This window comes from Cinclus cinclus, chromosome 14, assembly GCF_963662255.1.
Source record: "Cinclus cinclus chromosome 14, bCinCin1.1, whole genome shotgun sequence".
Lineage (NCBI taxonomy): Eukaryota > Metazoa > Chordata > Aves > Passeriformes > Cinclidae > Cinclus > Cinclus cinclus.
The window spans coordinates 11,954,079-12,088,610 of record NC_085059.1 but is presented as its reverse complement, the minus strand read 5'-3'; the positions used below and the strand labels follow the sequence as shown (position 1 = coordinate 12,088,610).

Here is a 134,532-nt window from a genome sequence, read left to right as displayed (position 1 = left end):
GGAAAGAGGTTGTCCAGTGAATGCTGTCTCTGCTAAACATGCCCTGAGCAGCTCACAGAACGTGTCACTGGTGCCAGAGCCCACCCATGGGCACCCACAAACTGCAGGGCTGTTTTTCCTGCCATGGCATTGCTGCTACTGGGGGCCCCAGAGATGGTCCCATCCCCTGCAGGCACTGGAGGCTGCTGGTGCTAGTGCCTGCCATCCCAGTTGGCAGAGCCCAGTGCTACCCTTGTGGGCTGCAGGCAGGCTCAGAGGCTGCTGGACTCTCTAGCTCCCTCACTGACATTAGTTCAGACTTTCCCTCAAGGAAATAAGAATCTCTGAAAGCGACTCCCAACTTTGCATCTTTGCTCCGAGCCATTCCACGACTCCAGCACTTCCACTCTGACTCACGGGTAGAGGGCAGGTTTGAACAACTGTGGCTGCTTCTGCCAAGGCAATTATGACTCCTGGCATCATAGCCCAAAAGTCTCTGGGAAACTTTCCCTGCTCAGCTTACCCTGGTTACAGCGTATGAGATTATGTGTGACATTCTCAGGAGAGATGCAGGCACTTGAGGGGGAAAACAGAAGACATGAGACCTTGATGCAGTGGGAAGAGCTCCCTGGTTCCATAAACCATCTTCTGCACACTTTGCATCTCTCCCCATGCCTGATGGGTAAGTAGTGCTGGGAGATCCTTTCAGGTGATGCTGTGAGCATGAAAACATCCAACAAAATTTTCTGTGGCCTGAGCATCTGACTTCTTTTCTCCTGCCACTATGATCTGACAAGTTTGCCCTTCATCACCACTAAAACGTGCCTCTAAGTATCCCTTCCTCAAATATTCCAGTCTGCCTTCAGCTCTTCCCAATATTTAATAAATGCCCTTCTTGGAAAGGGCTGAGGGGAGACAAGGAATGTTTGCAATGTTTACCTTACCCTCACAAGCAAACAGAAAGTCCATCCCTGATTCTATCCCCACCTGTCTCAGCCCACAGCAGGCAGCAAGGTCTCTCCCACTGCCAACAATATCAGTAGGAAAATCCTTTCCACTCTGCTTTTCTGGGATTTTGATTCCAGCAAGCCTTACAGCAGCTTGGCAGTACAGTAAATAAGAAACAGATTTTCAAATGTTTTGATTTACCATCTTTTTCTTTGTAGCATCTAAGCCTGAGGGTTGAGGACCTGACTCCAGAAAGTCTCCATCCAGATCACCAACGTACACTCACAGGCAGCAACCCCATGGTGAGGGAGGATCTGGCATGGGCTCAGCCTGCCAGGAGAGTATCCCAGAGGAGAGTGTCCCATGCAGAGCAGCAGCTCATCAGGCCAACAGAAATCCACACGCATCTGTTCAGAAGTGCCCAGTTGCAGTGCAAAATGGAAAATTGGACAGAAAAAAGCCTCTGGAGCACATCCCATGTTGAGGATGGTAAACACTCACTACAGTTGCTTCTGTGCTGGTCTGAGAAGTTGTGCTGCTTCTCTCACCATTGTCCCCAGCTGCATTTTCCCCACATGATCTTTCACACCTGTGAGTATTTTAATGACAGGTCTCAAAGCACTAGGACCCATCTTCTTCTCAGATTAGCATCAGCCCAGTATAACTTCATCAGTTGGAACAAGCCCTGGTGTGTGGGTGTGCAAGAGGAGCATGAATAGCAGGATTCGGGTACTGATCTCTTTCATAACTGAAAACCCATTTTCAGGACTTTTTCCTTATCTTCTTTTAACTGGACTCTCTACTTGTTGAACTAGGGATTCAACCCTTCCCTACAATATTCCTTGAGACTGCTCCAGGTAACATGATGTATGTATCAGAGTGCGATGCTACCTATGAGGGTTGTATCAAATACAGCATTCATCTGAAGATTACCTCTTGTGCAGAGTAAGGCTGGACTCCACTCAGTAGCACAATTTTGGAACAAACTTTGAGCCCTTTCTTAAGTAAAATCTCTGTGGGATGCAGTTATCTTGCAGAATAAAGGCTGTTTTCCCTGTCTGATTCACCCAGGTGATGACTAAGCTCATGAAGCATTCCTCATCCCATGTGTTATTCATAGATCTTTCATCCAACACCTTCTCCCAGCACAGGAAAAAAACATACTGAGACCTAATGATAGAAGAGGGAAACCTCTTCTCTGTCCATGTCTCATTGTCATGTAACTGCATTGCTCAGGTTCTACAGTCTTGGAGAAATAAGTCATGACACCTCAAGGAAGGCCTCTGGAGAAGACCAGTCACTGGGCCGCATTTAAAACCTCCAAACTTTATCCCCATTAATTAATTTTCCTCTTTTGAATAGAATATTTCACACATTGTAGATTTGTGCTTTGAATACGTAAGTCAGTTAATGGGCTCAAATTAGCCCTCTTCTGGTTTCAGCCAAAGCCAAAATGGCAGCAGTAAGAGATGCAGCCTCCAACACCAAAAGGGCTTTGAGCAGAGTCCTGTTGTCTGCTGTGCAAGGATGACTTTCAAAGTAGGCAGATAAAGCTTGTGAATCTCATCATGCTGGCACTCAGATGCCATGGTGCAGGGTAATCCCAGGGATCATGGAGGGAATATTTTGAGGGCAGAGTTTCAAAGCAGTGTCTAGATGCTGCAGGAAATTATTCTGGCATGGATTTATTTCCCAAACATAATTTTCTCTACTATTTTCTTAGCTACTACAGCCCTTGTTTTAAATCTCAGGTGTAAAAGGAGGGCAAAGTGGATGAGAGGCAGTCAGTGCCATGGCTAGAGGGGACCATCCCTGCTTCCTGTGCATGTGTGAGCTGGACAGACCAGGAGGAAGGACCTGGAATTTGTCACCTTCCAAACCAGGCTCACAGGTGCTTCTCATGTTGTTACCCCTTGTTCAGGCACTTGTGAACCTGCTGGGGCCTCACAGCAGCATCACAGCTCTGTGTGTGGAGGTGCTGCACTGTGCTAGGCATGGGTTGGGAAGCAAAAACGGCGTGGGCAACTTCCCTGATCAGTCCAGTGATGTCCAAAATCCAGCCATGGACACATGCACACACTAGTTAATAAGACAAAAGAGTTATGGTGGGCTATACTAAATAGGCAAAGTCCTACTGGGTTATAGGACAAAATCAATATCACCCTGGTCAGTAACTTGGGAAGTAATTAAGAGCAGTTTTATAGGTGCCAGATGCCACTGAGCAGCAGCCCAGTAAAACTATGGCTGAGTCTTCTGAAGGATGGATGTGAGGATGGAACACACAGGCAAGACTCACACTGCAGGTGGGACAATGCCTGCCCATCCCCACCTCCTCTGACACCTGGAGAGCTCAGGGCACTTTACATGGGACCCAGTTACCCTCTCACTGCCATGTTGCACATTTGGGAATGGCTCCACTTGCTTTGGAGCTGATTCACACAAGGTACAAACCAAAACTAAAGGGCCACGCTCCCAAAAGGCTGGACCAAAAATCTTTAAGCAGTTAAGCTTTGAGACTGCAGTGCTCCCAGGGTGGGCATGCCCTGAGTCCCTCTCATCTGATCACCAAATACATCCAGGCTGGGCATCCAATGGAGGTGACCAGGAAGAGCTGGGTGTTTCCTCAGATCCAGGCTTTGGCTTTTAGCAGTCTCAGCAGCCTCAGCAGAATGGGCAGGAGGCTCTTTCCAAGATGCCAAAGGGAAACAGAGCAGTGGGACCCACCAAGCAATTGGGTCCTCGCTCCCTGAATCCCGCAGCCAGCACTTGGCTGACCCAGCACCAGGGTCTGGGGAGCCAGCTCACACTCCCAGACCAAGGCCACATTTTTATCACACCAATTTAAACCATTAATAATGGTCTGCCCAAACCCTTCCAAGCTTCCAACATTATGTAAACGGAAGTGAATTAAATTTATTTTTTTCCATCACTGTTTGAAATGAGCAATGCTTTTTCTAAACTGCCCCATGAGCAGAAGAGAGAGGGGGATCTGAAACAGATCCCTGGCTTCCAGCCAAGTCCCAGCAAGTACTTTATATCTCACTTCAAGACAATCAGAGCAAGCGTTTAAGAAGCTTTGAACACAAACAGCATTAGGTTAGTTAAGTCCTGCTTTGAGCTGTGGCAAGCAATGGAGACATAAACAGATTTCATTTGAAATGGGCTTAATGTAGCCAGGTTTACAGAGACCCAGCTGATTTCCACATACATCAGAAGTGGTGTATACTTAGGGTGGCAGCACGTTCCCACGGGGAGGGCAGCCATCCATGTAGGTGCCCCGGCACCAGTGCTGATCCCCCGTGCACCTTTCAGTGATACCCACCACTCCTTTATCTGCAAAATGGAGAGTTTACTTACTTCACAGAGCAAGCCTGGAATCAATTAATGTCTAGCCTGCATTTAGGAGAGGCAAAACACTATATAAACATTATGTATCATTTAGCTTCTGAGGAAAAGCCATCGCCTGACAAAAGGGGCCTCTCCTTTCTATTTTATGAAGTCTGGTTCACACTGGTGCAGGCCTCCTTGACTTTTTTGGCCTGGTCCTAATTTTCACCAGCCCAGACTGCAGGAGACTTCAACTCAGAAAGTACATTAATTTGCCTCATTAATAAGTGGGGGTCTCCTTGCTGAGAACCTCCATTTCCAATTTGCCTGCTCCACGAGTCTCCCCAGGACAAAGCTGAGGCCAGCATCATCACACTGTCTGCTTGGCACCAGGACGGCGCTGGCTCCTCCCAAGACCAAAGACATTGCTCAGAGGGCTGCTTCTCACTGCCTGTTTGCCTGTTCAAAGGAGTTGAGCAACATCCCAATGCACCACTTCTCTGAGCAACCTGTGCCAGTGCCCCCCCACATTCACAGGGAAGAATTTCCTTCTAATATCTCATCTTTATGTACCCTCCTTAAGCTTAAAGCCTTTTCTTCTTGTCCTGTCACTTCTTGCTTGTAAGTGGTCTCTCTCCATCTCTCCTGTAGCCCCTTTAAGCACTGGAAGGAGCTCTCAGATCTCCCTGGAGCCTTCTTTTCTCCAGGCTGAACAACTCCAGCTCTCTCAGTTCATTGGCATGTTAGAGGATTTTACCACTCTCTACCTTTTAGGTAGCTACTTTTGATGCCTGGCCCCTGTATTTATCCAGAGTTACTCACCAATGTCATCGTTGCACTCTCCTGCCATTAACATTTTATTTTCAGTTTAAAAATACCTCCAAGACCCTTTATGACAGGCATCTCTTCACATTGGTTGCTGTCCTACAGTATCCTGCCCTTGCACACCATTCCTTCAGCCTGTCTGAGCCCTTCCTATGAACACAGGAAGGCTCAGGGTTGTTTATCACACTACACAGAAGTTTTGTCTCACCACTAAAATAATGAAAACTTGGATTACCAAAAACCCACATCCTGAGCTGGGGGTACCAAGCAGGGTCCTGCTGCTGCAGGTGCAGTGCTGTTGGTGAGTGCCAGCCCTGCATTTTTGGGCACCCAGGGATAGCAGCAGTCCTGACTCATGTACTCAAGGTGACCCTTGTCACTCACTCAAACACAAATGCTGCAGGAATTGTCCCTGTTCAGTGACAACTGTGGTGTGGCCCAAATAGTGCTAGTGATGCTGATGACTCAGTCATACCTTTTGTAGAGGGATTTGCTAATTTAAGTAAGCAAAGGTCCTTTAACCTTCGCATCATTAGCTCTGAAACCTGCAGTAACTATTTCTAGGGATAGTTTTTGCTCCCCCCAGTTTGGCTCTGCCCTTGAAGCCAGCACAGGACCAAACCTGCAATTCAGAGAAAATTCCAAACAATTACTTTTTGTGTCACCTACAGGCCACAGAGCAGAGCCACCCCTAGTAAAACAAAATTTTAAAAGGAGGAGAAAAAATTTAAATAAATAATTGGCAAGAAAAAGCACCTGGAGATCATACATGCAGAGTTATGTGGGCTGTGTTTCTGGAGGAGTGAACAGAGTTGGCATGGCTGGGGGAAGATCAGGTACCCCACACTCCATCTCACTGGACCATATGTTGTGGAGATGTCAGAGAAAAGCAGGTTCTCATCTCTCCACCAAAAGGGTCACATCATGAATAAGAGCACCACATATGTTTCCATCATGTTGGCAAAGTTTTAGGAAGTATCCCTCATAAAACACAAAATGATTACAAATGAGAACATGAAAAACAAATTCAGCAGGAGCTTGTGTCATTGGCTTCTCCCTCACCCTTTTACGAGAAGCTCCTGTTCTCAGCTCTCAGCTGGCTTTGGGAAGGCTTTGGGGCCCTAACACTAAAATGGCAACCCAGGGCTGGAACTGGAAAGGCAGATTTTGGAGAGCAATGCAAACAAGCTTTCTGGGGTTGGTGAGAGGCAGGCACAGCCTCAACAGTGGCAGGCAGAGCTCTGCAAGATCGACTCACTCTGCTCTGTAGTGGTGCATCAATAATTTTGCTTAGATACCTCCCATGTTGGGGTCTTGTTTATATAATATATATATAATTATAGTGAATTATATAATAATATAGTGTAAAAGAGGATATTTTCTAAAAATTCTGTCCTGTGAAAGCAGAGTAGCACTGGCACAGCTTGCCCAGAGAAGGTGTCGATGTCCCAGTTTGGAAGTGTTCAAGGGAAGGCTGGATAGGATTTGGAGCAGCCTGGTCAGGTGTCCTTGCCCATGGCAGCAGAGCTGAAATTAGAGGTTCTTTAAGATTCCTTCCAACCCAAACCATTCTGGGATTCTATGTTCCTCTGGCAATGCTGAACTCCCACTGATTGTCCAGAATCACAAGGAATGGTCATGCAAAACTAAGAAAAACTCACCTGGTGTTATACCAGCAATGCCATCGAAGACACAGCTTGTGGCTGCCTGATGGCCAGGTCATCAAAGGCATGAGCACAGGAGCAGAGGAGTACCCTGAGCCCCCAGAACCCCTGCTGCAGGCACACACCCAGCCAAGAGAGAGCCAAACCCCCAAACGTACATTCCTCCTGGGCACCTTGCTCCTTTGGTCACCCCCACAGTCATTTCTTGGTCCCTGTCACAGCACAAGAACAGGAGACCGAGCTGGGGGCAAAGTGAAGCTGTGCAGCCAGTCCTTCTCTGCTAATCCCCACTGCCCGCACGACTGGAGGGGTCACGGTGCCTCAGCCTTCATCACCTCTGGCACATCAACCTCTGCCATCCAAGTCACCATACCCAGGCCTTGGGGTGCAGCTGTGTCCTGGCACACCTTGTGCTGCACACAGGAACAGCTGCTGCTCACAGGTCTCCTCTTTCCTTCTCCAGTTACCCTGAGTTGTGTGGGTGTGTTTGCACTAGAACTGCCGCACGAGGCCAAGCAGGTTGTTCCAAGGTGCTAATCAGCATCAGAGCACAGGAACAAGCTGCTTTGTTCTGAGGTATCACGGTTGGTTTGCTGACTCGGAGCAGCTCTTTTGCTGTGCCAAAGGCTGCTTGATCTTAGAAAGAGGGAGCTGGCAGGGAGAGCACTGGAGGCCTGGGCTCTAGTCCCAGCCTTGCCACAAGGTTTCCAGGAAAAGGACCTGGGCTGTGATCCATTCCCAGCCTGCAGCTGCTCCAGCTCTCAATGGCAACACTCCTCCCTCCATCAGCAGCTGCCCTCAGCACAGGGCCGGAGCTGGTGGCTGCACTTCCACCCATTTAACTCACATTAAAAAGAGAAGATATTTTCAGAATTGTTTTCAATCATAAAGGCTTGTTTGTCAGTAATTCTGGCTTATTTCAATGAAGTTTTGAAGCACAGGTTGTAGGCAGAGCTCTGACAGCCACCAAGGATCACGTTCTGCCTAAAAGGAGTTTAACTTTCCACCCTCTAGTGATTTGACAAAGATTTTACTTTCATGCCTTCCACAATCTCTCCCAGTATGCCAGTATGTTCACAATGGTGATGTTGCAACCTGCAGAAAGAAAAGAGCATGGTGAAAAGATCCCCAGATGCTGTGCAAAATGGGAAGGGCCACATCTAAGGCACATAGAGAGCTGCGCCCTCGGCAAGCACCCCTCCATCCACCCAGCACAGCAAGGAGCAGTGGAGACAGCCCAGTATTTGAGTGATGAGCCTCCTGACTCTTTGATATCTTTACTTTCTTTAACATCTTTCAAAAATTTTTCTCATAAAAGATCGAAGGAGGCAACCCAGGAGTGGCTTCACAACATGTGCCATGTGCACACAAAACATTTGCAGAAGCCCCAGTCCTGATAAGTGATAGCGAGGAAATTGCACAGAGGCTCCTGACAATAACCAGAGTCACCTGGAGTTTTGGGTAAAAGGGAATTTTTTGATATCCAGGGAATTTTTTCTGGACTCCAGGCCAGACTGTCGGTTTTTTAAACCATGGGTATCAAGCTCTGATCGTAGGCTTGAATCACGTTAAGGTTAACCCAAGTTATGTAAAACTCAGCAGTCTCTATTTGAGGGATTTGTGGGAGGTTTTTCTCATTACATGGTTTAGACTTGCTGCCTGGGTTTAGTTGTTCCCCACACAAGATACAGAGAAGTCTGTTGCTGAGGGAAAGCCCAGAACAGCCTGGACTAGTGCTGTAAGAAGGCAAGTCCTCCTCAACTCCCACTTTAAAGCAAGTATATTCTCCAGCCCCACTGTCCCCATAAACATGGAATGAGCTCTCATCTCTCTCCCAGGGGAGGAGTTACGGGGAGTAAGCCAGACCACAAGGATGGAGACTTGTTCAGGGCTCTGCACTCAGGGGAGATGAGGACTCTGTGAAGCCCAGGACATCCCAGGGCCAGGCACAATGAACAACAGTGAAAAACAGTGGATTTTCTAGCAGGAAGTTGATCACATTTGGGATGAACCTTGATCCCACACCAACACTGCATGGTGCTGGGAAATGACATTAGTCCTCCTGATGGGAATGAAACCAGTCTGTTTCCAGCATGTGACATATGATGATGCCTTCCTAGACTCTCAGCACTGCTCATGCTGACAGCAGACACATTTTCCCTAGGGAAAACAGACTCAAAATATCAGTTTGTTCCAAGAAAATAATTCAGTACCTCTAAAGGGTATCTTGTTCTGTGACTTGGAGTCTCTCTTGTGAAAGCTGCTTCATCACTGTTCTGTGTGTCCTCTTGGAGGTCCAGGAAGGGCAAACACAGGTCAATAAATGGGATGGTGAAACAAAATTCATCCATAATTATGATATCAGAGCAGCACCAAGTCTTTTTGATGTCATCCAGCAGCTCACTGAAATCTTTAGTGATTTCATGCTGTGAGAAAGAACAAGCACAGGAAGAAAGCACTGTCAGCAAGAAGGAGATGACACTTGGGGCTGTCACCCCATAGAACCCTCCATTTGCTTCACAGCAGCTGCTGGCTGGAAAGGGGTTTGTCTGTGATCCCCATCCCCAGTGCAGTTTTGGAGAAGGCAGATGTGCCAGGCAGGGGAGGAGTTCCTGGGTGCTGATGGCATGGGGGTGCTCATCCCAGGGGAGCAGCCTGGGGTCCTGCCATTGCCCACCCAGTCAGGCAGGACCTGCAGCTCTGCAGTGACCCTTGTTCTTGTGTGGGGCCCAGTTTAAACCACTGACCCACTCAGCCTAGTACTGAACAAGTGACTTTCTGGCCCAAAGGCAAGAACACTCTCAGCCGAGTCATCCTGAACTGGTTATTTTAAATTACATTTGCTAAAAGCAAGAATGAGCAGAAGAGTTGGGGGAAGCAGAGAGTATTTTTTTTTTTTTGCTCCACGTCTCTCTAATCATTTACATTTCAGTGGGAGCTTTACTGCATATATTTCAAGTCAGCCTTGCAAAAGCCCTTTATCAAGCAGTGCAGAGCTCTCCTGTAGAACATGTTTCAAGTCCATAGCAGCATTTTGGATACATCACATCCCTGGGCTGCGAGAGCATGGGAAGGAGGATCACCTCCTGTGAGTGCTCACGGAAAGTAAGTCCGAGCCATTCTGGACTGTCAGTTCTTGGCTTGACATGACCTAAAATGGTTTCTGTTTAATCTTCCCTTTGAAGTTAAACAAACTCAGACAAAGCACAACAAAACTGATTAAGAGCTTTCCTCCACCTTTAGGATAGTTTAAGGTCTGTGTTAGAATGGTTAGAATACTTTTAGCTGCACATGTGATGAACCTACCAAGGAGGTGCATAGGATCTACAGCCTGGATAATTATAAAAGTGAACAAGGAATAAAAGGAAATTTTTCCTCCACTGAAAGCAGTTCACCCACATCTTTCCCTGCTAAACAACATCTGACATTTGCAGACTGCCCATAGCCCACCTGCTCCAGTGTGACAGGGCTGTTTGCTCGTGTTCTGAGCACAAACTGGAGATAGAACAATATCTCTGCTACCCTCCATACCTGGCTGTTCCTCCCCTGCCATGCAGGATGGGTCAGGACAAGAGACGGGAGTCTGCAATCATCTCTCACCTCTAAACCTACTGAGTTTAGTAGGAACTCCTGGAGGAGCCAGCAGATACCTTTCCTGCCTCCCTGTGCACCAACATCTCTGGCAGGCACAGCCTGGGACTACCAGGGGAACAAAAGCCATTCAGCCCCCAAAATCAGGTGACATTTTTGCCAGGTTATGTCATGACATTGGGCAAGTTTGGGCTGGCACACACGGTCATAAAGAAAACCAGCCACCCAGAGCTGGGGGTGACAGGGGGGCCATAAAACTCTCCCAGCAACTGCAGGCAGCCAGTGCCTCCCATGCAGGACCATCAGCTCATTTGGGGCTGCCAAGGATTCTTCGCCTGCTTCAGGAGTGCTTCAGAGTCGTGTGAGCTCTTATTAAGAAGGAGCTTTGTGGTTCACAGTCTGCACAAGCAGTAAACTACACAGGAATTAATCCCAAATATATTTTTAAAAAGCAGAAAAGTTGATTTTCTGGGTTTCCTTCTCCCTCCCGCCCCCTTTTTCATTTTAACAGAAAAACCTGGCCTTTTGAAAGTTTTATTTTGAAATTGAAATAAAGCTGAGTGGGGCCTACACTGAAACAGGGATCACAGCTAACAGAACGTCTCTGTATGGAATACAACAAGGAAATTATTTCCTCAAGGTGGAAATTTATTGCTCCAAGGTGGAAGGCATAGTGTTTTAAAGAGATTTTTAATTAATAAAGGGAAATGTGCCAAGAATGTGTTGCATGTTTGAGCTTTCTGCATTAAATACTGCTAACCTGTTGAGGGCTAATTTAGACTTCAATTAATAAATAACAATACACACAGAGGCAAAAGCAACCTCCTGCACCTTCAGCAAAATGCATCAGGATGGCTCTATCACATTTTAAACAAATTTTAGGCAAAGAGGTGCTGTCTCTTGGGGTGCCAAGTAGCTCAGGGCACTTGCCTCCTCAGGTCAGGACACAAAGCCAAGTACCAAATGCCCCTGGAGCCAGAGAACAGCAGTGTGGTAGGTCTTGGCAGGGTATTTATAGCATCCCTGGAACAGGAAGGGACTGTGAGACACTAAAGAATTTTTCTGTTTGGCATTTTTTCCCGCAGTAATGCTATTCTAGGCATTCTCACCCAAAGCCAGGATGCAATTTCCCAGTGGTCCCAGTCCCTTAGATGCTAAGTCTCACTGACTTCCATCAAAATCTAATCCTGCATGGCCCAGATTTTCGAAGGCATTTAGGCTCTTAAACTTGCAGATTTGTGCTGAGTGGGATTTTTTCAAAGCACTTCAACATTTTAAGTGTCTCAGGGGGGAATGGTGCCAAATCTTATCCTACATGTTTTCTTCCTCATGATCTCCAGTTGAGGCATCTCCTGGCACTGGATTCTACAAGTTCAAAGTGTGAGGCTCCACCGATAAAACACACTTACCTGGATTTAAATTTCTCCCCACTTTGCCATGCATCAATTTTCTCTCTCATAAACAGGCAGCCCAAATTGGAGCATCTAACCCCAACGTCTAAATAGTTCATTATTTCATGCACTTCTGCATGTCCTCCCTTCTCCCAGTGACACAGAATAATTAACATATAAAAGTCTGGTGATAAGTGAAGTTTACGATCCAAACTAGAGGAATGAAGGCTCAGAAGTGAGCATTATAAGAGCCCTGTGCCCATAAACATCCCACTTCTGGTGGGCTACCCAGCCAATTAATTACAGGCAGAAATTCTGGCTGAGCATTCATTGCCCACATAAGCTCCTTGCTGAAAAATAAACCTCCAGAGGTGACAGGAGAAAACAAAGTAGGGGATGGTGTGCTGGAGAGAAAAATACACATAGACCAAGAATAGGACATGTCCTATATTTTATAGGGGGTTTTATTCGTTGGGTTTTTTGTTTGTTTGTTTTTTGTTTTGGTTTGGTTTTTTTGTTGTTGTTGTTTTGTTTTTGGTTTTTGTTTTAGTTTTTTTTTTGTAAAAAATAGACAAAAAAAAAGACAAACCTCCCTCCTTTACGAAAAAAGAAACTGTACAAGAATACAATGGCCAAGCCACGGGCTTCTCAAAAATTCAGCAATTATTTATTTTCACCTTTTCTCATAAGCTAATACAAGCATCAGCCCCTCGTGGGCCAGGTGGCCCCTGACACGTGGGTACAGGAGAGCCTCACCCGGCTCCTGGGTTTGGATCCCCCTCTCTGGTGTGGTTTAACCATTGAGCAGAGATCCACACTCATCCTTCTGCTGTACTTGAGGAGCTTGAACATGCAGAGGGTCTGGAAATCTTTAGTTGTCCCATCCAGCTGGGTGTGTGCAGTACTGACCACAGGTGAGACACACGGGGCAAAGACAGTGAGGAGCATGATCTGAGATCATTGAACTGCAGAATGGTTTGGATTGGAAGGCACCTTAAAGACCATCTCATTTAACCCTCTGCCGTGGGCAGAGATGCCACTGATTAGATCAGGTTGCTTAGGGTCCCATCCCACCTGGCACTGAACGCTTCCAAGAATGGGACAGCCACAAATTTTCTGGAAAACTGTGCTAGTGTCTCATCATCCCCAGAGTGAAGAATTCCCTCCTAATATCTAATATAAACCTGCCAGTGTGAAGCCTTTCCTCTTTATCCAGTCACTTCAGGCCCTTGTCCAAAGTCCCCCTTCAGCTCTTCTGTAGTCCCTTTAGGCACTGGATGTGGCTCTCAGACCTTCTCTTCTCCAGGCTAAACAGCCTCAACCCTCCCAGCCTGTCTCCAGGGCAGAGCTGCTCCACCCCTCCGAGCACCTTCTCACCTCCTCTGGACCACATCTTTCCTGTGCTGACCACCCCACAGGGTGAGGTGAGGTGTCATAAGAGTGGAGTAGAGAGGGACAGTCTCCTCCCTCGACCTGCTGGTGACGCTGGTTTTAAAACAGCCCAGGGTGCAGTTGGCCATGAGAAGTTGCAGCCACTCTCTTAGCAGGGGATGGGACTTGTGCACAGCTTCAGCAAAAGCTCATTGGCATAAACAGCAAGAAAGATCTGTGACCTGGAGAGAGGGGAAGATCAGCCCAGAGAGCTGCATGTGGCTGCCAGACCCTCTACACTGAGCCAGCACTTTCATATTAAATGTCCCAAATAACATCTCTCTGCCCACAGGACCACAAGTGTGAGGCAGCTCACTCCACAGTCAGCACCATGGGCCACTGCCCAGTGCAGGGGGGTCCTGCCCACCCATCCACACATCACACACCCCACTGGCCCCTCGGAGCCTGGCACGTGCCACTCACTTTCCTGCAGGGAGCCTGGTCCTGCAGCCAGAGCTCTCAGAAACCTCCGATGTTCATGACTGGATTTCTTGACATTAGCCAGGCCTGGCTATATATTACTGGGATATACAATCAAGGCTCAGAGGTTTGCATACAGTAGCTGGCATTTGTAAGACACGGAAATCAAGGAGTGTGACCAAGAGGGATTTTTCAATGTGAAAATTGAGTGCTTAAGGGTGCTTACGCCAGCTGAACCAAAACCACAAGGGGAAAAGGACTGCCTAGTAAAGGAGCAAACAATTGCATTTTAAGAATGGTAAGGGTGAGGGGAGGAGTGAGGGGATCTGAAGCTGAAATGCATTTCATACAGACTCTGGGCCAGTGCAGGCAATGGCACAGGGGAGGACACTGAACTGGAAGCCACCTCAAGTGCCACAGGGGACAAACCCCCATGCTCTCCATTCATTCTCTCCAGGCACATGGGAACACACCTTGCAACAGCCTCAAGTAAATGTTGTAAGGATCTCGTAAGAAAACTGGAGGCAATGCATTCATCATAGGAAGGATCTGGATGCTCCATGTGCCATTTCCGAAATGTCTCCATGAAAGACCTGGGTGCTTCTTACCTTCCCCAGGTGACTCTTGGCACAACTGTGAGGGTGGAACTTGCTGTTTGATGTCATCACCTTATGAAGTCACTTCCAGAAGAAACCACAGAGGCAAATGCTGGGGCAAATTCCTGGACAGACAAAATTCTTGCATTAGCACGGACTGATTATTCTTAATTTACTGGGCTTGCATTGCTGAGCAGTTTAGGCACACACCTGCTCCAATCAGGAGGAGAAAATCAGCCATGGTGGTGCTGTGTGGACATGGATATCATCCCTCCTGGCATCCCAGGGGAACAGCCTGCCTCCATGCCAAGGTGGGAGCAGCCAGCAGTGAGATGGAGAGCATTACCCCATCCTGTCACCTGGCTAACAGCAAAAACTGACGAGCACTCCCATAAAGGGCTGTGCCTTTGAGCTTTAGGGGATCATCCTCCCTTTTTCGTGCACCTGTCATGTCTGGAAGAGGTGCAGGAGCCCATGCACAGACCTGTGCTCTCACTGGGACCCTTCCCAAGGCTCCAGAATCCCTGCAGTCCATGTGGACTGGCTGACTCTGACCAGAGAACCTCCTGGGCTCCTTCCAGAGTTCCCTTGCAAAGGAGTTGCTAGCTCCTCACCAAAGAATCCAGCTCTGTGACAGATCTTCAGCTTTTATGTAAACATGCCAGTGGGATACCTCACATTCATGATTGCTCCTTGCCTTGGATCTTTAGGAGAAAGAGCATTAACAATTGCCAATTTACTTCAGTTAGTCAGCATCTCTGTACTGCAAGTCTGGACACTCTGTGAGAACTTATTCCAGGACACACGTTTCCCAATATGTAACTTTGAGAAAGCCAAAAATACTTGTTTCTTGGAGCAAACAGTAGTGAAAAATTGAAATTAGCTCATGCAGAAGAACTCATTAACTTAATTGACAGTTCCCCCATTAATCTGAGGCTGAAAGGGCAAGAGAAAATGCACACACTTAGAGGAAGCTGTGAAAAGTGCAAAGCTTTCAAAGTTGTTTTCTTGCAGGGTTGAAAAGCTCCTCAGAGGAGGGAAAGGTGAAGCAGGGCTGAGGACCTGGCAGAATACAAGACAGCACAAAGACAATGCTGAAGCGGGGATGGGGCAACCTGGGAATTGTGCTCATCACCCAAATCCATGGATGCTACACCCCGACCTTGTGCTGAGCCATCATGTGCACATACACCAACCAAAAATTCCAATGGGATCCACCTTGTGGTTTTACTCTGCTGAACACCCAAGGCTCCAGACAAGGCCAATGAAGAGGCAGCGATGACCAGCACAGCAGCCTGGACATGTTCCAAGGGATGCTGTGATCCCTCCAGCCCCATCCTGGATCCAGAGGTGTGTCATATACATGTTAGAAGTAACCACATCAATCTGTCCTTCCAGCCAGGAGAACTGGCTGGGTGAGGACATGTACTTGTCTTTCTCATGTCCAAACCTTACGAGGTGAGAGAGGTTAATTAACAGAAAACCCACCTCCTCTTCAGCTATTCCAGCACCAGTCTGGACAGCCAGGAGGAGGAAGGGCAGGAGGAATGTTGCTGCATCCGGACTGAGCCATAACTCACAAACTTTTGCTTTCTAATGTGGTCCTGCAGAGCTGTGGGACCCCATTCCCAGAGCTCCATAGCACATCTGATGCCACTGCCTCCCATTTCAATATGATTTTTGCAGTTTACTGGACCTGAGCTCCCACCATGGGGAAAGAAAAGGATTATTCTCTGGCCTTGTTTCAGAGCTGCTGCTGGGAAGGTCTGATCTACAGCCCTGCAGGAGCTGAGCAGTGAACCCAGCACACAGCACACTGCAGGCATCTCTCCTACTCTGCTCTCTCAGCCTCGAGTTTCTGCTTTTTAATTTCCTGTGGCCACAGAGCACCACTGGAGGGTCTCCCAGGGACAGTGTTTCCCATACAACATGGTCAAGGTTGGTGGGGGTGACACCGTAAGTTACATCAGTCGCAGCACAGGGGAGTTGCTGGCAAGAAAGCTATTTCTGATGAATTATCCAAATATTTCAAGACACAATCAGCCTTACAGCAAAAAAAAACCCTCTCTAGGGGAATATTTACCCTGGTGGTGGCTGGCAATTTGAACCTGGAAGCAAATGGGGAAAGGTGACTGCAGGAGCAGCAACACTCTGCCTTGGGGTGCAACTCGGTGGGCTCTTGGGGAGCAGGTATCAAGCTGCCTGGGAGGAGAAGCCAGCACAGCAGAGGAAGCTGCACTTTAGGCAGATGCTTGAGCCCCATCTTCACAGAGCAGCACAGCTCCAGCGATGCCACCACCAGGGAATGGCCCAAACCTTGTACACGAGCTACTTTTGCTCAGAGCAGAGCAAATTATGCTTTTCTCAAGAGGAACCTGAGGCTGAGTCTCTGGCCCCAAACCAGCGCCTACCACTAAATCCTTGCTGTCCAAGTCTGCTGTGAAGTTCCAGCTCAGGGAGAGTGTGCATGCCTTCCCTATGTCCTATTTTAATATTATTATTTACATTTCACAGCAATGCTCACCTTGTTTACAGGTCTGTGGGATGCCCCAGAAGTTATGAAGAAATTACTACATTATGGCCAAATGACTAAAATTATGGCTAAACAAGCACTGACCATAAAACTTGAAGCCTTTCCAAGCCGTCCTTCTCATTCCCAAGTATTTTTGCCTCCTTACTGGTCACAATTCTCAACATCCCCAGCACAGCTCTGTGTCATAGCAAGACAATGCAGCTTTCTGAGCTGAATTACTTGATGGGGATTTTTTTTCCACAGAGTATGTAAATAAGTATCAATATTCTAAACCAAAGACCTCCCAGTAACTAAATATTATTTAACTTAAATTTATCTTCAAACCAAACAGCTTTGTCACATATGTACAATAATAAAGAAACAAATTACAAAGGAGGAATTTGATTTTATTGGTTTTATTCAAAGCCCACATGCTATATATAAATTCTGAACAACAGACTTTTCACAGTTCATTAGAGATCTTGTCAAAACTTTGGGTGAAGCTCATTTCACTTCCCCACCAGTAACAGGAGACCTCACAGCCTGGCTGTTTGTTTTAGTTTTATTTACTCTTCACAACAGTGACCATTTTCAAACCATATCAGGGAAATCTACCACTTCACTGGGGAAAGGCACTTGTGAGAAAAGAACAGCTGAGCACAAAGTCAAAATTTGGGTCTTTTTAGGTATTAACTTGATATCCCAAGTAGGGTTACTGACAATAAACCCCAACATCTTGCTTCCTGCGTGTGACCAATTAGCACATGACGGTGTGTTTGCTAAGGATTTACAAAAAATATCTTTCTCATTTTATCAACAGTCACTCGGGCAGCAGCTCATGGCATTTTGCATCCCAAAATATCTGAGAGACCACACACCTCGCACGGACCCCCGATATAGATTTTGGCAGAGAAGTGCATCTCACTTCTCGGTAGCTGGTGGCTGCGCCGCCGCTGTCATCTGAGCAATGCACTCCGGCATCTCGGAGGTGTCAATCTCCCGGGAGCGCCGCACCCGGAGCTGCTCACAGGGCATGACAGAGCATGCTGGGGACACTCAGCAGGGGGATTGCAGGGGGAGGCCCTCCTGCAAGTTTTAAGCAGGATGAAATCTCCCTGCCGGCACTGGAAATCTGTCTCGGGGAGGATCACAGGATAAAAACCAAGACATTTCAAACCACAGAAAAAAAGTATTTTAAACGTTGTCAATGGGATCTGCAGCTCCTGCAACAACGTTTGCAACGAGTAATTCTAGCTATGAAAAAAAAAGTTGGTGAGCATAGCTCCAGTCAAGCCCAGCTTAGCAAGAATCCTGCTAATGCCACTTCCTTCACCACCAGCAGCCCTGGCCAGGGCTCCAGGCACTTGGCCAAGCCACCCCCACTCCGATCCAGCAGGTACTGGAGCATTACACCACCAACAGTGGCTCAATCCTGCACAGTGCTGAGCACTGACCTGGCCAAGCACTTAAGCACAAGCTTCATTTAATGGTGTGATAGCTGGGAGCTCACCAGGACTTTTTTGTATTTGCAGTACAAGGACTAAAGTTTTCAGCAACTGCAAGATCCAATCCTGCCTGAGTGTCCAAGCCAGCCTGGATGGGGCTTGGAGCAAACTGATCTAGTGGAAGGTGACCCTGACCACAGCAGGGAGGTGAAACAAGATGAGCTTCAAGGTTCCTTCCAACCCAAACCAGTCTGTGGTTATGTGACTCTATACTCTCAGATGGGGAAAGGCTCTCAAGCAGCAACTCTGGATACAGCTGCTCCTGCCAGTTGAGCAGCAACTCCAAAGACCCAGCAGCAGCAGCAGCTTGCACTGCTCTCCCCAGTGTCCTTGCACTTGTCACTGGTCACTGGCAGAGATGATGGTACCAAGCCAAAGGGGACTGACCTGGCCAGGCTGCTCTTATGCTGTTTGAAGTGCAGATATGTACAAATCTATAGGAGGGAAGTCGCCAGGCACTGGGGAAGCTCATATGGCAGCTGCCTCCAGTCCCGTGGGCTTAGCCCACATGGGTGGGCTCCTGGTTTCATTCCAGCTCAGTTTAGCTTCTAAAAAAGAATTGTTGAAAACTTACTTATTGCTGGCTTACCCACTACATCCTTCTACACAGCCAGCAATGGGAAAGGACAAGCACAGGGATCCAAAGGGGTCTCAAGACTAAGGTACTGAAGGTCAGACAAGCTCAGCCACTCCTTTTATAAAATATCTTCCCTCTACAGGTTTTGGAAATCAGGATTACAAGGAAAGAGGGATCCCATTTAAACACAAAATATAGGTGGACACTGTATTAAAGCCATTTACATCCTGGTTAAACTGAGGCAGCAGCTTTGTCAATAAACTGAGCCAGCTTCACATCTCTCTTGGTCAGTCCACCACAGTCGTGGGAAATCAGAGTTATCTGAACCTGTCATAAAGGAAAAGAAAAAGGTTACAAAGGCATTTTGATCTCGGACATGTAAGCTGAACAGCAGTTCACTGGGAACAGTGTTTGTCTCCATAGTGAGCTGGTTCTACTTGGTGCTCCTTGCAAGCACCAAACTCAACCCTCCCTGCTCATGTAAACCAGAAAACACTGTAGGTGAGGAGGCTTTACAGAGCCTGGAATCTCACCAGATGAGCCCCTCTGCAGAATAACACAGGCTTTGCATTCTTGGGTTTCATCCAAGAAAAGGTGTCTGATTAAATCATTCACTCTTTACATTTAAATTCCATGGATCAGTTTCATGAAGAGCCCGAGCCAGTGACCAAGCTGCCGAGAGCTGGGTCAGGGGCTCACATTTTGTTTAAAACCAGCATCCCAAAGGTGAAAAAAATTCTTAAGCTTGCTGCAGAACAATAATAAGAAATAAAAAAAAGACAAATTCTAAATATTTCAGAAATACAAAAAAAATCAGGAAGAGTAGGTGATCCGTTTTTTTTCTAGTCATCATTTAATGTCCCTTGAACAGGGTGACGTGAAGGGCTCATGAGGAAGAGTCTCTGCTGGGAGTTTCAGCTGCAGGGAGAAGTGGTGCTCTGGGGGTGGTGCTTCTGGTGCCCCAGAAGTCCTGCTCTGGGAGTGGTGGTCTGAGCTACAGGCTGCTTGTCCATATGTCCTTTCTTCTGGTATATTTTTAGTGGGATTGCCATTTATTCACTAAATGCTACAACAAACAATGTGATACAATGCAATGAGAAGTATTAGAAAATAAAATTGAAGGGAGAGCAATAATTTCTCCCTTCACACAGCACCTTTCATTCGAGGGCTGCAGTAATCCTTGTAACCCTTGTAAATACGAGACCACCATCAGTTAGGCAATATTATAAACAAATTTTATAAGCTGCTATGTTGAGACATAGGAGCCTACAATTTTTTAAAAAATCAAACCTCAATTGAGACTTCCAGGCTCCCATTTAGGTACCAAGAGTCTGCTACCCTACACCACTGAGATCCTGACCCGCTGCAAAGACAAGAATGAGAGCTGGTGAGTAGTTTTAAAACAGTAATTTATTCAGGTTGGCTAAATAAGAGTTTAAAGGCTTCTGTTATATTTTTAGATCTCAGCCAGAGAGGTGAAGTCACAGGCCTCAGCCATACAGCTGGCAGCAGGCGCAAAGAGCTTCATTCTTGATTCCTCACCACTGCAAATCTCAGCATTTCTTTAAAATCTCAAATCTCTTTATAGAGACACTTCCCATTCCCTTACCTTGTAGACAAGCTACAAATAAAGGCAGAGATAATGGGCTGGTGGTTTAGTCTCCTTAACTCCACTGCTGTGTGAGTAACTAGGAATGGTGAACACGTTACCTTGCTGTAGACATTAAACCATTCCGGGTGGTGATTCATCTTCTCTGCTTGTAGAGCAACACGTGTCATAAATCCAAAAGCCTAGGGAAAGAGAGAGCAAAGAGAGAAATACTCCTCCACCTGTCAGGATTGGCAGTGGACTGGCAAGATTCACTCCAAAATCTCAAAATCTCCTCAAGATGCCCCAGATGGCTGCACCATGGGTTTATGTGTGCTAAAGAGGCATTTAACTTCTCATGCCACTGGTGCATTTCCCAATACAGCTGAAATGATCCCCTGCACACCCTGGTAAATCACCCTGCTCAATGTGACTCAGCCCAGGACTCAAAGCTATTGCATGATAGCAACGATTTTACCTCTGGCATCAGCAAGGATTTTAAATATCCATCCCAAGTCCCGCATCCCCTACTGCATCTTAGAAACACACCATTTCTAACTAAGCACCATGTCATAGTATGATCAACACTGCTTCCAGAAATACATCCCTCCATTTAACCACTTTGCTATTTATTTTACTGGGGAGAAAAAGGGCAGCAAGTGGGCCTGCCCCTCTGCCCTATGAGACATACCTTCCCTTTAAACGAGTTAAAATAGGTTTTCCAATCCTCTGTCCCTACATGCTCCCCCAGGATGCAGGTTTTATCATAGGCTCAAAAGGAAAATAATAGCAGGCCCTTGCCAAAATACTTAGAAGAAAATCACTGCATTATAAAGCAAATTAGAATGTCCATGCAAATCAAGACTGTAATTATGCAGTGGGGCCCGAAGGGCCTGGGAGCGTGAGCAGGACGCCTGTCAGCAGCATGCTTTGTTCATACCAAGCTGCATCCATTTGGTTCAGGACCTGAATTAACATGCAAAGCTAGAGGAACATCCACATTACAGTCTGGTTCAGATTATAATACAACAATCTCCACAAAACCATACCTGATTTAGGTAGGTCTTTAGTGCTAATTTATGGACAAGAATGTATATAGCCCACATTCCACCAAGGATGGCCATTTCAAACAAACATGTGGTCAATGAATAACATATAATGGTTGATAATAGTTTCAAGTCTTTTTCCCTCTCACAAATTGCAAAAACCTTTAAGGAAAAAAAAATAGAATTGGTGCCTGGATGAAGAATTACTTTGTTGGTTGCTTTGCCAGTCACATGAATGCAAACGTTATAATCAGAGAAAATCATTCCAATGAGGTTTGTCATTTGGAAATCACCAAACTGTCAGCAATTAAAAAGCTTTTTTTCTTTGACCCAAGAACTTTCCAAAATTCAGAAGAATCTAACTTCCCTTGAAGCTCTTGCTCAGTTTAGTTTTACTTTGAGTGAACAATTACTCTTAAAAATTCGCCCATGTTTCAGCAGCATGTTTTGAAGTAAAAAGCTGCAAGTTGTGCATCAGACGTTAGCAATGATTTGGAAAACTTCTCCATTAATATTGTTGATTTAAATGTTTTTAGAGTGTCTGTGGTCTTAATGAGAATGCTATTTTTAACACAGCAATCTATACACAGATATATCCTCAAGAGTTTAAAACAGTGATGTTTCTGCAACCAAATTGCTTGTACAGAAATAAATAGCAAGGTAAAGAATAAATTTATAAAACCCCCTAGCAGGTTTGTGCATGTTCTATTGGTGTCTGTTCATCCCAGGAGCTCACCCACCCAGGTACAGACCCAGGTCACACTGCAGTCACTGATGGTGAGGGAATAATCATTGCTCTAACGAAAGCACACAGAGAGAATTATACAAGCAAATTACTCTAAAAATTGATTTGCTCTGTAGACCTTCCTCCACACTTCAGATGACAAATCCTGCTCATCAATAGACCACCAAATCCCCCCCAGTCAGTGCACCAACATGACATCTCACTGCCCCTTCCCCACAGAGTCTCCAGCTGGATAAAATGGACATTGGTCACAAAACTGTTCAACTTATCAAAGACTGCTCAACTTGAGGCTGTCCAACTCATGAAAAGGAGTAAATTCCAGCACAGAGGACTCTCCACAGGACACGTCCTGCTGCTTGTTGCTCCAGCTGCCCTCAACTGTCCCAATAAGGGCAATCCAGTGTCACAGTGAAGGATGAAGCCTGCTCGCCGTCGTGCATGCCCTGCGCTGCTTGGAGAAGTTCTCCCTCACTGCACATCACCCACAGCAATCTACTCTTTGCATTTTAGTTTACTTTACCACACACAAAATGTATCTCTCACTAAAAAAAATGAACTGTGGTTCTACTGAGCAATTTCACCAACACAATCTCCATTACAGTCTTAAATACCTCCTTTGCTAATTAAATGAATGAATTGGAATGCTATTGTTTATTAATCACTTTTATATGTGTAGAGCCTTAACCTTTCTTTGGGAAAATACAACCGGCTCTGGAAGGAAAAGAACTTTAGGTTTGATTAGATATGAAAACTCTATTACACAAAATCAGTTTGGACATTTCTTCACGTCTTGAAACTTGATCGGTAATTTGGTCTAATTGGTGATCAAGGAAACTATCTTGTGATCAATTAAAGTAATTACTGCATTCCGGCAACACAACCAACCTTAATTTGAGCAGGAGTCTGCACTTCTTCAACTTTAATTAAAAATAATGAAAATTATTATGCAGTCTCCAGTGCAAGATCATTGTCCAGACTGCACTGGTGGGCAGAGTTTATCAGACCATCACACATTTCTGGATAAATGTGGGACAACCGCTTCACTCATGACAGTGAGACCCAACACAGTCTTGAGATTCACTCTATTAATAACAGCAATCTGCAGTCCCTCAGTCCCAGATGAGAACTTTTCTGATTTTTCCCTCAAAAATAAAAAAGACAAGAGAAAGAAAGGGTTCGTGCATTTTTTAGAAGCCATAAAGAAGTATTTAAAGAGACTTTGATGTAGAAAATATTATGAAGTATTCTGGCTTTCCAGTAATAGGCATAACTAGACACATTTTCAACCTAACCCTTTTAGGACATTTGGGCTAAAAACATATCCAGACATTCAGGGGACTCCATGTAAGTAGATCCCACCACCCAAGGGGTGGCAGAGTGCAGAGTCCCTGCAACAAATCATGAAGAGCAATATAACTAAAGTGTGAAGCAATCCTGCAGGGACAAGATGCCTCGGATGTGCTGGTAGTCTCTTCCCTTGGTGTCTTTTAAGATCATGAAAGAAGGAACTACAAACTAATGGTGTTTCAGTCGTAACATCACATCTAAAATGTTTCTTACATACTAGCAGCCCTATTACCTCTCCATGTGACAAAAATCAGGGCTACTCGTAGAAAAACAAGCTAACTAAAAGTGACAAAAACCCAGGGTAAACTTTAAAACAATTCAGCTATCTCATAATGTTTTGTGACTGGTCAAGCTGCTCTTGAAATTGATCTAATCCACTATCACAAAATAAGACTTAATGTTACTTTTGTTGCCTGAGAATGGGAAAACCAGGGCCAGACACTTTGCTGTCAGAAGTGAGAGGAAACATGAAATTTCATCCACCCCTCTGCTCCACACAGTGCTGCACAGCTCTGGGAGAACTGCAGGATCCCAGAGCTAATCTGCTATTATTCTTCCTTTCACACTTCTTAAGCAAGGAATCCATTCATCTTAATACTTTTTAAACACACTGCTTTTGTACAATGCTTGCCAACATTATCTTGATGAGTTATACATCAAAGGCTCACAGGTCGTTGTGTTGTGCTCATACATCACCCACTGCAAGTCCCCCATGATGGATCATCCCTATACATCTCCAGAAGCAAGCAGTACTTGACTCAAAGTGTAGATATTTAAGCAAAACAACTGAATGTCTCAACAATATAACCACACACACTTTTTATTTGTTTGTTTTAAAATGAAGTGTGCACTCAGGCTTCTTAAATCCTCTGGACACTCACCTAAGGAAAGCATGTGCTAATCACGAGTACATTTAGGTTTTTCTGCCTCCCATCTATCCTTATAACGCTGGAGGTAGTATTAACCCTGACCTGCAGTGCAAGGGCTACCTGTCTTCTCTTCCCCTGCCACCCAGGCTGCATCTGTAGCATTTATCAGTAATAAATTACTCAGGTTACAGCGACACCGTCACACAGAAGATGACTACACCTCACACATTAGCTCTCCACTCACCTGAGTAAAAAGTACCCAGGGTACAGCATGTATTCTCTTTAGCAGTTTGGCACTTGTAACAATAAAATCAATCATTAAGGTTCACTCCCAAACTCCAGAAGCTTTCATATATCCAGCTAACATTAGTACCTAACAGTGAGCTACAAGCCAGCAGATAAAAGGAAAAAGCTCTTTAAAGTCAAGATATTTTAAGTCAGAATTAGCTGCTAATCACGAGGGCTCTCACGACTTTCACGAAAAAAATGGACTTTGTTTCATTTTGATTCTATTTACTCCATCACTAAATACTTTTGCTGTATAAATATGCATAAATCATATCACAAAGCTACACTCTTTATCTGAAAATGACAACATAGTTAAAACACAAAAAAAAGAGGAATCTAAGTAGTATTTAAGAAGGTGATGGCAGCAAGATGGACAGGTATTCATGCCCAAAACCAGACAGGTATTCATTCCCAAAAGCACATGCCCATATTGGGATGCTTCTCTGTTGACATCATCAATCTGACTGAACCATCCTCAGGGACACTGGAGCCACACAGCATTAGATATTTTCCTCCTTTTTTCTGTCTGTGTCTGGATTCATACACAACATAAATCAGGTGAACATCTTCTCATTGCTCCCCCCTTTTTAACATCAATCCATGAACGGGACAGTAATTAAGAATTCAAATAATCATGCACCAAAATAGAGCTAAACTCAGATTACTCATGTCCCCGTCTCTCTGCTGAGGCTTCAAGGCATGGACAAGGCAGGTCAGGCATTGTGCCTACAATTCTCTCTCCATTCCACCCCATCCTGACACAGGCAGCCAACAGGGTCTGAAGGTGAACAACACCTGATGAACCACTGGTAACCCTGATGAACCACTGGTAATGGGAGGCAACCCTCCCATTCCACAGCATCACTTGTGACTGGGGAAAGCAGTGCTCTTAACTCTGAAGGATAATAATGAGGGGAAAGGATGGAAGAATAACACCACAGACACTCTGGCATGGACTGAGATGCCACTTTTGTCTTCACAGCAATATCTGAAACTGTAAAAACCCCCACAACTCCAATTTCCAACTGAATTGTCAAGGCATTCACAATGTTCTTTGAAAATTCAGAGCTGACTACTTGCATCCTCTGCTACATATTTGCATACATCATTTACACAAAAGTACAATGCTCTAAACTCTAGAAAACTCTAAAAAAAGTTACCTATTTACATTCCTATTGAAGCTGTAAACATTTCCGTGTTAAATGTGCAGCAGAGAACATGCAAACCTTTACACCACGTTCTCCAAAGAACGCTGTTTCTGTCTCCCAACACTTGTTTACAATTATGTCAGTTAAGAAACCAGCTTGCCAGCTCTATATCAAACATTTTTGACAGCAAAAGCACAAACACTGATCTATTCTAAGTAGTTTGCCACTCTGTAATCTTGGAAAAGGCATTCTTGCCTTTGATTCTAAAAATGTTTATATGCGGTACATTATGCAAATAGTTTTTATATATTAAGAAATAATGCAAGCAAAGCTCAAGTTAAATTAAATTCTTCAACAATAACCTTGCCAAAGCACTGATTTTCCTATTAGAAAAATTATTCCGATTTGTTGATGTTACATTGGATGAAACATACTGTAACAATCTTCATAATTTATGTCCTGTTGGGACACTATGATTTAAAGTAACATAATACAGACCAGCATCACTGCTAATCTAAACCACCTGACCAGATAAACAACAGTTTCCCCTTCTCTCTTCGCTGAGAGTATTTCTGTTTATTGTCATATGATTTACCAATCTGGAGAAGATGAAGAATAAATGGAGGCAGAGAGCAGCGGAGCTGGGAGGCACAGCCTTGCCTCGATGGGGATGTTTCTCACACAGGTACTGGTACAATGTCAAGAGCCTCAGGAGATGACTGAAGGCAATTTCAGGAATGCTGTCCCAGGAAAAGTCCATGCCACTTGTGGCAGAGGGAAGTTTGCACTCACTCAGCACCCTCTAGACCCAGTGCAGCACTAGACACAACACGGTTCTGACAGCGCCTGCGACGCAGCTCTGCAAAGGGATCGGAGTTCAAGGCTTCATCTTCCCAGCGCAGCAGTGACTGAAGCTATGACATCACAGAATCAGAAGGACAGAATGGTTTGGGCTGGAAGGCACTTTAAACACCATCTAGTTCTAATCCCCTAGGGGAACACAGGCAGGAACATCTTCCACTATCCCAGGTTGCTCCAAGCCCCATCCAACCTGGCCTTGAACACTCCAGGGATGTGGCATTCACAGCTTTTCTGGGCAACCTGTGCCAGGGCCTCACCACCCTCACAGGGAAGAATTTCTTTCTATATCCAATATAAATCTCCCGTCTTTCACCTTAAAGCCATTAACAGTCATAAAGCAGATGCAAGTGTCATTTGCCCCATCTGAGATTCAACCAGCTTGAAAAGCAAATTCCATTATTTTTCTATGGTCAATGGACACGGATTAATGCAAGAAAAGGGACTTTGAGGAAGGTAGAAGGCACTCAGCTGCTGCACTTAAATCCTGCTCCTTGCTTTGGTCTCCTCCCCCTCTCAATCTCATTCAGTATGCAAAAAACCTTGTGTGCAATCTGCAAAACAAACCTCAACTTGATCTTTGCTAAGCCTGTTTATATCAGGATTTTAACAAATGCCAAAATAAGGCCTTCTTTCTCTTACTGACAGTAATAAAACACAAAATGTTACATGTGTTATCTTCTTCTTCAACACATCTTGACTTTTCCAGCAGCCTCCATGATGAGGAAATTTTTTCCTGTTCTCCTTTTTAAGTGATTGCATTTGTCATGATTGGCTTTCATGAACAGAACACAGATAATATTCTTGGTGGTTCAATAAACAGACTTCACACCAAAACAAATCACCTATTCCAGCAGAAAGATTCACAGACTTGATGGAGAAGTGATAAATGTTTCAATGCCAATACAACCGTATTACAAAATACATTCATTTGTTTATAGGTAGATAAACATAGTGATAGCTGCCCATAACAACTTCTGCAAAATAAGTAGATACCCTAAATCCCAACGACACCTGGAACTAGGTCATGAGGTATTCGTGATGCTTTCCATTTCATATCAGAATACAGAAAATAAATGCTTTTATTTTTTCCTTTTTTTCCTCCAGCTCCCACAGCATTATAAATACAGACTAATAAATATTATTTTATTTATTAAAAATTGTAGACCTCATTTTCCAGAAAAAAAAGAGGGAAATTATCCCAGGTTTCAGGACTGAACTAGAACATAGAAGAAATCCTTCAGACATGTCATAATCTCAATGCAGCCCTCCACCTCCCAAGCCATTTTTGTGAGGTTTCTGTTAAAAAATGGAATATAAAAGTTGTGCTTAGGAGGTTTGCAGCAAATAAAATAGCTATTTCAAGAAACATGACTTTAAAATGAGCTCTTTGCACCCTCCCTAAAAACATGAAATAACACAGTGAAGTCCCCATTAACTGAGCACCTGCTAAAGTAATCAGGCACTTAAAATAATAAATTCTCTTGGCTGCACAATTGAAAGAGCAATGATAATTTGACATGTTAAAATTAACGTTTGGTCCAAAATTAATGTTTGGTACAACCCCTGGCTGTACTGTAATAAAGCCATCACACAAACCACAATAAAAATAAAGTAGTAACAAGGTGCAGGGAGTCCCCAGTTCCAACCTTCTGAATTCAGGCACCTGAGCCCTCTGCTAAGGCAGAGGGCAATGAATCATCCTCAACAGCACAGTGCCAGCCCATGACACGAAGGTAGCGTAAACCAGAGCAAATCAGAATTATTTTAAGTGAATGTTCCACTTCTAAAAGTTTCTCAAAACCTCTGACTTTTACTGAATGCAGGTATAGTGTAGAAGAACAGAGAAGTTCATTATCCCATCACAGCACATTTTTGGATGAAACAGATTCAGCAGGAGCAGAACAAAATATTCTGCAATTTCCCCCGATGTTTGTTTTTACTCACATGCAAAGGAATGATTTCATTCTGTAGACATGAAAGTGAAGCTCACATGCCATCCATGCTGTTGATAACACAGGGATGCTCAGACAAAATTCTCCTTGGTCTTCTGGCCAAGATTACATATACTATCAGTTTAATATCCAACATTTTCTCTGCTGAGCATCCAAGGGCAATCATATCCTGTCTCTGATAATCCTCTAAATCTCTGCCATTTATGATCCTAAGAACACATCAAAGAATGGTAAGAAAGGCTTTGCTTTATGATGGATTAAGAGAAGATGTTGGTCTCCTGACCATTTCATCTTCCACTATCCTGTCAGCTTTTTTGGTTTAGTTGGTTTTTTTAAAGACAAATTCAGCAATTCAAACATGCAACAGAGAAAACATGATGGAGATGTGAGGAATTTGGACAGGTTTTCCCATCATTCTCTTGGCCAAGCCACAAGCTAAAAAGATCTAGAGATTTGCCATAAAGCAAACTAAGGACCATTTACTGCAAATCCAGTCAGGGAATCATTTCACTCCACTGAATTGCTGAAGATGTCCTACCATATTGCCAGAACAAGTTTTAATGTTTGGACACCTTTTATAGTGGAAGAGTTTAGATGATACACAGGGGCAATGAACTCAGGAGGACACTTACCTGGGCCAGCACTGGCAGGCTGCTAATTTATATTGCACCATAAAATACAAATGTTATTTTGAAAACAAGACATTAGAAACAACAGCATTTGGCAAAAAAAGAGTCTCAACCTGCACTTAACATCATCCACTGTCTTCACACCTGTTCTTATGCTCCAAGCACATGCCTGGGAGTGACAGAGTATGTTCAATGCGCCATATTTTGAGAAGTTCTGCGGGTTTTTTGTTGTCTTTTTTACCAGAACACAAAGGTTTCTCTGGGCAACCCACACTGCTTGCACATTGATCCATCTGGAAACAGAGACACAGGCTCAGGAGGGGAGGCAAATAGTAATTCTGAGTCCTTCAGTGAACACCAAATTTCTTTTAAAAATTCCTATGATCGCACCACAAAGGGAAACCCTTTGTACAACTCTTGGATTTTTTTTGCTAGATTAGGCATTACAAGACGCATACATAAATATACATTCTGGGCTTCCACAGTTAACAGTATTTTTGCTCACTACAAGCACCCACCCATTGTAAAACTGAGTAAATGTTCCCTCAACCAGGAACACCTCGAGCATACACAGACATTTATTTAACTATCTGTTGTTATTCTCACTCCAGTCTGAGGAAAATCACAATAGATCATGTAATCAGGGCTTTTTCCTCTGATCCTAGGAATAAATAACATTTTTCTTCAAAGCATCCTTGGCAATAAATACACCAAACAGTACAGCACTGACTCAACACAGGGCTTCCCACTCATCACTGCGTTCCCACCAAACCCCTCCAAGACATCACAACCAGCTTCACATTCGTCCAAAATTACTTTTCATCTCAGCCAAACAAAACTAAAGGAATAAAGGGCAAGGGGAAGAGCAAGAAAGGAAGCTCTCCCCCAAAGAAGCCACGTGAAGCGGGTTTGCAGCTTTATAAAAGGGGGCTAAAAAACCTCCACACGCCTCGCCCTGATAAACGACGGCCCTGCCACTGGCTTTTCAGAGCAGATGTAACATTTTAGCCAAACGTGATTGTTTGTGAAAGAAATAATTCTGATCAAAACCCGAAACTGCAGCCAGCAGAAGAGCTGCACTTTGTCACGCTAATCCGCCCTGACAGGGAGCGGCGAGCGGAGATTCCTACTGCGAGAGGAGCAGATGCGAAAGGTCAGCGATGGCCCGCGACTTCAAACCCCTTAACGTGTAAAACAGTGTGCATTAAAGCCTGAGCTGGCTCACGGCGGGATTAACGGATGTCCGCTAAGTGGGTTTGATGTGCTTTTGGTGAGTAATGGTTAATTTTTAAATAGGGGCGTTGTATTATTTTAGTTTATTCTGCCAGCCGGAGTCCATTTTTAATTGCAGCTGCAGAGAATAATATCTCAAAGTGTGTTGCTCCTTTGTGGGAGTATGAGAAAGTGAGAGCTGCTGGTGCTAAAGGCAATTTACAGTTTGAAACCGTAGGCAGGTGTTGCTCCAAAAGCAAGGGGATAAACAACCAGGATTGCATTTAACCAGCAACATTCCAGTGCCCCCTTAAAAATAAATTTTATTGCATAAAGGAGGTTCAAGAAACCAGTTTCCTTAACTAAAAAGATAAATATATTCATCTGAGTGACAATCTTCTTCAAAAGAGGCAGTCATATTTGCATTTTCCCTAATGAAGCTATTCAACTGAATTCAAACCAACTGAATTTTCCATTCATTTTCCAAAGGTGCTTTATTGCTTATATGCCCATACTGCAGCTAAAATTAGATAGACTTGCTCCTATTTATCTCTTTGAGCACTGTTCATATGGCAGATAGAACATTATTTGTTCTGTTTAATTGAAACAATCAATCTGTGCAGCTGAAAAAAAGAGAAACTTTTCCCAAAAATCTACAAACCAGTTTGTGAGATCCAAAAGGCATTTTGACAAATAATTTCTTTTGCATTTTCTGACTGATGCATGCAACAAGTATAAGAAAAATGCTGAAATAATTTTTACTTGAGTGATAATAAATCCATTTGCTAAGAAAAGCATTTGTATTGGAGTCAACTGGAGAGCAGCCCAAAGGTCAGCTGGGCAGATTTGAAGCAGTGGAGTGCATAAAAGGAGATACAACAAGTCTACTGAGGGGGAAACACAGCAATTAGAAATACCACATACCAATAATTATCAACAATAAAATAACAGTATATTCTAGGGAGAAATATGACTTAGCTCATCAAGAAAATGAGTATGCCAAACTACAGTTAAGTCCCAAGAAAAACAAACCAGAACTGATACAAAATCTATCACAACCAGCATGATGAAGGAAAAGAAGGACATATGACCACTCATGAGTCTTCAATTTAAAGATAATTATTTTTATTTAAATATGATTAATATTGTGACATTTTAAATAACCCCTGACACCCCTGGCAGTGCCGCAACGAAATTGTAAGAGTGACCTGGGTACGGCAACAGCACCTGTCACAGGCAGGTGAGACACAAGGGTGGTGGCACCTGCACACACAGATCCTGGCAAAGAGGAGATAGGATACTCAACAGCACAAAGAGGAACCATCACCTAAATCGGCCTCAGGAGAGAGGGGGAGGGACTTCTGAGAAGGGCATGGAGAGACAGAACAAGGAGGAATGGCCTCAAAGTGACAGAGGGCAGGGCTAGATTGGATATTGGAATTAAATTCCTCCCTGTGAGGATGGTGAGGCCCTGGCACAGGTTGCCCAGAAAAGCTGAGGCTGCCCCATCCCTGGAAGTGTTCAAGGCCAGGTTGGAAGGGGCTTGGAGCAACCTGGGATAGTGGAAGGTGTCCCTGCCTATGGCAGGGGTTTGGAATGAGATAAGCTTTGATATTCCTTCCAACCCAAACCATTCTAGGATTCTACGGGTTTGTATACGGCAGGCCATGATGGCTGTGAGAAGAAAATAAATACCTTATTTCCCAACTCCCAGCTCCAAGGATTTAATTTCTTCTTAGACACAATCAGACCACACATTTCCACGACTACATACCTCCAAGTTTTGCATAACTTCTCACCACCGACTGCCAATTAACTGGAAGCATCACTGGACACAGGACAGGCTGACCAGAGCTCCAGTATCATCCCCTCCTTCTCCAAGGCTAAGGAAGGAAAATCATAAGCTTCCAAACAAGCCATCCCTCTGGAACCTCTCATTTCATTTCCCCCAGACCCTGCACTACCTTCACCCACAGGCAGTGGCAGGCAGCGGCACGGGCAGGTGGATCACATCCAAATCCCACAGCTGCACCCTAACCTGTGAGACTCTTATTTACTCAATCAATCCCAAGAATAAACTCAAGGAAGGTGTGACCATCAAGGAATCATATATTTTTACTGTGCTCTGCTCTGAGACACTTGATGCAGTTCACTGACTGTGTTTCAGCCTGCAGGTTAACCTCTGTCAGTCCCAGAAACTCCACTATCAGTTTCTAATAAAAGAAAATGTCAATAGGCAAATACACCCGAAATTCATTATTTTCAGATACAAAGACATTCCCAACTCTGCAAACCCACTCATAAATAATTCTGATTTATTGTAAATTGGTTATTGTATTAATAATCGCTGGGAAGTTAGTGAACAACATAACTACCAACAGAAATATTTTCATAACTTTGCAGGTGCACAAATCACAGCATATGGGAGAGGACTCAAAGGATAAATGGAAAATGAAGCAGTTTCAGAAAGCCTATATGAAAACCAGCACCTACCTAGCTGGATAAAAAAATAATTTATTTTTAGTTGACAGGCAATCAAATGCAAAACTCTAGCAGAAGGAGCTGGCAGAGCAATACTACATTAAAAATAGTAATTCCCCCCAAAATATATGAAAATGGGTCCAACTTTCGCTTAGCAGAAGTGACAGTTGGGCTGAGGCTGCTACAGCTTTGAGGTTAAACACAATTGACACAGGCTGCACCTGAATCCAATCATTCCCCAGGCTCCAAGAAGATTCACACCCGAGGACTAAATCTGTCACAAATGGGTTGGTTTCCGATCCTCCTGTAGCCAACTTGCTTTATTCTGACCCCCATTTAACAAATCAACTTAATGGGCACTGGGAGTGCTATAAAACTTAACAATGGAGTGATTTTAACCTTTAAAATATAGTTATGAAGCAGAATGTTGGAGAGTTCCTTCAATACTGGAAATCAAATTAAAACTAGACATTTTTTAACAGTCTTGACAGATACAATCCTAGTTACCATGTAAATTTATGGTAAGCTGCTGTGATATTAGCCACAGGTGCTACTTTTAATATATGGCCTGCATCTGGCTGGGAATAAAATATCTCAAGAGGACTGGAAATGACCTCACTATCAGACAATGGAGAAGAAAAAAAAAACCACAAGACCGCTGTGGCACATAAAAAGCTGGAGATGTGGTCCACAACTGAATATTTACCACAAAATTCATTTTAACTCTGCAGATTTTAAGTTAAAGGATATAATGTTTTCAATACATAAAAGGCGTGGACGTATTTCAGACAAACAGCCAAAAGATTAAATACATAAAGTGGCAATGAAATACACTACCTATATGTATAAAACCAAATTTTCCAACCTTTGATGAATGAAAAAAAACAAAGGCACGTGCCAGGAGTAGAAAAAGGAAGGACAGACCTAGATTATATTGAAGGCACTGGCACCAAGTTCTGCCACTGAAAGAAACCAAGAGTATGCATTGCATATCATGCCATTTATTTGGATGTGTAACTGGGATCATACAACAAGGCTCATCAATTTAAAGGGAAAAATCTGAGCATGTCTCCCTGCAGCCAAAGGAAAAAAAAATTGGCATCACCAGGAGGGAGAAAAAAAAGGCATGTACCGTAACATGCTCGGTCTGACTCTTTTCTCCTAGATTCCAAACAAGAGAGATAGCAAATCTGGAAAGGAAATGCAAAATGAGAATAATAACTTATTTAATACTCCTAGATTTTTTTGCACATCTTTAAATACGTTCTCAAAATGCAAGACACAAATTGCAGTGAGACACATGTGCCTCTGCTCTTAGTGCACAGCATTTCCATACCATCCCCTCCATTCAGGCTCATCTTCCACATCCACCCTCTTGCCCCAAAAGACAAAAAATGTATCTGAAATAGCTTTAAAACTGTTTAGAGTATTTGATTTCCTGTTATTTTAGAAAATTATGTCAGAGGTCTTATGGAGACTTCCTACATTATTTTTTTTCTTGGTTTTTGGTTTTCCGGTGGTTTTTTTTTTTCTTTTTTCTTTTTTGTTGTTGTTGGTTTTTTTTGTTGTTGTTGTTGTTTTTTAAACAAACTTAATTAAAAACTTACCCTATAAAAGAAAGCAGCTCTAAATTCTGAACCTGAGCATCAGTAAACTTGCCCACCTTTGTAATTTCCTAACTGCATTTGCTGCCTTGGTGGGATTACCTACAGAAACACAATCACACAGGCAGTTGCCCCTTAAACCCTCTGGTCAAATCCAACCAAGTTTGACAAGAGACATGGAAATCTCAGAGCTAAGATGTTCCTGCAGATTCAGGGAGAGTGAACAGCTGGATACAGGATTCCAACTGAGCAGCTGGCATCCTGCACTCCCATCTTTCCACAGCTGTCCACCCAGCCCAGGACTGGGATGGCACGAATCTGGGAGAAATTCACATTTTTAAATAGGCCTGTCCCCTCTTCCAGGTCACTGCTCCCAAGGTAAACTGGCCTGAAATGCTAGAAGTTACCAGCATGATCTAGAGGCATAAATTAACTTTCTATCCCAACTTCCAATTTTGTTCAAGCAGACTAGAAGCAGAGGGCTTGCTCCACTGGAAGAGAACTGTTTTATTTCAGTTGCACAAAGATATGAATGGATGACAGCATCCCTTCATGATGCTACACCATAGCCTGAAAGCCTCACCAGCCACTCTTCTCTGCCCTGCAACCTGGGAAAGAGGCCCCAAAGAAACTCCCTGATGTGGGTGGCTGTGAGGTTTGTAGAGGTTCAAGAGCACCCAGATGCAGAGCTGGGACTGGGACTTGCCATGGAGTGCTCCAAGCCCACCTTCCTCTTCCTCACTCACAGTCAGAGGTTTCTGCCAAGCACACGTTCCTTTGGAAAAGTGACTCAACCCAGGGGCTTTGAGAGAGTGCACCCCATCAAGAGCCCTGCAGGTAAAATACTCCAGTGTAACTCATCACTGCCTACCTGCCACTCCAGAGTGGCAACAGCTCAGGCCAGTTGCAAGGCATAAGGAGGAACAGAGGTATTGATGCCATCAGCACAGCTCTTCTGGACACAGCACTCAACAACTAAACTGCAACTTTCCCTCCACCACTGGTGCATTGTATTTTATACGAGATGCAGAACACCAACCCACCAGGAGCCTGCCTCACATAATGGGAACATACAGCCAATACCACCCTGTTCCCTAGGACTTGTGTTTGGTGAGCATCCACAGCAACAAAACCAACCAGGGGCTTTCAGCAGAAATCCCAGGCTGGTTTCCAGCTTATTTCATAGAATTGTACCACCAAAGTCCATTTTCATGAAAATGTATCTTCAGACTAACAAACACCACCAGTGCTTTCAAATTCTGGGTTACAAACTAATTCCCTGAGCCAGAAGTGTCATTAGCTTGTCAGCCTTACAAAGGCAGCTCACTGCTGATCACTTTTAACTGAGCTAATCTCAGCCTGAAAGCTTCAGGAATCTAAATAGCTCTTGTTGCACAGAAGTTTCATTTCATTCTCATGCTGAAAATAATATACATAAACCAAGCTGATGTCTACACATTTGCACAACTTTATAATAAAAGTTGTGTTTATATTCTTAACATCTGTTGACATACACAGACTTTGTAAACCTGGCATAGATTTTGAAGCCACAGAATTTTCCATGCATCATGAACATTAGCTCCAAGAAGCAATAAAAATAAAAAGCAGTGAATACATTAATCATACCAATATCATCTGCAAAGCATAAATTTGAAATATGTCAGCTCAAGTACTTTTTTTTTTCTTTTGGGGGGGTTATTTTTCCCCCCACACCTTATATTACACCATCTGTAAAAGGCAGCAAGAAGATCACTGAGGAAATGACATTTCTCAGTCCTTTAAGTTTTACTAAACACTTTAAATCCTGTAAATAGAATATTTATTGCATTAAATGAAAGCAGTTGTACCTACAAGTTCCATTTTTTTTCATTGCAGGACTAAATTCTCAAAGCACAAGGCAGGTATAGCTCCACTTTTGTCACTTGTTTCCTAGGTTGTAGTAAACACAATATTTACTAATAGTCATTAAAAATACAAGCATATGTGCATAATTTAATACAATTAAGAATACATGCATAATTTAAATTTATTTTCAGCTTCAACTTATCGAAAAGCAAATACTTGCTCTCTAATACCAGCTAAGGATCTAATGCCCTTGGGATCTGCATGTTGAGCCTGCTTCTGGACTATAATAACAGGAATGACTTCTGCCCTCTGCAACTGCAAAGGGGATGCTGCAGTAAATCCAGTAAATAAAAATCAACAGGTGAAATTCTGCCCTAAGATATTCACATTTACACTTGATCCAACCTGAGCTGCCCAGAGCACCCACCTGCATGTCTTTTTCTCCCAATTGGAGGCAGAAATCCCATTCTGAAGCCAGCTCCCAGCCTCTGCTCTCATTTCTGCCTTACATCCATGAAAGCAGCTAAGAATGAAAGAATGAAAAATATCTCCCAAACAATTCAAGTGGCATATGTATGTGTAAACACACAGTTCATTATTTACCAATAAGCTAATTTACATATACTCCCTACACTAGTATGTGCTCCATCTACCTTCAAATCAGGAAGGCATATGGATATCTACCTATGCTCTATGATAAATCTACACTGTCAAAAAGCCCCAGAACCTTGTAAATTTTTGTCAGAGCAATGTGTTTTCCAGATAGCTGCTGGTGCAGGACACTGATTTTCTCCTCACCTGTCTGTTAGCAGACAGGGACTGTAAATCCATCTGATCAAACTCAAGTTACTTATTTACAGTGGGCAAAATAAATTTTTAATTAATTGTGGAAGCAATTTCATTTCTAGTTGTGTTGAACCAACAAAGACTTTGACCATAACCATGCAGAGATGCCATTTCATGAATATTCAAAGTCAGAAAATCTCAACTCTTCCAAGGGTCACTTCTATCCCGCCTCATTCCTGGTTGCTCCAGCCCGCAGCTGCCTGCACATCTCACCAAGGCTTCCTGTGAGCTCCCTCTCATGGGCTTCTCCCCTTCACTGCCCTCTGAACTGACTTGGCTCTATTTGCTCTGTATTAACATCCAGGTTAAAAATGTACTCAGGGCTCTGGACATGCTCCCAGACCAGCACTGTCCTGCTAATGAGCTGGATTTTTCCACAGTTGCTTTCTCTGTTGCTTTCTCCCAGCTCACCTCACCCAGCTTCTCTCTATTGCCTGGGCTCTCCTTACTATGACAACTACTGAAACAGTGAAAAAAAGGGCCAGAACTACAATTTGGTATTTATCCAGCTCACTGTGGCTTCCTAAAACATCTTGTCCCAGATTTAGGAACAGCCACATAAATAAACAGCTCACAGCACAGGTCCTGGTCTCCACACACACACACAGCATCGCCAACCTGGAGCTTGCCATGCCCCACCACAGTGAGGGACAGAACCAGCTTGGTGAGACTCACCATCCCAACAAAGCCTTGGAAATTCTTTCCCTCCCAAGAAAGAGCACACCTTTCCCTCAGAAATAAAACAGAAAGGAAATGCATGCTATGGGAACATTTTTCTAAGCAATGTCATGATTCCTCAGAAGGGAATTTTCAGTGGAATGCAGCTGAACAGGGATCTCAGGACAAATTCTGTATTTCTAAAGCAAGTTTGTAAGTGATGTCCGAAACAAGTTCTTGAGTGTGAGATGTGGCTCTGGAACCTGTTTCCAAACAAAATCCCAATGAGGTAAATAGAAACCAGCACTCTGTGCACTCTGTGTGCCAAAGACACTGCAAGATCAGCTATTACAACTCAATCAAGGATATGGTACAACTTTGTTTTCCTGTTTAGAAGCCGAAACGTTCCCATTTTCCCTACCTTGCTTGCCAAAAGCTTCTGTTCTTTCTTATATTTACACATTTTTCTCATGTATTTCCCTGCCCAAAATGATCCCTACTGCCCATCAGTTATGTATTTCCAGCATTTATTTATGAGTGCTAGTAATGAAAAAACAAATCAGGATCAAATACTGTTTTGTCTGATTCCACAATACCAACCTTGACCCTGACCTGAATATTATAATCAAGAAACCGTAATGTTAGAACAAATCTACTTATCAGCTACAACATGGAATTAATTTACTCCACCTAGTGAGATCAGAATCTGAGAGCAATTCATCAGGGCAAATCCAAGAGGATTTGGCCCCATCAGGATACTCCCAAACTTCTGAATATAAATGTTTTCCCATCAGGATTGTATGGAAATTAAAGCAATTACATTTCCTTTATATTAAAAGTGCCATATAACAGTCATTACCTGATTAAAATTTTTGAAATTGAACTCCTTGTAGATGGCATCTCTTTCTCCCAGCTCAGACCAGCCTGAAGCTTTGAGATCCAGTAAAACTTGATTCCTTTCCTCTGTTGTCAACCAGTGAGACTGGGAGGACTATTGAGGGGAAAAAATGATGGCATGGTGTAAGTGAGGCTGAGGTTCTCTTTTGTACAACAGTAAGAAAACCACATTAAATTGTGGTTATGTATTGTGCAAAGGTGAGGACGTGGAAAATTCACTGAGCAGTTTCTTACTGCTTATAATTTCACAGACCAGTTTAACCTAAACCAGCCAAGGCCTACCATTTCCGTTTGGGCAGGTAATTTTGGCCAAGTGCTTTTTGTACAAAATTAGTGAAAAACAGACTCCTTCCCAGGAATGAAGATGGACACCAGCATACCCGTACCCTTGGTCATGTGAATTATCCAGATGCCTTGCCATCACACTTAATTTCAAATCTCCCATTCTTTCTGGTAAGTAAAGGATGATTTACATTGTTTGCTAAATGTACAATTACAAGGCTAAAAGATATTAGGAAATACCTACTTAAAAAGAGAGAAGAGAAACAGGAGATTGCACTCTACCTACATTGTATTTTACTATTTTAAGAAAGTGGGAATGGAATTTTTAGACAGCACACACTGTGGAGTTCTACAAGGAACAAAGAGCTTTGTAACTAGATCAGAGGGAAAAAATGACAATACAAACACAATTTCAAAAAGTTTGAAGCTACTGGTAAAAGCACTAGATTCTGCAAAGCCCAGCATTTAAGTATGGCTTACTTAAAGTGACAGGAGCCCTCCTGATGCCACTGGGAACACAGACATGACAGTTTAACACTCTGCTTAAATATCTGAATCAGGGGCTGAACCATACACAGGGACAGAGCCAGACACAGATGAACATTCTGTGGGGCCTTTGGAAGAGGTTTGATGCCTTTTCTAAAAGCAGGAACTAAGAGCATGAGCCCTTCCTCAGACATATTTTGAAATTCTGTCTCAGACTCTCATAATAAATGCAATGCTTTAGTGGGAAGAACCTTTCTCCCCAGTACAGCTACATGCAGATTGGTTTAGTCTTTATTTTAGCAGCTGGCTCAGGTTTTTGAGATTCTTCAGAAAGGCAGTTTTGCTCCAGAGGTTCACTCAGATGTGGGAGGCCCGCGAGGACCCACCGCCAGCTCAGCAGCTCAGGAGTTTTCACCTTTGCCAGCCTGTGCTCCAGCAGGAGCCCCAGTGCCACCAGATGGGGCTGAGAGGCCGAGCAGAGCAGGAATTAATGCAATTAATGTGACCTGAGCAAGGCCTTAAGCTGCACAAGGGCCAAGGAGCAACATTTTCACCAATAACATAGGATAACAAGCCCCAAATGGAGTAAATCAATCTAACAGCAATAGTGCTGCTATTTGTGTTTAGGCAGATACAGAGATGTAACAAGAGATGGGTTTCACAGGTCCAAACTTAACTAATTTAGGCTCTTTACACTTCAAACACAACACTGGGCTTGCAACAACACAAATTTCAGATTTTTCATTGTTATAACTGCATTCATAGGCATAAATTTCTTACAGTCTTAGTTTTATTTCCAGAATATACAAAAATCACCACAGCTAAAGGCTGTCTTGAAATGTACTATTTTTTTTCTGGCACAAGATGGAATTAGTCTACAAATGCATAAAAAATCATGAGGGTGGGTGGTTTTTTTTTTTGAGATAGCAAAGTCCAGGACTGTGACCAGGACACAACACAAAGTCCATTCCTCCAGCTGGCAGAGAGATGTCCTGTGCCAGGTCTGGAGACACTGCAGTGCCCTTCTGACACCTGGTCATCGACAAGACAATGCTGTGAGTTGAAATTCGATCACAGGGTTTTTAATACAATACAGAGACCACGTTTGATGCAGGCCCTGGTGAACACTGAGCACATTTTGCATTGTGGAGGCCACATCCTGAGTCAGCCCCTTGACATATCATGAGGTTCAGAAAAGTAGCAGAACGCAAACAGATAAAGTGGGATATTCCAATTGTGTTTCCTCAATCACAGCCCTCAGCAGCTCATCATGGACATGGCCAGATCCTCAGGGAAGCAGAAGGGGCACTGGGTGCCAATGCTGACTGAGCATCCCAGGTGTTGCCCTTGACCCACACTCAGGGCCCAGCAGCTCTTGGGTGGGGGGGTTGACCAGGTGATCGATAATGTTTGTTTAGAGGAAGCTTCGGCAAAAGTAATTTAAAAAAAAAATAATAAAAAAATTAGAACTAATTCTCATGCCTGAGGGGCGAGGGTCGAACCCTGCACGTGCTGTTCATTATTAGTTTTGTGTAAAATAAAATAATCAGCCGCGAGATGGGATGACAGGGGAACACAGGGAGAATCTTAGAATGATCTGGGTCGGAAGGGATCCTAAAGCCCATCTTGTTCCACCCCCTGCAATAGGCAGGGGCACGTTCCACTCGACCAGGTCGTTCCACACCCCACCCAGCCTGGACGAACACTTCCAGGGATGGGGCAGCCACGGCTTCTCTGGGCAGCCAGTGCCAGGGCCTCACCGCTCCCACGGGGAAGAATTTCTTCCCGATATCCCATCTAACCTTCTATCAGCGTGAAGCCATTCCCCCTTACCCTTCCCCTGCAGGCCCTTGCCCAAAATCCTCTCCAGCTCTCCCCACGCCCCTTCCCGTACTTAACGGCGGCAACCAGGTCTCCCCGGAGGCTTCCGCAGTCTGAGCAATCCCAATTCCCTCAGTTCCTAGGGAACAGGGCCGGGGGCTGACCCGAGCCCGCGGCCCGTCCGCGTGGGGCCCCTCCATCCCGCGGCCCGCCCCGGCCCAGCGCGCTCCCCCGTCCCCCTCACCATGGCCGGGGCACTCCCGGCGCCGCCCGCCGCCCGCCGCACTCCCAGCAGCGCCCGCCGCAGCCCAGCGCCGCCGCCCGGCATGGCCCCTCCGCCCCCGGCCGGGCCGGGCCCGCCCCGCGCGCCCGCGGGAGGAGCCGCAGCCCGCGGCGGAACCGGGAGCTCCGAGCGCGCCGGCAGCGGGGGCGGACGGAGCGGGAGAGTGAGGGTGACCCGCTTCCGCGGACACCGGTCAGGAACGAGGAGGCTCAGCAGGCACAGCAACGCTCTTTGCAACTCCCTGCAGGGAGGTTGGAGCGGGGAGGGACCGATATCTTCTGCCGAGCCTGCAGTGAGAGGACCAGAACTCGGCTGAAGCCGAGACTGGAGGAGTCAGATCAGATATTAAGAAAAACCTTTTCACTGCCGGGGTGGCCAGGCCCTGGACCCGCTGCTCAGGGAGGTGCTGCAGTCACCACCGCTGGAGGGGTCTGAGAGGCGCCCGGACCTGGCGCTGGGTGATGTGCTTTAGGGGTTACAGTGGCGGTGCTGGTGGAGGGTTGGATGGACCGACTAAAAGGTCTCTTCTAACCTTGAAAGTTCCATGATGTGTGACCTACCCGGGAAGAGAACGGCCGAGCGGAGCTGCCGGCTACGGCCGCAGGTGGAATCCGTCACGCAGTGAGCAGGCAGGTGACATTTCCACTCCATAGGACAGCACTGAAACAGCCCTGTTCTGTTTGTAAACACGTTCCTGTTTCTTTAGCAGTGCAGACATGAGCACCACGGATAATCCAGCCCTGGGCCTCTCAAACTGGATGGCAGAGGCAAGAATGCTGGAATTTATCATTCACTGTCTTTATTAATAACGTCCATCCTAGCTTTATCTTCAGTCACACCAAAGTTGTACCAATGTAGTTTCCTTTTTGGACACAGATATACACGACCTCTGGTTTCCAGAAGAAAATAGAGAGCCAGCAGGGAAATATGTGGAGAATTACGTTGCAGGGATATGAGCTATCTGTCAAACAATAAGTCTTAAAACTGTTTTACCTTAGTTTAATTTGCTTTCTGAAGCACCTTATCACTCTGGCAAGCCTCCACCATTATAAATGCTATTCAGTCACATAACTCAAACCCCAGACAACATGCCAGTGCATACCTTATCCAAAACCCTCCATACTAATTATAACTAGAAAAAGCCATTAATTGTTTATGTAGCCTCAAGTGGAGAGTGTGGAGCTAGCAAACATGGTACTAGAAATTTAAATAAATATCAAGACTGGTCTTGCTAATTTAGGCAGGTGAGCTGTAGTTCAGAAATTGCATGGTTTTACTTCTGAAAGAAAGCGACTTGAAAGGTTACACTGAAAACCTTATTTATTTTTTTGTAAAGGACAATTAATACAATTTCATCCAAGAGAAATGTGGTAAATAAGTTACATACACACACAGAAATAGTGAGGTGAGCTTGGGAAGTGCCTCTAAATCTCATAAAAAATTGCTAATAAGTCAAAACTCAGAGCAAAGAGAATGAGAAAACCAGCACTGAACTCCAGTGCCAGAGGTGGGAACCTCCATGGGAGTGAAAAATCATTCAAAACATCTTCGTAATTCATTTTATGGACAGTGAAACTAATGTACCAGCACCTCCCCTCACTAGTGCTTTCCTTGCAGTGCCATGCAAGCACGTACACAGCACGTACAGACCCATGTGCTGTAAAAATCTTCCCTGATCTACATATTAGAACTGTACTACTAATTACATCAAATTCCATTAAGAAGTCAATCAGAGCAGCTTAATAAAAACTTTAGTTCATGTTTTTTCATACTTGTTTACTTACCACTGTAATCACCACAAATGTGCTTGTTACAGATGCAGCAGTTGATAAATAAAGCCAATTTTTAGTCATTATTATAAATACAGCCAACAAATTCAACAGTTCATTCTTATTCCATAGAAATTCCCACTTTACCAATAAGTGGAAATTTTTGTCCCTGTTGGAACACCTGAGGTTATTCCTGATGTTCATGCTCTTGTCCCGGGATGAGCCACCGAATGCTTTCGGTTCGAACGGTGGCATACATGACAAAGCCAGCCAGGAAGAGCACAGAGAACAGGAGCAGCCAGTCTATGCCCTTCGTCAGAACACTTGGCAAGGGCCCTTCCCAGTCTTCCTCTGTCACAGCCACATCACTTTTAGCTTCTATCCCTAAAAAACAAAGCACAGCATCGTAATCACTAAATTGAGAAGCTAGTTCTATCTGGAGCTTTGTTCCTGCTCTCAGACTAAGGCTCAAAGACAGGTAGGCTTAAAATTTTGGTGAGATGGCCTTTGTACATCAACATATACCCATTTACTTATATAACGCATACACCTGACTTACTTATATAAAAACTTAGTGATTTTTATGTGTATTTGCATAACAGGAGAAGGTCTATCCTGTCCTCCCACAGTACAGCCTTGGCTAAGTTGTGGGGGTTTTTCAACGCATGGAAATTTAATTTAGAGTCTTTTCAGGAATCCCATTTTTGTGCACTTCTGGAAATGCAGATCCACACAGCACTTCAGAGTGGATTAGAAGAGAGCTAGCTGGGTGGCAAAGAGAGTTTAATTTATTTCATTCTCAATTAAATCTTTGGGCAGGAAGATATGCTCCATCCTTCTGGCACCCTCTCTAGCTACCCACTGTTCCCCCTCTTCTGTGACAGCAGCCCAAAGAGCTGAGTTTCTGCTCTCAGCACAGGCTGAAATCCAGCTCACGGCAACAATTGATTAAATGAACCTCTGCTGGGTCCTCTCAGGGTCTTTATGACATTGATTTTAAAGAACACACACAGGGACAGGAAAGCCAAATTTGAACCTTGAAGCCAGCCTGTTCCACTGTTTGTCCCACTGACAAACCAGGGCTGATTTACACACCTGTCTGGTTAAAGATGAAGTCTTTCAGGGTTTCCAGCGTTCTGTCTGTATGATTAAATCTAGCCATAGGTTTAGCACCTTGGAAAAGGAGGATATTTGGTACAGCCACAGTTCCAAATCTAGTTGATAAACTACATAAAGAAAAAACAAAGCATGAAGGAAATGACATCATCTGGGGGAAGAAATACAGTCACAATACCAAAAGTGTCAGTTTCACTAAATAAAATTGTAAAAATAAAATAAATAAATAAAGCCACTCCCATTCTTAAAACTCAAAGGTAACAGAAATAAACTGCAGCTAGAGCACAGGGAGCGTGAGTTACCTGCTGTGCTGGGATGCGTCCAGTGCCAGGAAGCGAAGAGTTGGAAATGCTCGGGGCAAAGAGTTAAAATGAGGTGCCAGACTGGCAGAAAAGCGGCACCACGGTGTGTAGAACAGGACCAATGTACAGTCACTGCTATTTGGGTTCAGGAACTCCATCAGGTCCTTGGAGAAAGCATGAGAACAAACACGGACAGTGACATATTTAACAGAGTTAAATTCTGTGTAGGGATGCAGCATTCAGCAATCAATATTAGATACTTGGCAATATAATGATCAAGCAGCAGCACCTTTTAAAACAGGTAGAGAATTGTTTATAATCCTTTCTAAAAGGTTGTTTTAGAAGTTTATTACTTAAAAATATACATACACATAACTGTTACAAGAAATGAGCTGGCACTAACGATCATTAACAATTTCCAAGAGAAAGACCAGTGCAAAGAGCAGGAAAGCTGGCAGTACCCTGCAGGCACACAGATAATAAACAGAGGCACATGAAGCAAGCTGTAACTCCGTTTTCTTCCTGCTCAGAATGGCCCAAAAAGCCTCCTTTGTCCTATATTTTCTTCGGTAGAACCGAGGACGTTACACAAGAAAATTCACTCAGTCAGAAAGCAACAGGCTGACTGGGCACCCTCACGCGTTCACACCAACATCGGGCAGTGAGCGGCCCAGCCGCGTACCTGGGACACGTTCAGGATCTGCAGCGTGAAGCGGTCGACGCTCGTCGTGTTCCTCTCCTCGCAGTTCACTTTGGGAGCCTTGGCGCTGTCGGTGCCGTTCTGCTCCTCAGCGGGCGCGGGCAGCACGGGCTCCAGCACGGGCTGCTCCCGGGCCTGGGAGGCCGCGGGGCCGCTCCCCGCCGGCCCGCGCGCATCGCCCGCGGCCGCCCCATCGCAAGCCCCCGCCGGGCCGCCGCTCGCCTCGGCCGGCACCGCCGACAGCACCACGGGCTGCTCGGCCAGGGCCCCGCTGCCCAGCATCGCGTCCGCCATCTCGGCCGTGCGGTACCGCACCGGCTCGGGGCCGCCTGCGCTCCGCTCCGCCGCCCCTGCGGGGACCGAAGGAGGTGTCAGCTCCGCGCCCCGCCCGCTCCGCGACCGCGCACCCGGAGCCCCCCCGGCCGCACCTGCGGGAAGGGTCGCACCGAGCCAGGCCAGCGCCAACAGCAGCCGCCGCATCCTCACCCGCGGCCCCGGCCGCCGCCGCCGCGTCTCCCGGGACAACGACCGCTTCCGCCGGATCCCCGGGACACTTCCAGTTCCGCTGCCGTTCCTATTTCCGTGGGAAGAGCGCTCAGGGCGTGAGGGTGGCGGTCGTGGGACGGGCCTGCGCGGAGGCGGGCTGAGTTCTGTTTGTGTTGGGTACGAAGCGGCTGGGTTTAACCGAGTATTTCTCGCGGCCCCGCTGAACTCCGAATTGGGAGTGTTCAGCCTGAAGAAGAGAAGGCTTCGGGTGACCTAGTTACGGCTTCCCAGTACCTGAAGGGAATTTACAGGAAGGATGGGACAAGACTTTACACGCGCGTGTTGTGCCAGAACAAGGGAGAATGGCTTAGATTAGATATTAGGAAAAAAAATTCTTTATTAGAATTATTTTAAGAAAAATTTTACTGTGAGGATGATGAGGCCCTGGCACAGGTTGCCCAGAGAAGCTGTGGCTGCCCCATCTCTGCATTGTTCGAGGCCAGTTTGGATGTGGCTTAGAGCAACTTGGGATAGTGCAAGGTGTCCGTGCCCGTGGCAGGGGTGTGGAACAAGATGTTCTTTAAGGTCCCTTCAAACCCAGCCCATCCTACGATTCCGTGACCCCGCCTGGCAGGGCTGAGCCCGCACGGTGTGACCGGAGCCGCTGGCCGGGCCGGGTGTGGGGCTGCTGATGCTGCCGGAGGCGTTTCACTGTTGATTTAAATTAGTTCAGGTCGGAAATTCTTGCAACGAGGCAAATGTCATCCCACGGCTTCGGCAGGCTGCTGTGACTGAGCAGTGACTGAGAACACATAAAGCACCCCGTAACTCAGCCCAAAGCCTGTTCTGTTACAAGCCAGTTTTGCAGCCCCAGCACTTCCTCACAGCCGCAGCTGCCTGGCGAAGCATTTGCCTACTTCCACCCTCCTTAGGGAAGCACGGTCACGGCTGGGAGTTTTTCGCACACTAACCTACAGCAGGCTGGGGTAAGGGTAAAATGCGGCAAACTGAAGGCGGGTATTTAAAACTAAACAGAAGGGTTCTTGTCCATCGAACTTATCAACCGCAGCTCCGAAGCAGAAAAACAAGGTAAATACTCCCATATTCCTTTTTAGGAAATTATATTTTTCCTGTTGCAGAATTAGTTTTTTACTTTATTTCAGTTTAATAGGGAAGCCTCAAGAGTATCTGGGGCATTTTGAAAATGAACACATTACTTCAAGTGCTGATACATTTTTTTTAACATGCTTCCTCAAAACTGCCAGCAGTGCGCAATGAGATTTTGCCAAAACTCTGCATCTGTCAAAAACTGATAGTTATGACCGAGGGGAGCATGAAACATGCACACTGAAAAATGGCAGGAAAAATCAAGTCCATATGTATAAATGAAGATAGGGGTAATTTATTACAAAAATTGTATTTTTTGCTTTTACACAGGTGTACTTCCCCAACTGTGTCATTCCTTACAGCACACATTTTCTCACTTGAAGCTTTTTCTTTCCAAGTTTGATTTGCAAAAGCACTAATGAGGACATTATAGTCTAAAAATAGAAAACATGAAGTTTGCACATAGAGGGAAAACATTTAATTAGATCGGCTGATACAGAGCAAGCCTGAAAGAAAAAACACAAAGGGAATCCAAACTGGTGCAGACAGCAAAGAGCAAGCTGCCCCATTTGCCCTTCTCCTTATGTTTGAGTTTAGTCAAAACAGCATTTTCAACTTGAAAACAGTTTCTTACTGTGAATTTAGTCCTAACATAATGTCCTTCCTGCTGTAACACAAATCAAAATGCCACAGGTTTTTTATGGTGACTGTAAGTAATCCATGTTTGACAGGTACTCTTTGTGCTACTTAAAGAGCTCACACCAAGGAGGTAGAGAAACACAGAAGTGCCAGTCCAGCCCCAAAACAAGCCCTGGTGTCTCACCATACATGTAACTGAGGTTATGAAAGACAGAACCACTTTAAAGACTCCTTGAAGATGTGCAGCTTGTGTAGCTGATACTCCCAACAGTGCTAGTCTGCCAGCATGAATAAATCCTGAACTGGCCCTGTCATCAGAAACCACACCTGGCCTCACAGACCAGCTGTGTACTGAGGCACAGACTCCCTGCAACTTCCATCCTTCCATTCATTTCATGGCAGAGAACACAGCAGCCATGGAAGCAGTCAAGCACCTTCCCAACATATCTGAAAAGGCTGTATTCTTGTTTGATACAATTTATGACTGATATAATATCTAATTAAGGTTTCTTAATCTGAGGAGATCTTAGGGTTTCCTCAGAACAAATATAATAATGCATGTTGCTCATGCAATCATGTCCAGGAACTGAGATTTTTAGACCAGTATGTAGCAGACTGCTGCTGAACTCTGTTCTCAACATATCCAGTCACCTTGAAAGCCAAATATTTAGAATTATCAGAATGGCCAACCAACAAAAACACAACCAAACAATCAAATTTCCTTTTCAGGTAAATTCAAAAAGTCTGCAAAATAACAGCAACTGACATTTGGAATGTTACAACTCCAGATGTATTCAAGTATTCAAGGCCTCTGAAAGTTTACAGAAAAGAAAACAAAGGATGCTGGAGAGCAAGCAGAGGATGCAGGCCTGGGAGTCTGGACTGCCTGTTCTTCCCCAAAATTATTGAAAAACTTCAGTAAAGAGAAAAAAATTTAGAAGTGTTGAATGGTAGAGTACATCTTACCAACACAGAAAAATTGGAATCTTCCTGGAATACAGGGATAAATACGTCTTATTCATCACAGAATAATGAATTACAACCATCGTTCCATGAAAACTTTATTTATAGAGTACTTTCAAATTTATTTCCATGTGCAACAGAGGAACAGGTCAGCAGTTGACTATTTATCCATACAGGGTTATAGCTCCTTTCCTCCCCTCTTCTCCTATTTGAGTGAAAGGACAAGAACAATTAAGTTGCTGTCACACTGTTTTCAATTCATTAAAAAATAAGCAACCTTCCTCTATCTCTTGACACCTTACAACTCATAGTGTCTTTTTGCCTTAATGCAAATATATGTAACGTGCCTGTAAACAAGCAGGTAACGCTGTCAACTGGCATCTTTAGCCAGAATTTATAAGATATTTAAAAAAAAAGGTGAAAAATAGTTAAGTTTTAAAGTATTAACTTTATTAATAAATATACATCCATATGATGATGTAAATACAGATCATGAACACTACTCCATTCCCATACACATAATTGCACACGAGTAGCTCAAGTTCATGGACATAAAAACATACACAGTATCTAATCAGGCTTTTTACAGCAGAGGACAGGGTGCTGATACTAGTTATTTAACAGATTACTGTTAACCCAAAGTAAACCTGTGGAAAAGCAAATGATGAAAGATTGAAAGAACAGAAAGTGGTTCAAATTTCAGAATAAAGGTTCTATTTCGAAAAAAAGCCACAAGGAGAAAGGTCTAGTTTCTACTAAAGTAATAAATATATTTAGCGGTGTTAAAATATATGCATTAAAATAGAGAAGAATAAACTTTTTGTAATCAGAAATGAAGTTTGCAGTTCCAAGTATTCATGATTGTTATCAGCTGTTTTAACTGTCAACTCTAAGGATAGCGTGACACATTATTATACATATAACAAAGAACAGCAGAGTCACAGCTAATGAAACCATTGCACAAATGACTTCACATTGCTCTGCCTTTTAAAGCTCTTCAGAATGGGGGAGGGAGTTAAATTTTCATCTGAATTACTCGGTGCATTGTAGTTCCAGGTAATTCTCTTCACAGATACGTCACTTTTCACTAACAAGGCTTGGTTTTGTCCTGACTGAACATTAAGATCCTTCAGACAAAATGAAAATATATTCATTCAGAAGAGAAATCTTTAATGGCTGTAGTTAATTTGATTACTTTAAACTAAATCCAAGATATAAAGAACATCGCTTTAATGACAAAGCTAAGTGCTGACTTTAAAAATACCATCTTTGATATCAAAGTCAGCTGCTTCTGATGCTATCTGATTTTTTTCTGCCAAAATATGGTGTTAGCATCTTGAATCTGTCCAGTGCAAGACTTTATAGTAGCAAAATTATTTGGTTTTAAAGATTAGGTAAATTTAATAAGAAAATGGATAGTAGTTACTATATGTATCTTAAACAGTGAACTTTATAGCAACATTAAGGAATAACAGCAAGCTAATACATTTCATTTATGGATAAATAAGACATTAGAAACTTGATAATTAAAAGAAATTATTAAAACCTAAACTTGACATGTTGGTCTTCTGAACAGTGTTAATACACAACAGTGATCTTAGCTTATGAATAGCTGAATTATGATATATGATATAAAATAAGCAATTTACCTTACAAGTAATGTTTTCATACTATGGGGGGGAAATGCCAGTTTTCCCATTGGTACTAATAATTAAAGTTCAGGCATTAACATGCTGTTTCAGTGAGTCTTATGGAAAGAAGTGTTGAAAAAAGCACAATGTATTCTGCAGAGTATACATAGGAAGAACGAAGTACTTGAAAGTTCCATTTCTAGTCACTTTGAATATCCTCTTCTTTTTCCCCCCCTCACTGCACGGCACCAGAGAACTCTAGTCAGATATAAAATAAAGCAGAATGAGGAAATGCCAGCAGTGCACTTCTGGTCTCCTTCCTAAATCCAGAGTGCCAAGCAGCGCACTGCAGGTTCTCTGAACACTTTTATATCTGATACTCATCGTTTCAAAACTGACAACATTAATTAGCTTTTACTGGGATTATACTTCATCTGATATAATTAATAAACACTGTAATGAACATAAATTGCTTAGGTGATTTCATTATTTTATCAGCATACTTGAATACAAATTATACTAGCAGAACAGCAACACATCTGCATTATCTCCTGACACACAGCACAGCACCACTGAGTGGATGCACAAGTGAGGAATGGACAGGAGCAAACAGGATCAACAGGAGGTAAGGACTGGAGTTTCTCCAAGGTACAGTGGTGACATGCAACACATTCCTTGCCAGCGAGGTGTGACACTCTTGCAGTTACAAATTCAGCTGAAGAGGACTGCTTGCCCAGCTGAGTTCGGGAAAGAACTTAAAGCAGTCTTTTGTTGAAAAATTATCTGATTAAAAACAGCCAATACAACAGAGATCCTGAGGGTGAATGAACTCACGTTAGCATTTTGCATGTGTCAGAAGTTACATCTTCTGAGAGAGACTGCTAAATTTCAGACTTGCGAGTTTGTTGAGGAACAGAACGTACAACTGGATTTCAGAGCTTCAGCATGAAGAAACTATTCCTTAATAGCAATTTAGCTGCCATTAGTTCATCTATTGACTAAGGAGCCATCCAGTATAAGTTGAGGTTCATTGTCTTAGTTGCCAGTGCATACACAGTTCCCCCAAACCAATTCAACACACCTATTGTAAAGTACAGCAAAAGTCCAGCTCAGTATGTGTTAGGCATCACTGGAACACCTGAAGGCTTGCTGCTTTTTTCCTGATAAAAAAGGTATGAAACATGACATCTGTTTCTTGTCATCACTGAAATCAAGAGGTCTAGTCAAAATGACAGCAGGCCAGAATAGCATTTATGTTAACAAAAACGACTCATCATCATTACCCATTCAGCATAGGCCCAATTAACCCAAATTTTATTCTCCCCCAAATCTGCAAACTCTACATATTCCCCCTCCCCAAGTATTTCAATTTATCATAAAGTCATTTTATATGTGAAATGACTTAAGTAAACTTTCTTCCAGATTAAAAAAAAAAATTAGTTTCAGTAAAATTAATTTAGAACAAACACTATGCAACACTGAGGACTGATTTTTTTTTTTTTCTTTTGAAGTCTGGATTATACACTCACACACACATTCTCCCACACTTAAAAAAAAAAATTACACACACCCAGTTGAAAAAGAACATTTCTTCTGGGAGGAGGGGAGGTTTTAGTTTGAGTCAAGAAAGGTTTTTATAGTTAACCAAAAACATTTTTTCCAGCTTGCATGCATAGATGAAATGCTCTGTATCTGGGATCTAACAGTGCAGTAAACTGCTTCCTGTTTGCATCAGCTATACAGTTTGCTTTTATAAATCATGAAAATTGTGTCCTTTGGTAGATATATAAGCTTCCATAACTTAAATATAGTATAAATGTCTAAGAATGAAATAACTATTTCCAGGAATATCTGGCAAAACTGAGTCTAAAAATTGGCAACAGTGTCTATTTAAAAAGTTTAATTTGTAAACATTATAGGTTATTACTTTAAAAGCTATTAAACTGTCACCATCTAAGCACAGATTTGAAAGGCAAAAGCCAGCACAAATACCTATTTACAGATTTAAGAACATACTGTTTAATATTAATCAAGTAGCTAACTAGAATGAACAGTACTTAATTTCTTATAAAATATTTCAAATGGCAAAGAATTATTTGTGGTTTGGTATATGTACTATTAGGCATTTCAAAATTACACAGCAGAATCCTGTAATAGTGTAACTAAAAGAAGAGCTCTCACCTAAAGGCAAACTAACTTGTCTTTGTAAGGTGCTCTGAAGCTGTGACACACTGTACAAATGCTCAGGTTTCTTTAGTATCTTCCAAAATATTTTTGGAGCATTAGTTGAAATTCACTTAATGCTACAACTCCAGAAATAATAGCCACTGGAAATCACTTTAGAAAAAAAAGGCTGTTGTTGTTGTTTGTTTTTTTTTAAAGTTTGTAAGACTATATTAAATCTATCTGAGGTCTGTAGAAGGTCCTGCAGAAGTGGAAAATGTGGCTTGCCACTTTGTTTATCAGTTTTTGATACTAAGTAATAACTTAGCTGGCTAAGTTGCTTATTGTTGGACAGGCCACATCATGAACCATCAATCAGCTAATTTCTGTCCTCCTTATTTCAATTTTTTAATGCATAATCACACATCTAGATTTATGAGAAATTGAACGTAAAACTAGGGGTATGGACATTACTTAAGTATAGACACCAAGGCATTATGTATCATTTTAGACTTCCTTATAAATTATGATTTAAAATCAACAGAAGCCTCATTAAACCAAAGCCTTCTCAACATTCTGTAAATGTTATTAATTGCACCCATAGATTATGGCATTACTGAAATAAAATCTAGAAGCTCAGGCTTAAGCAAACATTACAAGAAAACTAAAGAAACATGCCCAAAACCAGCATAAAGCAGATTAGTAAGCAGTTACTCATTCCCTCCCTTCATTCATTAGGCTGTTTGACTTTGCTGCTAGTTTCACCAGCAGCATGGACTCCTCTGTTATGCACCATAGGGTAAGGAAAAGCTGCACTGCCACAAGTATAATTTAGATTTGCAAGCCGTGATAGAGCTTTAATGCTACCTGGAGGTCTGCCTGGGCTGACTTTGTATCCTGCTGCTTTAGTTGTACCCAAGGGTCTGCCTGGACTTGTCTTAAATCCAGCTGCTTTGGTGGTCCCCAGGGGTCGACCTGTGCTGGTTCGGTACCCTGCTGATTTCGTGGTCCCTGATGGCCTTCCACGTTTCCCGGAGCGGTTGAGGTTTTTCTTTTTCTTCAGTTCATCTTTTGTCTCTAAATTCCTGCCACTTGTGGTCTGTAAGTGGGAGTCGTTCAAGGCATCTTGTCTCTGGCAGGCAATGGGTTTGTGGCTGACTGCGTGGCTGTACTTGCTCTGCTGTGTGGCATAGAGGTCAAACTGATCCGCAGCCCTCACATTGTCTTCGTTCAGGCAAGAGCTCTTGCCGGTCCCACAGAAAGCTGGATTACTGCTGGCAACAGGGTGCATCATTTTCTACCAAAAATAGGAGAGGGAAATACATATCAATTCAATATATCGTAATACTGCAGCGTTCCACAAAAGAGAATCTTTCAAAGGCTACCTCTGTTTCATAAAATTAGTCCAAACTACTTTGTCTGTTTTTAGTAAACAGTATTGATGTGAGTCAATTACCTTTAAAATGAGTTTTATTGAGTCTTCACTTGAGGTTCTGCACAATAACCTTTACACATAGTTAAAAAGGACAGTTTAAACAAGATATTATTCATATAGGTATAAATAGGGAACAAGTAAGTTAAAAAACTGCACAACAGTGTTTCAGCAACCAAGACCTACAATATTTGTTCATCTACGATTCCAAAACCTTTTTAACCAAATCTCATCTAAATCTTAATCATTCTAGCTCTAAGATTAATATGTGACTCAGCTGTAAGCCAAAGAAAGGTATGTTGTAACTCTCTCGGTATAGTAGATACAGGATTCTAGAAATTTTTTGTTTGCTTAACTGCAGCAAAAGAATAAAGTGCTAATCAGTTTTCTTATTTCATGTCACAATTAATGCCAAAGAAAGAAACACATAAGGCATTTGGCAACACAATGGTGCCATAGTTGGGAAAGCAGAGGGATGAAATGAATTTATAATGAAGTACAAAATGCTGGATTGCAGAAATGCCATTACTGTCCTAGTTAGGAGAGCAAGTACAAACTGCTAGCAATGCCAGGACTGAGATATGTTGATATTGTTGGCATTGCCAACAGCTCTGGGAAATAAAGCAATAATATCTTCCATTCAACTATACTGGTTCTACAAATTCAATAAGCTGCAAATACTCAAAGTCTCTAACAGCAATATTTAGCCACGCTGAAGACAAAATTAAGCAAATATCTGACCCTTCAGAGTATTTCTGTCTTACAGCCATACTTAAGACACCAAAAATGTCTTCCCATGGCAAATTTCACAAGTAGATAAGGTCTGGAAGATTTATTATCTTTTCCCTACAACAGCTCTGGAATATCACCTACAGCAATGCAATTTAAACTCTATCACTGATTACTGAATTTATCTGGCAGTTATGAATGTTTCTTGCCAGCCAGGACGAAAGTACACAGCACAGTGTATTTACCCTGGAGTAAATCCCTGTGCTCTTTTCTCCTGATTACAAAGGATACATTCCCTATTGGAACACTCAATCTACCGGGGCTTGTCAAAGGCTCATTACAGTGTACATTACTCTTGTGCAAATATATGAATATGGGTTTATGTCAAATAGTGAAATTATGATAGAAATATAGTTTAAATATTAGATGTTCTAGCAGAGCTAATCCCAGTGCTACAATCCTGGTACATTGCATGGGGTACAGTAGAACAAAAGTGAAACCACTGTTATTGCAGCTGTTAACGTCCAAACAAAACAAGTAAGAATAGTTTGCAAGCCTGCACTTAGCAAAGGACAAAGGAAATAAACTCAGGTCAAGAGACCAGACAGACTTTTCGGTGCAGCAATACAGAAAGAAGCTTAAGGTTTTCTACCATTAGGAGTCAAAAAATGTTACCTTTCTTTAACCCCACTAGAAAAGTGGCTGCAATATGACAAAAAATACCTGAGATTTTTCATGATAAGTAACTGCAAACATGAGAGTTCTACAATGTCCTTTTGTTGCAGAGAGAGTAAAACCCTGCAGCTCTGAAAGGCTGCTCAGCTGTTTGTTGATCCACTAAAGACACTTGGAGTAGACAGCAGCATTCTTGTCTCAGTACTCATTTTAAACACAGGAATACTGGCTTTGGCCCCAAAAAACTGCTCCAAGCTCAAGTGCCACAAAGAAGGATCAGCTGAGCTGCCCAGTACCCAAGGAACACCCCAGAGCTAGGAGAGGCACTGAATAAAAGCAGAGGCCTCTTGGTATTTCTCATGAGACCAACCAGGCTCACACTCATTCCTGTGTTACTTTCTTATTCTCTGCTTCTTCTCATTACACCTGGGGGGATTTTTCCATCCATTTTCTGGGGGAAAACCATCACAAGTACTCCTAGACAATGAATATATTCTGCTGTAGCTGACAAATGATGGAGCTTCATCACCACATGCATGTACTTTGTGTCTACTGCAATACCACTGACAAACGCTGACTTCACATTCAGGCCCTGGCTGACAATACTTCACCTTCCATCTGGCAATAACCAGCATCAGTGGAATGGATGAATGAAGAAAGACAGCAAAAATCACTAACTGTTTACATTTCTTTTTAGAAGAAGTTTAACACACACCCCCCCCCCCCCCCCATTTCAGTGGAAGACTGCCAATAGGATTTTTTAAATGCATTTCCCCCTGCACCATTTTTCATCACACCATGCAAATTTCAAGTAGTAGCCAAGGTTCCTCTTCTATCTTTGATTGAAGACTTTTTTTGAAAAGTTTTCAAAAGGAAATCTGTAATCAAGTTTAATTACCCTAACATGGAATATCCAGCATAATCTTCCTTCGTTCACATTACAGCAGGGAATGAAAGAATGAAGAGAGTCTATCTGTAGAGTGGAAGCAGGTTTCTTGGCAGGCAGATATACAGTATAAAAGAAAATTGGTACGAAATGCAAAGCCGTGCCAATTTAAAAATTACACTCTAGCTAAACTGTATAGCTAAACACATACAACTTTGTATGCAATCATTCTTGAATAAAACCCTCCAAAAAAGTTTCCAACAAGATAGAACTTTCTTGTTTTAAATCTGTAAATAGACACGTAAAAATATTTGCAAGTTTATTTAAATCAGTTTTTAAACTGATTTCACTGACTGGCTGAATATCTCTGTATCAACAAACAGCTGAGACACTGCAACAAGGAAATTTAGTCATATTTCAAAAAGATTTGCTGGAAAATTACTGTGGAGGATTTTCTGTACAGATCTTTTAGTGCCTGGTAATTTATATCTACACAAATGCTGGGGAAGGAAGGAGGCACTAAATAAGCTGGCTTTGGGAAACAAGAGGCAGCTTCTCATCAACAAAGCACAGAAGTTCCACCACTGCTAGGAAGAAACAGGACAATCCAGCTGGGACCCACAAAGCTTTGCTACAGGAGGATGTCTAAACATGGTCATGACCCCTCCTTGTATCCCTAAATATCCCTAAAATACAGCTTAACATATAGCTCTAGCTCACAGCTGCTAAGGCTCCTGGTGTAGTTATGGCCCATATCTCCCTCCAGGCTTTCCTCCTGCAGGAAATTCTCATTCATGACCTGTTCACTACACAAAATTGTAATATCAAAGCTACTTGAGCCACGTTACATAAAAACATTCTCTTGAGCTGTGATGTGATGCCATCTTTGGCTTTCAAGCATCATATCTTGCCTTCTTCATGGGCATGACTTAGCTGCCAGGGTCAACAAGATGAAACCTTTCATAAGCAGAGAAGTTCACAAGGCCCCCAGAACAGGCACTTGCTCAGTAGTTATTTTATACTGAGTACTGGGCCTGAGACCCATTATCTGCACTGAGCAGAATAATCAGCTCCAGCACAAGCAGCAGGCAACTGCTCTGCCCTCGCCCACCCAAGCCTGCCTTGTGTGGCTTGGTGAGTGCCAGAACAGACCTGACTCAGCAAGGGCCTCTGCCTTCTGCTAAAACACAACCAAATCACAGCAAAACTGCACACAACTCAAAGTCCATCTATAATACAGCTTCTCAAATGATGCATACCAGGAAAGGTAAACTCCTCGCACCAACAGGGACAATTTTGCTTTTAGTAAGGGCTGATGTACAATACCCACTCGTTTTCCTGAGGTTTTTCACCGCTGAGCTTGCAATAGTTTCCACAGTATTGATGGGACTGTGGGGCTGTAGCAGCACATTTTCATCATCATCCAGCAGATATAAAGTATGTGCTTTTACTTAACAACACAAGCAAGCACTAGCATCATTTGTGCACAGCTCTCTGAAGGTCACTGCTGCCACTGAATGTCACGGGAGCGGAGCACAGGCCCGGCTCTGTTCAGAATCCCTCATAAAGGATGCTCTATGCTGAGTTCCATGGACTGCTTTGCTTTGCAGGGGGGTTGAGCAGCAATAGCAGCAGGAGGAATATATTCCCTTTCAAGACCACAAGAGAAACACGGTGTCAGTTCTGTTCTTCTCCTTAGGACAGCATGTGTGAGAAATCCTTTCATCATTCACTGAGAAGAATTAATTCCATCAAGTGTTTTTTCACACGCCCCTTTTTATTGTCAGCTCCTTTTCTACACACTAACTCTTGCTAAAGTAGGGCCTTACCCAGTTTTTAAAACCCTGTAAACTGCTTGCTTTCACAAAGATGCACCTTACCTGCAGTATTCACATAAATGTAAATATTTTTAAAATACTAAGTATGAAATTCTATCAGTGGCACAACATATACTGCAGCACCTGAACCTACAGTTGAAATCTTATCTACTCATGAAGGTTGATAACCAGCTTTTCCATACTGTGCTTATGAAGCCCTTTCCACACCTGGTGCATAATATGATTTTCCTCACCATGTGCACCAGTTAAAACATATTTAAAACTGCCAAAATGTAAGAAATAATTTCTTTACAGCAGTGACTTGCTACAGTTACAACAGGACAACATAAGACTGCAAATCAAGAGACAACATAGAAACCATTTCCAAAACTTTCTCAATTACTCTTAGAAACTAAGAGTTCCCCAAGCAATACAACTTACAAGTATGGTCCTTCCCCTGGTGACCAGAGTAATTTTCTTATATGACAGAAGTTAAGAGAACAGTTATTTGGAGCTGAAACACCCACCCCCTTCAAATTCCCCTTGCCAGATGTGCCAGGCAGAGTGGGAACATTCCCTCACCAGCATCTGTGCCTCCTACTCCTCACCAGGGAGTTGCAACCTGAGTGCGGTCTAGTTCAAGCCTTTTGACTCGGACACCCTAGGAGAAAAAAAGCTCTCCAAAGCCTAAGCACCAGCTTTGTATTACAGACAAAGCTCAGCGGCTCTCACAAAGAGTTGATGTTGGCGAGCACCACTAGGCTAAGTGTAATGTAAACTGAACTTTTAGGGTTCACTCATTATTTATTTTTTGATTGCAAAACCAAGCAAACAATTGTTAGGCTTTCTAACCCTAAAAACCAAATAAGCCATATCGAAAGGCAGAGTTTCACTAGATGCTAACATCAGCAAGGATGTCAGCTGACTTCTTTCCACCCCAAAATTAAGATCACGTATGATGATGATGAACAGACACCTTGAAAGGCTTAAGACAGCTTCACGAAAATTAAGGAAGATGGTATCAATTATTTAATTACCTCTGCACCTCCAGTCACACTGACACAACTGACAGTTTGGTTTCATAATCAACAGAAACCAGTCTGAATCCACCCTTTTTATGAACAGGATAATCTCACCCTTTCCTCTTCTCCCACATTCCCACTCCTGCCAACACTATTGTGCAAAAGCAGGACAAATCAACACCAGGGATCACATCCAGGTGAATACTAATCCAACAGGAAAGCAAAAGCAACAGTGTGTAGGCATGGGGGCAAGAGAGTAACAGAAACCCACATTTCCATTAGCACAGAGACAGCCCCGGGTCAGCCTAAGCCACATTACCCACTGGCTGCCACTGACCCCACTGCCTGCTACTGTTGCTTAAAAAAAACCCCAAAAAACAAGATCTCAAAAAGATGGTCTTAGTGGACTTCAGACATGTGGATGACAGGCATGACAAATAAAAACCCCAGAGCTGGGGTTGGAGCAGCACGGAATTGGAGGCAGCCATTAGGCCAGACAGACTGGCTTAGGAGAGTTTGGTGAAACTGCACCCTCGTTATTCTGTGGTTCTGCAATTACCAAACTTCAAGGCAAACCAAATATGCACATGAATGATGGAGCAGGTAGAGGTGGATCTTTATAAAGAAAGGATTATTAGTGTTTGTGAATTGCATATTCACCTTAAGGGGCTATTCCCAAATAGAAAGGAGCAGTCCTTGCCATAGACTAGAATAAGGGCTTTGAAGAGCTGGAGATGCTTATTCATCTCGGTGGGTGTTCTCGCCCACTCTTCTCCCCAGGGCTGCAGTCTCAAACAATAGCTGGAGAGGTAAGAGGTGCTCATTCATCTCAGTGGGTGTTCTGACCTACCCTCTCCTTTCCCTAGCCTGCTACCGCAAAAGGACTTTCAAACTTAAGAGATGGATCAAGCATCTCCTTCCTGATGTGCATTTTCAGTGTTTCCCTGTGCCAGGACCGTGCAGAAGGCTCGGGACACCTGTCCACACACCCAAAAACAGCCATGGCAGCATCCTTGTGTGAGACTGCAGAAAGACAAAGTCCACTTTGTTGAAACTGTTCAACAATGGCCAAGAAAAAACATGGACTTTTCTAATTTAAGGTTGCATCTAAAATGTGAGGCACAGGTACAGACACACACACACACACACAAAATTCTAAGAGAAACTGGCATCTGAAAACTGAAATAGAAATAAACCATAATTTAAGAAATGTTTTAACAGAGTACCCCTCCTACCCTTCCACTTTACACAAATAAAAATCACATGGATCAAAGTAACTGTTAATCCAGGGAGAACTGCACACAAATTTAAGCTGCAACTATTCGCTAATTAATTACCCCAGAAGGACTGTGCATAAACCAGAATGCGCTAAGCTATCCGTAACAAGAATACACAGCACTGACACGCGTTATGTCAGAACGCAAAGAAGCACAGAAGGGACACAGCGAGGCTCTCCAGGTACCCCAGTGCGCAGGTGAGCAAAGGCAACCGCTACTTCGGTGTGTCAGGAAAGGCATCCATAGGCGGTAGGCGCACATCCAGATGGCCCACGCGAATAGGAATATGCTCTCAGTAAAGAGCCCCGCACACACAGCTGCCCCACGCACGGAGGGTGCTGCGAGGGCTGAACGGAAGGAGCAATTCCCGGCCGCGGGAGGCTGGAGAGCAGGAGGGCCCGGCCCAGCCCCACCTGGAGCGGCTAAGGGCCGGCTGAGGGGACAAAGGGGCGGCACACACCTCCCTCCGACTCGGCCGCAGCCGGGGACACCGGGCCGGGGGTGGCCTCGCGTGTCCCGTGTCCCCCGCAGGGACACGGACAGGGCCCGGCCCTCGGCCCGGGGCCCGGTCCTCGGGGACAGCGGGACAGGCGGCGTTGGCGCAGCTCCCTTCGCGCGGCCCCGCGGAACCCGGGCACCGCACCCTGGGGCGAGAAGACCGCAGGATCGCCATCAACGGCGGGGAGGGAGCGGAGGGGGAAGAGGAGAGCTCCGCTCCGCTCCCCTCCCCTCCCCCACCGGCCGCGGCTCCATCTTGCCCGCCCGCCGCCTCCCACCGCGCGGAGCAGGGGCCGAGGCCCGCGGGCACGACCCGCACCTACCCGAGAAGCTCAGAACGGCGGCGGCGGCGGCGGCGGGAGGAGCGGCCGCCTCCCCACACCGCGCCGGGCGGCTGCAGGGAGGGGACGGGCGCAGGGGAGGGAGCGGCGCTGCGACGGGCGCGGACGGTGGGGCAGGCGGGGCGCGCTCCCGAGCGGGGCCGCGCCGCGGGGGCGCGCGCGGGGCGGGGCCGGTGAGGCCCCTCCCGCCGCCGGGGGTCGGGGCCGCGCGGCCGCCGCCATTTTGTGGGGCGGGCGGGGCGCGGTGAGGCGCGTCCCGAATGCCGGAGGGTAAGCGTTGCTGGTGCTTCCATCGCTGCCGTTCGGCTAGAGCAGCGCTGTCTGCTGCGTCAAAATTACACGCAGAATCACAGGCTCATTTTGGAAAAGACCTCGGGTCACCAAACCGTGGCGGCTGAGTGCCACATCCAGTCTTTACTCGGACACCTCCAGGGGCAGTGACTCCATCACCTCCGCTCCACCACACGCCGCAATCCGTTACTGAATATCCAGCTTCAGGGCTATTAGAACGATGTATTACATTAATTCTCTCTCCCTGCTGACTGCAGTGGGAATAGTGGCCGTTTCCACGTGGCTCACACAGGGTTGGGTCCAAGCATGGACCATCGGTGTCTTACAGCACCAGTGTGGGACTGATTATTAAATACTTTGCTTTGATTCATCTATCTATGTTCTGAAGAGTTCAGTAATGCAGTAGCACCTGCTTATAAACACAACTTCATAGCTGCAAGCAGGAACAGCAACTGAAGGAATTGCAACTTCAGCTGTTTCCAAAAAAGATGCCGTAGAAACATGAATTCTAAGTGCCAGGCACATTTCACCATCCAGCCTTTTGCCCACTTGGTGGAGGGCTGTCATCAATGTACTTTTTAATCCACATTTGTTAATGACTATAACAGATTCCAGCCCTTCATTAGCACCCTTGGTCCAGGATCTGAATGACCATATTGGTCCTTAAATGACTGGCACACAGAGGAGCCTGAAAAATATTGTGTATTATTCAGATGATGTTTTAGATAATAAAAGCAAAAAAGACCAGGAAATAAGAACCTGCAGCTTTCACAAATGGTTAATTCTGCTTTTAAAAATATTTTCCTCTCCTGCTGTTGTTTGAGGAGCAGACTGCTGTACTCCAACACTAAACTATTCCATTTCTACAATACTTGGAGCTCTTCAGGCCAAAAATTGCTGTGAAACACCCTGCCAAGATGATGATTCGTATTCTTGCAATTTCTTCCTAATGCATGCAGGAATCCTCACTTGCAATATAAGAAAGCAGCAAGGAAAAGCAGTGTTTATTTAGCTTTATTTAGCAAATGATTCAGTATATTTACAAAGCTCATCTTTCTGCTGTTCAAACACCTGTTGGAAATACCGACGAAAAATGGTTCTGTTTGATACCTTTCCAGTGTCCTGTTATTTTCAATATTTTAATCTGGAATGTTATGAAGTCAGGCTGGGCTCAACCTCCTGATTGCTGCAGAAATTGTTGGAATGGTCTCTCAGCACAGAAGCCATCAGATCCTAGAGGAGTGGAAGTGCAGTGCGAGGCAGCGAAAGGCTCCATCCCGAGCTGTGAAGCTGGAACCCAGCTGTTGTCAAGGCTGTTGCTGGTAGAGCAGAGCAAGATTTAAATATCTGACCTGGAACTGGCCACGGCCCCGTGACGGCCGTGTTGGTTTCACTGCCCTGCACCAAACTCCAGGTAAACCCACACCAGCTGAGAGTTTAAATTGTCATCTGGTAGCCTATCCTCTTGTGTGAAGCTGTGCTAATAACAACAGGGACCAAACACTGATAAACTGCTCTGCCAGTGTCTTTTGTCACAGCTCCCAGGGCCTGAAGCACAGGTGTTCCTCCAGTTGTGAATCTGCTTCCTCTTTTCCTTCCTCTAAAGGACCAACTCATTTGAAGTACCCAAATGATTACATTAATTGTCTGTAAGATAAGTGATTTAATGAAATGTCCCTTCCCACATCCAAAACACAAAGTGCCATTTCTGTTCCTCTCTCATTGGAGGAAGGATCCACATTTTCAAGGAGAGGAAGGGCCTCAAAGCACAAGTTCCTTCTGCCAATACAGGAGCTTCTCGCCAGTCCTGGGCTCCAGAGCACAGAGCAAACAGGGAGAATTCAGTATGGGAACTGCCACGACCTCCTGTCTATTTAACTCTGAATTATCTGAACTGATAATTTCTACAAATTCACTTCCTTGCTAAGATGCACAGGCAGAGGAAATGTAGGTTTAAACGAAGATCCTTAATCTTAACTCTGAGTGTAATACCTTCCTTGCTTGGCCATTCATTTCAGAAGAGTTGCCATGGGGTATTTATTATTTTGAGAAATGTTTGTGATGATGAACTTCATACTTAGGATGGCCAAAGTGTAAAATAACTTAATCATATGCTCACTCTGCAGTAAGTTATTAATTTCTTAGCTCACTAGAAAAAGATCTAAGATGTTAATTAATTTACCTCTGCTTATGGTGGTCAGCTTAACAGTCTTGTATCTGTCAGTTTGACCAAAGGAAAATATTTAAATCTCTTTCAGATGAAAAGTCTCAGAGAAGCAATGTTTGGGTGGCAGTCACTCAGACTAATGGTCATTTATTTAAAAACAATTGCTTCCAATCTAGATAAAATTATGAAAACAAATCTTCCTGCCTAGCATTGTATAAACGTTGTACAAAATGTACATTTTGGGACAAATTTGAGTCCAGCTGTGCCCCTTTTATTTTTGCATTTTTAGGTTACTCTCCGCCTCCACTCCCCCATACAGCCAGCCACACTTAGCTGGAAGCCAGAATTTATTCTGCAAATGCCCAAGCTCTAAGAACACAAACTTGTTTAAGCTGAGACCATATTTGGAAGAGATCTGGGTCAAGGAAAATAATCAAAGGAAAGTGCATTCCTGGAGCATCACGTGAGGAGGCCACAGCATGCACAGAGGGCCCGGCACTAATGCTCAGGGATGACCCTCAGTACCTCTCTGCCACTGATGTTCACCCTGAGAACCACCTCACCAGCACACTGAGGCAAAGCCAGCTCCTTCTAAACGAAGTGCTCAGCAGCACACCATTGATAGTATCATGACCATGGCAGAAAGTTAAAAACTAACCCAGGCCAGCTCCACAGGTTCCATCCTCACAGCCACAGGTACCTGTCTGTAACCCTGCCGCTACTTTGGCTGAAATAATGACCGTTTCTTACAACTGTAAACATTCCTGAAGGACTGAAACACCAAAGTATTCTCTCACTCCCCGAGATTCCAGCATTTGTTTTCTTATTTTAGAAGATCCCAAAGCCAGCCTTTGGTGTTTGTTTTATATTTGGCTGCCACAATTGCAGAATTTCAGGAAAACTTTGCTTAACATTTTTTTTTCTTCCACTTGAAAGTCTTGAGTACAAAAAGCCTCTACAGATGGTACTTTGAGCCTCTTAGTATTTTCTTCAATTAGCAGCCAAATGCACATTAACTAAATTGCAGTGCTTTAATTTTACAAGTAAAATCTCAAGCAGCCAGTGCAGGGAACAGCTACGGAACATGCTGGCTGTGAGCTACACCCATTGTCTGGGTTTATGTTTATAACATAAAGTCAGCATGCAAAATAGGTCTTGAGCTGCCTGTTTTAAAACAAAAGGTGGCAACCATGTACCATATATAGTTCAGGGAGTATAACATTCTGAACTATGATAGCACACTTTTTTATCTTGCTGCGACATTTTTCCCCCACACTGGATTTAGTCTCTCCTGTTTTCATGACTAAGGCATTAATCCACAGTGGTGGGTTATTGCTGTATGAGTCTCTGGTGGGTCACTTGCATGGAGAATGAGGGAGCTGGGCTCAGAGCAGGGGTCTCACTCTACCTCCCCTCCCTGATGTGGGTGTGCTGTACAATGACACCACTGTATTATGTGACATGCACGAAAATGCTCATACATGATCCAGTGCCTAATACTTTAATGACTTCACCCAAAACATCATTGCTCATCCAAGTACTGAGGGCAGAAAGGCAACCTTGAAAGCTGGTAGCATTATCACCTGGCAGGTAACAGAACAATTTCTGCTTATGCGTATTTGGAAAAAAAACAACCAAACAAACAAAAAAACAGCATCCCTGTGCTCTTCCCTCAACTGGCAACCAGAGCAGAATCACTGGAAAGCAGCCAAATCATGATGTTTATAAAGACCTTGTCTATATCCATGGACACACTTGTGAAGAATTACATATAGTGGTTTTAATTTTTTAATTGTATCTTCTCCAAACTTTTATTCTCATCTTGTTTCCACTGTGTATTTTTTTAATTCAAGACCTTCTTTTCCCCCAGCTTTTATGCATTTTGCTCCTGTTTTCACATATCTAAACACCTTCACTGTGACTTTCTTAACTGAGTCTGGGCTGTGTTGCATTGCATTTCCAGCACAAAAATAAAAGTACAAGCTGTTCACATCACCCTTCTCCAAACAGCTTGAGGTTAACTGTTACAGGAAAAAACACAGAAGCAGTGCAAATGCAGAAAACAGAGGAGCTATTCAGAAAGACAGTTTCTGAAAAATATACATTGAAATTGCTTTTATTTTTGCTGGAATTAAAAAAAAAAACATAAGAATATTGACATTGTATTTAAAACCCCCAAGAAGTGAAAGATTATACATTTTTGCATCTCTGAAATCCAATAAAAGTGTCTCCATCATGCCTTTTTTAGGGGATATCAATGTATGAATATTTTGAACCAAGATTTTTAAAGACGTGTCAGGCTGTCCAAATTCTGCAGTGCTCTTTATTAAGTATACAGAATGTGTCACTCTTCTGGGAAGGGACACTAACTTTTGGACAGACAATTCAACAAAGAACTTCTAGGAAAGACATCAAGCCCCAGTTCTTAAGGGAAGGAAGACTGGTGTATTTAAGTGTAATCACAGAGTTTTAGTTTGGGATTTCTCTTTTAAGTTTTCAGAACTGTTACTGTGTGTGCTGCTTCTCTCTGCTCTACTCCATGCACTAATACTGTCAAGTACTACACCAGGAGTGTTCTTATCCTAAAAGTAGACTGTTAAGCTGGTATAGTCATTCCTTTGCTTCTTCCCTGTACTGCAAATAAGGTACACTGACAGGGTAACAGACAGTTGTATGCAAACACAAAGAGTCATTTAAAGTACCTGAAGTTTGGAAAGAGAAGTTGTGAATTTATACAGCCATGATGCAGATTGTATGATTTGTCTTCACCAGGGTTAAAGCAGTATATACACAGCTGGTTTAAAATGACACATTTCTTCTCAATGTGTCAGATAGGAAAAGCTTTCTATGAAAGTCCTTTTGAAAATCATCATCTTGAAAGGCTTGCAGCTGCTAGAATGAGACAATTCAAATTGCTACTGCTTTGGCTGCAGACAAGCAGACAGAAGTGAAATGCTTAGGAGTAGAGTCCATCATGAATCCTCCTGGTTATGGGGATGAGACCTCAAAAACATTGGTCCTGCCTGTCCCAGTAGCTTATTGACTGCAGTGATAGCATTTGTGGAAATTAATTCATAAATATCACTATACATTTTTACTTAAAGCCATGCCCTAACAGTAATAAAGATTACAATCCTGGGGAATAATCACATTAAATGTATATATAAGAACAGTATAAAAGAGTGACAAAGTTGTATTTAATTACAAAAGAGGTTTCTTCTTTTTTTCTGCAAATTCCTTTTTAAACTAAAACACACTTTAATTCATATGTCACCAAATGAGGAAGAAAAAAAATCAAATCCTAAAATCCTTATGTATAGAAAAAATGGGACAACTGTTGTTATACTGCAAAACATTTCACTTTACAACAACCCCAAAGTTATCTATTAGCTAGATGATAAAGAAAAATCGGGACATGAGAAGGATAAAACCTTAAAACAAGACATCGAGTATTTTTGGATAAAATCCTCTACTCTGATCAATGCACGACTCTCTGACCTTAGGGGGACATTTGTACACGGAATGAATGTGTGTGGAACCAGCCAGAGAGATGCTATGCATCAGGAGAAAAATCCTGCTTTATTTTGGTGTTTTGTAATTTTTCCAGTATAAATTGATGTGCAAAACCATTTCAACAATATGAAGCAGGTACATTCTAGCAACTTCCAACACAAATCCCAATGCTTTCATTTACTTAACAGTATACTGTCTGTCAAAAAAAAAATTAAAATATGTTTATTTCATATTCTTTATGATGAAAAGTATATAAACTGCACTTTTAAATTAAATCATGTTCCGCCAAAACCGGTCTGCTTTAAGACTGATAACTTTAGTGGAGACAATTAAGATGCTTCAGCAAGTATCAATTTTCTGTTAAAAAAATGTCCGCAAGATGAAATAAAAAAATTTCTTAATTTACAATAAGCAGTGTAAACAGCAAAAACAACAGAAGCCATACAGTTTCACGCACCAGCTGCTAGCAGACAGGTAACTCCAAATACTCATAGAACTTTGTATCTTCCTTTGTTGGTTGGTTGGTAAGAATTTTGCTGCAAATAAAGAAGAGGATAATCACAGTTAAAAGTAAAGATGGATAAATGAATTGCAATAAAACCCCACTAAGTTAATAGCTGGATATGTTGTAAAGCTACAGCAAACCAGATCTCTCAACACATATAAAAAAACAAAATGAGGGGGATAATTCTCCTCTCCCCTGCCTGATGGTGTTGAAATTAGGAAATTTACTGGGACCCAACTCTTCGAGGGGTCTTCATTCAAAAAGCTCTGTCAATGTGTTATCTCCATCTGCTGGTTGATAGCAGCTGTGTCCTGGTTGATTAAGCAGTGCCATGGATTTTTAGACTGTTCAATAAAACAGTGTTTTTGAGATCTATAGGTCCCAGCTCTTGATATTAATAAAACCTTATGCTGGAGCATCAGCATTTGCAGAAGTCAATCTCATAAAGCATACATTAAAGCACTTTCCCTCTGCTTTCTGGATATTGCACTCACCAATCTGATGAGCTCCTCTTTTATAAGTCGTGTGATTTCTGCCTTTGCTTTCTGTACAGCCAGTTCATTGGCACCTGAAAATAAAAATATGTATTATAATCTTAAACGCTTTCTGTATATGAAGCCTGCAGAATAAATATTCCTGTCATTGCTGTCTACTTTCAGAAGCACAGTAAAATGTGGGGAGTATCCTCAGCTATTTGGTGAAGAAATTGCACAGAATGCCGAAGTTTGACAGTGTTGTCTTTTAAGGAAGATACTCCAGTCATGAATGATACTGTTCAGAACTATGTAGGATTAGACATTTCTTGAGAAAAACTCAACCATTCATGACATTTACCAAGTTTCTGCTGTAGTAGTTGATGCAATTTCTTATACCTTTAACAGCCTAAACAGAATTCTGTTTTCTTCCTTATTTCCCACTGGCACAGACCTCTTTGGGCTAATTCTTCTTCCTCTCTTCTTTTCCTCTCCTCCAAACTGATTTCATACATTAGCTGTTGTTTTGTGGCAGATGAGGAGAAGCCTTTCTGGGATCCCCATGGATCATTTGATAAGTGTATAAAGATAAACAAGTGTTTTTCAGTAATTGAAAAGTAACTGCAGTGAGTCTACAACTCAAGTGTCCAAACACTGACTACAGAAATTCCATCTAATTACAAAACCAGACTCATAGTTTTAATAACAACATTTATAAAAAGAATACATACTTTCTATAGCCAAATAAATCTTTCGTTCTCCTTCCTTGGGTTCTTTGCCTGGAGGGAAGTAAGTTCCCCTGATTGTAATGGCAGCTTCAGAATATTCACTGATCCTCTGCAGCGCTTCTTTGGAGGTAACTTTCCATCTGGCAGTCTGCAAGGTGAAGGATATGGGAGGATCAACAAGGAGAAAGGCACCATACAAAAGGGCAATCCAATAGTTCTGCCAGTGTGGGAAGAACGTCAAAGAGAAATACAGGGAATTTGTACCTGATACTGTGAAATAAGGGCCAAGAGCTGTATCAGTCATGGCAGTAAAGTAAAATTTGCAAAAAACACCAGACAATGTCAGAGATTTGGGTATTAGAGAAGTGGGTAGAGGGTGAAGAGATTTTTGTCTGATAATGAATACTTGCTTTTCTGATACTCTCTGGAATAAGTCCAAAGTATTGCATTTATATAACCTGAGAAGTAATCACAATTGAAGTAGTAATTTCAATTAGGTATGATCAGAAATAGAGACATTTTATTGGTGTAAGTATGAAGAGAGGTTTTGTTAAATAATGGTAATTTAAAGTTGATTATAGCAAAATGGTTACTTGCCTGTGGGAAGTCATTGATCTCTAATTCTTCTTCATATCTTTTGAAGGATTCATTCTGTCCTCCATCCTGTTTCTCTTCCTCCTGCTTCTCTATGGGTACATAATTGAGCTTGGCATTGATTTTTTCTGCCAGTTGCTCTGCAATGGTCTTGGCAGACACAGTAGGAGCTTGAATTGTGCCTCCTCTCAGGATAGCATTTGTAGCCTGCTGCATCACATCCTGTAAAAGCACAGGTCCATAGTGAGAACAAGGTAGCCAAAAAAAGGAATACATAAACCAGTAAGGGTTTCATTAAAGCTATCTATGTAATGTAATTGTCTACATAACGAATACATTCTCCAGACTTCTGCTCTTCCTTCCTTCCTTCCTTCCTCTCAACAACTCCCTTCACACCTGCAAAGAAAAGATCCTAGTGGTCTTTTGTATTTTCATCTTAAAATATCTTTGGACATTTCAGAACAATTAGCCTCAATCTAAACACACTGTACATCACATGTACATGCTTCAGCAGAAAGATGTTCCGCAACTCTGCCAAAAGCGGCAAAAATAACTGTGTAATGTTATCAGCAATGAATTCACTCTTTGTCAGGGCAGACAAAGCATTCATAGTTCTAAGTCCTACAAACATACCAGCTCACTTAAAAATCCTATAAAAGTGAGTTAGTCCAGCCTAAAGGAGATAAACAATGCAGTATGTTACTCGTGCACAGAAACACCAAATCAAATGGCAGCCGCGGAACAAAGAACTGAACAACCTTCATTAAAAAATAATAACATTGGTCTGTAAAGAGCCTGACCTTAAAGTGGAAGGGAACCATGACTTGTGCCTCTGCTCCAAGATTCTTTTGGGCATTGATTCTCAAAGCCAATCTTTTAGCGATTTCCAATTTTTCTGCATTCCCAGCTGATGGTGTAGGAGCATTTGATGTGCCTGGTGCTGCCATGTCTTTTACTCTTTTCTTTGAATTGAACATGCTTTCAATTTGTTCATCAATCTAAAGAAAATAACAATTATATGATCACTGCATTTACCACTATATAATCTTGTCATCATAAAGAAAGAAGTATTAAGAGGCATTTAGTTTACATGCTCTTAAATCAGTTTTGTATAAATGGTAGCAGCCTGCCCAAAACTACAGCTCAACAAAAGGATGATCTAATCAGGAAAAAGTCTGAACACAGTGTTTACTTGCAAGGTCACAAAAAGGAATCTATCCAACATTATGAAAGGAATCTAGTAAGATTAAGAAATAGAAAATGCTACTATGAATGTCTTTAAAACACTTCAAATAAAATTATGTTCACAGTTGAGAACCATAGTTCTATTTCATTTATGCAAGGTTAATATCCCAAATAATATACGTGATATTTAAATAACTACACACATTAAGTGTAAAATGGCAGTAAGTCAAAAGGAGACACTGAAGATCTTCCTAGATCTTGATCTTCGCAGCTGTATCTCTATGTTTGAAGAATACATGCAGTCAGTAACAAAGATCACAGAGTAACAGAAACCCATGCACTCTGCAATGCATTATGCAATTTACTGGAGGAGTGAATCAAATGTATCGAGGAAATCCATAACCAACTTAAATCCCATTCCCCAGTGCTTACATCAACAGCTGTATCTTCATCATCTGAATCTTGCAAGCCAAGAGCTGCTTTTTGTAGCTTCTTTCTTTCGTTAGCCAAAGCCTGTTCTGTTTCATCAAATTTAAAACCTTTGCCAGAGAATCCACTGCTTTTCTTAATCAGCTTTCCCTCCTGAAAACAAAAATGTGTATTATCATACTTCAGAGTTTCAAATCCTAGTTCTGATAGTCATAAAATAACTGAAAGATTATACAAATATTTTTGAAGTTCTTTAAAAAGCAAATCCTAGCACAATCATAATGCGCTTCAAATTTAAAAGCTTCATTTCACAATGAAATGTAAATTTGAAAAACTATGTTAACTCAGCAGAGACAGAACCCTACTGGGATTTTCTGTAAGTACACATTTTAAATGCTTTTCAAATGCAGTAAAAAAAAAAAAAAATAAAACCTCCATTTTTTATATCAGAAAAACTTCAAAATCACTCCTCTCAGCATGAGTGAGATCCTCTGATGGTGAGAGCTCTAGAAATAATCATACAAATTCTGTGAAAGGGCTTCATTATCTTGTATGTGAGTTTTGTTAAAAGCCAAAGTGCCCCTTCTACCATAGGTATTTATTACATACCAGGTAACAATATAGAAATTCTCAGGAACAGTTCTTTAAATGACATTCAAGATTCCAAGCATACACGTGTTCCCAGAGAGGTGACCCACGTGTGTATGCTGGACAGCTGGACACATGTGCATACACAGGCATTAAACCTGGACCAAGCTCCCCAGAGAAGAAAGAATTACTTACAGCCTTCTGTTGGTCTTTGAAGTCAGCCCAGAGCTTCTCCAAATCAGTAGGAATTGGATTCCCGGACAATTCCAAAGCCTTAATGATATCACCAGCATAACGTGCCTGATCCTCAGTAATGAATGTATATGCATACCCCTGGTCAAAATTCATTTAAGAGACAATTAGGAAAAAGCTCTAAAGACACTATCTCTAAATTTATTGAAACACCCTTGCACAGATGCTGATTTCTGGTCAATGGAACTAACCATGACAGTTAATAACTTTTTTTAGTGGAAGTGTAGAATGAATAATGTGACTTCCCAGGAAGCTGATACATAGGTAATCATCCAAAGATAGCAAACACTGAAATCTCTTCATCCAACCAGTGCTGTCATGGTTAAAAGTTTGAAAAATTAAAATCTGATCAATTTAGTAATGCACATTTCCAACAGTGAAAAACACCCAAATTTTCAGCCACAAATGGTGTTTAAAAGAAGATTCAGACATCAGAAGAACACACAAGTTCCAAATTTCAGATTGCTGAATTTCAGAACATATTAAAAACACTCTTCCCACCAACAACACAAACTACTCCCTCTGTAGCTATCCCTTTGAACAACTCCATCAAACAACAAAGATGGGGAAAATGCCAGTACTAACCAAACCAGACAACTGAGTGTACATACTTTATTGCCAGCTCGCCCAGTGCGGCCTGCTCGGTGCACATAGTCCTCATAATGGTTGGGACAGCTGTAATTAACCACCAGCATCAGCTGCTTCACATCCAAGCCCCTTGCTGCTACAGATGTGGCCACCAGAAGTTTGCAGGTTCCATTCTTGAAATCATTAATGATGCTGTCCCTGTCATACTGATCAATACCTGTAAGACAAATCAGTTAATTATAAAGCTCTGCTTTAAGTCACAACAATTTGCACACAGGTCAAAATACCCTCCTACTTCAAACAACCAAAACCATAACCAAATAAAACTTCAATACTTTCACACTTTTGAAAGCAAAATACATTATCCAAAATAACCTCTATTATTCAGAATAACTTTTAATTTTTCCATTACCAAAATATGCTTTCCGCATACCAAGCTCCTCAAAACATTTTTAAAATATTATTTTCTATTTTGTACTTCAGCTGAGACCTCATCAGAAGGCTTTGTCTGTTCTCTAAAGGAACAGAAATTTCAGAAGAATATTTTTCCCTCTTACATTGGTGCATTCCTGGTGAACAGTGATTTTGTACTTACTGGTTTTATATAAAATGCACTAAAGTAATACAGTTTAAAAGTACACTGGGATGGACAGCACTGTAAAGAGATTTTTTTCTCCTCTTGCTACTTCCATTCTATTACTACTTGATAGAAGAAAAGTAAAGCAACTACTGCTGTTACTGTGGAACCTCAAAAATATCATGATACTCCCCCATGGCACTCCCTACTTTACAATAACAAGTAGTTAGCAATATTCCCTGAGAGGTGTTAACTCTCAGTAACAGTCCTCTTGCACACACAAGATTTGGCATCTGATGATATCGCAAAGAGAAAAGAGTAATTACACAAAACTATCATGTCTATTTCAAATTAAGAAACAATTTTCCTCCCCAATTACAAAGCAAAGCCTGCTTATGAAGAAGTAATAATTGGTACTATGCAGGAACTAAGTGATTTTTAACTACTGGGTACCAACATCCTAGTTGGGAGTAGTTAATATAAATCCTTAAATTTGCAGATTACCTCCATGAAGAGACAAGCAAGGATAAGAGGCCCTCATTAAATCTTTCAACAACCCATCAGCATGTTCTTGCTTATCTACAAATATGATAACAGATCCTTTCTCCTGATAATGTCCCAGTAGCTCCAGTAACTTCAGAAATTTGTTCTCCTCTTCTATGACAATCTGGAAAAAGACACACAAAAGCCTAGTAAAGGAGTATAATTTGTATCTTGAGTCATTAAACAAATCCAGAGTGCATAAAAGTTAAAATCAGGAACAGGAGATGACTTTCTTAGGCTGTTCCCACAGCTAGTGGGAGAATAGCTGTTCAACTTAGCACTTCAAACCAACTTTAAAAATCACACTGCACTTGCAGATTAGAGTGTTGATTTATTTCTAAGTCCATTTTTAATAAGGCCACTAAACTCCTAAAAATAAAAGCTCTGTGGGTATACTGGTTTATATTCAACATTGCTGGGAAAAATCTTTTGCAAGCAAATGAGAAGTGAGGCAGATGTATCATACTCACCACGTGTTGCTCCACATCAGAACAGACAACACTTCTGCCTCCAACCTGCACCTCTATAGGTTTACTGAGGATCCTGCGAGCCAGGGCCTCCATAGCTCTGGGAAAAGTAGCAGAGAACATGACAGTCTGTCGGTCAGGCCTGACGTTGTCTACAATGCGCATAACCTGCGGTGAGAGAACACTCCCTGTTAATATCCAAGTGCTGTACCTCAATGACACACTCATGCAAAACTGTCATCTTTAAAGTCAGGTGGTATCTGCACCTCACAGACTACAAAACGTTCCTTACAGATTTCCTCTTGGCACCAAGATGCTGGCACTGGAAGACAGGCAAAACTTGCTGAATTCAAAAGGAAGTTGCACGGCAATATGCAATCTGGCAGCAGCTCAGTAAAAACCCTAGCAAATGCAGCAGAAACCCTACAGCTCAAGAGACAAATAAAAGGAACTTCCCTAGTTTTGGAGAACAGTATAGCCCATGACAACTGAAAGAGCCCTGGTTGTCCAAAGCTCTCAGCGAGCAATTAGTCAGCATTTCCAACATTTTGTGCTTGTCTCTTGCCAAGAGACATCAAAGACTTTGTAACAGACTACAACTACTGACACGATAAACACCTGTATCAAGGAATTGCACAGGACAGCCACAAGTATTCCAAATGAGTTTGTAAAACACCCTGTGTATTAGAAAAAAGTCTAAGCTATATAGGAGCAAAACATAGAATCACAGAATAGTTTGGGTTGGAAGGGACATTAAAGATCATCCAGTTCCAGGCCCTTGCCACAGGCTGGGATACTTTCCACTAGATGTGAGGATAATGTGATGTTATAATAATTATAATAATGTGATCATAGATATGAGAATAATAGAAATATTAGAGTCAACTTCAACTGCTGTCCATATGCAGCAGATTCTTTTGAAGACCCACTGGCAGTGTAGTAATAATGCAGCGTTACAAAATCCTTGATGTGAGTAACAGCATCTTTTGGCACTATCCCTCATGTCATGAATTACCTGAGGCTCAAATCCCATGTCAAACATTCTGTCAGCTTCATCGAGTACAACGTACGTGACTCTACGGAGGTTTGTCACCCGACCTGTGAAAGGAGAGGAAAAAACACATGGGAAACAAAATCAAATGGAAATCTAGTTTCCCTTAGGAATATTTATTTTTTAATGTTATATAGTCTCACTATCTTCTAACAAAGACATTAATTAATTTTTTTTTAAAAAATTCACTAAATGTGAATTTTAATGTTCACACTTTAATCACACATACATTCTGGGAAATGTGTAAGTATGCACAAGGCCCTTTTAGTTTGTCAAACTCTTCTCTTGCATACCATCAGAGGGCCAGAAGAACCTGTAAAATTCAGAAAACTGCCCTCGCCAAAACACATCATAAAACTAAGACTGAGCTGAAGCAAGGAGCCACATCAGCCAGTATCTGACAGCGGCACCTAGAAAAGAACATATTAGAGATTACAGCGCATGTGTGGAAGGCAAAGCCCAGTGCTAACTGCTGCAGCCTCAGAGAATTCCTTTTATACACAATCTGTAATGCTTCCCTGGAAATAAGAATAACTACTTGAGGATAACCATAGTAGTTCTAGATCACTGCTAATAACAGGCATAAAACAGAGTAATCAGTCTTTTCAAAATGACTATATAATTAAAACCTACCCGGTAAAACTACTGAATTTAAAATCAAGAACCACCCCAAACTCTGGGACAGGTTGAAATAAAATAAGCAAGTTGTGCTTCTCTGAACATTTTGAAATTATGGACAGGACAACTAGCACCCTTCCCAAAGAGTGAAGAGACTCCCTTTCATGAGAAGGATTTAACTCAAGGATTTTAGAATCATACTCTCACACAATATAAACATATTCAGTTCCACACAAATGTGGAGTGACACTGCCAAATGCTCTCTGAATGAACAGATTTGTCACATTTTCTATAACTATCACTCAGACTTGTGCCTATCAAACTACAGAATACTGCAAATTTGATCCTCTCAGCTTCATCAAATTGTAGCTGAATTCTCAAATTATATAAGACATCACGCGCTGCATTTTTTAAGATATGAAATTTATACTTAAGGAACAAAGCAAATATTGCTTATATCTATGTATCTATTTAACATCTTAACATTTTCATCCCCAAATAATAACTTTGTAAAATTACTTGGGAACAGCATTAATGTACCTACCTTTGACGACTTAAGTCTTGGAAGCCCAGTTCTATATGTCTTGAAGGTACTTTTTTCACAGAAGTTAAATAATGTCAACAGTTTAGTAGAGGTTTTGATGTGGAATAATTTAATAATAAAACTTTATCTAATAAGCATGCAATGGTTACACTAGGACAAAACCTCTTAAAGCTGCAGTGGCTCAGTTTAATGAATCTGAATATCTGATATAAGGTCACTTCTTTTACTTTCTGAGCAGGTATTTAGGGAGGGCTTCTTTGTCTGTTTTTTAAAGCCAGCAGATAAAGGCAGAGTCAGATGCTCTTGTAAAATGGGTAACTGCTGAGCTACTCTAACACAGATAACGGATCAATGAGCAGACAAAATAAGCAACTATTACATAATCTTTATCTAAATTACTCCAAATTAAAAAATTTGGACCACCACATCTCAACTTTAGCAATGATAAACATTCTCAAAAACTCTTCAAGAATGTAGTACTTCCTGTCCTCCCCAAAGTCAATGTATGCTTAAACCTAGTATTAGTGCTATATATTCTCAGCAGCTATACAGTGCAGCCTGAAGAGATATAAGAAAATTGCATAAGACCATTTATCAAAATACATGATCTTCTGAATTTGTTAGAATTACACAACAAATGTAAAAAATTGTCCAAAGGAAAATGTTTTCTACTCACCATTGTTAGCTGCTAACATGTCAATCATACGTCCAGGTGTGCAAACAATAATTTCAGCACCTCTTTTGAGTTCAGCAATCTGATTTCAAAACAGAGTAAACAATCTGCTAGTTTTTGCTTTGTGATTTGTTTCAGGTTTTTTTTAAACATATATCACCTTGCAAAAAAGGAAACCACCTACACTGTAATACAGCTGTTCTACTAACATGAATTATGTAAAGATTTGAATTAGCAATTTCTTCAAGTCTTAGGAAAATTCTGCTTCCAAAAAGAGTAACCCCTGACAGTCTGAGTTACCATCACCTGAAGTAGTTTTAGCGAGGCTATGACTTCGATGCAGTTAAGAGCCTGTAAGAAATGTCAATGTTACATCAGGAACAAGTGATAGTAAACATACCATGTTCCACCACACATGGTTACTCTTGTTGTTTCCATAAATGGGTGGGGTGGAGGTGGGGAAGACCTTGAAATTAATCTCTAATTTACTTCAAGATGCAATATTTGATAATGCAATAAACCAAAGTTATCATTTTCTGGCTTTTATCTTAAGGGAAACTCTCTAAGGGAAACAGCTTCTTAGTAACTTTCAAACTATTATATCCCACTAAAAATTCAATTTTAATTTAATGCTCAGTACATACATAAAGAGAAATTTTTAAGGATTGTATTTGAGACTTTCCAGGATCATTATTGTTTAAGGCTAAGTTACATGCAAAGCTTGTTGCATTACTACCATTCCCACTGAGAAAATCCATAACGAAGACTGCAAATGTACTGGAGTAATGGAAAAGAAGAAGCAACTAATTTTGCTACAAAAGAAACACTGACTGATAAAGCCCAAGCATTCTTTGACAAGGTAGGCATGTTTTTTGCATACCTGTTCACTGATTCCTGTTCCTCCATAAACACACACAACTCGAAGCCCAAGTGTCTTTGAGAATTTCTTGCACTCCTTGGTAATCTGCAAAGCCAACTCACGTGTAGGTGTCATAATGACAGCTAAAAGCAAAACATCCTCATCACACATTGCATTTTAAGAGCTGTTATAATTTCCACAACAGAAATCAGCATTCTGTAATGATTTTTACAGCATTTTACTTTCTATTTTTAAGAACATAATTTCAAGGACAAGATAACTAAGACATTATGAGGAAGGAGTGGAAATTTGGTTGAAGTGCAAAAATCAAAGGAGTAATGTCTCCCATATATGTGGGCATGGGAGTGCTACTGAAATACCATGAGACAGCACAGGGATCATGAAACAAGATTAAAAAACACAGTGATCTTTAACTTTTAAAAAGCCACTTATAAATGGACATTAGTAACCACTTCTCCCTATAAGAAAGTGAAAAACTGAAATCCCATCTAAAGCATATACATGATGTTACATTTATTTAAACAGTAACTTTGAAAATAAAATATTTTCACCTATGGGACCTTCTCCTTCTTCTAATGCTCTCTGATCCATAATGTGTCTGAACATGGGTAACAGAAATGCAATAGTTTTTCCACTTCCTGTTTTAGCAATGCCAATCAAATCCCGTCCATTCATAATTGCTGGGATAGCCTGGGTTTGAATCGGAGTGGGCTTTTCATAGCCATGTCTTAAAGAAGGAAAAAAAATATTTTAAGAACAAAATAGAATTTGACAGATGTGAATCATGAAGTTATGCTAATTTTTTTTTACATGCTCGTATTTACATATAAATATCAGTTCCATTCAAAAAACACAGATCAAAATGAGCAGCAAAAGCATGATACAAATGGCATAGTTAATAACAATAATTCAACACTGAGTGATGAACACTCTGATGACTATATATGCAAAATTTACAGACATGGACATGTGGCATTATGCAGCAAAGTAAAAGGTCCTTCTCATGGACACAGGACAGAACACAGTGGACAAAATCAAGGATGATACAGCTTATAAAGCGCTTACTTTTTGAGGGCAGTGAGAATCTTCATGGAAATACCACACTGTACCCAGGTTTTTATTGGTTTGGGACAGCCTTTTCCCTTGACTGTAATTCCCTCCAGCTCCAGCCGGTACACATTTACCTCTGAAATAGAGTTTACCTTTTAACAGAGTCAAACTTGACACTTTTCTACTACCCTGATCTAAAAATTCTTGCTTTGTCCCTTAACATGAAATACCAATTTTATCACTACCAGAAAAAACAGCTTTTTGCTTGTTACATGAACACAGGAGCTAGGTTGAAAGGACTCAGGTTAATTTTCCAATCAAAGCCTCATCTATAATTATAGTAAGTTATCAACAATAGGGGTGCACCTGATTTAATACTCTTCTATAGCAAGTTTCTCCAAATGCTTTTTATATTCCAAAGCATTTGCTGTTTCTTAGCACACTGAAATCCACCATTATTTACTTCAAAGTACCCAAGGTGTTCAGGTTGTATTTGTTTTTACCTTCTTGAGTCATTTTAGCGAGTTCTGGTACTTCAACGTAGAAGTTTTTCCTGAAAGGTTCATATTCTATCTTTCCATGATCCACTGGTTCTAGCAGCTTTCTCTGCTTGGTCTGATAGCCAGTCAGGGCAGTCTGAAGATCAACTTCCTCCTCTTCTGAGGAATACTGCAGAGATCACAGTTTTTGTGTACATTAGGATTAATGAATTATGAAGGTATTTGCCTTTTTTCATTTACAGCAAAACTATTCAGGAGCAACAGATACTTCTTACTATATTAGACATGAAACTGAAGACCTGCTCTCAACTTAAGAGTCCCAATTGTTCCTTCCCCTGATTCTTTCATGTTTCTCTGAAACCTAAACTCTTACCATGTTCTGTGTCACTTTCACGACTTGATCAATGCCAACTACCAGCCCTGTCATTCAGAAATAATCACTGCCACACAAAAGAAACAGTAAGAGGAAATTAAGAGAAAGCAGCCAGCCAGCAGACTGGGGGCACACTGCAGTCACAGCTCTGACAGATGGCCCCACCTCAGCTTTGAAGGCGCACCACTAATTCTGGAACTGCAGCCACAGAGCACGGCCTGAAGTGACTGAGCTCCAGGGCCTGCAGGGTGCTGAGTCTGTGACTCAGGCAAGGCTGTCCTCCACAGCCTCCCAAGCAGCAGAATACCCACACCCTTCACAGCTCTTCAGGCCAAACACCACACACAGCCACAGGAAGCAAGAGCAGGCACTTTGCCTGTTCACATGCGAAATACAAAACATTTCCATTACCTCCATTGCATCTTGGTCATTCTCCATGAGTTCCCCTTTCTTCTTTTCTGATTCAGCAGCTGCCTTCTTGGTTGTCACCACAGTTACCACCTTGGTAACAGTTGGTCCAGTTTTCTATAAAAAACGTTTTAAAAAAAGAATGCACTATTATATAAAACAAAACCCATCCTGCAAAAAACACACAGAAGATCTGTACTTCTAGATACATTATGCCGAGCATTTTCATTTCCTACTTCCCTCAGAGAAATTTTATCAGTTAGTTTCATAAAAACACCAGGATTAAAGCTAACTTCTTGCTTTTTTGCACTTTCCCCCATTTTTTCCCAAGCCATTTTGCTATTAAAACACAAAGTTATCTTTGTCTTTTAAAAGCAAGCAATCTCTAACAAGTGATTTTACCTTTTCACTCCCACCTCCACCTTTCACACTTCTCATATTGAACTTCTTGACCTCTTCTTTTACTTCTTCCATATAAGCATCTAAAGGATCTAACTCCTCATCTTCAACTTCATTGCCTTCTTTTTCTCCTTCTGCAGTTTCCTCTTCATCATCTAATAAGAGTGAAAAAGATGGGGATAAAAGACAGGGAAAGACAGAAGTCCTTACATTTGTCAAATTACTGTCCACCCAAATAATTACAGTCCAGTGTTATTACTATATAATTTTCCCCATACAAATCTCTCCAGTTGGTTTATCAAAAATATATCTTAAACTATTTGACACCATGACCAGATTTAGGCTTTGTTATAGTTTACATTTTATGGTTCACATTCTGAAGAGTAATCGGATGCTTTAAAGACATTGCAATAAAAATATTACTAGGAACAAAAGTATTCTGTTACATAAAAAGAGGTTAAATACCATCATCATCTTCTAAACTCCATTTTTTCCCCTGTTTCATCTCTTCAATTTCTTTTTTTAGTTCTCCTATGTTTTCCATTGCCTTCTTGCGTTGTTCTTCCCTCCATTTCTCCACTCTTTCTTTTCGTTTTCTCATTTCTTCTTCTAGTTTGTTCTGATCAAAATTCTATCACAAAAACCAACCAAAAAGTGAAAATTAATGGTCACTGGCTTTAGCCTATGCTTCTTTAAACAAATGTAACCATTGAGTTAGCAAGCTGTAGAAGACTGGGCATCCACAAACTTCCTGGATTGAATTCTTTATCTTTTAAATTTACAAGTGTTAGAAGTCTCTACCTCAGTGGCCACAGCATTTGTGGTAGCATCTTTATCCTTCTCTTCCTCTTTGTCATCTTTGTCTTTTTTCTTTTCTTTGGAAACTTCCACACCTTCAGTCTTTTCTTTAGATCTTGATCTGAAAGGCAAGATCAAAGATTTCTTAGAACATTACAGCTTTTCTCAGGGGAAGGATACCTATACGCTGGACAGAAATCAAACTATAATCACCCTGTTATGTTTTCAAACACCTCACAAAACACACTGCTTCCCAGACAATCTTTCCTTGTCACAGAATTACTTCCTCTGACTACCAGTAATGTAGACTCTAACCCAATCCACTGGTTCACGTGTTTTTCTCCTTTTTTTGCAGACTTCATTTTCAGAGCTCTTACAATTAATACTCCAGTTGTTCTGCACTTTATTTTACACCTCCTTGAAGCTGGCATTAAGAGGTAGAAAAAATACCTGTTTGTGTAATTTCTAGATAAAGGTAAAGTGATCTAGCATTTTGCCGTGGAAATGTGAGCATCCCTCTAAACACACTGTCCTGGCTGACAGACAAAAGCCCTTCTCCCTGGGAAAGCTATTTATGTAATGCAAATGTAACAGGCAGACTTGCACTGAATACAAAACCCATTTATCACAGGTTTTATCATCCTTACCTGATTCCAATTTAAAATAAACCATCTAAACCAACTCTGTCCTAACTTATGACAATATAAAATTCCCTTTAGCTAATTTAATATCATTAAGTTTTTTCCTTTGGACTATTTTAATACAAAACATACACTTACTCCCAAAGCCTTTGTGATTCCAGCTTGTCATGATTTCTAGAGTGCCATCACTACTTATGCTGTACACAGACTATTGTTACCATTTACAGACTTCCCACTCACTTTACAGCAGAGCCTGCCTATATGCTGCTTGCAATTGTATCTGAAAACCGTATCAAGATATATTTAAAATACAATTATCTGCAGCAAGCTTTTATTCATTTCTAAAGCTAAGAACATGAGAATACCTGTTTTCTGTTTTCCTGTTCTTGCTTGGACTGGAGGATCGAGACCTTCTCCCTCTACTCCTGCTCCTTGAGCGCCTCCTCTCTCGGCTCCGTGATCGTCTTCTCTCTCGGCTCCGTTCCCTTTCTCTACTCCTTGAACGTCTGACATGCAACAAAATTGCCTTTACTTAGGACATGCTCACAGTATAACGTTAGTCTTCTGCTGAGGAACAGGTTGCAAAAGAAACCCACCAATCATCAAGACCACTAAGAACTTACAAACTCCAGAACCAGCAAGCCAGAAAGCATTTAATAAGCAAAAAGCATTAAGCATAGTGAAATCCATCACGGACATCAGCAAACCAACTAACTAGAGTGGGAGAACATCAATATTCAGCAGACAGGCACTTTCAGATACTCTGACTGGAGCTGATGTCGTACCTTTGGCGCTTTCTGTCCCGCGAGCGAGACCTTCTCTTGTCCCTGCTGCGCGACCTCTCCCGTCTGCGGTCCCGATCCCGGCTCCTGGAGCGCCTGTCCTCACGTTTCCTCTTGTCCGACGGGGAACGACTCCTGGAACGGCTCCCGGAGCGTCCCCGGGATGCAGAGCGCTTCCGATAATGCCTGTGTGGCACGGTCACAGGGTGTGAGCACCAGAACCATGTGCACTTAAAGGGTGTTTGTCAGGTGGTCAAGCAAGCAAAAAAGTATTATCTGAATTTCTTGGACTTTTTAGATGCCTTAACTTCTGTAATCGTCTTGCCAAATTGATTGGTATACATACTACATGTAAAATATACATAATATGCATATTAGAATACTATTGTAAGTACATCGTGACAACACCAGAACATCAAGAACAATTTCCTTTTCAGAAATCCACTGATTTCCATTTTATATACAGGAAAAGCTGAAGGCTCTTTGAAGCTATCCCAAAACCTGTCAAGGAAACAAAATTGCTCTTTGTTGCTTTTTTTACAAGAAATGTTCACCCATGTAAAGTAGGTAAACTACATCTCCACTCAGTGGGAAAGCTGTCAGACTTCAAAGAAACATAGACCCCTGAGGATGTGACACAGCTTTGGTCACCATGCTGACATCAACAGAAATTCTGTAATATCAAGCATTACAACAGAAGCTGTCAGAAGTCAGCAAGGCTTGAGGGGTGTGTGATGGAGATGGGTGTCTCCTTTCCTCCCCTAATTAAATGCTCTTATCCCAACCACACTGTGGGGCAGAGCAGGGCTACAAATTTTCTAGGAAACTCTTCAACTGAGTGTGGAAGTTACAGAGGGACCTTGACTGTGACCATTTCCTCTTCCTCCAATCCCAGATTTTTGGGATTGGATTTTCACCAGATTTTCACCATGCCACAATAATTCCCTGTTTCACTCTTCCTGGGGCTTAGGAGCCACAGACCCTTTCTTCTAACAAGCTCAGCAGTCATGCTTGGGAAGCAGTAAGAAGCAGAGAAGTCAAGACTTTAAGCCTCCCAACTCCTTGTTTCACTTCCATGGCAGTACTAAAATAGTTCAGCTCTAAAAATAGCAGTGTATTTATATTTAGTCTATGTTATGTGGTGTATTTAGGCACCACGTACACTTGGAGTTAGTACAGTAGCATATACCCACATCCTGCCTATCAGCAGGATAACTGAGTGCAAAGAATGTCTGTCAGCACTGAGATTTTTAATTTCTTTTCCATCTCCATCACAAAACAGGATCTACTCTATACTTCTTCTCTTTCTCATCTTTTAGTTTTAAAGAACTACTTTGTTTTTAACTTTTATTCCTCTACAGTGTGCAATAAAGCCAAGAAGATTATTTCAGGTTGCAGAAGCCCCAGTGTGAGGAACATCTCCACCCACCATTCACTCTCACCCTCTTACCATTTCTTCACTCTTACTGTATGGTAAAACAGAAAATTAATACAAGTTTTAACTCACTTTTAACATTATTTTTAGCCCAAACAGAAAAACCTTGTCATTTTCAGCAGAGAAATTATACTGTGACAAGCAACAGAGTCCTGCTGGCTGGAGTGCCAGACCTTGGCTTTCAAATCAGGAGGCTTTAACAGTGCCCTGTACTGCCCACGGTTGTCCCACCTCATCTCGAGCTAATTTAGCTAGATCTGTAGATCTCAGCTAGATCAGCTCTGCACTGGATCATGAATTTGAGCCTAAAGTGGTTGTTAAAATCTCAATACATATGTCTCCCAGTGTAAATCTGTTATGGACCTGGAAGCTATCACCATGTAGTACAAATTCCTGTGGGGACTGTCGTGCCAGCTTTATGGTAAAACTTGATTAAACTGCAAGACAAAGGCATATGCCCGACAGCACCTGCAAATTCTGAAACCGGTTAAAAGCCTGATAGGTGTGAGCAGCTCCGTATCATCTGGAGCACAGGCTTGGCCCGAGACACACCGCACGGGCACATTACCGCCGAGATGGTTACAACCCCTAACCAGGTCTTTAGAACAGCTACGAAAGGGCAAAAGATACGTAATACTGCATAACTACAAAAGGCACATGCAAAAAGATCTAAACCAAGTTAACCCCTCTACGTGGCTAATTACAGCATTTTGGAACAAGCCCGCGAAGGCCGGAGATGCTCCGGGAGCGGCGGGGTCGGTGCCGTGAGCTCTGGCAACTCGGACCCACCGAGCGTTGGGACCCGCGGCCCCGCCAGCCCGGAGCCCCGAGTTCCCGTCCCTGCCCTCAGGGCCAGCTCCCGGCTCGGGCCCTGCCGTGGCGGCCTCGACGGCACCCGCCGGCCGGGAGAGCCCGCGCCACCCTTCGTTCCCTCCCGGCCGCCTACACCGCGCCAGAACCCCCGAGAGAGCCGCGGTCCCCGGGCCGGCGGCGCCGCTCCCTCACCTGGACTCGCGGCCCATGGCGGCGGCTCTCCCGCTACACGGCAGCGGCCATTCCGCGCCCGCACGGCGAGAACCCCGCGGGCCGCACCGCCCCTTCCGGGCCGGCCCCCGCGCCGGCGCCCCCCGGCGGGCGGAGGGCGCAGCACCGCCCCGAGCCCACGAACGGGGGGCGCGAACCGCGGCCCGGCCGCGCACGGCGCCCAGTCAGCGGGTAGCGAAGAGGCTTTTAATAGAAAACAACCGTCTGTCAGCATCCAACAGAACTGTGTACACCAGCAGAGGTAAGGGAAAAACGGAAGAAAACAGATTGATTTCTTGGTCGAAGGTCGTTTCTTGATTGCCATTTCTTCATCGAGATTTCTTAATTAAGTACAACCCCCTCCTGGTGCTCTGCTCATGCAAGGGTATTTACCTGATCAAAGTTTCTATGGTGAGGATTAAAAATTCATTGCTTTTTGCAGGTACTGGTACAAATCTAAGGCTTTTTGCAGGGATTTTTCCAATTTATTTGTATTACATTTGGGCATATAAATAGAGAATCAGAACAAGTAATTTTTTAGCAAACTCATTATTTACATATCTCAACCTTACCTTAAATTACAGTAATTTCAATTTTCTGAAATTAAGATCCAATATAAATAAATTTAAAGCTGCTGAATCAATATCTGTGCTAATAGACCTAAATTAGAATTTTCTGCAGCCCAACCCGGTATAGCTGTAATATAATACTCACTGTAATATAACTAGTTAAAAAAAACCATGAAAATGGTCAAATCAAAACATAAGGTTCTTGTATTCAGGCCACAACCATGTATCTAATTTAAAAGTCAGAAATGCATCACTGAAATAACAGGCAGAAGCTTTAACAAAGAATAATCAGCTGAAAGCTGGGCCATTTAGAGAGGTACAATCAAACACATCTGCTCCCTAATAAAACCTCTACAGTCAAATACCAAGTTAAATATGTGGCTTACCACGCTAAAAATAGGTATCATCCTATACCACCTGAAAGTCCAGATTTTAGACAGAAAAGTACAAGCTGAAAACGCTACCAAATTTAGCTTCAATAGAGATTTTCAGAGATTATCAGTGTTGACTATTTGGAATGACACTTCCTCTCATTGTGCAAAATTTGTAAGAGATGGAAAACAAAACTGTTTCTCTTGTAAGTTTTACAAACACTAGAGCAAAGATTTGATACTGCAGGTTGGGTGCCAATATATAAATTTCTCATGAGATGAACTGTTTACATAAAAAATGTATCAGAAAGAACAGGTGAGAACTGCACTAGGATTAGGTTGCTGGAAACTCATAAACAGATAGTTAGTTCTCTTACTTCTTACTTTTTGATTAATGACCTTTATAAGCACCAGGATCTTCTTGTTGGTTTTGCTTAGCTCTTTTCCACAATAATCATCAAATTAAATTAATTACAATCACAACAAGTAATGCATAACAAGGCAAGGATAAGGACAACAAAGTGGCAAGTTTCACCAACATACTCCAGAAGCAGCTACTTGGTTCAACATTCTGAACTTTGAACATTTGAAGAGAATACAGGGATTTCTATTCCTTAGAGCTTTCTTTAAAAAAATGGAAACGACACAAAATGAGCAAGTCTTGTTAGTTATAGTCATACAGGATATACACATATATATGGTTCTGCTGAAGGGAATTCTCTTCTTGTTCTCACTAAAAAGAACAAAGGCAGCTTTGTAAATGTTTATGAAGGAGGCTGAGAAGGGCATCATCTAACTAAAGCAAATAAATCATCCACTGACACTTGCATCCTAGCCTTCACATTTGTCATATGCAGACACAGTAAATAAACAGAACCAACATAACTGGCAGTCAGGGACCCTGCTCTCCCTTTCTGAAAACTACTGGATTTAAGGCCCCTTTCAAGCATTCTAACAGGTAAGAGTTTTAATGAGGGTTTAGACCTGCCTGTACAGTCAGATGTTAAAGGAACACAGTCCAGAAAGCTTTCGTGTAGCTACTGTGTGGAATTCTACAGCCATCATGGTACTTCAGAGCCAAAAACCAAAGTAAGTTCATGGCAAAAGATAAAAGTAAAGAAATAGACGCAAAGGTCTGTGAAAACATCTCCCATTTTGTTGTAGGTGTCCATGGAGCGACTGATCACTTCTGCAGGGATTCCAGACAGGAGAAGAGCAGCAGTCAGTACTGTTGTTTTCACCTTCTTCTCACACTAAAAGGAAAGAAAAACCAGTATCATTTTAGTTCTTCTAATCCAATTCTGCTTTACATGTCACCAGTGTTGTGCCAATTTCACACGTTCCAAATTCATTGGTAGGAGTAGCAGGTTTGGATTTGATTCTGTCCAAACACGCTCCAGGAGTCCCAGCACTTATCCTAGACAGAGATTCCTGTTGTGATGGATCCACCAGAGCTGAGTGAGAGGCTGGTTAACAGCAGATAAAACTCATCCTAGATATTCTGCCTCCTTCACACTACTGCTCCCAGCAGGCTGAGACGTGAGGCTGGATGAACTGGATGTTCTGCTACTGTCAGAACAGGATTCATCTCATCACACTTTGGAAAAAAAAAAAACAGAATCCCAGAATGGTTTGAGTTGGAAGGGACCTTAATGCTTATCTCATTCCAACCTCCTGCTATGGGTAGAGACACCTTCCACTAGACCAGGTTGCTCAAAACCCCATAATTACTGTTAAGTTTTCTAACAGAAAAATTACTTAGAGTTGAAAACCAATTGTTTCTGGTTTACAACAACTTCATTTGACAGTTTTATCCTCTCAACTCAGAAATTCTCCAAGACCTTTTGAAAGCTGTTCTGTCCTTAAATTGAGGAATCCCAAGTCTGACAGGCAGGAAAAGGTGACAGTGGCTGAAAATTCTAGTAATTCGATGATACTTGCTGGATATTTTAATTTAATCCAATCCAAATAAAGCATTCAATAATATTTCTGTGTTTCATGGGAGAAAAATTAAGGTTAGCAAAGGGATTGACCTCACATAGGTCTAACTGCAGTAAAAACAAGTTGTGGAAAGGAGCCACCTCTTTGAATTCTGCAAGAGCTGAAGAGCTGATTTTAAGTACACCAGAAACAAGATAAAGATGATGTATCAGATGAGGTGGTGCAAATCTAAGATTAATTTTACTGGTTTGTGTTGTGACACATCATCTTAGAATGACTATCATGATATATTTAACTACAAAACAGCTGCTGATTTATTCTGATTTTCTACAAGTAATCTGTTTTTCCTTATAAAATGCAAATTTTCCCTCTTAACTGTGGATTGAATATCATTCAATCCCACTCTGCACCACAGACCTGACAAAATCATCAACCTACCAAATGCTTCAGCACAATTACCTGTTGTAAATGCATAAAGCAAGCAGTATAGCAAATAAGCAGCAAGTTTGACTCACAAATAAATGTTTCATTTCAAGCTGCCATTCAAACCAATAGCAGCAATGGAATGCAAAGACCTTAAAACTCAACATGCTGCCTCATTTTTTAGCAAACATTCTCCCAAATTTCATCCAGATATTACATGCAGAACAGCTGCTTAGCAAAGCAAATAATAACCAGAGAAGAGCATGGTCTAGAAGAAAAGCCAAGTATCCTGAAGAGATGAAAGAACTACCTGGATTTCCTGGTGAAATGCTTTTAATTAGGTTCCACCTACACAAGCTGCTAGTCCATGTTTTCACTGCAACTTAAAAAAGATCCTCAACTAAATCTGGAAAGATTAAAAACTAGTATAAACTATCAGCATTGGTCATTCAACTCTACAGTTTAAAACAAGAGAAGAATACTTCACATGCACTGGTCCTAAAACAATACAATCTAAACACAAGTTTAAATTGAAAACACTTAAAATTTATTTAATTCTGAAAAAAAAAATTACCTTTGGAAAGTACTTGGACAGTCCCATGTAAGCAAGTTGTAGAGTAAGAAATGGTGCAAATATTGACTGAAGGAACAGAAAAGAATATATAAAAATTAACTTGGTCAGAATCGCTAAGAAACACAAAGATTTAATGCTTCCTAAGTAATAAAAGAAAATTAGCAGATAAAGATTAATTTGTGGAACAGCAACATTGTTCTCGAACACTACAAATCTAGGTAGACACATTACATGTCAAAAATAAGGTTCTGCCCTATATTCTTTGAGCATGAAGAACTGAAATGGCAGAAGAGAACAGCAGAGTGTAAAACTCAGCCCAGGGATCCAGAAGCTCAACAGCTGTACCTGTCTCACACCCCTGTGCTGTTCAGGCAGGCACTGGGAATACTGAGGAACTACTTTTCACAGGCTGATAAATGAGTAGGATCGACTTATCTTGGTACAACTATTATTCTTAGAATCACAGAATGGTTTGGGTTGAAAGTGACCTAGAAGGCCATCTCATTCCAAGGCCATCTCATTGCCCCTTCCACGGGCAGGGATACTTTCCACGAGACCAGGTTGCTTCAAGCTCCATCCAACCTGGCCTTGGACACTTCCACAGATGAGAACTCTATTCTTACTCTATTATTCTTTTATGGACGCTGAACTAGAGGAGCAGCTGACTCATATGATCACCAAGACGGGAATAAACTTGCAGGGGACTTAAGCTGCAACAACTATCCAGTGTATCTGCTCCTGAAATACAACAGACCAAACGTGCTGCTTTCAGTGGTTACACAGTGGCTATGTTGGTAGCAGATTAATCTCATAGAATTCAGCATTTTTAAAGATTTTTTTACAATTTTTGGAAATGTAAAGAATGCTTGAAGTTCCCAGCTTGGTCATTACTGATAGACTTCAGCCCCAGGTATTTCCCAATAATTTGCACCAACCAGCAGGATCGTGTCCCTGAACTCACCAGGTACTTGCACACAAACGCCCTGACCATGATGGCAAGCAGAGCACATCCCACTAATCTGAAAATGCGGAAAGAGTCAAACTCCTCTGCCGCATTCCCATTCTCCTGGCGTGGCTTCTCACTCATCAGCTGGTTCCTCAGTTTCAGAGCTTCATCAAACCTGGACAGGTACTGCTCCAAGCCGTGTCTCGGTGGCCGAGGTGCAGCCTCAGAGGGCAAATCTCCCCTGTGACTGTGACGGTGACGGAGCTCGCCTGTCCCCTCGGTGACCAGCTCTGGGGTTTTACCAAACAAGTCCTTGTCCCCTCTGAGCTCTGCCATGCTGCCTGCGTGGTCAGTTGAGCCTGCCACATTACACACAGAATCACCAAGCACAATCCGCTTGGAAACTGAAGGAATGGGAAGGGAGTTTGATTTATCTTGCTCGTGCTGAAGCTTTAATTCTGTGTGAATTTCATCATCTAAGAAGAAAAATAAAAATACAGAGTTATGCTCAGTGAGTATGTGGAACAGCACTTCAGCTACACTGGATCAGGAACCTGGGTCTCTGCTTCCCAAGAGAAAAGACAGATTTATGATTAAAGAGGGCATTCTTCATGGAACAGACACAAGACATAAAGCTGTGCAATGTAGGTCAGAAGTTGAAGCTGTCAGTCAGAAATGGAGAAATCAAAATACTGAACTTCCTTAAGTAACAGCACTGCACGCACAAGCAGAAAAATCCAAACACATGGACTGATATTAAAAAAAAAAAAAAAGACAAGTATTTGCAGAAAGTGAATCAACCAGAAGAGCACTAACACCTGATAAATAAGCAGACAACAGAAGTGCACTTTAGCTTGCTGTCTCCTGTCAGAGGCAGGGCATTGTTAACCTGCTCTCTATCAAACCTGAAGACCCATCTCACAGAGAGGGAGGTGGTGATGGCAGAGAACAAAAGCCAAATCAAGAACGCGTCTGGTCCTACCAGACAGCAAGAACTAACACTTCTTGTAACGCTTTTCAGTGTTACATCAGACTGATTGATGGCTCGTGGACATCCCTGTAAACTGAAATCTGAGAACTCTTTTCTGATAAGACAACCCACTTGAAGAATGTACGGAGACATAACTGAGCTACCTAGGATAGGGATCGTCAAGAAAATTCTACATGCCAACCACAAACGTCTATGTCACTAACCAAGTGTGAGATAACTTTGCTATAAAAAGCCAGCTATGAAAGCCAGCAGCTACTGACTAAAATCATGGGGGAGCCTCATCGTTTTTTCAACTAAAAAAAAAAACCTACTTGCAGTGAAATGACAGCTTGTATGCTCACTGTCTAGGGACCGTGACGGACCCAAGTGCCGACCTTGTGACGGCACAGGGATTGTATGGGCGGGTCCCTCGCGGAGCAAGGCAGGTTGTGCCGCTGGAAGCATCCCTGCGAACGAAGGCGGCACTGAGAGACCGGAGAGCCAGCCGCTCCTGCTCACCAGGAGACCACGGGCAGCGGTCACGGCCGGAGAGGCCGAGGCGTCACCGCAGCCCCGGAGCCCTCACACAGCCCCGCCGCACGCGCTACGGGCTCACCCTTGGCCGCCGCGGGCCGGTGGAAGCCCATGATGCGGTTGATCCGCTCCTCCGAGTTCATGAGCAGCTTCCTGCGGCGCAGCTCTGCGCGGCGCTGGGACGCCGAGAGCCCTGCGGGGGGACCCGGCGGTGTGAGCGCCGCTCCCGCGCCGCCGTCCGCCATGCCCGGCACCGCAGGCCCGCCACCACCGGCCCACCCCGCCCAGCGCGCAGGCGCCGGCGCCGCCCGCCTCCAGCCGCTGAAGCGGGCGCCGCCATTTTGCGTAGGGGCAGGAGAAGGGCGGGCCGCGCTGGGAGGGCGCTCCCCGCTCCCCTCTCTGACGGCGCGGCGCCCGCATTCAAGATGGCCGCCCCGGCCTCAGAAGTGACGTCAGGGAGCAAGGGGCAGCGGCGTGAGGCCAGGACGGAGCGGTGGTGCGGCCGGGGGGAGCCGGGTGACGGCGGCACCCCGAGGCGGGGCGGGGGCCGTCCCCGCTGCGCACAGAGAACCGCCGCCGACCCTGGCACCGCACCGCTGCGGGACTGACGCTGCACACTGAGGAAACCCCGACAGACGAGCACCTCTCGAGGCCGCCAGAGCTACTCGCCTTATAGAACAGGGAGCGTATTGACTTCTTTCCACTAAGATCGTCAGCGTAACGTTCGTCTTTATGTACGCTCCAAGTCCGTTACGCGTCTCTCTGCGTTACTCTTCCCTTACCTACACACCCCCTGGCAAAGCACGGCCAAACCAAATTAAACAGAGGGCTGCCATCACCACTGCCTTCGACAGCCCTGGCACCGAACAGCTTCGCTCCCCAGGCCGGAGGCACTGCCATAGGAACAGGACTCACCTGTGAGAGCCTGGAATTCCAAAACCCAGTGCCAGGACAGGTGCCGGCTGATCCCCACGCCACAATAGGAGTGGTGGAGTTCAGCAGCAGCAGCAGGACAGTGTTACGTGTATTGGGGGAAAAAAAACACAGCTGACAAGTCCAATTAATATTTCTACAATACTGATTGAGAGAATTCTGTATTTAAAGCCAGTTAGACACAGAAGTCAGACTACCAAGCTCATGCCTTAACTCCTTTATGATGGGCTAGAGGCAGCAGTGACAACAATTCAAAAAAATTTGCATGCATTAAGATGGAATTCACAAAAAAAGCTGCTGAAATAATGGGATGTTAAATGAAGATACAGGATTACCTAAAATAAAATTGATCACCATCTTGGAATGCTGCTGAAGGCTAAATTCCAACCATCACCAGCTGGACTCCTGTGACCAGCATGGTATTTATCTCAATTGATTAAATACACTGTTCTACTTTTATTTATAAGAAAGCAGTGATGGACTGGCATGACTTCTTTCAATTAATTTTATTGAGTAGCCAAATCTGATAAATTAGCACAGATAAAATAAGCATTTGCATGTGTTATAAATGACTTTTTACAGGAATAAAACAGTGAAAATTACAAATTGTAAAAAGAAGGACAAGTAAATCCTGTCTCAAATTCAGAAGGGGAAAGATTTATAGCTTCATACTGAAGATCAAATCTTTGAGTTCAGAGAACAAAGATTTAATATTACAATATTATACACTACTTTACAAAATTAAATTCACTATAAGGATTACATCCAGAATAGTAAACAGAACCTTAAAATCACATTTAATGGTCCCTTAACAGCCATTCTGCATCTTTGATTAAATTAAGAAATTAACTCTAAATAAAAGTGAATCATTCTAATTATCGCAACACAGTCTATGTGGACTTAGACTCAAATATATTAATTAAAAAATAATAATGAAAGCAAAGTAAAATGGATGGTAGTAATGTTGGCTGAACGCTAATGTGTCAAATACACAAATAGTTTTTCAAAGAAGTGTTTGACTACAAAGAGAGACACACCTCTACCACATACTTGCAGTGGTAGAGTTGTCACGCTGAGATCTAAGTACCAAACCACTCTTGCCTACTTTTGCAGTCCATCTTCAGTGTCCTCATTTTTCAATTGTATGTAAAAAAAGCAATCACAAGTAGTATGTGTGTTCTCGTTCCCTGTACTGCCATTACAGCAGTACAAGTGAACCAAGCAGGCCTTACTCCACCAAAGTTCAATACAGAATTTCTTCCAAAGTGAAGAAAATGCCAAGAGGGTTCATCTGACTCATGTATCATGTTTTGCTCTGTAAAACTTAGGGACTCAAATTCAAACTTGTTTACTGCCACAAAGACTGAGATCTTGAGCCATTAGTCTGGTGTACATAAAGCAAGGAGGCCATCCCCAGTAATTTTGTTTCTTCAAAAATTGGATATAGTAGCAAAATACAGTCATCTAAGAAACAGACTTTGGGGGGCTATTTGATGCAAGGATGGCTTTCAATTAAAAATCTGAATGATAATATACCCAAAACACAAGGTTTAGGGCAGAACCTATGCAAGTGCAGAGGTTCCATTTATGATTTAAATGAACAGACCCCTTTCCCCCTCCCCAGGGGAAAAAAAAAAGCAGACTGTCAAAACTTAAGACACCTCTTCACTATGACTAGAAACTGTGCAATTCTCTGAAAAGCAGTTCAAGTAAATATATTCCTGTTTGCTACAGCGGCAGCAGACAGGGAATCTTAAATTGGTTCTATAATAATCTTTTTATGTTGTTTTAGCCACTGTTCTGAACTTCAGCTTCTTGTGCTCAACAACAATTTGTCCCAAGGAAGTCCTCCCCTAAAGTAAGGCCACTACTGACAATCACAGGCATCTACAGCCTGAAATGGGAGCAAATGTTCACCTAAATGTTGACCCTACTGACATTTGGATCTCCAAATGTCTTAAGCACAGTATATTTGACCCCTCAAGTGTTTTACCTCTTCAAGTTGCCCCAGAAAGTAGGTTTTGCAAGACCTTTAGGTTTACTATTAAATAAAAAAGCAAACCAAGTTTATTCCATATGCAACACTTCCACAGGTATTGGAATAAAGTAACTTAAATACTCTTTACATTGGTAGCCATCAATGATAGCTTAATCTTGAAAACAGAATTATCAATACACTTCTATAAAATTATTTAAATACTTTTTGTATATAAATTTTTGTTTCAAGTCCGATGTCAGCTTTGATCTGTAGCTCTGGCAGGATCTGAGAGTATATTTAAAGCTTTTACTTGATGCACACTGCCCTTGGACCTGCATTCACTACACATTTGCAGCAAAAAAATCTGTTTGAAAACTTCAGGCACGTCTGCAGCCATATGCAAATTTTCAAATGAAATATAATAATTTTATTGGAAAAATAATTACCAATTTTAATGTCAGAATATTCAGTGTTGCAGGCTAACATTTGTTAGTCTGAAGTGCTGCCAACAAACTTGCTTCAGAAACACACCAGATCTGAGGGACCCAACATTCACTTAATGTAAACAAGAGCCAAAAGTCCACTGCACATAAACCAAACAAAATCTGAGAAAACCTTCCTTGCTCTTCCCCTCCCACACCATTCATAAATTGAAATTAAAACTATTCCTTTTACTGAAGAAAAGCAAAGCTTACCATCTAAGTCTACTTTTGCTGCCAACTCAGCCAATGACTTTTTAAAATGTCTCATCATGTAGAGCCCACTCTTTCCCACTGTTTTTAAAATTAGAATACTGACTTATTAAAAGCTTCAACAAATTCAGCCACCTTATCCAGGTTAAGCTTACCTTTAGTCCTATTAGCCATAATCCAATCCAAGCACTGGATTGTACACTTCACAAGCATTTGTTCATTTCACAATGAACACTTCTTTCATTGCTATTTTAAGCATTAAGTTGAACATTGAGATGCTCTGTCTGTCATCACTGGATGCACTTAGAAAGAATTTCCCTGCAAATCATGATCAGCATTGTGAGGTTTTTGTATCTAGCAGCAAAAAAAAAAAAAAAAAAAAGTTACAGAAATATACATTTTGAACAACAAAGAACTCTTTATTTTACAAAATGTATTTCACCTTTTCAGTATTGCCTTTGTAAATGTACTTCATGCTGCAACTACTTACAGTAAAAACACAATTTGCAGCAAATTAAAGGTGCTCAACCAGTTCCAACAGTTTGATTTTAAGGTACAATATGTAGTTGCCCATTTGATTCTCAGATGTGGTCCTTTATTTGCTTTAGTTCGTTGAAATCACAGTGAGAACTTCTCATCAACTGCCTCAGGCCACAGATTTAATGAAGATATTATAAGCACAATCATTCTTTACTGCAAAATCTTTTCTTAAAGAAGTAAGCAAAGGCTTGTGTTTCATTTATTCACTTGCTGCTGTATATGGAGGAGGAATTCATAGTATGATAAGGCTGATTCTGTTCTGTCTTCAATCATATTTTGCAGAAAACTTGATTTCAGTGGACTCTCATCCCTTAAAAACAGAAATATAAGTGAGTGGAATAAACATTTGCCACAGGCTACCATGCTTTAATAAAGTTCCAAGTCAAATGGCAAGACATTTCAAGAGCTTAAGGATATATGAAAAGAGGATCTCAAATAGCCCTTAGCAGTAATTAATCCTAATAAGTACTCTTACCAGTATTTACTTCATTTATCTGACATTACCTAAAGATTCTTCTGTGACATTTAGTCTTTTTTAGTCTTTTGAAAATCTAATTGGAGACAACTCATATGTCCTATCTGTAGTGAAATCTGTCAGGCACAGCACACACTATTGTTAAGAATTCCATAAACAAAGTTCAGTATATGATATCCAGGTACGTACTGTTAACAGGTTGCTGAAGAAACAAAGAACCTGTTAAAAAACACTTACTTTATTATATATAGTATAGGAAAGAAAGGTCTCTGTTCTCTCAGCCAAGCAATGAAAGCTCGTGTTCTGATGGATTCTGCTGTTTCAAGTTCTGGGAGATGTGTCTAAAAGCCAAAGGGTTTCATTAATATAAACAGGGTATTTTTCAGAAAAACAGTAAAAGGAACACTTAAACTAACCCAACTCATTAGGTATAACCCCCCCCCCCCCCCCCCAGACAGATATGTTTTGTGATGTATAGTTTCAGTCTTGTGTTCTTTGAAGGGGCTTGAAATAGTCAAGAGCAATAAACTGCTATCAGCAATTAGCTGTCAGAATGGTGATGACTGAGCTGTGATTGATTCCCATTTTGTTGCAGAAACAAAAGGATTTTCCAATAACCTACTGTTCTCACTATTTGCAAGCATTGTTACTCTGCTCCCACAGGTCTGAGAAACTCAATCATTGTCAGCCTCTTCCTACTGTGTCTTCATGAGAAGAAACTTCAAGAGGTAACAGAAATTATTTCTTCCCTTGGATCTGGATCTATACCACTAGAGGGCTAGTATCTGAGTAGTGTATTTTAATTTTCATGCAAATTATATTCTGCAGCACTGTATGCATGATTGATGTGCAGAGCAAGCACATACCATATTCTGTGGTATTGAGCCATAATTTGGAACTCCAAGAACTTGGCTGATAAAGCCCTGCCCACAGTTCTTCCCAATCCACAGAAACATCACCTGAAAGACACCCATCAAAAACAACATTAATCCAAGCAAAACACACCTCAGCAGTCTCATATGTACTTTGGGTTCTCAGAAAGAAAACACCAAGAAAACTTGGATATGTTTTAAAATCCACCCCATCACACAACTTACAGAGCCAGCATCCATAAGATAAGCACCATCCCTACTCAGCTTCTCCACTGACAGCTGGAGAAGGGGTGGCTGAGGTATAGTTCTGTCATTTATGTTAAGGGCCCCCTAAGAGAAGAATGAAAAACAGTGGTTCACATCTTGATGCAAAAAGCCAAAACAGAACGTTAAGTAAAAGTAGGACCTATTACACTGAATACTGCAGCTGGACTGTTTTTTCCCAGTTTAGCTCAACCCATACTTAAAGTGTTAATTTACTTTATTACTTAGCAATTTACTAATAAATCCTAATGTTTTATTTAGATAGATACATTTTATGAAATTCACCCTTAGTTAATTAGTTCTAGAACTGGAATATTAGTTTTGTTATGTGCCAAAGATGTGATTTCTAAAATTGTTCAGGGTTTTACATAAACATCCCCTGTTCTCAAAACTGCTTGATATTTTAAAATAAAGGAAGCTACAAAGGGACAAAAAACACATTATGATGTCTTCATGTATATGTGGTTTATAGGACAAGATAATGACACAAGGCAAAGGTGAAATAAGTTAGGAAAAAACCTTGTTCATCCACCTATAGAAAAGCACGGCTTCTCTCTAGAATTCATCAGTTCAGTTCCAAATAAATGCATAAATGCAGCAAGTGGGAAAATATGAAACATTACATTTTAGTTGTGCAGCTTTAAGATGGAAAACCTGGGATATTTTTAACGTGTTTACTTTCACATCACACAAATCTTTGGGATCAAGCAGATTATGTAGCAAGGCAAAGACTCACCTCATCTGTGAGATTATCAACTTTGTACAGACTGGGATGTGTCATGAGCATGAGGTAAACAAGGGGCTGGTTTTTCACCTGACACATGGTAAAGATGCGTTCATCCAAGCGTGTGTTTGTCCCAGTTTGAAATGCTTTCTGCAAACAATCAGGCATTTAGTTTAACCATTAAAGCAAAGCAAGATAAACTGAATTTCATACATCACCTACTACTCATTTCTAACTTACTTAAGTTTTAGAGATGTAACCCAAGTGTTTTCTCATTGTATATTTTACTTGCCATTGTTCTCTTCAGTGTTTCCCATATAAATCATACAAGTCTCATTCCCATTTCCAGATTTTAGAATTAACCTCAACCTGGCACCGTCAATCCTTTCTAGTGAGCACTACAACTGAAATGAAATCACCCTGAAATACTCTCTAACATATACTTCAAAAATGCTACTTGATGAAATCTAAAAGAATAAATATTGGAGCAGTTTACAGTTGGCTTCAATGTGCAGAATATCAGGTCTATATTTACAAGAAAGAGACAGTCCTGGCTTGCTGCGACCAAAAAAAAAAAAGCTATAAATCAAAGTAGGGCTCACTCCTCCCACCTGACTGTATCAAGTGCTTATCAAGCCTTTCACATTAAAAAGCTCAATATGAACATGCTGGTCAACTCCTAATCAAGATGTGTCAATCCAAAACTTTTTTGAATCAAGAATCCAGTTCATCTAACACTTAAATGACTTCTACTATCAGTTCAGGGAAATTCAATTAAAAAATACCCACACTGAGTAAATACTGTGAAATGCTTTAAACCTGTTGCAAGAACAGCCAGCCAACTCCCTCTCTGCAATGCATTCAGTTCTCTTCTAATCTCTTCCACACTGAACTGTTGTGTGGATCTACACTTCCAGAGACGCACAAAATTGAGATTCCTGAGAAAACACTATCAGTACCCTGACATATTCCCTTCACCAGTCAGTATCTTTATTATTTTGCCCTTCCATTGCTTAAAATGCTTATACATTTGGTTTTGCGCACTAAACTTCTAAATTCCTGCTTCTGAACGAAATCATTCTCCATTGAACAATTTTCCTTTTACTTCAGGCTGACCTGCCAAAACCAGTCATCCTCTTGCCTGGCTTCCTTTCCCCTCTTACCTGTTTTAAGAGTGCGAGTATATAAAGGGGGAAGAGCCGCAGTGAGTAGGGAGCTGTGAGCCCAGGCTGTTGGATGCTCAGCACGGATGAGCGATAAGCAGCTAAAGAATCTATCACTGCATTGACCAAGGCATCCCGAGCATCGCTCAGCGTAGCGGAAACCGAGCGGTCCACAGCTGAAATCAGAGTACAAGGTGCAGGTAAGAAGAGTTTCCCCCTTTGGCAGGAATACAGTCACATACATTAACCTCTCTCACTTTATCATATATGTTGATGCAGCTTAAGCTCTTACTACATTCTAGGGGAAGTGTTTCAGAAAAAGCTGGGGGCCCGCAATGATGCGCCAGACTAAGCCTAAGCCCAGGTGATTAAACACGGCTCTACTCATCCTTCACCTGAGCCAAGCATTAAAACCAAAACTCTTAGGTTTGCAACTTTGAAAGAACTCTTAGGATGAGGGTGAATATTTTCTTCTAATACCACTTCCCAGAGGATTATTGCTCAGACCTTTAAGGATACAATCCACGCATATCCAAACAAGCTCTTAGCACACTCACCCATATTGGCTAAGAGCCCTGTGATGGCCTGCACATCTGCCCCTAGGTACACATCACTCAGTGTTGTGACAACAGGTAAGCACATAGTGTGGACACGAATTCGTCTTTCACCTGCAAAAAAACCCAAAAACCCTGTAACCTCCATACTTGTTTTATGAAGCAACACTACAAATGCCACTGTTGGCTCAATCTAACCTTACCTTTGCTGGAGGTGTATAGGAGAGCTGATTGAAAAGAAACAACTTGCATATCAGTAAGACTGTCTTCCACTGACATTTGCACAGCATATCCTGCGTCTGGGTTTACGTTGGGTAATGACAACAAGTCTGTAGATCGGACGAAGAAGTTCCCATGGAAAGTATGAATGGAAAGACCTACAAGACAACAAATCAGTTTGGGGTTTACAGCTGTGAACTACAGGCACCATATATAGATCTGCCATCAATGTATAGGACTGTGCAGGAATGTTCCTCCTCAATGAAATACACTATCTTCAGAAAAGGTAACTACTGCAAACTGACAACTGAACCAAAGAATCCACAAAGCCTAGCAGGAAGTGGGAATTAGCAAGGCAAATCAATGCAGAGTAGTAGAAATTATCTAGATTATAAAAACCGTCCCTTATTGAAATAGCAGTCCAGGAAAATTTCCAGTTTTGACCACTATAAAGTGGAATTTGGATGCCAGAAAACCCCACAAATATAGTCTTAAATTGTCTTATCCCTGGTACTGAGTTTTACTTTTTTAATCTTTGCCTTTTAATCATTTGAGGTTACAAAACAGCTAGAATACCAATGAAAACATTCCCAAAGAGCAGCAAACACCCACTTCCCTCTTCTCCACTCCCCAAAAATCTAAGAAGGTGAATTCAGACCTTTGGTGCATCTTATCCTCATGACAGCCTCAAACCCAATTTTTCTAGTTAAATATCGCTTCAGTTCCTTTTGCAATTTCTCCACCTGGACAGGGTTGTGTTTATGATGATAAGATTGGTAGTAGTAGACACTACCTGCAGAATACCTTGATATACAACCTGTAAGAAAACCAGTAAACATTGGAGAGTGCAGACAGTTGCTGCTGCAGTCTTTAAACTATCAAATGGTTCACACCTGCAAATCACTCAGATACACAGTTATAGACCTGCTTACAGAGACAGATGTGGCACAACTGTATATTCTAGTATGTGATAAATTTCAGGTGTGAAAATTTTCCATTGACTTGAAATTGCTGTCACTTGAAAGTCTGTTTAAATAGAAAAAAATAAAAACCCTAAAACGCTAATAAAACTTGCTTGAAAGGCAATGAAACTGATGGTTAAAAGGAAGAAAGTATTTCCACTACTTATATCAGTAGCACAAGAATCCTGACTCATTAAGGGAGGACATGAAAATAAGTAGGTTAAATCAGGACTTAAACATTACATTCTGTTCACTGTCACTGCTCAGCAAGGAGAATTTTGTATCTTGACATACTAGATTAATTCAAATCAGGTTCATCTACTAAATATTAGTATAGATTCTATACATTTGCTCAAAATACAAGAGTTACATGCCTCATGCTTTGTATGACGTACCTAGAGAAGCCAAGTCAGAATATTGCCCACTAAGAAGAAATAAATCCACTGCAACCTGTTGCCCTGAGCAGTCCAAGGCCAACTTCTTGTAAAAATCAGTCGATGGTGTCAAATGTATATCCTGTTAACACAGTGGATTATTACAAAATACAAAGGAAATTCAAATTGTTTCATACATTTATTGACTGTTTTCAGACACATTTATAATCAACTCTCCATCACTGATTAAAAATACTTGCTTTTAAAAAATAAGGTAATTAATTTGTGTTTATATTGCTTGGTTTTTCTTTTGTTTTTTCTGCTACTTTAACACAGGAGGCAAGACAAGCACAAAATTAACCCAGAAGAGGAAACTCCAGAACCATATTTATGCACAGAACAGGGTTGTTAGTATTCTCAACCTTTTTGTTTTCCTAACCTTTGCTGTTGCTCTTTGGTTTGGCTCTTCTCGTGACTTTAGTGCTCCCATTCCCACAGATGGGAGCTGTGTCTGGAAGACAGTGATTCTACCTCCAGTGGGGGACATCAGTTTAAAGGCAGCCTGTAATGCAGGCCCCAAAGCACTCTGAGTTTCCAGGGACTTGGTAAACATCTGTGGCAATGTCTTCAGCAGATCTTGAATTAGCTACAAGTGAGAAAACAGTATTAGGCCTATGAGTTGTCATGGTTTGCTACTTTACATAGAGCTGACAGCTGAACATAACCAAGTATTAACAATTCTAATATTAAGGCACTAAAGAGAAAAATTGAAGTACTGTCTTGTTTCAGGTTGGCAAGAATTTACAGTGACATAGATAAAAGACATTTTTTTTGCCTCAAACTTGGCATTTGAACAGCAGGTGTTAATGAGCATTAATTAATCAAAAAATTACCAAACATATCCTCAATTATGTAAATGTCACTAGTTATGTAAGAAAGTCCTTGCTTCTTACCTCTTTATTTTCATTTAAATTTACTAATAAGTTTTCTGGCATTGGTATAAATACATCTGAAAGGGAAAAAAAAAATATTTGAGCTATCTTTTAAAAACACATCAAGCTTTCCTTGACTTTGCCAACCATCATACTTATTGGAAAAAAATACACTGTATCAGTACATTAACCCATGCAAACATAATCGTGTGGACTTCTTTTTTTCCTCATAAGCATTCCTGTAGCTAGAATCCCATGATAGAGTAGCAATCAACAGGGCTGAAGGATAATCAAGACTATTAAACAAAATCACACAGCAAATATTTCCAGTGTTCATTCTACCCTGCCCAGTAACATCCAGTGAAAGGTGATTTGAAACAAAAGGCAGAAGGACAAGCACTAAGCACCAGCCAGAAAATCTACAGAAAGATACCAAGCATCAGTATTTAGAATTTCAAGAGGAATGTAGAGAACTGTACAAATGAAACTCTCAGTTAGGAAGGCTGGCTGTGTTTGAAGTCATGGTGTTTGAAGTCATGAGCAGCCACAGCATTGCTCAGACATCAGGGAGATGTCTTCATACACAAACTCACACACACAGTACATCTAAAGTCATTACTAGAGAGACTAAAGATGTAATCTAGAAACTCTCACCAGATACATATTTTTAAAGGCTGTCATAACCACAAGTCATTAATAGGTAGTGATCACACAAATTATTTTTGCATACCTTCAATATCTGAAACTATAAGCATCTGAGGCTGAGAGAGACCTTCCTGAAGACTGTAGAAATGGATTGTACTGTCAAATGTTATGAAGCCTATTTTTGTTCTAGTGTTCCCAGGAAGCCTGAAAATGAGACATATGGTGTTCAACGAGATGGAATTTCATTTCTGCAGGCTTTTTTTTTTCCCCTTAACATCCACTGAATCTCTCCCATGGTTGTTACCAAGCAGTTAGTTTAAAAGCTAGACTGCAAGAGCTTCACTGAATCATTTTGAAAAGAACAAAATCCACAACAGAAAAGGAACTGATGGTAGAGTCACCAAGCAGGCAGGTGAAAACCTCTTAAAAGGATAATCAGAAGTGGAAGAAAAGGAAGAAATAAACTGCAAAATACCAAGTAGTGTTTATGTAAGTTCAAACAATATGCATTTTATGAGAAGTTTATTAGATGTATGACTCCTTTCAGCAAATATTTATCTAAATTTCAGCTTTTAAAAAATACAGTTCAGAAGACTCCATAAACATGATTCTTATATTCTTATGGCGAGTGATGAAGTAAATAGGAAAGAGTCAGACTGAAAAATCAAGCTTCAAAATTACCTTTTACACTGGTGCAGCTGAGATGGGAAAAAGGCTACAGCTTTATGGTACATTTTAACACAATAGTGGCCATTGTTTACCCACACTAGGAAACTTGTCTTCCAGACAGAAGAAACTGGCATGTTGGTGTCTATCGTAAGTTTAAGAGGAATGAAAACTGGATTTTAAGAAAAAAGTACTTACGAATCAAGATTGTCTAACAAGATCTGGCAGACAGTATTCAAGTATCCTGTCTCTATTGCATTGTGAGAGACATCAAACACAAAGAGGTACACAGGTGGCTGAGGTGGACGCAGCTAAGCAAAGAAAAGATTAACTTTAATTTTCAAATCGCATTTGTTAGACTGGGTTTATTCATTCCACTGCAAGTTTAAACTGTTAAAACAGCATGCAGATGATAGCAAAAATTTCTGAATGCATTTGCCTCTTATTTGGTAATACCAGAATTCTAGTTTTCTTCCAAAGAAATCTACATATTCTAAACACAAAACAACTTTGACATAAATGTTTAGAAGTGAACTCTCTGAAGTTCTCCCCATGAGTTCTCAGAGTTCACTCCTTAAGGCAACAGCTGTTCTACTGAACTGGAAAGCATCCTCTGAAACAAAGCTTTCTCTGACTTCCCTCTGAAAATAAAACAAAGGGAAAGAATAAGTAAAAGTAAATAAAGTCTTACCATGTATTCAGACGGAGCCATAAACTCAATAGTAGCATTCTGGACTTCAGGTCTTTTATGAGGCTCTCCATAAACTCTTGTCACAGGATTATACAGGAATTCTTCAGGAACTTTGCAGATAAGTTTATACATTAGTATTTCACACTAGTATTGGCTGTGCTGCATTTTAAAACAAATAGGTAAACTCTTTGGTGGTTGTTGGGCAATGTGTGGAGAACTACACCAGGCAGTGTAGTTCACTTACACTTGGGCAAGGGTACCCTGAGGGACTACTTGGGCTTATTGTGTTTCTTTAGGGACCCCACTGTTACAGGGAAACATTTCTCATGACTCCCAGAGTGACTGACAACAATCCCCCTACTGATGTGGCCAACAACACCCCAGTCTCAAAGGCCAAGGTGGGAAAGGTTAATTGCAACACTTTAAAGCACATTTAAAACTTACCATCATTGATTCTATAGCACAAATTGCATTTCCATCTCCTTTGGTCTAGGAAGCTGACAAAAGGGTTGATGTAGGTCCGGCAGGAACGGCATCTCACAATAATACTGGACGTGACCACCGGCAGTTGCTGGGAAAGAAAAGCTTCCTGTTTTAAAGCATCCCTGCTGAAAGTAGGAGTACTTCTGCATCCTCACAGCATCCCTATAATTTCTTAATATGACAGGTAGGAACCGAGCTCTTACATATCTGACTGTGTAGATTCTCTAAACCTCTAAATTCCTTAATTGTACACTGATGGTTTGAAAACAAGAGGGGGAAAAAAAAAGCCCTCATCTTTGAAAAATCAAACTGAGGAAAAAAAACCCAAAATTTAAGAGAGACACTGTTAAAATTCAAAATCCTCTGGCTGTCTCCCTGCCAGATGACATTCAAATCCCTTCAACTTTGTCAAGTCTTGAGTTTAGAATTAGTACTTTGTTTGAAATGAGTAACTACAACTGATACATGACAAACTGGACTTTAGGTGTTTTCTGCTATCACAGTCCAAATTCAGTGCTGCCTTTAAGCTTTTGGTCTTTTGAGGTTTGGGTGTCTTTTTATTAAGAAGTGAGACCTGAAGGTTTAAAAATGGTAGGGAGAAATAACTGAGAAAAAATTACAGCGATCTGAATGGAATAATGAAATGTCAGTTACTGTGGTAGCTTTTCTGGCCCAAGATACCTGCCCTTGTTTTATAATTAATTCACTGTCCATTGTCTGGACTCTGTAAAGGCATAGTTGATATTTCAGCATGTAAAGTCTTGAATATTTCTCATACCGATAAGTCTTTGAAAGGATGAAGCAGGAGCCCCAAAGGAAGTTTGGCTTTATTCAATAAGGCCTGAGTTTGAGGAATGTTAGTCAGGGTACAGCGGAACAACCTACATGGAGGACAAATGGTTATTTTCAGAGGCTTTCAAATAAATTATGATTTCAGTACTACAGTATCTTTTTCTAGATCTGTTAATGGTGAATTCCCCTTTCCAGAAAAAAGATCTTCTCTATCTCTGTCAAATCATTTTGTTTCTGTCTGAGCTCGACACAGTACAGACTTTGAGTTCTTATTTTATACAAATGTTCTTCACACAGAGCTGCCATTTTAGTCAAATTTTGACTCAAGTCAAAATTAAGCCTAACAATACTAAAAGTTGCACAAAATCTTTATATGCTAAATATTATTTGGGAATAAATCAGAACTGGCAATGTTTAAAAGGTGGTTTTAGTAACTATAAACAATCCCACAATCATTTCCTGAGTCTTGACCAATCAGCAGCTTCCACAAAATGGAAGCGAAGCCCATTTTCAATATTTTCCATTCATAAAATTAAGAAAATTTTTGTCAAGTTATAAGTAGGAATTTATATTTCTATCTGTTTTCATGTATTATAGCAAATGCATAATCATACTCAGGATTGCAGTTGAGCTTCTGGATGTCTTCATGCAAGTTGGGGACAGGAGCCTTCAAAAGGGTGGTAGGAAGAATATTTCTTTCTTGAAGAAGATTCACAGGCCTTAACCCTTCCTGCTGTAGACTCAGGCCACCCATTGATGCAGTTAAGTGATTAGTGCCCAGGGCAGGCTAGAGTCAAATAAAATTTCACAAATTAGAACTAATTACTTGGATGAAACCCACAGTCCATTTAAAACCACACATATATACATATATCCCTTTCAGTTTGTTTTGCTCATGTACCAACTGCCCTTGTATCAATATATTTAGAAATACTGGTTGGTTGTCACATTAACTTGATTTATGCATGTAACATAACAGAGGAAAAAAGTAGCATAAATTGCCTATAAAGCTCTTGAAATATAGAGGCTCAGCTGATGAAAGCATTGGTCAGTTCACTTTGATAGTTCAGGGAAAGAATAACCACATACTTCTGCTAACAATAACAATGCCACAGAAGAGAAACATGCCAAAAGCAGTTCAAAGTTTCAAAAGAAACATCTTGAACAGATTTGAGAGTGGAACACTTCACAAAGAGCTGGCACACAGCTTTTCCAAACTTGTACCAAGGCACAGGCAAAAGCATTAATTTTGGGCAAATTCATTAATTAATGTCTATCCTCTTGAACAAATGGTGCCCAAACAGGGAACAAAATAAGCAGCATCCTAGGGATGCACAGCACCTACCAACCATCATTTTTCTTTACCCACATGCTCCCAACAGAGGTACTACTGAGATAGAAACCAGACAATCTTTACCTGGTGGAAATGTTTTGATCCATCTGGATATTGCAAAGTAGATGCATTCATTCCTGGTGCTCCAGGTGGAGAAGTATGTTGGTAGCCTGGAGGTAAGGCAGGGTAAGAATACCCAACATTTCTATTCATCTTAAGATTTGGGGTTACAGGAGAATAATGTGGAGCAGCTGGAAGCAGAGTAGACAGATACTTAATTGCTGAAGAACTGTATCTTACTTGAGGCATTAGCACAGCACAAGAGCTGCCTGTTTAGTTTTTAAGTGTAAAAAATACAACTGCTGTCAACTTTGCAAAGGCCTGTCACCTACTTTACATATCACAAAGACATACTAATTGTCCATGCTTCAAAATTCACATTTAGCTTCAAGACAGGCATTGAATCAAAGACATATGTAGGTACATGAATGCTTAAACTTCAATCTTTCCCAGACTCCTGAAAGTTCCATCATAATAACAACCATTTTGACTCCCAAAGCCTTACCCATGAGGCCACCACCTTCTATTGCATCGTAGCTGTTTTGCACTACAGAACCTTCACTGGTAGCTGACACAGCATCACCTTTAAAGAAAAACAACCACAGGAAAAATTTGCACAAGAAGTTTTAATGAAGTAACTGCAAAAAAATATCCTACTTGCTGGATGAATATTAAGACAAGCAGAGTTTGAATTTACTTTCGTTTTGACCTAGGATGAAACTGAATTAAATATACACTTTGTCCTCTTTCTCAAACACATGTCCCCTGCAGATGTGACTTCAACAAAGGACATTAATAAAACATCAAACTTTTTTCTAAGGAAAACTAAAGTCCCTACACTCCTGGTTGAATAATCTTTTACGAGTCCTTCAGATTAGGGATGTGCAATATCTTCCAAGCTGGCATGCACTAAAGGGTCAGGGGACACTCCCTCTTCAGCAGAGAAGTCTCTTTAGGCTAGCTGCAGTTTTCCAAGTAACCTGTAGCTTAAGAGTTCCCTGAAGAACTTTTTCCACTGATAATTCACAGAAACACCAGATTCCCCACACTTACACACTTAGTCCACTACTGCTAACCCAACAGCAACAGCTCTGACAGTCACATACCAGTGAAGATAGAAATGCAATCTAAGATAGGAAAAACCTTGACACTCAAAGAGTGCTCCCAAAGAACAGTTTATGGTAAGCCAACTATGTCTAAATATACTAACACAACTATATATTGCTAAGGACAAGTAGGTACTCTATTTTTATTACCATTTTTATTAAAATCTTCAAAGATGACCCAACAAAAAGGAATTTATATTACACAACTGAATCTTGCTAGGAGCAGCCAGCCTGCTTCATAGACTAAACATTTTTATCTGTCCAGGGCTCTGAAAATGTTTCTCTTCATGATGAAGAAAATATTTTCCAAGCAAAAGCTGTTTTCATTTAACACATTGCAAACTACTCTAAATCTGAATATACAAATTTTGTGCTCACAGAGCTACCACACATGAGAAACCATCAATCTGAACATGAAAGGAACCAACAGCTTTGACAGAACTACGTATGTAAAAACAAAGCTGCCAACTTGCACATGGCCCCATCTAGCATGGACACTAAATGCCAAACAATTGGAGTCTGTCTGATACAGAGCCCTTAGGAGTTCCTAAACAATAGCATATTTGTGCAGGGCCCACAGGAGACACAAATCATGTATCTGTCTTCAACAGCTGACACTTCACTTCCTTCAGAAAACTAACAAATGCAAGATATGTGTTTCAGTGATTTTACACAGAGAAGAATAAGGTACAGCTACATGAACTGCAAGATCCACATTTTATCTCTCCCTGCAGAATGAACAATACAGGGAATCATACTTGGATTTCTGTCCTCACAGTACTCAGGGATGCAGAGAAAGGAGAATTTCCCCATCACAATACAGCACGAAAAAGAAAAGTGATGCCAAGTACAGGAGACACTGCCATGTAAAACAGCACTTGGCAATCTATTTTCAAGTGTTACTTTCTTAAATTTTATTAACATCTGTTTGCAGGAATTTTTCTTCTTTCCAGCTCCTTACCTGCTCTTTTCAGATTAAATTATTAGGTGTATTAGTATCAATCTTACAGTTTGAGTCTCTAATAGAACAATGTGCTTGACTTTAAAGGTTGCATATTACAGCAAGTTGAAATGGTTGAATTCAACATAAAGAGGAAAATGTTTCTTACCTTCTTGGTTTGCAGCTGATTTTAGCAGAAACTGTGTGCTAGGTGGTCCTGTTACTGCTGTTGATGGCCTAGCTGGACCACCAACTGGTGGAAGTCCTAAAGGTGGCCTTGGAGGGTGGAGTGGAGTTAAAGGCTGAGTCACTGGTGGAGGCGCAGATCCTATAAAGAGATTAACTTTTAGGAGGAGTTTAACCCACCTGAAAAAAGTCACAAAAGTTTTGTTACAAAGACACACAGATTGAATTCCAACTATTTCTGTTATTATAGGATGAACAGCATGATATACATAAATCCTAACATGTGGGTAGAGGGTCTCAACTTCAGGTTGCTTATGTCACACTTCTCATTCTGGGTTCCTATAGGTACTGATCTCTTTCAGCTTTTTGTTGCTATTGTTGGCAAGAATTTCAATATGTACAGAAAATATCCCAACTCTATAACCAAATTTGGAGTGATCACCAAACAAGTTTAATAATTTTAAAAGTGAACATTAATTTACAAAAAAAATACCAGGGAAACAGCTCAGGAGGACTGAATGGATATAAAAATTACTTATTCCAAACACTTGCTCTCATTTCATATGCCACTTTCCAAAATTTCTCTGCATTTTCCTCACTAATTCTGAAGTACTAACTGTTTATTCCAATGAAGTCCCAGAAATAGTTTCATAAATTCTGTGAGCTTGAAACATTTTGAACAGCGTAAGAAAATTAGGCAGGCATATAACAAAAAAAAACTAGCATCAATAAAAATTTCCAATGAGGCTAAAAGCACTTAACAAGAAAAATAGTTTGTTTTCACATGTTAAATATTTCCATACCTAAGTCCTGTTTGCATGCTTAATCAGAAAAAAAACTAACATACAGCAATTTGGCAAAGAGAAATTTGAGTATTTGTGCTTCCATAATAATCACAAGTTGCACAATAGAGCTATTTTGTGAGAGAAAAGCTTTTACCACTGCATATACCAGCAGTAAAGCAGCAGGAGCAAAATCTCTTACTTTTGGAGTACTTTCTGAAGACTTACAATTATCATTAAATGTGAAAACTACAAGTTTGGGGGAAGAAAGCTTTCCATTGTACTGACCTCTATTTCAGTAGCACAGACTGCTTTTCTTTCCAGGCTGTGCTCCAGTTATTTGCATCAACCTGACAGACTATTCAGAAAATTACCTGAATCAAGTGGTTACTGAGCATGCTCACTAAATAGAACTAGTTTTCAATTATGAAGTCCTGGACTGAAACATGCTAGTGCTCCAACAATTCCCCCTGGAAATGGTGAAGGTCACAGAAACAGCATCACCCACATGCAGCATCCCAAAACAGTGGGACACCACTCAGCAGTTACCTGCTCCAGCCAGCTGAAACACACAACTTGGGCACAGAACTTTCATTTCTAACCCAAAGAAAGCATGCGGGTGTTTCTGATGTGTGTATCTGCTGTAACAATCTTCCACAAGCAAAACATCACTGTAGAGTGACATACTCAGAGTTCTACATTCATTGTTTTAAAAGGTCATTGAAAAATGGACATTGGTAAAATATCAAACAGTTCTGGTTACCTGGCTTCATGTAGCTGTTGTGCAGCGGAGGAGCCCCTGGAGAAGCAGCATATTGGTAACTCCCTGCAGGATTTGTACTTCCTGATAATGATGACGGTGGCTGAGCTGACCCTGTCCCAGGCACACAAGCCAAATGGCTAGTTTGAGCCCCAAGTGGCTGACTTACAGGAGTCTGGCTGTACTGCCAGTTTGAAAGCACTGGTGGGCTGGCTCCAGGAGGAAAGCTCCCTGCAGATGATACAGCAGCCGAGTTCTGTAATGCAGGCAGCAGCACTTGTGGAACAGGACCTGGCTGTTGTACTGGTGACCCGGAGAAAGCTGCCACTGGTGGTCTATTGAGAGTCTGGCCAGGTCCTTGGTAATTGTTTAATTGAGAAACATTCTGAGAGCCACTATAGCTATACTGTCCAGAAGACTGATGTGGAGGAACCTTTGTCGGCGTCTGATGGGAGTACGATCCTGGAACTGCAGGGCTGTATCCCTGGCCATCTGGGGAATGCATCAACTGACTCTGAACAGGGCCTGCAATGAAAAAAACTACACTCTTTAGGCAGTCAGGGTTGTGTATCACTTCTGAAAATAAAAGATGTTTCTGTGAATGTCCTTTCTTAGGATTTTATTAGCCTCCAAGCCATTTTTAATTTAAACCATTAGGTATGACAGAAGTACTACTGCAAGAGACATGAATTCAGCAGTATTTTGCTATCAACACTTACATATTTGTTTTACAGTAACCTTGAAACCACTGAACATTCCAGTACCATCAGTGCTTCTGGACTGAAATTCACACAGGATCCCACCCAGTTATCAGAAACCCCCAAAAGCAAGCTGCCTGCAGAGGAGCACTTTCCCACACCACTGGCAGTGGCACACACAAAGCAGACCGAAAGCAGAAGATCCATTGCGTAAGAACACCATTTCACACGATGGCTGACACCAACCTACATGTCATCTTACCACAACAACACTGCCAGCCAACTTCCAGCACAGGTCACTATGCTACTTCTCAAGTAACTTAATCTATGAAAGTTTCTGCAGTTAATTTTAGTAAGAGAACTATTCATACACATACTGCTCATGTGAGTGGTCAACTGGGCACCAACACAGAATGAAGGGTAAGTTTATCATAAAATAATTCAAAAGTCAGGGAAAAAAAACTTGACAGGTTGATGATGCTCTTTATGCATTTGTTGGTTGGTACACATAAACTAAGTCTTACTCATTTGAAGAAAAAATTTGAAAAGAAGGTTAATAACCCTCTTAAGAGCGAACAGCATGGGCAAGAACATAATCAGATTCCTGCTTTACAGAGGAACAGGTTAACAGAATCCCCCAGTATTTCCAGTGAAATAAGAGCTCCGTCAAGAAAGGTACTACAGATTGTTCACAGCATTGCCACAAAATGGACATGCTGAAGAGAGACTATCAACTTTTGAGTGAAATCCTTCTGAGCAGAGCACACTAGATACTGCGGGCCACAGCTAGTTATGACTCCTTGACAACTGCCAAAACACTTACCAGTGTTGTATCATTCAGTTCAGCCAGTCACACTGTGGCTCTCCTAGTCCCCTAAAACACATCTTAGATACTGGAGACATTCCACACACACAGTTACACATTAAAAAAAAAAAGCTGGTTTCCTATTGAAACATAATGGCTAAATGCTGAAAGGTGAGCAAGTTCACATTTCCAAGTTAAAGTAACTCATGCATTTCTGACAATAAGTTAAGCTAAATGCAGAATACATTGAAATTTTTAGTTAGGACAAACACTGCACTGATCATTCAGCTCCTCATTCCCTAGAAAACCTTAGGCTCTGGGTCACACACAGCTGTTAATTCACTGAATACTGCAGAGGTCCACATAACTACTACAGTGCCAGTGATCTCATCGTCACTGCCTCTTATTTGTACATAAAAGATACATACCATATTACTCCCCAACCATTAATTTCAACATGCAATTTGTCCTTCAGTTATAAAATCCAGTTATACCCTACTGTCCTTACAATGCTGCTCATAGGTATTTGCAATTAATATTAATTATCTAAAATCAACAATGTTTAAAGAAAAAGCTCACAAAGACGAAATCACTTATGGTTATGAGTAACCTTCAAAAACTACCTTGCAGTGTATCAGATGGATTTCCAACAATCAATTTACAAACCCCACTGACAATTAAACTTGCTAACTTTAAAAATTATGGATTCTTATCAAACCTTCTGACTGCATCCACACAAAACACTGATAAAATCATTATAAACTGCAGGAAAAATCCAGAACAAATACAAATTGATTTAATAACTTGATTTTTCACCTTAGGGCATTACTCTCCCTCTATCCCAGGCAGAAATCAGAGTATTTTGATTGCTCTCCTATGCACTGTTTTCTCTGCTTGAAGGTAAAACAGTGGAAGTGAGGTGATATAAAAAACTGACCTACTTGATATTTTCTATGGCACTTTATGCAAAAATATAAATCAAATTCACCACAAAACAATGTTCCAATTTCAATTTTTATTTTAAAAGTCAGAAGCACAAAGAAAAGTCTCAACATCCTCATATAATAGCTCATGTTTCCAAGACAAGTCTGCACAAAGCTGCCAAAAAAAGCTATAGAAATAGCACTAAGGGATAAAATCCCTTTACAAAGAATTTCACAGTGCACAAAAACTTTTCAGGACTTGTTGTTTGGATGCAGCCAGATACAATCTTGATGTGACCTCCTTACTGAGACCCTTCAAAGAGTACCTAGGCTGTCCAGCTTTCCCCAAATGTTGCTGGTTTTCTGTGAATCCAGAAACAAGGAATTCTGTGTGGACTGAAGGGCTACTTCACCTGCACAGCATCTAGACAGCCAACACTCAGAGACCACAGAAATTAATTAGTAACAGAAGAAAGGGCACCTATTTAACAGCAAATCTCTTCTACAACAACACAAGGCCATTTAATATTTCTAAGAGATCAGGAATAACACCAGAATATAGATATATATGAAGGTTGCTTGATGGTTTTATAAAATGGTCACAGTACTAATGTGGATGGCCAGGATCCCAGTAATATTTTACGCCACACAGAACTTCACTGTTCTGTGAAACTCCAAGCCAGTAACTCAGCACATCACTTTTGCCAGCCACAATCTCGCCAAGCTTCAGGGAGATGCAAAGATAAACACTCTGAAAAGTTACATCCCAACAGATGCCATGGAATCAGACACCACCAGTGTCCACCTGACTCTGACCCACTGGATTCCAATCTCAGCAGCTCCTAAAGTACCTCATGACATCAAAGTACCATGCTAAGGTATCACATAAGAAGAGCAAAACATTTTCTAAAAGAATTGTTTCTCTTTCTTGTTTGCACTTCAGATCTATCAGCTGGAAAACAAATTAGACACCCACAATAAAATGAGTACAGAATACTGGTCCTATTAAAAGACAAACAGAAATGAAGGAGAGGAAGGTTGTTGCTAAGCAACCTAAAGCTCTGTGCCAAACAATTTCCCGGGCAGCACATGGTGCTGCTGTGACAATTTACTGCCTTAGTCGACATGCAAGCTCTGGGAGTTACCTGCAAACATTTCAGCAAGCAACAAGTTGCAAGGAAGGGCTGACAGCTGTAGAATAATTTCTTGTCCTGCTGACAGTTTTCTTTCCTCTCAGACCACTGTAAGCACCACTACAGCACTCAGTACCCCCAAAACTGTTTTAGAAGGCTTTGGTACTAGTATAAAGGTCAAGGATCACAGCACCTCTCAGCATTTATTTTAAACAATGCTATGAAGAGTTTATGCTTGAACAATTTATTTCAAACCCAAACCTTATCTCTAACATACTATAACAACTGTTTAATTTTATTACCTAGTATTTGCATAACTCTACATTTCAGTTCTTTATTTTTCATACACCTGACAGCTGAGTAGCCTGAAATTCCTCTTTCTCAACTGCCTCTCCATAACTTTCATTATGTGCTTAATCTGACACTAGGGAAATCAGCAAACATAAAGCAATGCCAGTCTGTAAATCATCCCACTCAGTTACTCCATTAGCTAACGTTCTCTTTGTACAGTCTCTGCTCAGACCATTAGCTCTCCAGGACAGAACCTCTCTCTCCACACTACATTCATACTCTTCCCACTCTTCAGCCTAGAGGCAACTACACAGTTAATTGCAAATTACCATTTTGCTGATAACTTTGAAGAAAAGCAAGAAACACATCGCAGGAGGAGGGAGAAGAAAAATCAAAAGATCTCTTTATAACTGAACTGCTTATGATGCAGCACAGCTACTGAAACACACAAGTGTATAATTAAGGAAGCAAGTGCAGAGGATGTGTATGTGAAATCAGGAGACACTTCCATCAGCACAGATTATTTTGCACACATGCAACGAAAACAGAAAGAGACAAGGCTGGCCTTAAACTTCTTATTCCTGTGTTAAAACACTGCCTAGTAAGTTCAGTTTCACCTTCAATATCTAGTCAAGAAAAAAAAAACTGAGGGGAAGAAAATAAGACTTTCCCAGTTTGCAGCACACAGAAACAGATAATGTCGGCTTTACGAGAATGACAAGAAAGCCCCGCAGCGCCGCAGGCTGAGCTCAGCGATAACCACAGTGCCACATGTACAGCCCCGTTCCAAAGGGTCAAGCCTCGGCTGTGTCATCCGTGCCACCGACAGAGACCCACCCGGGCTAAAGGACGGTCCGGGGCAGATCGAGCCGTGCGTGTCACCCCGGCAGCACAGACACGGGCTCTCTCTGAGAGACGCTGTCGTTCATACCGACAGACAACTGTACTCAGGGATACTTTTGCCATGAAAAATAAAAATCAGAATTAAGTTTTATTTTGTCTAATGAGCAGCTCTGTGTTTTCCGCAGTGACATTTGAGGCAGTTCCCGGTTCGACAGCTCCTCACCCCCACTCTCACCGCCCCACGCTGCTCCCGGGGTCACACCAGGAGCCCGGGCTCCGCTGCCGCTCCTTTCCTGCTTTCCTCCCTACATCAGCTGCGTTTCGCCTCGGGCCGCGAGTGGCCCGGCTGCAGGGTGGGAACCGCCGAGCTCAGCCTGGTATAATCCAGCGAACCGGGCAGCGAACAGGCCGTCCGCGGAACCCCCTCCCTGCACTCTGCCCGCGGGCACCGGCCCCTGCCCCCGCTGCCCCGGGGCGAAGGGTGGCCTGGGCCCGGGGGAAGCGCCGCGGGGCGGGAGCCGTCCGCGCCAGGCCCTATCCCACACCGAACCCCACGAGCCTACCCCGCACTCACCGTTGCTGTAGGGCTGCTGCCCGGTGGGGGCTCCAGCGGGCTGGGCCATGGCTCGGCCGGGCGCGCTCGGAGCCGCCCGTGCAGCGGCGCCGGCCCGGGCGGGGGGGACGTGCCCACCGGAACTGCCGGGAGGCGCGCGCAGCCGCACTGCGGACACGTGGCACTTCCGGGAGCGGCGCTGCGGCTTAAAGGGGCGGGGCCAGGGGCGGGGAAGGGGCGGGACCGGGCGGACACGCGGAGAGCCGGAGCCGAGCGAAGCCGAACAGAACGGAGCCGAGTCACACCGAACCGAGCCGAGCCCATACGAACCAAGCCGAAGGCAACGCAGCCGACACGACGCCCGTCCCTCCGAACGCAGCCGAGTACATCCGGACACAGCCGAGCCTACCCGAGTGAGTGTGCCTTGGGCGCCGGTGCCGGAAGAAGCCGCGGAGGGCGGAGCGGGCGCAGTCGCGGGTGAGTGTCGGTGCCGGTGCCGGTGCCGGTGCCGGTGCTGTTCGAGTCCCGGAGCACCTTAGCTTGGCGGTGGGTGAGCGGGGTGGGCGGTGAGGTGTCAGTTCTCCGCGGCCGGCGGGGAAACCGGGTGAGCCCTGCGAGGCGCTGGGCCGTTCCCGTGTCCTGCTGGGAGCGGCCTCCGGGCCGCGGCTGGGCCTGGCCGGGGGTCCCTGCGCGCCCCCACAAACTGCGACCTGCGCGGGGCCGCGGGCAGCGCGCCGCGAGGGGCTTGGGGGCGGGCGCTCCCCTCCCTTCCCTCCTATCCCTTCTATCGCCTCCCTCTTTTTTTCGCCCGGGCACGGCCCCTAGGAGTGCTCGGGCCGCTGAGGGCACTGACCGGTCTGTGAGGCTTTCACGGTGCTCGCAGGTGCCGAGCAGCGCTGCCGCAGTGGGCCTGCGATGGTGAGGTGCGTTAAGTAACCCCATAACCCACGGATGACCTGCAGCCTCCCTGGGCAGCCGTCAGCCGCGTTGTATCAACCTGGCAATACTTGTTTGAAGTATTGTTATATCTTCAGAAGTCAGTGCTTTTAAGGGTTTTGTTCATAAGTCAGTGACTGATGCAGCAGCCCTGCAGTGATAATGTTCTCTGAGAGCTGGGCTTTGTGAGCCAGGGCTGACTAAACCTCTGCATGAGGTGCCCTTAGGAACTCGTGTGTTGTAGTGCTGTCTTCATAGGTAAACTCTGCTGTCTCAAAAACGAGTTGCTGTCAAAAAGAATATTAAAATACTTAAAGAGAGTGTTTGCTGTTACCTCATTTTCTGACTGAACTTTTTCTCAGCTTCTAAAATGCAACATCCAAGTGCAGTTTCAAATCAAATAATAAACTGTGTTGTAGAATCTCAGTTTATCCTCTGAGTTTCCTATGGATTTTGGCTTTTGTTGCCTGTGGTAATACTTTATAATGTTACAGTGGTCATGTGTGAAATTATAACTTTTAAGTGATCATGTTTACATCCTGCTTGAAATACTAAAAATACACACTTAGCAATAGGCTCAAAGCTGTTTCTTGCAGGTTGTGGTTTCAGACTGAACTGTGGCTGAGGTGCAGCTTAGGTGCTGTCAGACTGGATTGAGATTTCTTCTCTGGCTCTTGCTGACAATCCCCACACAGGTGTAGCACAGTGTGTTCCCAGTTCATGTAATAGCTGTTCACTTGGGTGTCACTGGTTTCTGTTTACTAATTGTTCCATAAAAGCATTTAAAACTCTAAGCACCTGATACTGTCTCTTACCTTACCTTCGAGAGGCTTCAGAAGTGAGCGCTGTCCTAAGGTTTGGAAGTTAAATGACACATTTTTAGCTAGAAAAAAAACGAGTGTAGGAGGAAAAAAAATTCCTAGTTTTCAGAAGATAAAAGATGTGAGTGAATTTGCTTGCTAGTCCATGCTGTAAGCAGCTTTCCCTTCAGGAGGCTGGCTCAGCGTTACCAGAGCCACTGTGTGGGAATTCCTCATTCTTCACAGTCTCCAGTAAATGGACCCACGTCCTTGGTCTGTGGAGTGGTGGACTGGGCTCCACAGGAGTTACTGGGTGGGTGATGCTTTGCTGATGAAATAACATTGACCAGGGTTGATGGGAACATTTTTCAGTGGTAGACGTGTGTCACTGAAGTGATACTAGAAGGTTAACTTTGGTATCTTTGTAGTGGAGACACAGTGAGTTGGTGATGTCTGCAAGAGTAGTTGGTATCACAAGACTGTCTTGGTCCAGCACAGGTTTTCATTCGAAGCTTTTGTCCACTTCCAGTGGATTATTTTCAAATCAACCATTGAAATAGTATCCTTGTCTCCATCAGGGCTTGTGAGCAGTGATTGCTGAGTCTTCGTTGTTCTGCCTTTTATGGTGTTTTCAATGTGAACCTGAGACATTGAGTCTGTATATATTCAACAGCCTCAGCTCTTCCCTGAATTTGCTCTCAGTATAACAACTTTCAAAACCAGAGCAGAGCCACTACAGTTTTGTAATGCTTTGATTTGACACCACTCTGAATTATATATTTACTTTTCCTGTGTGATAAGAGTAGATTTAATATCTCTGTTCAAATATTACCTGTGTGCTTTACAATTAGCTGTCCATTTTTTTTCCATTTTGAAAGTGTTTCCCTTTAACTGCTGCCAGTTGTTATGGAGGTTGGTTTGGGAGGATGTGGATAGCTCTGTTTCCAGCACCACTTTTCCTATGGTGATGGAAACTGAACCAGTGTTAATGCCACTTCAGCTGTGTTTGTAGAATAATCCTGTTCTCAGGTTAATAATTTGAATCTCACCCCTTAAGGTCTTTTCTGTAAAACATGAAGATAGGTTTACAAAAAAATCAACCAAAACAAAGTGTAATAGATGAAACAGGTTAATAAACTGAACACTGAAGTTATTCTCACCTCAGTAATCTGAGCTCTTCTCTTACATCACGCTGTTTACCCTGATTTGCAGGTTATTTGAGTCGATCGTTTCCCTAAGTCCCACAGAGGCCTTTCTTGATTGGTATTTTGCTCAAGCAATAAATAAATCTGCTGACGTGTGTGTTCTGCCATGTTTGCTTATTCTTGACCTTTGATTTTTAGCCATGCAAGGGACAGTTTCAGTCATGACATTGTGCAACTGGGTGTTTATGCATTGACAAGCATATTTGAATTGTATTCTTAAAAATTGTGCCTGTTGCAGCTGCTGTGATGTTCACAGTAATGTAGATATGGTTAAAGGTTTAAGGATTAGTTGTGGCGAAACCAAGACACTTGGTGCTTTATGATCTGAACAGATTTTGTTACAGTGCAAGCAAAGGTCATTAAATATTCACCCCTCTTTCAACATTATCTCTCTATGATGTACCTGTTGTTGCATAGCAGAGAAACTCTTTGTCATGAGTGTAGTTGCTATGATGGATGCCTGGATTTTGGGCTGGTTCAGATCTGTGTTTTGACTCCTGTGCACTGTGCTCCAGGCTCAGAGCTGCCCTGAAGTCCTCTTGTGATGCCCCAAGGTGGCTCTGCAGCTTCTAAACAAGAGTGGTGAGAACCTGTAGCATTGTGGATGCCTCTGCCAGCTGTGTTTAGCAGCACAGTCCAGTTTTTCCAGGGCAGTGGGACTCCAGTGTCTGCAGGGGTCATGCATTTCAATAGGAATTAGCTGGCTAAAGGCTTCTAAGGATGATGCCCTTTAGTCTCCAAGAGAACTAAAATACAGTTCACTGTGTCAAACTGGTGCTTTCTGTGTGATTTAGAACACAAGTTAGATGAGGAGCAGCTGAGGGAGCTGGGGAGGCTCAGCCTGGAGAAAGGAGACTCAGGGGGAAACCTCATCACTCTCTAAAACTCCCTGACAGGTTGGAGCCAGGTCGGGGTTGGTGTTTTCTCTCAGGGGACAAGTGACAAGACAAGAGGAAACAGCTTCAAGTTGTTTGCCAGCGAAGATTCAGATTAGATATTAGAAAAAATTTCTTCGCTGAAAGGGTGGCCAAGCCCTGGCACAGGCTGCCCAAGGCAGTGGTGGATTCACCATCTCTGGAAGTGCTCAGAAGTCCTGTGGATGTGGCCCTTGGGGCTTGGTTTAAGTCTTGAACGCAGTGGTGCTGGGATAACAGTTGGACTCAATGATCTTAGAGGTCTTTTTCAACCTCAATGATTTTATGATTATCCTCACTTTGAAAGCTAGAAATTAATCACTCATGGCTACACAATGAACCTAGAGTACTGGCTCACAGCTCAGCCTTCTGTTCTTGAACCTAAGCTGAAGGAATTCAGTGGGAAAATACAGAGGTCTGGTGGGGTTTTTTTTAACAAAACCTTTGTGTTTAAGGTTTGAATTGTGTCAGCCTGTGCAGGACAGTACAGGAGGTCACTGTCTTTGGAGGGTAATCCCAGTGCTTTGTGCTAGGTAGTTGTTTTCCATAACAAGCCAAACAGGCAGGTTCTTTGTTGACAAGGATTTATTTGGTATCAAACTTCTCTAGATTCACCTCCACAAAACTTCTTCACCTCTTACTGCATCTGCTTTGAACCCCAGCAGCTCCTTGGCATGGCCAGAGCACTAATCTGCACTGATATACCTCAAGTGCCCTCTCTGAAGTGCCACCTTTTCCCACTTGAAAAGTGAAAATCTTGTTTAAAATCTTCAGTGGATCATAACATACCTTCAATAAATTGTACTTTGGATAAAATTATTTTTGCTTCTTGCAAAGACTTCAGTCCATGTAGTGTTTTCCTAAGGGAGGGGAAAATCTTTGCTGTTGTCACTTACGTGGTCTATGATACAGTTTACCAAAACTAAAATTTTGGGTTTTTTTTAATTTTTAACAGAGGATTTTAAAATACTTCTGTTACCTATATTTTATGATGCTTAATGTGCTGTTCTGACAGAACTTAAATGCATGTTTTCTCTTTATTTCAGACTATAAGATTCAGATATGTTCCTATTTGATTGGATTTACAGTGGTTTCAGTAGTGTATTGCAGTTCTTAGGTAAGTCATTGTTTGGGGGCTTTCCTTTCTGCTATTCTTGTGTAAAATATCTGTTCACCTCTGTTACCTTCAAATAAGACTGCTGGCTAAATAATACTTGGTTTGGTGTACATTCAGTAACACTCCAACAAAAGTTTTACTTACCAATACTGAGCATTTCCAGAGTGTGCTCTCCACTCTGTCTTACATTAATCCTTCTTGACTAAAATTACGTTTTATTTCATGATCAGAATAGGTTGGAGTTTTCTAAGCACACTACATTTAAGCTGGTGTAATTCAGTTGGCTTTTATGGGTCTTCTCCTGATTTTTCTCTGCTGTAAAGAGCTGAACTGAGTTATTTTAATTCAGTTTTTGTGCACATGAAGTTATAATTTCAGAATCCAAATAGGAGGGACTGCCTACAAAAAGTTAGTGCCAGATATTGAACCCATTTCTCATGTTCAGCAGTGCATTGTTCTGTGATTTTTTTGTTCTGTGCCACAGAAATTAGTGTGAAACTTCACTGGCATCTACTCAAGAGCCTCAGAAAATTGTTCCCTGGCCAAAAAGTCTGCAATCCATATCAGTTCAGGGTGGAAAAAAAACCCACAACCACGAAGAAAATTAATGTTAGGATACTAAAAAAAATCAGAAGTTGCAAATCACATAGGTAAAAGGCACAGTTTCCAAGTTCGAAGGATTTTATTGACATGGTCAAAAAGCATTTGAGCCTAAGAAGTCATAGCAAGCTGTGCCACCTACCTTTTATCAGTTGAAAGTTTAAAGTTTTGCACTGAATGTCAGACCCTTGGCCTGCTATCAAAATGTTAGCCAGTGAAATTTTAACTAAGTTGAGAAATCTTTCTTATCTCCTCTTCCTTAGCTGCACAGTGATTACTGTACACTGGCTTGCTCTTCCACTTCTGTGCAAGCAAAGTCTAATTCTGCTGAAAGATATAGGAGCTTTTTATGTCCTCCCTTTTTATGTCCCTCTTTTTCTAAAAGAAACACTCTCTCTGCATTCTCAATTACAGTTAGACTTGAAGTAGGCAGATCATAACATTTGGGAAACTCCCCACAGTTCCCTGTGCTGTCCTATCAGAAGGCTAATAGGATCACTTTAGGAAGAATGCCTTTGCACAAGTATACTTTTGGAATGCACAAAAAACTTTCTGATTTCTATGTATATATATAAAAACTCAGGTCTTGATGTAGCCAATAGCTGAAGTATGACTGCTTGTTAGTCTTGTGTTTCTCTGTAAGACACTTGAGAAGCTTGAAATGTTTTGGTGAAACCAGCAACATCTGACTGGGAAGCAAAGACTCCTGAATGGTGCAGGCTGAGAGTGGCAAAAATACTGGTGCTTTCCTATAGTAGAGTTCCATTTAATTCATAAGGTGTGAACTGGAGTTTCTCCTGTGATGTAAGTTACTGTATGAAAATGTTTGTCCACTTCTTTCTCTGTAAACATTAACACTTTCTCCTCCACTCTGTAGTTTAGTAGTTAATATATGTATGGGCATGTGAGAAGGTGAGTTTGGCAAGTAAGAGTTGTTGTATTTGAAAGAACTGTGAAGACACTCTACAGGACCTGGAGTAATAAAGATCATGAATGAAATAAGAGGAGGAATAGGAGAGAATATTCATTCCTGCAAGTTACAAAACATGTCCAGCTGGAATGTGATCCCTGAGATTAGTTGAAGGGCCCAGAGGAAGGTGAGCAAACAGCAGTTGTATAAAGGTCTGCTGGGCAGAGGTACCTCTGGCCCTGGAATGCCACAGAATCACTGGGGCTGGCTGAACATCCCAACACACATGAGGATAACACGTCACAGAAGATAGGTTTTTATTCAGTACAAAACAGGATTGATTTTTTGGTTTTGAATTTGATTTATCTTAATGTTTTACTTTGAATATCAATGAGTTTGAAGCAATGAGAACTGATTCTGGCAGAGGATACAGTGTTGACAAGTTGTAAGAGAATTGCCCTTTGATAATCTCCAATGTAAGAAAATATGTTCTTCATGTTTTAAACATCTTTCTTCTCCTTCACAGCAACTGTTGCATTTCTGGGGTTATTAGTGGAGGGGGAGAAGAAGGGCAGAAGGCATTTTTATAAAGATGACAACCAATGAAAATAAAATTTCTTATTCCTGTTAGGATAGCATTGTCACATGGGACAAAATATGTCAGAAGTGCTCTAATGATGCCATTCAAGATGAAGCCAACAGTTTTCCTGGGGGTATGGGTGAAAGTTACTTTTTGTCCAAATAATATATTAACCAATAGTAAAGACTTCATACACAAATTATGATTATTGATGTTGCATCCAATTTCTCTGTGTTACTCTGATTGAGGTCTGAATTTTCCTTTTGTCTCGGATGAATGTTTTGCTGTAATTGGAGGTAGCTGAACAGAGTTCAGGTTCAGGATGGTCCATGGTCCAGAGCCTGCTGTTAGTGCTGGGTCTGCACTCACCTTTCCACCACCTGTTAGCAGAACTGTCCTTTTGCTGGGGCAGAGTAAACTACTCTGGCATTTAGTGCTGTTCTGCCCTGCTTTTCCTAAGATAACGCAATGCATTTCCATGATTGACACATTCACACCAATTGCGTGCCTCTCCTGCTCCTGCCAAGCATCCTGTAAGTTGCATGTTACCTGGTGCAGCAGGCTTGTGCTAAGTGGGAATGTCATTTGTATGACATGGATAAAGGGCACTGATAAAGGCATGGTGGAGTTTGCCTGGTCATTATTTTGTACCGTGACTATAACACGTTGTTCCCAGGACGAAAATCATCTCTAGTGCTGGAAATGAACTCCTGCTGGTTGAACTGATTAATCACTAGGTCTTTTTTTGTTTTAGGACTGTACAAGAAATCAGGCAAACTGGTGTTTCTTGGACTGGACAATGCTGGAAAAACTACACTGCTGCACATGCTCAAAGATGACAGACTGGGACAACATGTCCCCACGTTACATCCCAGTAAGTTAATAGTGCTGCTCCATAGCTAGAAAGCATTTGAAGAATGTCAAGAAGAGCAGGATCTGATTATATATCATAGTGCACCACCAGTGCAACTGGGGAGACACAAAGGGATTTTTGGGATTGCAATGCATGGATAGTTCAAGTAATCTTAAAAAAACAAAACCTATGTATGTAGGATAGTTCAGTGTGTTACATTTAAAATTAAAAGGTGAATAGCAAGCAGAACAATGAAGCAGAGAGTTTGTATTATAGAAGCTGCAAGAAATAGGGGCTAGCAATTTTTGGGAACAGCTTCTCTGTATAATTGGAAAATCAGTGTTTGTGTCTCAGAGGTTGCTGTGTAATTGTTATCCTGGTAACCTTGCAGGGAAAAAGTTCAGCACAGGTTGAAAATGTGGATTGGGGAACTCCAGTAAGGAGGTGAGAAATTGGAAAAGGATGTGAAGAGGAGAAGCCTTGAACAGTACTGAAAACAAAACGCCAAATGCAAAATCTTTTTTGCAAACCAGATGCCAGAGCCAACTGTTGTTTGTGTAATCTGTAGGGATAAATAGTGTAGGAATACTCTGCTGTTCTTAGCATTGTAGATATTTCACACATGCTTTAATGGTTAATAACATTTTGGTAATACACAAATGTGTCATTGATTTTGAGAGATTGTATTGCTCCCATTTTCTTTTTGGATTACAAATACTGGAAAGAGCCAAAAGAAAGCAAAATCTACATGCTAGAAGGCCAGACTTTTCCAAAGCACTGCATAATCTTCACCTAGAACAAAATTCTGTTATTTCCAGCTTCAGAAGAGCTGACAATTGCTGGCATGACTTTCACTACCTTTGATCTGGGTGGACATGCTCAAGGTAAGAGTGTGTCTCTCTGAACTGGGCTGGAGTTTGCTTCCAATCAGAAACACCAATCAGAAAAAGGCCCTGCTGCAGAGACTGACTTCCCACACTCTTCTGTGATAGCATAAAAGATGTTGGCTGCTCTTTTGCCCATCTACACCATTTGTAACAAATCACAAGTATTATTTGGCAAGAGCTGCAGTAGGGGAGAAACTTTTGACTAATACTGTGAGGAGTTCTGTACTTTGAATTCCTTACATTTACCTTCAAATTTACCTTCGTTGACATAATTTTTGGGAAAACAAAAAACATTTCCATACATCAGCATTCATGTGGGATAGAACAGTGGTAACGTTAGAGAAAATTATAATTTTGCTCTGTTATTTCAAGCTTTGTAAAACACGAAATTGCATCCCAAAGACTGGCAACATAAGCTAAGGATTTAAAAAAAAATCAAATTAATAAACCCACACACACCTGTTGCTTCTTAATTACCAATGTGCATCACTCTGTGTTTGGGGATAATTTCCTTTTATTTTTATTTCTTATTTTCCACGTAGCTCGCAGAGTGTGGAAAAACTACCTGCCTGCAATTAATGGTGTTGTGTTCTTGGTGGACTGTGCAGATCACGAAAGATTGCTTGAATCAAAAGAAGAACTTGACGTAAGTTTAAATGGGCTTTTGAAATTTTGAACTTCTAGGAACTAAGATCAAAAACCCACCAGACCTCTGCTGCCACCTGCACATGAGTAGTAGTGATTTGACCTTCTGTATTCTAGATTAATCAGTCTTCATTTCTCCATTCCTTTGCAGTCACTAATGACAGATGAAACTATTGCTAACGTGCCTATCCTGATTCTTGGTAACAAGATTGACAGACCTGAAGCCATCAGTGAAGAGAGGTTACGAGAGACATTTGGTCTGTATGGCCAGACAACAGGAAAGGTATTGCTCCTTTTCTATTTCTTTTTTTTTTTTTTTTTGTGTGTTGACTCTGGTTTGCTCCAGCTATACAAAACAAATGTTTTTCTAATTTATAAAGTACTTAGTACATAGTAACAGTATATAGAATGAATCCCAGTCTGTGTGTGTGTGTTAGATGTCTATCTACTACAACTTTTTACATAATTTTAATGCCACATTTTTTCAGAGAAAGTGTATTTGTATTTAGCATTTCAACTTTCTTATGCACTATTTAAAGTTTTCAGAGGCTATAGTTATAGAGCAAATTACAAGAGAAAACTGAATAGAGTCTTTCAGTAAGTGACTTTTCTCATTTCAAGTGCAAGCTTTAATAATTTTCCACCTAACATATTTGCCTAAAGCTTAGAGATAGACTTTACACCATTGTAGACATCTAAGTTTGTAGACTGTGAGAATGAATAAAGTTCCTACTGGCATCTGTAGCAACAAGGCAAATTTTTAGTAAGGATTTTTTGATACTTCTCCTGTTAGCATTAGAAACAGTGCTTAATGTCCTTGGCCCTTGAAAAGAATCCTCCCTGCAGCTGACAGAGTTGTTCACTGTGGCTTCCAATCACAGCTCCCATTAGCTGACTAGCTCTCCTGAGGGCACCTGCCTTGCAGTTCCTCTTCACTTCTTTACTTGTAAGTGCCTCCCTTAAAAGTTCAGTGTCATAGTTCAAGTCAGGCAGGAACAAATCTTCACTTTCTTGTTTGCTGCATTTTGCCCTCTTGTTTTCTGGTCTTTGCACTGCATGTATTTGATGAAGCATGGACACTACTGTGAATCTCCAGTTGAACAGCAGCTTTATTGCACTGTGCTGATCTTGACAAGGAAGCACCTTGCACTCTTGCTTTGGTCAGTCCTAAAATTTGTAGCAATTTTTTTTTTTTTTATCTGGCTGGGAAACTTGCAAACAGAGCAAGGAGCTGTGATTGAACACCAAATATAAGCTCTAAAATTCTCTTTGCATGTTTGCTGTTCCATTCTGGTTTCACGTACTTCCCCCTCTCCAGTGTGGGTGCACGTGACAGCACACAGTGTATTTCTTGTATACAATTTGCTGAGATTAAGGTCACATTTTCTTGTCTCTCTGTGGAGGTGTCAGGCCCAGAGAAGCTGGGGATGCCCCATTCCTGGAAGTGCTTTCATGCCAGTTTGGAGAGGTCTTGTAGCAGGTGTCCCTGCCCATGGCAGGGGTTTGGAATGAGATTAGCTTTAAGGTCCCTTCCAACTCAACCTATTCTATGATTTTAGATTAATTTATTTTCCAAAATTCCAGTGTCAAACACGAGTTAAATAAGGGCATTCCATAGAAGCAAATGTCCATGTGGAATAGATGTTTATTAAGGGACTGTTTGTGTCTCTCTGCAGGGCAGCACACCACTGAAGGACCTGAATGCCAGGCCCCTGGAGGTGTTCATGTGCAGTGTGCTAAAGAGACAAGGCTACGGAGAAGGGTTCCGCTGGATGGCCCAGTACATCAACTGATCCCAAAATCACAGCAGCACATCCTGGCCCAGGTCTCAGTGTTGTCTGCTCCTTATTTGATCACTCAGTGTACGTAACCTGAATTCATTTGACTGTTCAGTTTTAAAGATACACATTTTTAGCTAATTATATCATTGATGCTAAATTTTAAGTGTGAAGATTGCAAAATTATTTCAAGCAAGTTTGTAAATTTAAATACCACAACCTGTGAGCTTTCTAATCCCATGCAGCATCCTTTTGCAGCTTTTAATTTAATGAGTCTCCAGCACCATTTTTGGTCAAAGCAGCTTTCCATTACAGTATGTTTGAATGCACTTTTTAACAGCTGAAAACAATGAACATGTGAAAAATATTTAATGTTTATGTTAAATTTTTTATGTACTTTTTTGAAACTGGTTTTATAACTTTAGAGTATATAACCATCTTTCAAGGAATAATAAATAATTACCTGATGGATAATTGCATGATGCCTTACAGTTTTCAATAATACACTTTCTTATGCAACGTCATGCAATAAATTTAAATCCAGTTTTTGGCATCTTTAATGGGAAATGTTTCATTTTAATGTGTCTTAACTAGTGAGGCTGATCTGAATAGGTGTGATATTTTCTTGAAACACAAGCAGGCCACAAAGTAGTTTCATTGTAGGTTAAAATAAGGTGGGTTTTTTGCAGACTACTAAATTGTATTTATTTTAGGATTTTCCATAGTAAAGGAAAAATCTACTGTGATGCCCTTAAAATTACCATAAATACAAATAGTGTAAATTAACTGTGCCAAAGTAAATCTCAGACTAATGACAGAAGTAGTCTTAATCTACTGGTCTCTTGAATTAAACCCCTTGATGTGACACAAGAAATGCAGTTCCTTTCTGAAGAAGTTAAGAATACCACTGCACTAAATATCCTGTTTCCAATTTCATTCATATTTGGGTCTGCCAGAATACTTGCCCATTAAATTTCCAGGAAAAAAATGAGTTGCCATTGCTGCTTTTGAAAACTTACCAGCTCATACCCATTGGTCAGTTTTATTTTTGGTATTTTGAACTGGGACAAGATGGATTCTTTTACATGGTTTTGCCCTGAAACCTGGCCAGTGTGGCAGCTGCTGGCTGCCCAGGGAACTTATTTCTGGGCAAAATTCAGTCCCTCTTTCCAGTTTCTGACTGCTTTTCCCTGCTTTAGAGTGTTAATTCCCTAAGGAAAAAGCAGATAATATTTGAAGAAATACATTTTACTGATCCTGACTGGGAGCTGTAGTTGGTGCTTTCTTGTGCTAGGCATGTTTTACTCCTAATTTGCTAAATGAAGGTGGGGTTTTAGCCCTGGAGTCACCATTTCACTATGATGGGTTTGTGTTTCACTGTGTAGTTCGTTTTGTCCTTGTACAAATACAAACTGCTGCAAGTTGTACTGAATCCCTTTTACTTCCTGTTGTACATGATCTTCAAAATATTTTAGGCCTTATGTTTCCAATATCCATGGCAGCAAATATATTTCTGACTGGTTTCATTTCACAAATAACTTTCTCTTGACCTCTGGGCTTGAATCTCAGATTTAAAGGCTGTAGGCACAAAGCAAATAAATGAGACTTACTCCTTGCCCAAACCTGAACTGGTATAATTGAATATTGATGATCAGTTCCCCACAGTGCTAGATTGTGCATCTGAATAATTCAGAACCTAATTAATATAAATTGTAAATGAAGTTTATTACTGTAGAATCACATGCAAAACACTAAACCCAGTTTCTGTGTGGTGCAGTTCAGTGTCAGGGCATTGGGTGACTTTTCCAAATGACCAGCATAAAGAATTCTGCATTTAAACTCCTGTTCAGCTGTAGAGTGGTGTCTCTGCTGCATAAATCCAAACTGGAGACAAGAAGTGGCCTCTCACCACTGTGTAGACAGTCTTTACTACATGCCTCTTGTGTTTTTTCCTCTAGCTTTTTCTGATGATGGTTATAATGCAGAGAACCACAGCTAAATCACTTGATGGTGTAAATACTAAAAGTACTACTTGGAGAGCCACATTGTGGTATTGATGTGAGAGATTGGGGACTGTGTTGCCTGTGCTTATGGAAATGAAGCTGGAGGTGGAGATGTTCTGCTGCACTTCCACAGGCTGATCCATTGCATGGACTTGGAAGGGGTCCTCTTCACCTCCTTTTCCAACCAACTGTGAACGACAGCCCTAAAGAAAGGGGTAATCCTATTAAAAATTAATAAGGAAGGGAGGTGATGGTGCTTAATAGTGTATGTTAAGAGTAATTCCCAGTGTTGTGGAAACACTCTTGATTTCCTGGTTTCTGCTGTGGAACGGTGACTGAAATGTGATTGTAATAAGGGCATGAAGAAACCTGGACCTTGTGTTATCCACCTGGGTATGTTGTTGGAATAGGTAATCACTTCTCAGTGAAATACATAACTAATCTTGCTCTGCTTCATTTCATTCAGCAGAGGAAGGACCTTTCTTCTGTAGTTTACATTCTGTTGTGCACATTAATGTGAATGAGTGTTGTGTGTCTTTGTCTGAAGATTTCATTAATAGATAAATATACTGATGAGAATTTTCCTGGTGGTTCTCATCCCCACCCCCTCCATATCTCCCTGGCCAATTATTTCTGTTTTATTCCTATGACTGTGACCAGTCTTGCTTCAAAAAAAGTAGTGTTCACATTTGGGTCTGACTTACATGAATTTTTTTTTTGCACTCTTGACTATGCAGCTTTCAATTGAATATCACTTTAAAAGAATGTGAAAAAGAAAACTCATTAATAAAGATGTTATTTATGAATATATCTCATTTTGTTTTTACATTGCAACTGTTCCTTAAGAGAAATGAATGCAGATTCCTAAGATCCTAATAACTACTTCTGACAGTGGCATGTATTTCACAGCAGTGACCCCAGCTGCTAGCATCTCTTGGTTGAATAAGATTTCTTTTGATTGGATGTAATTAAAATTGCACTCTAGTATGTATTGTATAACTGAGAGGTGATTGCTGTATTTTGGTCTTGGTTTAATGCATTTTTCAGCAACAGTTATTGGCATTGGAGATGGGAAAGCTCTCCTGACTTTCTCATTTATCCTCTGCCAGATCAGGATTATTTCTGTGTTCAAGTCCTGCCTATGATGTGCCAAAGGTGACCTGTGGCATTTACTGGAATACAATACCTACATGCATGGGAGTTTTACTATGTTTTGATAACTGAATTTGAGCATCAAATAGAACATTTGACATTCACTTATTTATAATAATGTCAGTTCAGAAGAATGATGGAGGTGATCTCCAATCCCAGTGAATTCACAGGTCTGCTTGAGGTCAAATTGTTCTTCTCTTGTTTGTCCTGTCAAAGTATTTGGTTGTTACCAACCAAAGTCCAGTGTTTCTGTTGACTACAACGTGCTCACATTTAGATTACACTATTGTTAGTTGTGGACTAAGGAGTTACATTTGAGCCTCATCCACTGGTATCAGTGGGGACATGTAACTTCCTTGTGCTAGGACAAACCACTCTTTGCACTGGTGTTTCTATTCTGAAATGTGAGTGCTCTAAATGTTGAAAAGCATAATTTATATAATAAACTGCAGAAGAAAAGCTAAAGATGAAAGTGTTCTTTAATATGTTGTACATGCATTTGTTATTGTGTTGTCCCACCCTATGCTGGAAATACAAGTATTTGGAATAGAAAATAAAATTTTGCTTGAAATTTCAAGGAATTTTAAATAGGTAGTTCTCGTCAAATTTTATCAAAAGCAGCAAAAAAAAGTGTGCTAGCACATGGTCTTGGAGTGAATTTGGATTTTCTTGGGTGGGTTTAGTAATACTTCTGTCTCATTTTTGCTCAGCTTCTGTTCATGGGTATATGGAAAAAAAAATCCTATATCCAGAAAACTCTTTGAACATGGAAAAATTGCATTTCCTTTGCTGCAGTTCTAAAATAAGACTGAAAGATATGATCTTAGAGGTGACTGATGCTTCCTTAGAATCCAGCTGTGCTATAGGATTGGCCCTGTTGGTGGGATTGCCACCAACATTGAGTGGGGATTGCCACTGAGTTCAAACTTACCAAACTGAGTGTAGCCCACAGGGGGGAGTGTGCTAACCTGCTGTTAGAGAACTACTTTCCAACCCTAAGCATACATTCTCTGTAGTATACATTTTTAAAATTATTTTTAATTTGTCTGCTTTTGAATTGCAATTAAAATTTTGATGAGCAAGTATGGTAAAATAATAATTTAAAAAATATATCCCTTGTTTTTCTTATGACCCTGTTTATTGCTGCACATGTTGCATCATAGTAAGAAATCTTACAGTAACATTTTGGAGCCTTTGATGTCTTTCATTTCAGGGCCTCAGCTTTCAATCTGCTAATGCTGCCTCATCATCCTTGTGAGTGGAAGGGCTCTTGTCCTTCTTTTCCCTCTGGTGACAGTGATGGCTGGAGGGATTGGGTTATGCTTGGTCTCTGTCTGAAGAAAAGAGCTCCCACAGCAGCCTCGAAGGAAGCGGTGCCTCCTTAACATGGGCACGGTTTGCCCACGTCTGTAACAGGATGACAGAAGCCTCCCTCACATAGAAGCTACTGGAGATGCTTTACAAATCTTGTGTAAATTAGTGGCACATTGGGTCCTGTCCTTAGCATTCACAACACAACAGCCACTCTTAAGTGTGTGCCATTCCCTGTGTTGCACCCAACCATGACAAGATTCAGTAGAATACAAGGTAAAAGAACAGCAGAAAAACTTGCAGTGTGTACACTACAAAGCTTGGATCTACTTAAAATTTCTGATTCTCCTTCCTAAATCTAAAGAAACACTTTCATAGAAGGAGAATGTAAAGGCATACTTTCACTATTGGGTCCAAATGCCCGGTTTTGGCACAGGCAAGTAACAATTTAAATTGTTTGGTTAGGTTCCTCCCCCGCCCTGCAAAGTGGTACTTTACCATCAGAGTGGGTCGATGAACTCCCAGGAGCAGCACTCGCTGGAGCAAACCCTTGACACTAACTTGGGGCAGGGATGGGCTCTTGGAGACCTGATCTTGGCCACTGGGGTATATTTGACCCGACCCAGGACAGACGTAGTGGCTCTGGGACAAGGGCTGAGGTGTGAAGAGTGGGCTGGGCTGGGCTGGGCTGGGCCGGTGTTGCAGCAGCCACTGGAGAAGCTGAGCTCAGAGGTCTGGAGTAGCTCGGCTTTTGTAGCACACGGGTGTTCTGAGCAAAGGCATTTTGTTTCCCGTGTGAATGTGGCTCTTGAGAGGAAGGGCAGAACTTAAGTTCGAGTTTGTTCAAATTTTGGTGAAAGCTGAGAGCTTTGCTAGGGGGCACTGAGCTGGCTGGCGGAGGGGTCAGTGTTGGGGGCGGGCGGCCGGGGCTGCCCTGCAGGTCGTTTTGAGCATCTTTAGGAAATACTTGACCAAGTTGCCTCGTGTAATGGAGGAAGGGAATAATTAGTTGGGTTTAAAAATGTCTTTTTGTCAGTGAGGTAAAAGGGAGAGCAGTAACGGACAGGGCTGCTCTGCCACAGCTCGTGTGTGGGCTGACCCAGGGGAGGTGTTTGGGAATACTGGTGCTTGTGAAAGCAAAAGGGAGAGAGTACTTAGGGAGTGATAGGAGCTGTATTTCAGTGAGTCTGTGCACACTGTGGTGATGCCAGTGTTTGCCAGGTTATTTAAAAATCTATCCAGTATCTTAGAATTAAGCTGGGGTTTGCTAAGTAGCTGAAAACTGCTGCTTCTTGGGCCACTGTTCCCCCAAAATAAAGCTGAGGTCACATGTTTAATGCACTTAACTTGTGATTAGATAAAAGCACAAGCAGCAAAACTTAAACCATACTTTAAGCCCTTTCATTGGCACTCAGATAGATTTTGACTTCAGCCCAGGCTCTGGGTTCCAGCTCCAGTACCTGAATGTTGTGTCCTCTCTGCTCTCTTAGAGCAGGATTTGGGTTTTGGTTCAAATACATTGAAATTGTAGTCCTGTACATGCCACTTAACTCTTCTATTCCTTGCTTTCTATGTAATAGATCTATAATGTGTTTGTATATATGTGTACATATATATACACACACAAGAGGTTTAATATAAACTTGTGCAAAATACTGAGATTCATTAGCGTGAAGTTGCAGAAGACATTTACTACAAGTCTGCACCCATAGTAGGCTTTAAATTATAAAAAAATCAGGAGTTTGCAGGAGAGAAAATTAAGAGCTTTTCCTTTACTAGCAAATAAATAATTACAGGAGATAGTGTGGGAGAAATTGAGATGTACAGCTACAGTAGGGACAGCAGTTGGAGCTCGGGATGCTGCCTGGAGAAACAGTGGTTAGACAGAGCTAGTAATGTAGCTTTCCCTTTTTTAGAGCTTATGTTTTGTTGCTGGCAACAGAGAAGCTTTTAGCATTGGTGTAGAGAAGGATGGGCATTTCTTCAAAATAAGAGATTTACGCAAGCGTGCTTTTTGGAAGTGTGTGTGCTCTAACTCACTGGCCTGTCAGTGACAGCTGTCTCTGGGGAGCTCTGATGAACATCCCCAAAAGAAGGTTTTGATTTGACACTTCGACCTGAAGATTTGTTCATAAAGATAACTTCTTTTTGATTTAGATGATTTTTTAAATTTTTTCTGTTTCCCTCTAGCCCTCCTATCTGCTGTTACCACTTCTGTAACAGCCTTTTGTTTCCTAATCTGTAATTTAAATTGACTCCCAAATTAAAAAAAAAAATCTGATTCTTTTTGTCCCAGACTTTTTGGGGGTAGCTTTTTTCCACTATTTTGAAAGAGAGACCTCTATCAAAGAAGATATTCTGCTTGTGTTTTCAGAGCCCTTGTCAGGCACAATGTAAGAAAGAAGCAGTATGAAGCTTACACATGTTGCTTGCCATTATTATTTTGCGAGAAACAAGGAAAACCCAAAAAGTTAGTCTCTGTGGGTTAGTCTCAGTTGAAGTTAACTGGGCTGCTACGAGTCTGACTGCAGCAAAGAATGTGTAACAGATCCTCACACATGTGACTGGGATGAGTCTATTTATGTCTCTGTAAACATGAAATTACGAAATGCACACCATGGAGATGGGGCTGGTGAAATCCTTGGCTGACCTGGTCAACTGTCACTTGGCTTGCACCTCTCTGGGAGAACAAAGTGAATTTAAACTTGCTGCAGAACATTGTGCTGCTGAAAGATGTTTTGTGAAAAGGAAGCAGGTTCATGCAATAAAGCAAATAAACCATCCTGTGTGTTACCAGATAAGAGGGAAAATGCCATGAGTTTCTATAATAATATCTTAGACACCTTTTGGGCATAACAGC

General features: G+C 41.9%; 7 protein-coding genes across 12 annotated transcripts; 1 reads left to right on the top strand and 6 right to left on the bottom strand.

The window, feature by feature from the left end:
- Positions 1–17,103: 17,103 nt before the first annotated feature.
- On the bottom strand, positions 17,104–41,647 carry PCBD2 (pterin-4 alpha-carbinolamine dehydratase 2). Of its 2 annotated transcripts, XM_062502149.1 has the most exons (5): positions 41,615–41,647; positions 38,744–38,875; positions 36,598–36,690; positions 20,477–20,557; positions 17,104–19,093 (listed from the first exon to the last, which is right to left on the bottom strand). In XM_062502149.1, exons 1-5 carry the CDS (start codon positions 41,615–41,617, stop codon positions 18,998–19,000), a joined length of 405 nt encoding a protein of 134 aa, XP_062358133.1. In that variant the 5' UTR covers positions 41,618–41,647; the 3' UTR covers positions 17,104–18,997. The 2 variants fall into 2 exon arrangements, with proteins under 2 accessions (XP_062358133.1, XP_062358134.1); XM_062502150.1 differs by lacking the exon at positions 36,598–36,690.
- A 1,319-nt stretch (positions 41,648–42,966) lies between these two features.
- Positions 42,967–46,045, bottom strand: TXNDC15 (thioredoxin domain containing 15). The gene is made up of 5 exons (XM_062502154.1): positions 45,969–46,045; positions 45,523–45,890; positions 44,841–45,004; positions 44,518–44,648; positions 42,967–43,806 (listed from the first exon to the last, which is right to left on the bottom strand). Exons 1-5 carry the CDS (start codon positions 46,018–46,020, stop codon positions 43,610–43,612), a joined length of 912 nt encoding a protein of 303 aa, XP_062358138.1. The 5' UTR covers positions 46,021–46,045; the 3' UTR covers positions 42,967–43,609.
- A 3,118-nt stretch (positions 46,046–49,163) lies between these two features.
- C14H5orf24 (chromosome 14 C5orf24 homolog) lies at positions 49,164–61,257 on the bottom strand. Of its 3 annotated transcripts, XM_062502214.1 has the most exons (4): positions 61,189–61,257; positions 53,397–53,826; positions 51,448–51,526; positions 49,164–50,624 (listed from the first exon to the last, which is right to left on the bottom strand). In XM_062502214.1, the coding sequence occupies exons 2-3, from the start codon at positions 53,821–53,823 to the stop codon at positions 51,486–51,488; spliced, it is 468 nt and encodes a 155-aa protein (XP_062358198.1). In that variant the 5' UTR covers positions 53,824–53,826; positions 61,189–61,257; the 3' UTR covers positions 49,164–50,624; positions 51,448–51,485. The 3 variants fall into 3 exon arrangements, with proteins under 3 accessions (XP_062358198.1, XP_062358197.1, XP_062358196.1); XM_062502213.1 differs by having other exon boundaries at positions 49,164–51,526; XM_062502212.1 differs by lacking the exons at positions 49,164–50,624; positions 51,448–51,526 and having other exon boundaries at positions 51,859–53,826.
- Positions 61,258–65,794: 4,537 nt separating this feature from the next.
- DDX46 (DEAD-box helicase 46) lies at positions 65,795–85,354 on the bottom strand. Of its 3 annotated transcripts, none has more exons than XM_062502029.1 (23): positions 85,264–85,354; positions 82,827–83,009; positions 82,407–82,547; positions 81,404–81,521; positions 81,068–81,233; positions 80,606–80,757; positions 80,207–80,320; positions 79,426–79,591; positions 78,938–79,058; positions 78,424–78,599; positions 77,873–77,994; positions 76,996–77,074; positions 75,122–75,204; positions 74,110–74,274; positions 73,601–73,763; positions 72,543–72,736; positions 71,875–72,012; positions 71,095–71,244; positions 70,278–70,475; positions 69,481–69,699; positions 68,887–69,031; positions 68,177–68,250; positions 65,795–67,713 (listed from the first exon to the last, which is right to left on the bottom strand). In XM_062502029.1, exons 1-23 carry the CDS (start codon positions 85,278–85,280, stop codon positions 67,666–67,668), a joined length of 3,132 nt encoding a protein of 1,043 aa, XP_062358013.1. In that variant the 5' UTR covers positions 85,281–85,354; the 3' UTR covers positions 65,795–67,665. The 3 variants fall into 3 exon arrangements, with proteins under 3 accessions (XP_062358013.1, XP_062358014.1, XP_062358015.1); XM_062502030.1 differs by having other exon boundaries at positions 70,296–70,475; positions 81,416–81,521; XM_062502031.1 differs by having other exon boundaries at positions 70,302–70,475; positions 81,416–81,521.
- A 406-nt stretch (positions 85,355–85,760) lies between these two features.
- On the bottom strand, positions 85,761–91,854 carry CAMLG (calcium modulating ligand). The gene is made up of 4 exons (XM_062502027.1): positions 91,692–91,854; positions 90,121–90,581; positions 89,160–89,225; positions 85,761–87,474 (listed from the first exon to the last, which is right to left on the bottom strand). Exons 1-4 carry the CDS (start codon positions 91,852–91,854, stop codon positions 87,283–87,285), a joined length of 882 nt encoding a protein of 293 aa, XP_062358011.1. The 3' UTR covers positions 85,761–87,282.
- A 3,064-nt stretch (positions 91,855–94,918) lies between these two features.
- Positions 94,919–118,060, bottom strand: SEC24A (SEC24 homolog A, COPII coat complex component). Its single transcript, XM_062501972.1, has 25 exons — positions 117,928–118,060; positions 117,733–117,800; positions 116,003–116,495; positions 110,739–111,260; positions 109,177–109,335; positions 107,467–107,544; positions 106,986–107,152; positions 106,183–106,355; positions 105,555–105,657; positions 104,738–104,864; positions 104,294–104,403; positions 103,801–103,913; positions 103,022–103,140; positions 102,313–102,368; positions 101,799–102,005; positions 101,381–101,501; positions 100,682–100,840; positions 100,008–100,181; positions 99,808–99,918; positions 99,251–99,426; positions 98,100–98,237; positions 97,325–97,429; positions 97,094–97,186; positions 96,465–96,568; positions 94,919–96,062 (listed from the first exon to the last, which is right to left on the bottom strand). Exons 1-25 carry the CDS (start codon positions 118,058–118,060, stop codon positions 95,948–95,950), a joined length of 3,924 nt encoding a protein of 1,307 aa, XP_062357956.1. The 3' UTR covers positions 94,919–95,947.
- Positions 116,364–130,017, top strand: SAR1B (secretion associated Ras related GTPase 1B). Its single transcript, XM_062502397.1, has 7 exons — positions 116,364–116,458; positions 120,883–120,953; positions 123,798–123,917; positions 124,715–124,780; positions 125,326–125,429; positions 125,580–125,711; positions 127,105–130,017. Exons 2-7 carry the CDS (start codon positions 120,899–120,901, stop codon positions 127,219–127,221), a joined length of 594 nt encoding a protein of 197 aa, XP_062358381.1. The 5' UTR covers positions 116,364–116,458; positions 120,883–120,898; the 3' UTR covers positions 127,222–130,017.
- Positions 130,018–134,532: the final 4,515 nt, after the last annotated feature.

Bases quoted from the DNA above. Each gene is read 5' to 3' on its own strand.
- PCBD2 (XM_062502149.1), bottom strand. The intron at 20,558-36,597 runs GTATTTGCTTTT...CTCTTTCCCTAG, and splicing joins TAGCTGGTATTAGAGAGCAA to GCTTTTGGATTTATGACACG. The intron at 19,094-20,476 runs GTAACGTGTTCA...CCTTTATGACAG, and splicing joins GGTTTAATGTCTACAGCAAG to GTTCAGATAACTCTGATTTC.
- TXNDC15 (XM_062502154.1), bottom strand. From the start codon at position 46,020: ATGCGGCGGCTGCTGTTGGCGCTGGCCTGGCTCGGTGCGACCCTTCCC. The intron at 45,891-45,968 runs GTGCGGCCGGGG...CGGTCCCCGCAG, and splicing joins CGGTGCGACCCTTCCCGCAG to GGGCGGCGGAGCGGAGCGCA. The intron at 44,649-44,840 runs GTAACTCACGCT...TTCTTTATGTAG, and splicing joins GACGCATCCCAGCACAGCAG to TTTATCAACTAGATTTGGAA.
- C14H5orf24 (XM_062502212.1), bottom strand. From the start codon at position 53,823: ATGATGCACCCTGTTGCCAGCAGTAATCCAGCTTTCTGTGGGACCGGC.
- DDX46 (XM_062502029.1), bottom strand. The intron at 82,548-82,826 runs GTACGACATCAG...GTTGCATGTCAG, and splicing joins CGGGACAGAAAGCGCCAAAG to ACGTTCAAGGAGTAGAGAAA. The intron at 77,075-77,872 runs GTATGCAAAAAA...TTTTGAAATCAG, and splicing joins GAACAGGAATCAGTGAACAG to ATTGCTGAACTCAAAAGAGG.
- CAMLG (XM_062502027.1), bottom strand. From the start codon at position 91,854: ATGGCGGACGGCGGCGCGGGAGCGGCGCTCACACCGCCGGGTCCCCCC. The intron at 89,226-90,120 runs GTGAGTTCAGGG...CTGTTCCTTCAG, and splicing joins CGTTTGTGTGCAAGTACCTG to TCAATATTTGCACCATTTCT. The intron at 87,475-89,159 runs GTAATTTTTTTT...CTTTCCTTTTAG, and splicing joins TGTCCAAGTACTTTCCAAAG to TGTGAGAAGAAGGTGAAAAC.
- SEC24A (XM_062501972.1), bottom strand. From the start codon at position 118,060: ATGTTATTTCATCAGCAAAGCATCACCCACCCAGTAACTCCTGTGGAG. The intron at 106,356-106,985 runs GTAAAGATTGTC...ATTTGACTCTAG, and splicing joins GATCAAAACATTTCCACCAG to CCTGCCCTGGGCACTAATCA. The intron at 105,658-106,182 runs GTATGATTATGC...TCCTCCATGTAG, and splicing joins AAGCTCAACTGCAATCCTGA to GTTGTTCCGCTGTACCCTGA.
- SAR1B (XM_062502397.1), top strand. From the start codon at position 120,899: ATGTTCCTATTTGATTGGATTTACAGTGGTTTCAGTAGTGTATTGCAG. The intron at 124,781-125,325 runs GTAAGAGTGTGT...TTTTCCACGTAG, and splicing joins TCTGGGTGGACATGCTCAAG to CTCGCAGAGTGTGGAAAAAC. The intron at 125,712-127,104 runs GTATTGCTCCTT...GTCTCTCTGCAG, and splicing joins ATGGCCAGACAACAGGAAAG to GGCAGCACACCACTGAAGGA.